General features: G+C 43.8%; 4 protein-coding genes and 2 long non-coding RNA genes across 14 annotated transcripts; 3 read left to right on the plus strand and 3 right to left on the minus strand.

The window, feature by feature from the left end:
* The first annotated feature begins 233 nt into the window (after positions 1-233).
* On the plus strand, positions 234-49,894 carry FAM13B (family with sequence similarity 13 member B). 4 transcript variants are annotated; one of them, XM_061457001.1, is made up of 25 exons: positions 234-376; positions 10,390-10,556; positions 11,510-11,700; positions 12,169-12,381; positions 15,860-16,037; positions 16,808-16,952; positions 19,754-19,911; positions 26,452-26,493; positions 27,544-27,699; positions 29,570-29,705; positions 29,936-29,959; positions 33,669-33,736; positions 34,332-34,386; positions 34,787-34,934; positions 37,497-37,562; positions 38,632-38,842; positions 40,502-40,631; positions 41,104-41,185; positions 41,461-41,690; positions 42,046-42,129; positions 43,295-43,390; positions 45,646-45,729; positions 45,824-45,996; positions 46,424-46,525; positions 47,551-49,894. In XM_061457001.1, the coding sequence occupies exons 3-25, from the start codon at positions 11,544-11,546 to the stop codon at positions 47,672-47,674; spliced, it is 2,862 nt and encodes a 953-aa protein (XP_061312985.1). In that variant the 5' UTR covers positions 234-376; positions 10,390-10,556; positions 11,510-11,543; the 3' UTR covers positions 47,675-49,894. The 4 variants fall into 4 exon arrangements, with proteins under 4 accessions (XP_061312985.1, XP_061312989.1, XP_061312987.1 ...); XM_061457002.1 differs by lacking the exon at positions 234-376 and adding an exon at positions 4,686-4,822; XM_061457005.1 differs by lacking the exon at positions 43,295-43,390.
* Positions 49,895-52,558: 2,664 nt separating this feature from the next.
* Positions 52,559-63,851, minus strand: PKD2L2 (polycystin 2 like 2, transient receptor potential cation channel). Of its 3 annotated transcripts, none has more exons than XM_061456999.1 (13): positions 63,737-63,851; positions 62,832-62,956; positions 60,699-60,952; positions 59,766-59,987; positions 59,047-59,275; positions 58,361-58,531; positions 56,787-56,968; positions 55,569-55,689; positions 55,076-55,177; positions 54,194-54,273; positions 54,053-54,101; positions 53,176-53,297; positions 52,559-52,754 (listed from the first exon to the last, which is right to left on the minus strand). In XM_061456999.1, exons 1-13 carry the CDS (start codon positions 63,786-63,788, stop codon positions 52,640-52,642), a joined length of 1,824 nt encoding a protein of 607 aa, XP_061312983.1. In that variant the 5' UTR covers positions 63,789-63,851; the 3' UTR covers positions 52,559-52,639. The 3 variants fall into 3 exon arrangements, 2 of the variants coding, with proteins under 2 accessions (XP_061312983.1, XP_061312984.1); XR_009744008.1 differs by having other exon boundaries at positions 52,659-52,754; positions 54,053-54,097; XM_061457000.1 differs by having other exon boundaries at positions 52,643-53,297; positions 54,053-54,097.
* Positions 63,852-65,144: 1,293 nt separating this feature from the next.
* On the minus strand, positions 65,145-77,941 carry MYOT (myotilin). 3 transcript variants are annotated; one of them, XM_061457008.1, is made up of 9 exons: positions 77,918-77,941; positions 73,540-73,690; positions 71,332-71,433; positions 69,309-69,352; positions 68,635-68,767; positions 67,502-67,709; positions 66,866-67,031; positions 66,133-66,266; positions 65,145-65,731 (listed from the first exon to the last, which is right to left on the minus strand). In XM_061457008.1, exons 2-9 carry the CDS (start codon positions 73,675-73,677, stop codon positions 65,559-65,561), a joined length of 1,098 nt encoding a protein of 365 aa, XP_061312992.1. In that variant the 5' UTR covers positions 73,678-73,690; positions 77,918-77,941; the 3' UTR covers positions 65,145-65,558. The 3 variants fall into 3 exon arrangements, with proteins under 3 accessions (XP_061312992.1, XP_061312990.1, XP_061312991.1); XM_061457006.1 differs by lacking the exon at positions 77,918-77,941 and adding an exon at positions 75,686-76,457; XM_061457007.1 differs by lacking the exon at positions 77,918-77,941 and adding an exon at positions 74,802-75,012.
* LOC133271142 (uncharacterized) lies at positions 69,294-75,115 on the plus strand. 2 transcript variants are annotated; one of them, XR_009744011.1, is made up of 5 exons: positions 69,294-69,380; positions 69,839-70,009; positions 72,147-72,507; positions 72,629-72,746; positions 74,976-75,115. It is a non-coding gene; the product is annotated as an uncharacterized LOC133271142 (long non-coding RNA). The 2 variants fall into 2 exon arrangements; XR_009744010.1 differs by having other exon boundaries at positions 69,359-70,009.
* A 982-nt stretch (positions 77,942-78,923) lies between the features above and the next one.
* LOC133271144 (uncharacterized) lies at positions 78,924-101,954 on the plus strand. The gene is made up of 4 exons (XR_009744013.1): positions 78,924-79,865; positions 94,016-94,216; positions 95,168-95,259; positions 101,863-101,954. It is a non-coding gene; the product is annotated as an uncharacterized LOC133271144 (long non-coding RNA).
* Positions 81,733-85,658, minus strand: LOC133271140 (myopalladin-like). Its single transcript, XM_061457012.1, has 6 exons — positions 85,581-85,658; positions 84,893-84,955; positions 84,213-84,354; positions 83,621-83,644; positions 82,991-83,110; positions 81,733-82,425 (listed from the first exon to the last, which is right to left on the minus strand). Exons 2-6 carry the CDS (start codon positions 84,953-84,955, stop codon positions 82,166-82,168), a joined length of 609 nt encoding a protein of 202 aa, XP_061312996.1. The 5' UTR covers positions 85,581-85,658; the 3' UTR covers positions 81,733-82,165.
* Positions 101,955-109,399: the final 7,445 nt, after the last annotated feature.

Here is a 109,399-nt window from a genome sequence, read left to right on the forward strand (position 1 = left end):
CCGTTGCTACCGGTTAGACCCGGGTCCCCTCAACTCCCCTCAGCGCGGCCCCGCCCTCCCCTCCACACGTGACCCTGAGGGGAGGGGAAGGGGGGCCGCGCGCGCGCTGCACCTGTCAGTCAGCGCGTCACTTCCGGCAGTTGCCGCCGCTACCGTTGAGGGACCCCCCGCGCGCGGTAGGCGCGAACGAGCGGCTGAGGGGGGCACCGGCACGGGCGGCCCGGGGCGAGGGCACAGCGGCGGCGTGGCGAGGCCTTGCGACGGGAGAGCGGAGCGGAAAGGAGAGCCCCGCGCCGTCCTCCGGGGTAGGAAGAGGCGGAGGAACCTGCTGCTTGGTGTGCTGAGGACGGCGGGGAGGGCGAGTCACCCGGCAACGGTGAGGGGCCGCGGGGCGCATGCGCGGCGCTGTGCGGGCCGGGGGTTCTGGGGGTCGTGGTGGTAGCGGGGCGGGTGGTGTCCGCCGTTCAGCCGCGGGGAGGGCGGCCCGGGCCGGGTCTCCGGTTCGGAAGTGGTTGAGGGGTAGGGACGGTGTGGCGTCAGGCTTCAGGAACCTTCTGGCACCGGTACGGGAGCGGGAACTTCCTCGTGTGGGCAGCGGCGGGCGCGCCGCAGGGCTGCGCGGTGCAGAAGTTGCTAGAGCCTTTCGGAGGGAGCTGTCAAGCGGTGCGCCCGCTTCCCGGGTTGCACTTGTGTGGCTGGGACCTCGGAGGCAGCCCTGGCAGCCTGCAGGGTGTTCTTGGCTCTTCCAGCGGAGTTGTCTGCTGAGCCTGTTCCCTCCTCCCACTGTGGATCAGCTTTATTCCCCCCTGCGATGGGGCTTGGCGCGCTGACAGCGTTAGCCTGGTAGCTCCCTGCCAGCAAAGTTGTTCTCAAGGAGTTAAAGAAGGGTAGTCACTAAATCTTGTGTGAATAAGAAGGCAACGCTAGCACCGAGAACACTAGCTTATGGGCACGGCTCTCCATCCTGTGACTAAATGTATCTTCTGAGGAATCTGTCAGTGTGTCTGCTTCCATTGTTCTTGCAAGCTCCTTAGGGGTTTAAACGTTTTGAGTGTAAGTGCTAACAAAAAGTTGCTTCAGTATGAGATGCTTCAGTGTTAGGGTACTTCTTCCAGGTTTGAAAAAAACAGCCAACCACAAAATAACTGCAATCAACCCCTGCAACTTTAACTTTTAATACTTAATTCTTACTCTGGAGTTCCGTGGTCTGGCAGCACTTATAAATTTGAACAGGGGAGGGGAAAAAGATAACGAATGAAGAAAGTGAATAGCACCAAATCACTCTTGCCTGTTCAAGAAAAACAAAACTATATAAAATGCAACACAGCTGTTTAATTTTTTTCAGGCACATATTCCCAAGTGTCCTCAGGGATGGATTAGTTAGTCTGTGATTTTGGAGTAAATTGTTGAACTGGATTAGCATTTAGGGTTTAAGGTTTTTTTGTCTTCTGTGCAGTTTAATCTGCCAGCATAAAAGAAGAAAAGAAAAAGCTACTTTGTGTGCCTATATTATAACAAATTCACTGTCTTAGTCTGTTTGTTTCCTTTCTCTTTTTTTTGCTGCTTATTACCAGTAAACTGCTTTCTGTGTTCTTTGCTGCATAGCTTTGAAGGTATTTACATTATTTTCTTACCTGCTTTGCCTGGGTTTTGCATGTTGTCTAGCACCATAGGAATCCTTTCCTTGTCTTGACAGTGTTACAAGGAGGAATCAAATATCCCGATGTTTTGAAAGCATCAAACTGGAAATTCACAATATTATTTTAGAAAAATCAGTCGAGTGTTTCATGGTTACATTTAAAGATGTTGACCAGGAGAAGCTCCTGATCATTTCTAATGCTTGCAGATTCTGACATGGACAATGTGTCAGAACATCTGAGCTTAGGATATGACAGTTTGTATCTGCTGAGTCAGTTTGGGCTCTCGCTGTATGCACTGTAACATTGGAGGACCTTCTAATAGCTCATAAAAAGACTTAATTTAACATTTATGGCTCATAACAGGAGACCTATGCAAGCTGTGAAGTTCTCTTTCTCATGTATATAACAGCATGTTTGCAAAAGCAGGTGAGGCTGAAGAAATATTCCATGCATTTGGAACAGACAGTAACTGTCATGAAAGCCCCGACCTTGTGTGTGTGAAGGCTTTTTGTGGTGCTTTTCACCTTTTCATATACTCAACCTTTTGATCTCTGCTGAAATGTTTATAGCTCAGCAGTGGTGCCCTATTCTAGGACTCATCAGAAAGTGAATAAAGTATACCAAGCCTCTTCTAGTTTCGATTTTTGTTATTATTCCTCTTTGGTTCTTGTTTTGGTTTCCCGTCCCCGACCCTGCCCTAAGAAGCTGTAGCTCTAAGGAAGAAGAACTGCTATCAGTAGAAGAATGCCTTCAAGCTGTCCTTAGATCCTGTGCATAACACCAGGTTATGTTTTGCTGCCATGTTAGCGTACAAAACAGAAGTCTAGCAGCCATTAGGATGAGAGTGAATCGGCTTCTTGCAGGGCAAGGCAGTATTTGCATCTGTGAGGGTGGAAGATGGTAAACCATTTTAACTTCTTTTTTCCCCCTTGTATTGCAGGCACAGTTCTATATTTATTAATCATTTCAAATGTGAAAACTGTTACTTAAGAGCTAAAAAAAAATAACACTTTATCTGGGACATTTGAGGAGGAGATACAGAATTGAAGGAGTATTTAATCTTCTGTGAAGGGCCATTAAAAAGGGAGATTTGTTACTTGTCATGCAGTTTCTAAAGTAATGAATGTATCAGTTATTTAGCAGAGAGGCTGTATGTTTTGTGTCAAAATAGTATCCAGGCAGAGAATCCAGGAATTCTGCATTGATCCCTGAAAAGTCAGAAAAATTGGGCAAGTCATTTGGAGTCTCTTGCTGACCATTACTTTCTTCAAATTCTAAATTTTACCTGTAAAGACTTTGGGAATGATGACCTGTCTGAAGGCTTTAGCAAATTCAGATTTGGCTTTATAGTTTTGTACTGGCCTCATAGCCAACTGCTGGGATTTATGAGGGTTCTGTCAGTTCAGATGAATTCTGTGTATTCTTACAGCCTAAAAGAGAATCTGTTTGTTCCTGCATCTATTTTTTTGTAAAGCTGTTTTTTTTTTTTAAGTCTTAAACCCCATAGTTTAGGTGATGATAGTGCTGAAAGCCTGTTCTGCTTGCAACATATGAGTGGAGTCATTCAGTGCAAGAAATGGGCCATATTTTGCACCTGGATCTAGTACCATATTCTGATTATAGTGAAATGAATAGTTCTGATAGTAACAAACAAGGGTGCTCTTGAGGTGTCTCACTTGTGAATGTGTGAAATTTTATACTGTAACGTTTGTCTTAGAAAAAAGAAAACTTGAGCTTAAAATAAAGGTACTGCATTATGTTCATGTTCACACAGCTTGTAACAAAGACTGTGCCTGCAGAGGCTTTTTGGTATTGAGGGTTTTATTTTCCTTGCTATCTGGAGCTTTGTAAGGACGTTAGGGTGGGGCAGCTGCTCGGTCAGAACAGAGGATCTGGTGGGAGACCTGAATGGATTGTCCAGGTTCCAGTCTCCCTACCTGCTCTCTTCATATGTCTCTTCTGTTCAGTGTGTTCCCTGCAGTGTGTTCGGGATTAAAATTTGTGCTCAGCTGTGTAGGATAATAATACTTGGACAAAATTGAAAAGATGAAAGCTGGAATCTTATGAATGCCGTTCTTTCTTCCTTTATTTGCCGCCTGTTTTTTTAAGCATGTATATTTGAAAGGGTGGGTTTTTTTTTCCCCCTTTTTGCTGAACTTCACATTTAATTAAATCTTTTGTTGTCACTCTTTTATTGTCATCGGGTTCATTTTTAGGCTGCAATATAATTTCTAACCTTGTGATTCTGGTGGTATCTTCAGATTTGGTCATGACCATGTTGTGACAAGAATGGGTTGTGGAGGAGACCTCATTAGCAGTCCCCTCTCTTCTACCCCCTCTCCCGCTTTTTTTTCCTCTCCCCCTCTTCCCTTGCAATTCAAAGAGTCATTGAACTCTTCATTAAGATGTCTTACTCCTTCAGTGGGGATGCTAAGACTGTCCTTTATTTTGGTGGCATGTGGTCATCGCAGGGTTTCCATAGCGAATGGGCCATTCTGTAAGGCGTTGAGTTCCAATGTGAATTTCTGCTTACCTGCTCAGGAGGGAGAGAAACAGGCTGATGATAAATGTATGTAATAGGATAACTTATGTATAATAAATCAAATGCATTATCTATTTATACTTTGCTTTTTTTTGGTGTCTCTGTGGTAGCTTGACTTCTGTTCCAAAGTCTGTCTTTAACAGCAGTGACAATTGTTAAGCTACTTTGGATTTATAATGTGAACCTCTCAAGCTGCATAGTTTTACTGATAATTTCTTCCTGTCTGTTACCTCAGTGTACTTTTATAACGCCATTGCACTTAAGTTATTATCTGATGTAGTGGCAATTATACATTTGTGGTTGGTGGAGTACAGCTTTACTTTGGGGGGAGGCAAGTAGTATGAATATAATTAGCTGTTACACAAGATACAAAAGCCTTTTTATTTATTAACTACTGTTGTTAAGAATGTGATGGGATCTGTGTGAGCAGGAAGTTTCTTTATAATTCTGCACATGTGCATTGGCAGCAGCAGCTGAGAGCAAATCTGGCAGTGTTCAGTGGTGGGTGTGAAGCAGTGAGCAAACATCGACTTCTTTTTGGTATCGCTGATGGTTTTATTGAATTCCTCCTGCTACAGTATAGTTGTAGAAGGATTCTGAGTTGCTGTAATGCTGTTTAAAAGCCTTTGGAGTTCATCTAGTAAGTGAATATAAAATACTATTTTTGCATATCAAACCACTTGAAAATCAGCTCACATTTTGGTGATCTCTCAGCTTGCTCTTTTAAAATGTAAAATCGTTTTGGAATGTTACATAAATCAGTCACTGTGTTTAAGGGTTTACTAATGCTATTGCAATGCAGCTGCTAAACGCTTAATTTGGTGCTTAAAATTTGAACCTTTGTAGGTTTTGGTTTTTTTTTTTCTCCTTATTTTGCATTTCATCTAACCAAAGCCTGCCCACTTTCCTGCCTCTCATGAAGATCTGTATTGGATGATGGGCTTTTTCACAGAAAGTCTAATCGGGTGCTGACAGCTGAAATTGTAGACTAAACTTTAATGACTGGAAAACAAATCCTGATCAACACTGTGGTTTCTTGGCTTGTAAGTTTTAAAAATAAAATCCCAAATTTCATCAATTTTAGGAATATCTTTTTTCAGAGGAGCTTTCGTGAGTTGTTTTGTTGTTTTCTTCCATGGTAAGGACATCGAGGCTTGTTTTGAATTGGTCTAATTTGTAAATTAGGTAGCTTCCTACTGCGTTTCCAGGAAACAAAAATTACATTCTACTGAATCTGCTGTTGTATTTTTTTGTGTTTTTATTTGCTTTGTCACTATAACCAGTATTTTGAGTGTTTTCTGAGTGCTAGTGGCAGATGATGGAGAATTTCAGCTAACTGAGGTCATGTGTGTGTGTGTGTATGAAAGCACACATGTGAAGGCATGTACATGCAAGTAGCGAGTTTATTAAATAGCTGGTGTTCCTGCTTCTGCTGACTCCTGTGACTGTGTGCAAAACTGCCACAAGCTTGTTGGCTTTTGATTCCTATTTAAGCAGAAAGCAGATGTGTCAGTGAAGAGTTAATAACCATGTTAAGAAACGAAGGGAGCAGGGAAGTCAAACGTGCTCGAAATGACGTTTATTCTGACATGGTTTCCTTCAACACCGCGAGTTAAATTCTGTAGTTACGCTTCTTTTAAAACATTCTGCCTTCATGGGAATGAGGAATAAATTCTTAAGAAGTCCAGCTTGTGAAATTTGAAATAACAGCTGAGCCTAATTGTCTGATTTGCCAATCCAGACTTTTGACTAAAATGCCTCCCAATAGCTGATTTCCCTTACAGTCAGAGCAAATCTTGCTTTAAGAATCTATTTCAAGCTAATTTTCTGGTTTTAAAATGTCTATCCTTAAACAGTTTTTGTTTTGACTACTCATTTTAATGAGTACTTAAATGTTGCTTTAAAATTGATGATTCTTTTGATGTGAAGGATATTCTGTATATTTAAGCACTTGCCCAGCTCTGCATGTTTTCAGCTATTCTCTTGAGACAAATAGCATTTGTCCTTTTGTGTGTCCTGAGTTTGTGGTAGAGCTCTGTTTGTTTGCTAAAAGCTTGGGATAGGAGTTTTTAAGGGCTTTTAACTTTTATTTTTTCTTTTCCTGTAGCTGTGTCTCCTGCCCCAACCTGCCATCTTTTCAATTTTGACTGCGTTAATTCAAATGAGCAAAATACTCTTTTTACTTATTAGCCAAATAAAAGCTGAAAATCAGATGAATGAAGGCTCCTTTTATCTTGCTAAAACTTAAGAGCAAAGAGCAGACTGCTGGTTGCCTTTTCTTAAAGCCATAACTATGTGTAGCAGTTGCCAAGTGAGGCTGTGTGTTTTACAGGGAGCTGGTACACCAAAGTGTCCCAGGCAAATCCTATGGCTCATGCTTATGCCTGACAGCTGGATCTGGGCGATATCCCTGCATGAGGAAAGTTTCTGTGACTCTGAGTTGGAATCTATGTCATAAGTTTAGGCCATCAGTTTGAAATTCTTAGGGTCTGTTATAACTTTGAACACCTCAAACTTAGCTGAAAACAAAATTCCTTATTTGGATTTAAAAGTATGTGTCCTATATGTATCCAGGGAGATATCATGGATTCTTGCTAGTTATAAGAAAGTCATGTAAGTAACATAATAGAGGATTTTATTTATCAAATATAGAGTAAAAAAAATAAAAACTTGGAGGCACCTTAATTTTTTTGAGGAATTTATTTTTAACTAAACCTCCTTGCCTGCAGAAACGATCCTCCTTGGAGTGGAGGATGTGTATGGGCTCTGTTTGGAGCCAGTGTGAGGGCATGTGAGTGGGTGACAGGATGCAGCGCTGCGGACTGAAAAAGCCAGTCTCAACTTGAGGTGTGTTTCCTGAGAAGCAAGGGCAAGCGATTGCCCTTTAGCACTTTTATTCCTATCTCAAAATTTTACTTTTTTTTTAACATGAAATGTAAAAACTAAAACCAAAAATCAGTGATGTCTCCTAATCCCACAAAATAATACATTAAAAATAGAGCAGAATGGCAGACATTGTTAGCTTTGGTTTTGGCTTCACAGATGATATGAATTTCTTGCTAGATAAAACAAGCAAATAAATGAATTGCTTGAATAGTTGAGACTTGTGGCAGAAATTCTGCAGGCAGATGAATGTTTTCATTACTATGGCATGGTTTCAGTTTGTAGCCTTTTTTTATCTTATTTTTACTTCTTGTTTTTTCATTCCTTTGCTTTAAGGGAAGGTGCTGGAGCCCTGAGGACTTTAATTTAAAAGGACACCCATATATTTGTAATTTAACCAGTAATGTAAAAGCTGAGCTAATTTTAAGTCTAAACTTTCATATGTATTCCTCAGAAACTAACAGTTAGCCATGTATTCTGTGTTTTCTTTAGTGGCATTTCATATGTGGGTGTGAATACTTCTTCGGTTGCCAAGATAAGTGAATGCTATTATGATGGCAAAATGAGACTTGTGGTGCTGTTTTCCCAGCAGACTCTTGCCTGGTACTTGCTTTATTAACAACAGCTACATCAAAGAAACAACAACAACAACAAAGAGCCCCCAAACAAAACAGCAAAAACCCCAAGAAACCTTTTTTAATAAAGGAAAAGAACACTGAAATACATGGAATGAAACTCAGTGTTTTACCTTCATTTAGGGTTCTTGGGGATGTTGCATAGGACATAGTATGTTTGGGTTTTTTTCAGCCTCTTTCAAAATTACGGTATAAGATGGTCACAATAAGGTGTATTTTTTGTTTTCTGTAGTTACATTTTGTAGAACATCAGTGTAGCTTAGGGGATCTTTGTAAGTGTTTGTAGTAACAAAGGGGGAGGTAGAGGAGAACGGCGCAACCTGACTATTTCTAATAAAGCACAAGCTGGTGCGTTGTTTTAATTACTGTGGTTCTCTTGATAGGACTTATGAGTCATGTAGGCTGTGAAATTGGGAAGCACATGTTCAAAAGGGTCAGGATAAAAGGGGCGAAACTGCAGATAGTTGAGTGGATCACTTCCTGTTTTCTGAAATTGTTTGATCATGGCAAAAAAAAAACCAAACGAACCCCAGAATTAATCCCTCCCCAGAGTCTTGCTTAGGATTTGTAAAAGACTAGAAGTAATACTGAAGGTTATGTATCTTGTCCTAGTTTTCATATGTTGTCTGCATTAAAGTGGTGGACATCTTGAGTCAAGGGAGACCAAGTGGAAAAGCTGTTGATCAGTGTAAGAAGAGAAGATATAATATATAATTATTTCTGAGCCTTTCCTTCAGTGATAGGTGATAGTTTTATAGGGCTTATCATCATTCATATGCTATGTTGAAAGTATGAGCTTGGGTTGTAAATCCGGTTTGGCTGTGACAAGGAGACAATCAGGCTGTTTTGACTTTATTGTTACATGGCCAAGCTAGTGAAAAAAAGACAACAGAAAGACTTCTATTTTACTGTCTCTTGAATGAAGTTAATATTGAGGTAGCCTGTTTGTCTGTGGCACCCGGAGAAAATAGCAATGCTTTAATGTCAGCTAACTAAGCACAAAGTTGTCTTTGTTAAGGAAGCTGGGACCACAAGATTGTTCATTTGGTGCTGAATTATAAAGAAGTGGTTGCTTCTAATTTGCTTTTTATTGGGTGATGATTGTTTTGATGTTTATTTGAAGGTTGGTTGGTTGGTTTGAGCAAGGCAGCCTGAAGCGTTGTGGCAGATCCATCAAAGGTTTTTTTCCCAGCTGCCATTAACCCCACGAACATGAGCCTGTCTGATTCCTTGTGGATACACGGTTGACTTTGGTAGAACTTCAGAAAATAGACTGTGTGCATCTTCAGATCTTAAAAGTTGCATGATATGTTGGGATTGATTGAAATCTGCAAGAGACAGAGATAACAAAAAACGGGAGAGGATACTGGTCAGCATTGCTTACATGATTAGGCAAAGATTTAAAGACTTTTATGCATGAAATACTTTTTTTTTCCTCTAGGCCTCAATGCAAGAAAATTTGGAGGAGGTTGAGGCAGTGTTGTATTGAGCTTATGGTCGGCTCAGTGTTAACGCATGGGTGCAGTGTGGGGAGGATTTGGAGCAGGAAAACGTCAGTTTTTTCAGACTACTGGAAGGGCTCTGGATTCCTGATGTCCCAGGCTAGTGAATGGACTGGCAGATTTTGGTACTGAAATGAGTAGTGGGTGTTAGGACTTCGAAAGTGAAGATGAAGTTGATTTTTTTTCTGATGTGGAATAGAAGCAAGAGCCAATGTGCGGGAGCAAAGAGAGGGAAGGTACTTTTCTCAAGTCTGTCAGCTGAATTCTCATCTTGATCTCAAATTATGAAATGGAAGGTTTTAAAGCCAGGGAAAGCTTTTTTTATTGTCTAGCTTTGGTGGTGTGTGTTGTGTTTGTGTGTGTTCATGTATGTCTCAAGCTAGTTTTGCCCAGTTACAGTTGTTTGAGTTTAATTAGAACAGGTAATAGGTGGGATTTAGGAGCTGAGATGACCCTCTGACTATACCTGGGCATTAAATGAGCTTCATTGTGTCATGAAGCTGCAATGTAAATCTTCAATACCACACAAGACCAAAAGGCAATTGCTGTGGTTTGTAGCTATTTTGCGAGCTAAGAACTTGAAAAATGTACAGATAGGTGGGATTTTAAAAGGTAGCAAAAATGTGATTGGTTCAAGGGAACCTAATTGGGGAAGTTGTTTCCTGTATTCATATCTCATGATGACTTAGGCTTTGACCTGGAAATTAGGACACACAATCAATTTCCTAGATCTGTACCACTGAAAACTAATTGACTCTCTGTCCTTGGTTAGGATTTAGTTTTTGGTCATGCCATTTGAACACCCCCACACCATGGGGTGTTAAGCCAGAGATCCTTCTAAAAACTTTATAGACATGAAATGTTTTAGTATGGTAGGTACTATAAAACAGTTCCGTCCAACCTACTACACCCTTTGTGGTTCTTTAGAAAAAGAATGAATGAGTCTGAAAATCATGTCATAATTGCTAAGGCTTAGCTGTCCCATGCTTTTTGCTTTACATTTGGTTAACTCCTAAGTGAAGAAAGGGATTTGCTTTTTTGTATGATGAGGTCTTTATACTTTCTTGATCAGAACAAGAAATGGATGATTTAACAAGGAGAATTCCTCAAATGTGATGTTTAGACTTGTGACCGAGTTTAAAGCTGTTGAAAACTTTATGGTCTGATAATCTTTTCCTTATTTTCAGATTAACTGCTGAAGTACTGATCGAGTTCTGCTATTCTTCAATGAGGAACTACAGGCTGATCTTTTGCCATAATCTTAAACAACCATAAATGACAAAAGAATGCTTGGTCAGTGAGGGCAGCTGGCGCAGAAAACATTTTTCAAACTCGGCTGTTTAAGTACTCTGAGGTGGGTTTCTTCAACTGCTTTACTCAAGCTATTAAAGAAGAAAAGGAAGTGTGGATTTCAGTGTGTCTCATCTGTTAGAATTTATTAATCCATTAGTAATCAGAGGATTAAGTTTGGTTGCGGTGCTTTGTCTAGCAGGCTGTATTTCATGGTCTGTGTCCCATCCTCTATGAAAGTGACTGCTTGCATTTAAGCAAGTATGTTTTCTTTTTGAGTATTTATTTTGAAAAGACAGGCTTTTCTTTGCTAAAGGAAATATTTTGGTTCTGACAGGTTAACAGTTTAACTGAAACGCACTGTCTTTGGTAATACCTCTGTTATCTACTTAGATCCTTTATCAAGCAAAGACTTGCAAATAAAGCTGGAGCTTCTGCATTGTGGGAAGAATGGTATCGCTGAGCATCTAGAAACTAGTTTTGGGGGTTTATATTTTTTAAATGTTTAATTTGATGCAGGTGTTGAAAGCTCTATTGTACAGACCAGAAAACGCTGAATATATTAGAAGTTGATTGCAGTGGAGCTGCGTACCACAAAATACTTTATCATTTCATGTAACTAAAACCAGTGGGTTTGGTTTGGTATGATCCACTAGTTTAATTTCCTCTTGAGAGGTTTTTGCATTGGATTTCCAAGGCCTGACTGATAAATACCGTCAGGAAATGTACTGAAGAATTTCTCTTCTGAAGCACCTTAGGACTTAAGCAATGATGTTGTGACTAGAATTTTCTGAGTTTTCTTTGTTGCTATATATGTTCTTCTCAGTCCTCTATTGAGGATTGGCTATGACATCTGTCTTGGTTGTAGTTGTTTAGCTAGTTAGCTGTACTTGGAGTCATTATAGAACCTGTCATTAAATCAGTCAACAGACTGAGACCAAAGAGTATTTGCATTAGGTGATTAAACCAGCGTGCACTGAAGTATGATTTTTGGTTTTAATTCCTCTTACTTGACAGAAAAGACAGCTTTGATTTTTGGCTGCAAAAAGATATGAGGAAGAGCTCCTCCCCTTCCTTGAGTAACTGCAACTCTGTTCTTGCTAACAAAATATTTGGAATTCCACTTGATGAGCTGCAGCAAGAAGGGCAACCAGACAATGAGGTTCCATTCATAGTCCGCCATGTGGTGGACTATATTGAGGAACATGGTATGTATTCTCTTGCTGTACTTGAATGTGTTGAGCTGTTATTCTTACAGAATAAATTGTGGGGTTTGTAAGCTGTATTTTTTTGAAGAGTACTTTTTTCCTAAAGTTACTTATATTTAATTGGATGTGATTTAGTTGGAATTCTTTTTTGGCAATACACACTTTCTTTAGTCGTTCTGTTACATTTGATTATCACTTTTTTCTAACTGAGACTAATGCAGTCAGCTTATCAGGGTAGTTCATAGGAAATGGTATGGTTTAGGTACTGTGACACTCGGCTTCCTGTGCTGTTAGCTGGGCATAAGAATGTATTTGCTGGGAAAAGGACTGCTGAAGTCTTGCAAAACTGCTGTCCAGGAAGCGTTTCAGTCAGTGTATGAATTGTGCATATCTGGTTATCAGTATTTGCTGCAATATTTGTCCATACAAGATCTAAAAAATTATTTCTGCAATTTCTTTCTAATTCAGGGGGTCTGGAACAAGAAGGACTTTTTCAAGTCAATGGGAATGCCGAGACAGTGGAGTGGCTTCGGCAGCGATATGATAATGGAGAAGATGTGGACCTGGTTAAAGAAGCAGATGTACCCTCAGCTATCAGCCTTCTTAGGTTTTTTCTTCAAGAACTTCCAGAGCCAGTCATCCCTGGCAGTTTGCACATACATTTAATGCAACTTTCTCAAGGTAATAATTATTTTTGATACAATGTTTGTATTATTTTAAGAGCAAAAAACAGTATTAAATGGAGTTTTGTAGTGGCACTGGGGTGTCTTTGGTGCTCTGTGTAATCACGTGTATCAGGAGACATTTAAATAACCTTTTCTTAGCACAAATCCCAAATAAATAGGTCTTTTTAGGAAGCTCAGACCGCATTCAAAGGCACAGTTTATCCATCATAGTGGAAAACAGTGAGCTGCCACGTATCATGCTGATTAATTCTGAGTGTTCCATGTTCTTGTGCATGAATACTGGGACACGAGTCAAAGCTACTGGAATCAAAGTTGTGTGACATCTTCTACTAATGCTTCAAAGTACTAGGAATGCTTCTGTCTGCTTTTCTCTTATTTCCTCTTAATTTCTCTTACTCTACCTATGCTTTCCTAGCAGTTAAAGCTTTTGTATACTAGAGAAGAGATCTCGAGCCCTATGCTCTTGTTGCATTTGCTTTCCCACTGTGGATTTTTTTCAGTTTAAAACTCATTTGTAGGAAGACACACACACACCCCCCCCCCCCGTCAGCAGCATGTTGTTGTTGCTAAATATGTTTTTTCATACCCTGCAAGACCTTGCCCTTTCACATTGATACCCATATGCTGGCACAGTATTTTCCTTACCAGTTCCCAACTTGTCTGTCTGTATCCAGTCTCCTGAGTCTTTTGGCCTCTGCTGTTTTGAGTGGTGTTGGAGTTGATTCATAACTTGACTAGTGAAAAAGCTTGTCTTGCAGTACTACCTTAGTAATGTCCTCAAAGGGTATGTTGCTGTTGGAGCTCTGCAACCCTGTGACATAACTGAGGGGTTTGCTGGTTGTCGCTCTGCAGGAGTGTTGCTCATTTTCCAGTGTCAGTTCATACTTTGCTTCAAGTGCTGGGCTTGTTCTGCTTTGGAAGATGCACGTTTTGCTTGTTGAGTTTATTCCTCATAAGAACTTGGTAGCATTCATGATTGTCCAGTTTGTTCAGAGTAGGAATTGTTTTGTGGAATGAGTGAGTGCAGCATGGTTTTTGTACACTGTTACTCTGTATTTACCAGCTGCTAAACTGGAGGGTCATCTTTTAGAGTTTGAAGCTGCTTCATTTTTCTCCTTTAGGTAGTCCCCATATCCTGAAATGTTGAATGTGGGGTGGTTATGTTCATAGCTGGTGAGCAGAGGCTGAACACTGATGTGTGAGGCACTAAGTAGTCTTGTGCTAGAAACAATTTTTGGAAGCTGCTGATCATAGAAATTTGTTAAGGCTGAAGTTCTGTTTGTTTGTCCTGTGCAGTAATGAGAAATCGAAGTGGACAGGGAATCTCATTGGTGATATGTCTGCTTTTTGGGTTGTATTGCTGATGTCCTGGTTCCTTGGACCTCAGCAGCTAGTAAACCTGAAAAAGATGATAAATGACAGGATGGTTAAGACAGTAATGCAGAATGCTGCTGGTTGCTCAGCTAGTACTGCTATGCACCTTGGTTTGCAATATCATGACAGGAAATAGGATTGAGGTGGGCTCCCTTGGTGTGACAGTGTTGATTCCCTTCTATGACTTGTAAAATACAGTGTGAAAATTGGCTTTTTTCCGTTTTTGAATAGATTACTATGTAAAAAATAGATTTTTTTTTTTTTTTTACATGGGGGTTGTTTTGGGAAAAGAGTTTTTCTTCAGCATGTAAATCCCTTGTAATTCCTTTCTGTCAAACACACAGAAAAGCTTCTCTTTAACTTGCAGTTTATTTTCTTTACTGTCTTTCTTGAAAGTTTAAAATAAAGTGATTTTAGAAAGATCTAAAGTTATCTGCACCATGGAAATTGGAACAAATGAACCTTTAAATGCTGTTTCCTGATACTAAAATTAGAGTTTCAGTTTCCTCTACTCAGGTTTTGTCTTTTTCACTGTCTGATAGACATAGATCAGTTTCCAGGAAGAAGTATTTTTCTGTGCCTGGTTACCTGTATTCAGATATTGTAGGTGTTACCTGTGTCTAGGTAAATGAAGTCCTGCATGTTACTGTTTGGTATTATGGTACGTGTACAGAAGGGCATTTGCTACTTGGAGTTGACATTAAGGACTCAGCAACTGCTCATCATCTTCAAATGTCTTCTTTCCTTTCTAACTGATCTAAGAAGAGTTTTCGAATCCTGAGAAAGGATGGGGGGTCTGTTAGTATCAAGTTTTCTCCCATTTTGGCTTTCCCAACATTTCCTTTATATGGGATTTCTCTGTTAGGTGCAAACAATTGTAAACTCTTTGAACCCTATTGCTTGTAGGGCTTATAATGTAACAGATGAGATTGATAGGGAGATGCTTTGCTGAAGGGTATAGTTAAATGTGGGGTGAGAATGAGGAAGTTTGATGGTGAGCCTTTCTCAGGTCTGAAAAGGAATCACCAAGCTTCAAGCTAAGTACATGTTAGATGATTGCATTGAGATTGCTTGTACTTATCAGGTAAGTGTTGTAAAAGAAAGTAGAGTGCTGAGAATGGGATGCTTATAGAGGAAGAAATAGCAAAGGGGGTTGTCTGAAACAGGGAGAATTTAGGTTTTTAAGCTAGCTTGCTGCCTCTAGAGCTGTTGCTGCCTCTAGAGCTGTTGCTGCCTCTAGAGCTGTTGCTGCCTCTAGAGCTGTTGCTGCCTCTAGAGCTGTTGCTGCCTCTAGAGCTGTTGCTGCCTCTAGAGCTGTTGCTGCCTCTAGAGCTGTTGCTGCCTCTAGAGCTGTTGCTGCCTCTAGAGCTGTTGCTGCCTCTAGAGCTGTTGCTGCCTCTAGAGCTGTTCTGAAAAGCAGTTGTGCAACAGTGGTAAAATGAAGGGTTATGGAGGAACTGGCCTATGTAATCAGCATTAACTGGGGAGAACATGCTAAACTGGACTTGCAGAGGAGAATATGGTGGAAGTCATTGGTTTAGGTTATCCATTTGTTTCACAGAAGAAATTAAACTTACAGTTTATCATTAGGGAAAGTAATCTGATGGTTCTGTGCTGTGGAAACAAGACTGGGAAGGGTTTGGGTTTTTTGTTATGTACCCCTATCTCTTTACCACCCGTGCAGACCTCTGACATCGCTGAAGAAGAGTGACAGAACAGGAAAGGAGTTCTCAGCCTCTCTTGAAGAGATCAGAGAGTAAGGGACTAATCCAGAGACTGAAATGAGAGGATGAGATGCAGGGACAGACAGATTGCAAACACCCTTCAGATATGTGGGTTGGGTTGGTTTTTGGTTGCTTGGTTGCTTGTTTGTTGAGTTTTGGGTTTGTTTTTTCCTTTTTCTGTGGAGAAATTTAGTAATGGAATCTCAGAGCAAACCAACACAAGTCAAATGCTGCCAGTTTAGGCTATATTCTGTCCCAGTCATTTGTACTTCAGAAGCAAGTAATTATTGTCAGAGTCAAAAAGTCAATCAATATTAAATGTGATAAAGCAGATACTTATTTCTGTGATTAAAATACTTTTATTACATTTTCCAGATTATAATAACGAAGATGAATTTGGAAGAAAGTTGAGGTTCCTCTTGCAGCAGCTTCCACCTGTTAATTACAGTTTGTTAAAGTTTCTGTGTAAATTTTTAGCTAATGTAGCATCTCATCATGAAGAAATCTGGTCAGCGAGTTCTTTAGCTGCAGTCTTTGGCCCGGATGTTTTTCAGTAAGTTGGATTTTAAAGTTCATGGGGTGTTTCTGTGTGAGTTTGACAGAGTGTATCTGTAGTGTGAACTCATTTCTAGTCCATGAGTAACAGTAGCAAGTACACAAGATGAAGTTCCCAGCGAAGCTGTGCCTGCCCCATGTGTGGCAGTGTTCAAGGCCAGGTTGGACAGGGCTTGGAGCAGCCTGTGCTAGTGGAAGGTGTCCCTGCCCATGGCAGGGGGTAGGAGCTTTAGGGTCCTTCCAACCCAAACCAGTTTATGTTCCTATGAATATGTTTTGGGCAGCATCTTTCTTTCTGTTCCCCCCACTCCCTCACCCCAGTTTTGTCTTACAGTTTTTGCTCAGATGTGAACAAGAGCTTGTCTATGAGCTGTGGTGTTAGAAACCAGTGATGTGGTTCTTGCATTACTGTAGTAATACTGAGGTTCACATTTTTTAGAGATAGCCTCTAAGATTACTATTTGTAGTGAGAAAGATCTTCTGGTATAAATGTATCCTGAGGATTCCCCTCTACGGGAAATTACTTACATTTTAAATATTCCTCATGAAAGGTTAATTGACAAAATAGTACTTTGTCACTTTGTAAGCTAGTATAAAGCTCTATAATGCACTGGTGTGAAGGCACACTGAAAGTTCTCTTGTGTTCTGTGAATGGATTAGGGATAATGGTGTGAAGTGCAGCCTTTAGTCATTGAAGTCGTGCACAGGAGTCTTTGGGGAAACATTTGAATTCATCTCTCTAAATTAACCCAGTGTTGAAATCTTTAGCATTTACACAGATGTGGAGGATCTGAAAGAACAAGAACTAGTGAGCAGAATAATGGCGGGGCTTCTGGAGAACTACTATGAATTCTTTGAAAATGAAGAGGAAGATTTTTCATCCACCAATGATTTAAGCTCAATAACTGAGCAGGTAAGAGTATTTTAAATGGCAGTATGTTATCACTTAAGTGTCTGTTATACACATGTTTATGAAAGATAGGTTGAAATATAACTTTATTATGCCTTTCTCTTTCTTGCAAACTGCCAAAATGTGGCATTTCCGTATGAGTTTTCCAAACACAGGCATGCCTGTGGAATTGTATAGCTATGCTATGGAGAACCATACACTGGCACTGGACCAACAGTGATATCCTGCCCAACACAAATATGCTACATAAACAGTACAGCTTTTGAGTTACCTTTTTAGGACTTGACAACTGTGTTTCAAGTGAATGCAGAGCCATGCTAGTGTCTGTCTTGGTCAATAATACATCCAGGTGTGTTTTAGAGGAGCATGCAGGGTCTCGCACTCCACTTGATGATGTTACCAGTGGTGTTTTCCTGTGCCAGAATTTCTTGAATGGTGTTTCTGATTCTAAGATTTCAAAACAAATTCTTGATATTAGTGTGGAAGAGTGTTGAAATTGGAGAAAAAAGTCAAGTTGAACAAAAATCCTCTGCGTCCCAGTATTCAGCTGCCAGGCTTGTCAGACTCGCCTCTCCATTTGATTGGTGGTATCCGGTGTCACTCTTCTGCCTTTCCTCACAACAAATTTAACTCTGTGCAGTAAAATACCATGTCATGCTGGGATTCTATATAAGTATCTATATAAATATCTATATAAATACAGAGATGGAGAGGTGTTAAGAGAAATGAAAATGTAGTATTCTTCTTTTAGATTGGATATAAGAAGGAAATTCTTTCCTGTGAGGGTGGTGAGGCACTGGAATGGGTTGCCCAGGGAGGTTGTGAATGCTCCATCCCTGGCAGTGTTCAAGACCAGGTTGGACGAGGCCTTGGGTGAGATGGTTTAGCGTAAGGTATCCATGCCCATGGCAGGGGGGTTGGAACTGGATGATCTTAAGGTCCTTTCCAACCCCAACTATTCTATGATTCTATGTTCGCAGATGTTTTAAATTCTAGCAAGTCATGGTGTATAAGTGATAATGATGGAAAAAACACTTCTTTGTATTATCAGAGCCAGGTTTGTGGATTTATTAGCAAAATCTTGACGCAAACCCTTCCTCAGAAATACAGAAAGCTATAAACCATGAATTTTCTCATATTCAGTTGGCTTAAGAAGTGATATATTTTCTTTGAAGAGGACAAGAGGTAGGTAACAGTAGTTGCTAAGGAAGGTAACAAACACTGAGGTTTTTAACGCCTCACTGTGCCATGAACCCCTCCTCTAGCAAGACAGGTAAGGCAAGTCCTGGGGCAGCTGATTGCTTCCTCTTGACTGCAGGAGACACCTCTCTCACCCACTGGGCTGCTCTGCCAAGCGTGGGCAGCACATTCTGGATTGAGCAGCTTCTGCTCTGCTCGCTCCTTTAGCTAAGTGCTGCAGCTTTGCAGTGTTTGCAGTCTCCAGCTCTTTGCAGAAGTGCGTCTAGCACTGAGAACTGCCACAGCCCTGCTGTTAGAAGGAAGCTGTTGCATAAAGCTGGGCTGTATCTTCTACAGCCAGGTTGAGGGCTGTCACCTGAGGCTGGCATGACTGCTCTTTAAAGAATAGTCTCCTTTCATGCTTTGAAATTACTGACTTGTCTGTGGGTCATTCTGTGTTTTAGCAAAAGGGTTTCCCAAGCATAGCAGCTTGTTTAGTGTGTGGTTTTGGCTTTGGTTTTTTTCTTGGTGGGGTGTCCCTTTAATTTCGTGGTGTCTCCACCAGATGTCAACAGTGCACTGCTGCTGGGTCCTGCTCCCTCCAGGCCAGTGTGTGGGGCGCAGCAGGGCCCCGTCCCCACTGTGTGCAGCCCCACTGTGTGTGGCTGGGCTTGCCTGTGGGTCACTGCCGCATCCTCTTGCAATTGCACTGGAAAGTCGGGGATAAGAGTGTTTCTTGACCTGAATGTATTTCCATGTAACAATTACACCCCTTTGAAAAATAAACAGCTCCTCTCTGCCTTCTGTGTAAAGTTTCAGTTTTTCTTAATTCAGTGGGTTCTTTTTATACTTATGCAGAATGTGATATAAAGCATATATTCTTGAGCCTGCTGCTGCTTTAATGTTTGGGTTTGCAAGTTTGGGAGATCAGTAATCAATCACAGGGGCTTTGCAATCAAACAGAGTAACTTTGTGTTTACCTTTTTATGGTTTTAACATAGTTGCTTTGTAAAAAGGGAAGGTGCTGTACTGAGGTGTCAGTGGCTATATTGTTTTACTTTTTAAAGTGCCTGTATCTCACTGCTTCAGTAAACACATCTGTGTTCGGAAATGAAGAAACAAAGACAAGAGGCGTTGGTGAAGCTTCTCAATACTCTTACATTTGCCTTTGGAAGTATTCATTCAATACCTTAAAGTTTGGATTCTTTGACTTACATATTGCTTTCCATAACGCATTTGAAAATGCTTCTCATGTATGATTAAAGCTTCCTATGGAATAGAGGAGAATTGGCTGTCTCTATTTCATATATAAAGGAAGAAAGGCTCTGTGCCTCATGACTTCAGCATGGCTGGGATATTTTTGTCTTGATTCTGCTTGTGTTCATTTACTGCATTAGGGGTGCTTCAGCTTTTGTCCAGTGTTTCAAAAGAGTTCTGTAGCTTTTTAGCGATGTGGAATATATGGTTTAACATAAAAGCAAGTCTAGTGTGTCTGTCTCTTTCTAAAACTGAAAAATGTTCACCTCTTACATGTACATTGTTTTTAGACCTCTCATGCTCTTTTAGTTCCTTGGACCTCTTTAAAGAACTTTTCCAGCTAGTAACTGTGATTAAATCCTTTTTAGATCAATGATCTCTTGGAAGAGGAGGAAGATGTAAAGCTTGAGCAGTCTGAAGAACTTCCAGAAGATGGCACAGAGAAACCTGTTGAAAGGCCAGCTGTGGTGCATCTAGATATGACAGGGAGTCTCTCGGATTCCAGGAGTGTTACAGCATCAACAAGGTAACCTGTTCCTGCTTTAGAGTTTGGTTTAGAGTCTAAAGTATCATCTGTTCTGTCTGAGGGAAACTGTCAGGCTTTTGAGCGGTGTGTCTACAAACTGAAGCTTTATAAGTAGGTGCAATTATTGTTGTAGTAAAATACAGAAATAAATAGTACAATACAAAAATAAAATCACTGCTCCCAAATTCAGCAGAGGAATGCCTGTAGAACACAGATGGGATTAACAATGTGGTTAATGCAGAGAAAGGGAAAAAGGCCATATTGTAGTGAAACAGTAAAGCTGTATTTGAACAGTGAATTTTATAGGAGAAATATAAAAAGAATGTGAATATTTTTAGATGTGAACCCATTCGGAACAGTCTTTCCACCGCTCCCTTTCAGTGGGAGATCCTGGGGCTATTTCTTGTCATGTGCTGGTCAGCAGAGCTGCCCTTGCGCAACCCTCCTTTATTGTCTAAACCTGCCCAGTTTGGTTGGGTGTTAAATGGGGAGAGTACTTTTTGATTTCACTAGCATACAGTGGAATATATTGCATTCAGCAATTGTAATGAAGAGTCTATAGATGTGATTGCTTCCTGAAAATATGCTAGAGAAAGAAAACACTGGGGATGAAGAGAGAACTACATATAACCAAAAGGAGAATGAGAGAGCGAGTGGGGTAATATTGACCACTAATGATTTTTAGGTTGGTATTTAGAGGTTCTAGAAAGGCCTTTAGTAGGAGCAATGTGGAGGAAATCTTGAGCGCTTCAGAGATGGTGTTTGTAAGGTTATATATGAGACTTTACAGAATGGGTTGTTGAATTGAGGGTCCAGAAGGTCACTTTAATATAAGCTTAAATTGAAGGCTCTGGGTTCCCTGTTTTCTGAAAGTTGCCTTGTTCATGTACTTGTAAAACACTGATCTTCAGCTAATTTAAACTCTGCTAACTAAATTTATCTCAGAGGCTGATGTTTGTTATATCACTATAGGAGTGACATAACTGGTACCTATGCATAAGCTGAGGTTTTATTTGTTAACGGCCTTCTAGAAAAGGTTATTAGAAAAATACATAGGAAGCCAAGGTCTCGTGTTGTCCAAACAAGTATAACAGCTGCTGAAGCTGGAGAGCCCTGCAATACCTGCCCGAGGGCCAGATTCCATAGAGAGATCTGTTCAGATAGGCTCCACTGGGTAGGAGCTGGGAGGAGGTTTGGGAGCTGCAAAGTGGGATAGAGCCTTGGAGTGGATTCAGCTTTTAATTAAGACCAATCTTCATAAAGGAGATGCATATACTTAAAACTGTGTTTTCCTTTGAGAGCTTATTTGTGTGCATTTGTAATACACAGATTTATATTGTACTTGCTTGTAGAAAGTGAGTTTTTATTTTTAAGTCTGCTTTACCTGTGCTTAGAGTTCACATTTTACAGAGAGTGAATTTTACCTTTTCCTCTTTGCAGCATGTGTTTTTTATGGGTATTGCATGTAGGAACTTGTGGGGAGGGATGAGGAAGAATCTGTATTAAAAGCGTGACTGAAAGCAGAAGAGATGCAGGCAAAATCACATATAAGGTTCTGCCGAAGTCTCAGTAGTCTCAAGAATGTGTATTTTAGGTTCTGTGGAGGTGCTTGGCTGCACACTTCCTTCTGCTTCATTGCAGGAACTTGTAAAATAGAAAATAATGAAAGAAACATTTTTGTTCTGTAATTGAAATTCTATTTTAATAATTATCCTTGTCAGTAATGGAGGTGTTTAATCTTGGTTTGAGTTAAATGGAAAACAAGTTGCTGTAATTGGAATTTCTACCATTACAGTTGTAAAGCAGTTTAGCTGTTCACAGGTATTCACAGGTATTTAGTTGCCTGTGGAATGTGGAAGCACAACAGTAGTGACAACCTCAACGTGTTTGCGAGTTTAATTTTGATAGCCTGAAGAGAAAACCATCTTTCCTCAATGTTTAGGGTTAATTAAACGTTAATAGGCTTTAATTATGGTTGGCGTTTTCCATAATTTTTGTGGGGAAGGATAACGAGGAATCCTGCAGAAGAGAGTTGTGACTGTAAAACCAGATCAACTGCAGGAAACATGAAACAAGAAAATACAATTACAGAGCGAGACGGTGTGCTTTATTAAACCTTTAACCACCGTAAATGCTGTATGTTTCCAAAGTTAAAGGCTTTCATAATATGTATTTTATGGCCTTTCTTTGTTTTATTTTATGCAAAATATAAGTAAAAAAGCAAATGTTGATACAGCTTTACGTGGCTGTTTTTCTTGACATAGGACCTGCAGCAGCTTGTAAAGGAAGGAGGAAGAGGAGTAGATCTCAAACATGATTCATGTAGTTTCTTAACCTGTAGTTTTGTGGCTTCTTTTCTCCTGTCAAATTTTGGGGATGGACTATCTGTATATTTTAGGCTCTTCGTGGAGAGAAGGAAAAGAGTACTGAGGTTGTGTGTTCTGCATGTTAAAAATTGGTTATCTTGATCTATACAGTGTGGTATAGACCTTCCTTCTAGTTATTTAGACTATAACTTCCTTCTAACCTTGCTCACTAGCTTTTTTCTCGTGTTGGCTGTTCTTGCTGAAACACCTGACCTTCATGCACTGCATGGTGTTAATTTGAGTTCGAGAGAAACTGGGTGCGAATGTGGGTAATCATTAATGCAGTTTGATTTAGAGACTGCTTGAAAGAGGTATTTAAAATAAACCTGTGGAGTGCCCTTTCAGCCCATTACACCAGAGGGGAGTGTTTGTGAGTTGACATTGTGCATGTAAAGGAAACACCATATTCTGTTACCAGAAACCTTTTCCCTAGGCTCTCCTGGTTTTGCTGTCCTGACTTTTGGAGGAAGGAATCTCTGACTCAGCACTGCAGCTGACTTTCAAGACGGGCTCTTGAAATAATCACTTTAGAATCCTTCTCTATCATTACTCCAAATATTTAATCACTGCGCTTTGCCAAACAGCATTTGCTTTACTCTTTGCAGTTCATCTTAAATATTGCCAGCCAGGAGCCTAATGGAAAAACTCTTGAGACATTCTTTGAGCTTTTCTAAATGATCCGTGTAAAAATATAAGATATGACAAGTTGCAAGTTCTGTAAACAAGTTGACCTATGTTAAATGCAATGATAAGGGTCACATCCTCTCTGCTTGTGTGATATTTGTTAATGCTTTTTATTTCTATTTAGATCAGTGAGAGAGAGGCAATAATAGTCAACAGCAACAAAGCGAGACAAAATGCCTCTATAGTAAAGCTGACCAAACATTACAACTGCCTGAATGGCTAGAAAATAGGTTATTGTTTTAATCTAATGCTCCCTTTACCAACCCAATACTCATCCCTACCTAGAAAATCTGTCAACAACATGTTGGGGAAGCTTTCAAGTGTTGATTGGGCAGCTTATTGTCAGGAGTGACCTCATGTTGCAGTCTATTTCTAGTTAGACTGCAGGGTTTAGTGCAGCACTCCAGAAGTGCTGCCTGACAAGCAGCCATTGAAGCCGAGCGAGCAGCATGCACAGCCAGCAGCCAGCACCACGCTTTGCTGCTTTCCAAATGAAGCAGTTTTACATGAAGTGCTCGTTTGGGATAGCAAAAATCATCAGCATGGCCTGTAAAGTTCTGCTGCACAGGTAAATATATGAAAGGAAAACGTTGCTTTGATTGCAAATTAAGACTTTATTTAACTTGAAAATTACATGAGATTAAATTCGTTTAGGAGATAGCATGAAATGAAATAGTCACAACTGATATTTTTAATGAGAAATAACAAACTGTGTGAATTACTAAGAAAAAGTTTGAACTAGTCTCTCTCGGTTAATGTGTTTTTCTATCTCGGGTGTTTTCACTGTAACTTCCTATGGGTTGTGAGACAGTGCAAAAGGGCTTCTCAGGACTGGCTTAGCATTATGAAACCAAGCTGTTTACCTTTGTGTGTCTTGCTGTGTCATGCTGCGTGTAGCGGCTCTGTGTAGCAGTATAATTTACAGCTTTTATAAAGTATCCTTGAGCTGTAGTAGCACAGTGGGGAAGTTGGGTTGTATTTTCACTTAAGAGCCATTGACACATTTCTTTCAAAAAGCACTTAGTTGCTGAAGGGCTTAGTTGAAGATATCCTGTATGTAGTAAGAGGATTGTAAAGGCTTTGCAATACTGCTGATTTATGCAGATCTTTTGCTGAGTACCTCTAATGTATCTAAAGGTGTTTAACGGGGGCACTGGGGAATGATCCTGTGCTGGGGGCCTGAAGGTTACACAGTAAGATGGAAAATTGTGTTGTGAACCATGTCTGAAATCTTTGTGATTCTTTGGAGAGGAACTTGATTCTCCCTATTCTTGACACAGTTCCTCATTGTCTGAAGTGGTAGAATAAAAGGATTCCAGGTCATCAGTTTCCTATAAATAGTGTTTGTACTTGTGCCCTTGACTGAATTACTACTTCTGCTCTCTTTTGCAACTGGAGTGCAGTGTTCTGTGCTGTGATTACCTTCTTCCCTTCCCCCCCCCCCCCTTGTCCTAGGAGTAACTGTGTGTTAATAGTAAATTGATTCTAGTGTATACAATTGTGTATTAGTACTTTTAGAATGTGAGCATACCTTTTATAATGTAGAACTTCCTGAAAACACTGAAACAAGGGCTGTGGTTTGAAATCTGTTCTATTCACTGATGGTTTTGCTCATGTTCCTCTGTTCTCTTGTTTGTGAAGCTGAACTTATTCACAGCTTCATGTCTTCATTTTTGTGATTTCAGGTGTGGTCAAATCAAAATGTGTTTGTCAAAGATCTTCCTTTGTACCAGTAGTAGGGCTGTACTGAACTTCTGTGCACAGAAATATCAGTGAAATGTAGATATATTAAGTTATAATTCTTGCTATTCCTTAGTTTGAAAGAAAACAAAGTGCCATTGTGTTCACCCTCAGATGCTTGATCCAGCAGCTTTGAAATCAGTGGGTGCAAGATCTGCCTTCTGTATCAGGTGTTTTAATTTCCCAAAGCTATGAAGCACTCTCTGGTTTGAAATGGTACTTTAGAGCTGCCTGTTCTGTCAGAGCATTTAGATCTGGATCTGCTTTGGTTTTCCACCAAGGCAAACACACCCATCAAAATGAGCTTGATTCAAAATCAAGTTTCCATTAAGAAAAGCTTGTGTGGGCACCTGCTTGTGGAGTGTTCCATGGTGGGGTTTGCATTCAGTGCTGTGCTGTGTCCCAGGACAAGTTATCTAAGGCAAAAGAACATCATTATTTTTAAAGAAATGCTTTAACCACTTTCCTGTCAGCAAGTGTTTCAATGGAAATCCTTTATTGTTTGTGTTTCTGCTGCTGAGAGGAAGAGAAAACCAGTCTGCTTGAGGTGGTGTACTTATCTTACCTCTCTGGTGGTAGAACTACTACTAAACTTGATAAAGTCTGACCAAGATAATTCTTGCTGCATTAAAACTATTCTTGGGTAAGGAGGGAGACCATCTCTTTGGTTTAGTGCAAGGCAGGCTGGGATCAGAGTACCTCTTGAGCTCCAGTGCAGTGGGAAGCTCCTTTATATTCAGAGTTTACTTTATGCATTCATGGAAATAAGATTTGAAATCAGCTGTGGGTGCCAGCAGTGTTGTTGCATGGTAACGGGCAGGCTAAAATGTTGGGCTTCAGCTTTTTGAACTCTAGTTATATGTCATGGCAAGCAAAAGCATTTGTTTGCTTCCCTCTCTACCTGCCAGTTGAAATGAAGTTAGTATTTCTTTCTTTTGTCCTAAATGGGGTATGTAAGTTGTACCTCACAGCTGTTCACAGTAAGGTTTTCTTCTTTTATTTTGTTTTTAGCTTATCTATTATCACTTTGTCTAAAAGTTAAGCATTTTGTTTATTATTGGAGAATTCTGATCATATTAATTTGGGACCACATACCCATGAGTTAACTTGAGTTAGTTACACTGATCACCACCACCCCCAGGAGTTTGATAGTCTAGGCTGAAGTGGCTTGCGCTAGGAGATTTCCAGATGTTCTCCAAACAGCTAGCTGCTGCTTCAACACCTCTGGAAGGTGCCTGCCTTGGACTTGAAATGCTGTAGCTGTCCTTGGAGAACGCTGTACATCTGTTGAATGGTGCAGAACAAAATGAGGCAGCAGTCTGACAGGCAGGGAAGCAGCTCTTATGGATTGCAACTGCGAAAGAAATCAGAGTGATGCAGAATGTGCTTTAGGCAGCAAGGTTAAAATCTGCATTCTTAAGCAAGGTGTCAGGAAATCTTTGGAGACTAAGTGATTAGTATTTCCCATGGGAAAGACTGTACTTCTGAGAGCTTATAGCTTCATAATGTACTGAGAGACAAATCTGCTTTGCTACTCCTACAACTTCCTGTCTTATGATGGTGTTCTTTAAGATTCCTTTATCTAAACAGTAAAGGGAGTGCAAGTCAGTATTTTCTTTACGTATTTATTTTATTAGCTGCATTACATGCAGTCTTTAAATATTTTCTAAGTTGTGTCCTGTTGACTTCAAGACTTTTATTTAGCATGGTAAGTTTTTGCATTACATTAACTTCCTTTTCTTTATTGCAGTGCTCACATCTCTCCCATAAGTATCTTGCCAGCCTCTGCAGAGTAAGTACAATGAAAATACGAAATGTTTGAGTTGTGCTGTGACTGGAATGTGCATAGAAGATATGTCTGCTTTCAAGAGAAGGAAATGCAGTAGGTTTGATGGTTACAGTTATGAATTAGTATGTTCTAGCATGAAGTATTTCACTTATGACATTTAACGCTAATGCAGTGAAAGAAGCATGAGAGCACAGTGTGGTAGAATCTAGATTCTAAAACACTTCGGTTTTATGCTTGGATACATCATAGATTGACTTTTAAAGATCTGATAGGATTCACATTGTATTTTAGCACTACTTCTAGTTGTTAATATTGAGTACAGTTCAGTGGAAATTGTGTGTATTCACATTCTATTTTAGCACTACTTCTAGTTGTTAATATTGAGTACAGTTCAGTGGAAATTGTGTGTAGTAATGTTGAGGGGAAAATAAATGCACAATTCCAGAGTTAAAAATGGGATAAAATAGTTTAAGACTTTTACAGGAGGATTTTTGATGGGCCTAATTGCGTATTTTGGATGATCTGGCTAAGAAACACTTAACAGAGTCAACTGCTTTTAAATAATGCAGTACTTTTCTTGACATATCTTTGGGTATATTCTGTGTCCTTCATCAGGTACTTGCTCATTGTCTCTGCTGTTTGTGGCTCTTGCCTTTTAAGATTACAGCTCGATTCGGGAGGGCTTGCAGCCAGCTGTGCTGAAGTGGTACCTGTGCCAGGATTCACTCTGACCTCTTACAGACACAGGATTTTACTGGCACTTGAATGTATTAGGCTTTAAGAAAACTTTATGTTGTTAAAAAAAATAAGTAACTGTAATGTGTTAATTACTTTTAAATAGATTTCATAATACTTTATGTAAATCTTATGAAATAAAAGATAGGTGCAGTAATTTCTACTGCCTTTCTGGAAAAGTGAGTCTCTTCTTGCCTTGAAGTACTTGTCATCAAAGGTTCCTGTTGTGTGTAAAGTTTATCTCCGCCTTTCTGCATATTGATCAATGCAAAAGGAGAGTTCTTAATACGAACTTTCTGTCTTTTTTTTTCCTTGCAGCATTTTAGAGAGAACAATCAGAGCAGCTGTGGAACAGCACCTTTTCGACCTGCAGAGCAGCTTAGATAACGATCTTAAACACATACAGCAACACAGACTGGGCTGTAACAATGAAGCAAACGATCCCAGCAGGGACGAGGAAGGATCTAACAACCAGTAAGATTTTGTTGTATCTTGGATTCTATAGGATTGTATATCTTAATTCTTCCAAAACAAACCGCCTCAACCCAAAGCAGAAGTTATGACTTTTGCTGTTCAACAGTTTTGCTATGAATCAATTTATCTGTGCATTTTTAACCAAATCAACTTCTGTGAGTTGTCAGTAACCAACAGCTCTTAAAGCAAATACTTTAAATTGATCTTGTAGCTAAAAACGTAGTTGACTGTAACTGCTTCACTGCTGAATTCTATGTAGGCATTTAAATTGACCCAAGTGCTTTCATTCTTACATTACTGCTGTTACTTATGACATAATTTACCATATGAAAGCTCTTGTACATGCTGTTTCAGTTTCTTTACCCTGTCTTTCCACATCAGCGTAGCTATTTTACTGTCTGGCTGCCAGTGTCAATGAAATAGCTAAAAATGGATAGAATGAGCACTGTGGATCTGTTTGCATTGAGTTTCAGCTTTGTTTGATCAGCTTTTCTTCATATTCTAAATCTTGCTGTGTTACTAGTGTAGTGATTGCCATGGCAGCGCTGAGAAGCTGGTACATTTTGGTGCTTTATTAAAAATAAATAGTCATGATTAATATTCCAACTCCAAAAACGTGCACTTAAGTAGGACTTCAGTACCTAAAAATTCCTTGATTCAGAGCGTGAAATATGTGAAGTATTCAGAGACTCGAGTGCTGTTTTCTAAATTGTTCAATCTTTATTGGTTTTAGAAGTTTCATCTGTGACAAAACATCACACTAAAGTTAGCAGTTGATCTTAAAGATAATAATCATTGCTGGTGGTAATAAATAAAACTGAGTTTTAGTGTTAGAGATTTAATGTCTTTGAAGTAATCTGTACATAAGTGGTTACTTGCCCAAAAGACCTGCTGTAGCCGAGTTCCTTCAGTTACAGCGTAAGTGCTTTAAAGGCTGGCTGACTTCATAGCAATGGAGGCTGAAAGTGCCATCACTGCAGGTTGAAACCAGTATACTCTCCTGGCACAGCAACTACTTCACATGCCCATCATCATTCCACTGTGGATTAACTGTAATAGAGGATCCATGATAGTGTTCTTGAAAGAGGTCGTCTGGGTCCTCTCAAGCAGTGCTGCCAGCAGACTGTGTACACGTCAAATCTGCAGTTAAACGGAGAACTGAAAAATGTGGTGATCCACTGCAGATTTCTTAGAACTAACTTTAACTGCTTAAATTAAGAAAAAGGAGTTAAAGTCAGAACTGTTTGAGTGAGGAGAAGGAAGTTAAAGGCTTGTGATGAATTAGAGAATCATTTGGTAACACGGATGGTGGCATGCATAGAATATACAGACACAAATGTGATATAAGTTAGTTTTAATCTGGATGTACTGTTACAAGCCTTAAGTTGTACTCTAGGGAGATTAAATGTTAGAAATAATGGGATTTCTCACTAGAGGGCTGTAAACTGACTGGCTTCAATATTGAGAGGAGCATAGGTACAGCAATTTCATTGAGTTGTGATAGTTTCAATATGTTACTGCTTCTGGCTGTTGGTGCTTTTATTCCTTAGGTCAACATATTAAGTGGAGGGTGTATGTCTGGTCCTTGATACTATAATCAGATAAATACATTTTAATGTCTTATTACATGCTGTTGGATAAAACCTCAGAAATATATGTGAACTACATAAATAATTAGATTTGCCTGCAGGTGATAGAGATTGTAGATATTACCAGTCAGAGTAATTTTGATGAGGGGGGGAAAAAACAACCAACAACCCTGATGTGTGATACTCTTTAAGGAAAAAAAACCAAACCCTCCAGTGTTTGTTTTATTTAATTTTAAAGGTGGAACAGCAGATTGCTAAAGTCTTTCTGTTCTTGTCTTTAGGAATGATGTTATTGAAGATAATGACACTGGTAGCAGTGAGAACACAGGAGGCTGCTCTGAAGTACTGGTTTGCACTGATTTAGACAGTGAAGCTATGAAACATGATACTGTAACTGAGGAAGAAGAAAGCGTTCAGGTGAGAGGAAGAGCCTCCTGTATATGGAAATCCTTAAGTGCTGTGGCTTTAGCAAAGTGCTTTGGAGAACCAGGTTTTCCTGATAGCTCTGATGTAGCCTTACTTGGTGCTGTTGCTCTGTGCAGTTGTCTTCTGGTTGTGTGTTTCGTGGACGTGCACTGAGAATTTTTGTGTACTTTGGGGCAGGTTGTGGGACTCCGACTAATGTTGTTTCTATTGGTCTTTCACAGGTACCAGCCCTTCCTTCTGCTCAGGTAAGTCAGTGTATTGGCACTACATCATATCACTACTACTACTACTGGCATAGCACCAGATAGAATAACATCTCGTGTTAGGAAAGGCTTCGTGAGTAGCAGAAAATGTAGAGCTGTGTCTGTAGCATAGCCCACACACAGTCACTCCTTTTACTGTATCAAGAAACAGTAGAAGTAGCAGTCGCCTTCAGACTCTGCAGCCTCTTGACTATCCTTGTGCTGGAAGGTGTGGGTTTGTACTCTAGCTAATCACAGCCCTTTCTCACTGTTCCCACTTTCTTCTGTGGGTAGGCCTCAATGTCCTGTTCTTTTCAACCACATCTCCTTTCTAGTTAAAAGAGGGTCTGTTACTTCTCCTTGGACCTCTTTGTTTAGATATTTGACTTCTGCTGTGCTTTTGTCCCTCCATACTCATGTGTACACTTCCAATTCTAACACTTGAGGTGTTCAGCAAAAAAAAAATGAAAGGAAGTTGGACTTGTGGCCTTTGAGAAGGTTCAACGCTTAATGGTTATCCTGAAAAGTATCAGGATTGACCATTTATATTCTGAAGAAGAAGGATCTGTCTAGATTTGGCACGTATTAGGATGTGATGCAGACATGCTTGTAAATATATAATGCTTAGCTGTATTCTTTAGGAACTATTTGACTTGGAAAATACAGTGTTAATGACACTTGAAATTGCTGTTAAACTTCAAAAATCAACTGAAAAATGTAAACAACAGACCACAGGATAATCAGGTGTCATAGATTCAATTTTGCCTTTGCTTTTCTATATTATGCTTGAATTGAGCAACTTCATATCACTGAAAGAAGCAAGTATTGAATACAGCTTGAATGGAAGCCCAGTATTGTAGCAGCTGGAAATGCTGAAATAACTGTTTTCCTTGTACAACAAACGTTCCTCAGCTTTGCTTTGAGCTGCAGATTATTAGATCCTCACATGCAATCCAGAGTGAAGGTTTGTAGTATGGCTGGCCTGAATTTGCAATGACGGCCTGAACTGTAGCCGCATTTGTTAGTAGCGAGCATCAGTCTGACGTTCAGACTATCCTTATGCGATCCAGCAGTGCTATCAGATAATTGCTGACAAAAATGAACTAACATCAATATGCACGAGAATATGGTTTCTGCCACTGTATGAATAGCACATCCACAGCTGTCAAATAAGCACTTTAATGCAAAATTCAAGTCTATGTTTCCTTATTTATTTGGTAAAACTTTTGCTGTCATAAATCTAATGATGAATTCTGTGGGAGATTTAGTGTCCATGTGTAGAGAGAACTTTCTGCAATGATTTTTAGCTTCTTGCCCATGAGACCATAAATCTTTCTGAGCGTTTCCTGAAAGATAACCAGATAAGCAAACCTATTGTTAGGAGCCTTCAATTAACTAGAAGAATTTAATGGGTCTGTGAACTTGAGAAGCTAGAAATGGATGCCTTAGCATAGTAAAAGTGTGAGTCTTGTCAGGAATGTAGGTTTTATTACAACAAAATGTTGCTGTAGCGCTCTTTGCTATTGTGATGTATTCTTCTCCCATCCTTCTGTTTGCTTTCATGGATTCCAAATGACTCTAGAATCACCTTACAAGCCAAATCTGTCAATTGTTCCTACTAAACTGACATATCGGTTTAGAATCCCATTCTGCAAATGAGAATTTCACAGGGCGTATCAATCATCTGGGCTCTTTCTGATGCATTAGTGACAAACCTTGTGATAAAAACTACTGCATTATTGTCCTAGAGCACAAAATGTACGAAACACGGTGTTGCAATTAGATGATGGTTTATCCAGTTCAGGTCAATACTGTGTTTGCAAGAACTCTGTCAGTACAGGGCAGAGTTCCATATTCCTGCCATAAGTCTTGTTCTGGCTATTTTAAGTCTTGTGTTTGTAGTAGGTTTTCAGTCTGTTGCAAATGAAAGCCTTTAAAAGCAATAGAGAGTGAGTTCCTCCTATTAACTCCTAATACTTTGCTTCTTCCAGTTAAAATATGTGTTGAGCTTTAGGGATCAAAACTCAGAAAATACAAATGTAAATGGAGGAACAAAAATTGGTGCAAATTGGTGGCTTTTCAGTGCATTTTATGTGGTTTCTGTGGTTTCAAAGAACAGCTGAGAAAGGTGAATTGTACTTCTTAGGAAGTATGTGCACTTCAGAGTTCCACATTCATTACCATGCTTAAGAATATAAAGGAGAGCATGACACTTGGGGCCACGTGGTCATGTATAGATGCACTCCTGTTGTACCTGATGCAATTTTGGGTGTTTTAATGTTAGGTTTTACCCTCTTAGTACAGAATTCCAAATGCTATGGGAGTTGGATCTTTCAGGGAGATCTTAAAGGGAAATACACAGATCCTTCTGTATGAAAGGAGATAGAGAGGAGCATGTAGGGTTATAGGAAAGAAAGGAGCATGTGAGCTCTCCCTTGAGTCTGAAATAGAAGCAGTTGTTCCCACAACTACAATAAGTGTGACTATGCAAAACGTGCAGAGCTCGTCTCCAGGGAGAGTCTACCTGCTGGAGTATGATAAATGCTCTGTGATTAGAAATTGTTTCCCCTAATTGGAATTTGACTTGAGGACTTAAACAGTGTAAACAGAATAATGGAGCTTTGTCTGATAAGGGTGGATGTTAACTGTCAGCAGTGTAGAACTGGCAGCTATTTGGACTCTTGAGGTGACTTTATGTTTAGCGACTGTAGTGATAGGACAAGGGGTAACAGGTTAAACAGGGGAAGTTTAGATTGGATATAAGGAAGAAATTCTTTACTGTGAGCGTGGTGAGGCACTGGAATGGGTTGCCCAGGGAAGTTGTGAATGCTCCATCCCTGGCAGTGTTCAAGGCCAGGTTGGACAGAGTCTTGGGTGACACGGTTTAGTGTGAGATGTCCTTGCCCGTGGCAGGGGGGTTGGAACTGGATGATCTTCAGGTCCTTTCCAACCCTAACTATTCTATGATTCAATGTTCAGACATTTTAAAGATCATTTGTGAGAGCTTCTTAAGGTAAATGTAATGTTACTTTAAAATCTCATACTTAAAATGGCATATAAGATACTGAAGCAATCTAGTACAGGGCTTTGATACAAATAAGTAGTCAGTCTTCCTGTGCCAACTTCACTGAACAAAATGGTGACATGTATTCATCTGAGCTTGTTTTGTGAGATGGTGTCACAGAAATGCCAGTGTTTCTTCATCCCCTTCCAGTTCTGTTGCTGCTTTATTTAGTAACAGGGATTAGTAGCTCCTTTCTGACAGACAGAAAGTCTGTCAGACTTGTTTCATTTCATGTACACTGAGCACAGTCTACCTTCAACTGTTATTTTTGAGACTAAGATATACTTACTGCCATGGTTTCAGTCACCACAAACTTCATGCTGTGATTGACAATTTGCAGTAGAGTTGTTTGTATTAATACTTAAAAGAAATGGTAAAAACTGCTTTGTCTGAAGGCAGAAAGTCGTTGTCTGGCTTCTAGTGAGTAAAACACCTGGCTACTGACCTTGGTTTCATATATATATATATATATATATATATATATGTAAAACCAGTATTGCTTGGTTAGAAAGTATGATTTCCACCACCACACAATAAGCCATGCTTTTAGTTTTTGAGGTTTTATTTTGTGGTCGGAGATGATTACAGATATGCTTTCAAACGAGAATGCCATTCCCAAATCTTTCTAAACATGCTTTTTGCCAACAGGCTGCAGATGTATTATTGAAAACATGTGATGAAGATGCAGATGTTGATGGAGAAAATAATAGTGAAGGGTATGTATGTTTTTTAAGTCACATCAGTTTTGGAACCTAAGTGTACCAAGCTGTGATTTGTGACAACATAGTTAAGATGGGGGAGTTGAAATTAAAAGCACAACTTACTTTTCATGTGTGAAAACAGAGGAGGTAAGATGAAGTTACCTTTTTATGGTGATGACATAAAAGGCATGGAACTTTATGCACTTAAAAGAGATAATAAATAGAAGCCTATATGATATGTATCATAGCTTTTTTGAGGACAAGCCTATGTTCTGGGCAAGAGAAACAAAAGAACAAGTGATTTTCTTTAAAATATTTTGTCACATTTTATTGCTCTTAATAAGAAAAGACTTCATGCTGGTAATAGTGATTAGCCAGACAGCTTTAAATTCACTTGCAATTGGAGTTCAGCACTGACTGAAATCTCAGTATGAGTTGAATTGAGTTTGAAAAGATTTCCTCCCAGTTTGAGAATGAAGGTCTAAGCTGGTTTTGTTTTATTAACTGGTCTTGGGTATGTAAGTATAAAATGCAAGGGGAGTGTATAGTATTTACTGTCCATTAAGAACTCTTATTTAAAATTATAACTAGATCTGTTTCTTCTCTTTAGGCAAAATAGTATATTGCTTGGTGGCAATGATAGCATATCTTCAGAGATGTTTCTGGTAAGATTATGATTTCATTTCTATCCAGGTACACAGCATCTTATAAGTTTACATGAAATGCAGTTATGAAGAAAACCAATAAATTCAGCTTTTGACATCTTATGTTTGTTGGGCTCCTACAAGCTTTGCAAAACCTCTGTTAGAGATCTCAGCATCCTGCATCACAGGATGTTTTAGCAGCAGAGCAAGCTTATACTTCTGCATCTTGTGAGGAATGTTCTATAATGCAAGCCATTGGCTACTGTTGGGGTTTGGGAAGATTGTTTATAATTCCTTGAGTCAGGAAAGAAGAAATCTTTCTCCAGTCGATTCCCAGCAATGCTGGATCTGGCACTGTTTGGGTACCTCATTTCCAGTTGCTAAATCATAACAACAACATTCTTCTGTTGTTTCAACACAGGATTCAAGTAACAAGGCTTGTGATCTTAATGCAAATACTGATTCAGAGATGTTGGGGGATGGCAACATTAATGTTTCTGAGGAAGCTCTGAGTGTCCAAGTACCACGTCTAGATCTGAAGAATGTGTCCGATGGTGACAAATGGGAAGGTAATTCTCACCCTTTAGCTCACAACATAACGAGTAATGATAAATAGAATGTTTTATGGAGTAGAAAGCAGCAGACAACACTTGTTTTCCTTCGGTTCAATCTGAACAATATGTTCTGTACACATGGTAAGATGATCCAAGCCATGGCATAGATCCCATCTTGTTTCAGAATTATCTGCAACTTAATTAAGAACCTTAATAAACATGTGAAGAAAAAATAGTCAAAGGAGCAAATAAAGAAAGCAAAACAGCCCAAGTTTCATAGCAGAGGTTTTGCTGTGTCTGTTCTTTTTTCCTTTCTTATTCATTTTTATGTTTTCAAGGTGACTTGTGGTTTCCAGAACCCTGAGTCTTTCATCCCAATGCTTCAAAACACCTTCTCTAGTTACGTCACACCAGTTCATATTCACACTAGCTTGTCTGGTTTTCTGGGTTTTATAAATGTAAGCTATTGAAGCTCTAATACAAGCTGAATTTGACTTAAAATCAGTAAACTGCTAAACACAGCAATTCCCGTTTCATTTATTCTGCAAGATCTGTTGGTTGATTTGTTTTAAACGTCAGGAATGTCAGATGTTGGTTTCCATGTCTTTGGGCATCTTGAAACAGTTTTAATTTTTCTAGTGCTGTAAACTAATTTTTCTAAAGCTATGAAGCTAAAGCTGCAGATGGATATTATTCCTGTGCCCCTTCTCCCTCCATTGTTGGGATTTTAGGAAAGCAAAATGTTTGGGACACAGTTTTCTCTCAGGCAGGATTCCTTCTGTTTGTTACCTTATTCTTCATGCCTTCCATGTTTAACAAGCCCTGAAGCTTGTGACTTTACTGAACTTTGTTGCTCAAATGTCTGTTGTTTTACTTGTGCAAAAACATAACCCCTTCCTAACCAGAGGAAAACACTCTTGTCAGTATCTTCTTTTGAAGGTACTCATGTTTTTATGTGTTCCTTGTATCCTGTTTCCTCTGCCTGGTGTTGCTATTCTGAATCATCACACCATAAAAAAAGCAAGTGATAAGAGTTTGCTGAAACACTGTGAACTGTCATTGATCAATGGCCACAGTCCACTTGTTTCTAGTCTTAAAAACTTGGAAATGCAACTTGGCAGCTACAGCACAGATTTACTATGCAGGGATGAGGTTTTTACTTCCAACAGGCTGTTCCAGTGACAGCTCTTCTTCAAGATGCCTGTAAGCATCATGGCAAACATTAGTAAGACACTAGTAACAAAAGAGTGGCTGCACTTGACTTTTGGTTGCTCTGTTATGAATATTAAAATCAGTGAGGTGCACCTGAAATGGATGTAGTTTAACAGTGCAGCATACAGTTGTAGCATGTCAGCACATAAAGCTTTGTCCTGAAGCTCAGATGGCGATAACTTACTGTTCATTTGTCACCAGTGTTGGCTGTTTTCCAAGTGTGTTGCCTCCTTCAGTCCGTATTTTCTTTTTACAAATGATGCAGCTTGCAAATTGTGATAGATTTACTTCCTGGTTGGCCTTTTTGAGCCCTAGCAAGCTATACATTGTATGTCATGTCACATAGAAGCTGATTTACAGGCATCTGGAGACACTGAGTCCAGGTTTTTATTCTCATTGCCCAAGTTAATAACTTTGTTGAAGTCTAAAAGCAAAAAAAATAACCCTGCTTATGTTCTCAGTGTTTTATTTACATGAATTGCTTACTTGCACATCACATTTTGTTGCATCCTCTGTTTGTGTTAATCTGATCTAATACGGATTCTCAGAAGGTTTGCGGCTTCCGTTTTCATTATTCCCTTAAATCTGCTCATAAAAGTTGCTTTGGTTTTACTTACTTAAATAGCTTCATGAGTCTTACTTTGGAAAGAAAGTAGTATTTCTGTATACAAACTTAGAATATAAGCTTCTTGGTAGTAAAATCATGATATCTTGCAAGAGGTGTTATTTCATTGCAAAGTATTTTAACTTTGGCTGTTGTTCAGTCCTGTTTAAAATGGTTATCAGGATCTCAGCCTTCCAAGGCAGTACAAGTCCTTGTGGCATTCCATTGAAGTAGATTGGCTTTGTAAAGAAACCTATGCTAGTCCAAATCTTGTTTGGGTTATAAAAGCCTATACAATGTAAAACCAGCAGAGTTCTTGGAAATAGTTATCAAATGCTTGCTGGTTAATGCAGAAATGCAGATCAGTTAATCTATATTTTGAGTGTTTTCTCTGCATTTGTTCTGCCTTTTGGAAATTACCATCTCTATTTAAGAGCCATGAGCAAAAGCACATTGAGAACTTGTCATCTGTTAATGTGAGGATGCATGAGCCTCTTACTAAACTACAATAAGTCTTTACTATTCCTGTGTCGGCTCTCTGTAAACCTTTTCAGTAAGAAGTTCAGATTCACTCAGGACTGAGCATCCTCACCTGCCATTGAAAGTGCTTGGAAGCTGAGAGTGCTCAGGGCCTGGCCCAAAGGATGGGATGGTTTTCCCTGGTACTGTATCTTCCTGCTTTACATGTGATGTATAGTTTGTTCTGACTGTGCTGTGTGTTCACTTTAGTATTTTTTGCCATTCTTTTTTCATTTTATTAGCGCCATGCCCTATCACTTTCCCCCTCATTGATTTCAAAACAATGCATCTGCAGAGAGAAGGGGAGGGTAAGTATGGTTCGCCATACATTCAGTTATCTGCCTTTTGATAGTTTATGGTTTGCTTTCTAGCTAACCCTTCACCTGCTGTCCCGTATATCTTGGGAATATTCTGATCTGCAGTTGTTTTGCTTGCTTCTAAACACTCCCTTTCTTCTGCCTTGTTCTGTGTAAACAGGCAAGATCAGAGCTTCAAAACAAAACAAACCCCAATCATACTTAGTCAACGTACAGTGGAAAGCAGGTACAAGGGTTATCTCTTTTTAAAGGTTACTTTGTGGGTTGTATTGTTGTTCTGCACACTTTGAACCCAGTTTTCAAATTTCAGATTTGAACTGGGAAATACAGGCAACTCTTTGAAAGGAAAAGGGGGGTGGGATTGTGAATTCAAGTGCTTGAAAGGCCACATCAGCTTCCTGTTAGACAGCAAGAAAACCATAACTAAGAATTGGAAGGGATGTTAGCAGCTTTATATAGGAATTCAAAAGATCTGATTGTTTTGGAATCCCCTGCCTAAAAGAAATCACCTTCCACAAATTAAGAAATCTCTTTTTCTCAGTGGTGTCAAGATGCATTTAAACTTAAAAACCCAACAACACTACTTTCAGACAACTTAAGCAAATGGGTATTGTACCTTAAGAGCTATTGTCAGGCTTAACTTCTTCAAACCCAAGAGGACAATCTTTCAAAATACATGTGTAAGGTATAAAAATTAATTTCCACAGCAAAATATCACAATGGACAATAAAGACATCCTTCTAACTTTGGATTTCTGATACGTAAATAAGGCTCTCGCACTGCTGGAACTGTTCAGAAGTGCATACTCCCAAGATACACTTGGAAAAAGGGATCCTAGTGTGCATACTCCATTCTGGTACCTTTTTCTTTCAGTTGCTACATGACAGAATTTGTAGCTTTCTGATGTATTTCAGTGCTTATATCCACTTTGTGTATGACACCACATCCTTTATAGCATACAAGACTAAGCAGTGGGTACGCACTTTTGTTTCCTTTTGACTCTTGTTTATAATTCTGTTAACAGCAAAGTACCATTTTGTGTCCCTTTTTTATCTTCTAGATCCTTTTCCTGCTTTCAAGTCTTGGCAGGAGGACAGTGAATCTGGAGAAGCTCAGCTTTCCCCACAGGCTGGAAGGATGACTAATCATCCCTTGGAAGAGGACTGTCATCCAATACTGTCACATCGGAGCCTGGATTTTGGGCAAAGCCAGCGCTTCTTACATGATCCAGAAACCTTAGATTCATCATCCAAAGCACTTTCTTTTGTTAGGTTTGTATTTTAATGCCATTTGGTGGGTGTTGGGGCAGGAGGTGTTACGACAAACATGAAAATACAGCTGGTTAAGATCATCGTGGGTTTTCATGATATGAATTAATTGAAGACCAAGGGCAAATGCAGCATCATACGGCCTTTTGGCTGTTCTGCCTGCCCAGGAACAGCCACAGTGAGTCAGACCACAGGTTCATCTGGGATGGTATCGTGTCTTTCAAAGTGGCCACTGGCAGATGCTGAAGGAAAGAGTATAAAAATAGGCTGAGCTTGCAAAGATTTCCCTGGCATTGGGTCTGGGCTGTAATGTCACTTCCTGCACTGAAGATAGTATTTATATCCTTTGTTTACCAGTCTTTACTGAGCTGCTGGTCTATGGTTTTATGTAAGTTTTGGTGCTTTTTTTCCCCCAGTAGCATGAATAGCTATTTTCATGTTGCATCATTTTGGATTTGTTTTGCCTAGCATGTTGTCCACTCCCAGTAAAGACACAAACCACCACAACTGAAGTGTGCAGTAATGGTCAGTGCAGAGGCAGGGTTCTTAGTGCAGGTCCTCTCTTGCAGATTTAGAGGATCAAGCCTGTTCTACCCAGTGTGCTAGAGTTGTAACTAAACAAGCTGCAAGTTATTTGTGTGACGCTGTTGGGAGTGTGACCCTCCACAACTGTATGTAACCTGTGACCTGCACTGTGTACTGCTGTTACTGTGAAAGGGAATTTAAGAGGCATTTCTGTGCTTGTTAGGGAAGAAATAATCTCATAAAAATGAGAAAATCTGGAACAGGAAAGACCAAGTTTTGAGTTTCCAATTCTGTTTGACATAAATTTATTGATGCAAAAAGGTACTTACCCAGGTTTTCTCCAGTTGGCTGCAGAAGATAGTTGATGAGTGCTGTTAAAACGACGCACAAGACTGACCTGCAGAAAAGTGCTGATTTTATTCCTCATTCTGAAACTAATCCGGATCTGCTCTAGTAGATGATTAGATTAGTATTTCTAATATCTTGAACTACACAGATCTCAGTAGTTGAGTTGAGGGATCTTTCAGGCCCCTTGCGTAATAAGTGCACCAGAAAGTTCGCATGGTCAGTGTTGAAATAAAAAGGCTTTTCACAAGCAGCATCAAGGAGCTGAACAAGTGCAAAAGATGATTTAAGACTGGAATCACATACTCTAGAAATACATTAGTAAAGCCAACAAACTATGTAGATGTGTTTTAGGTTAATATCTAATTACTTGCCTAAGACAATTAGCAGAGCTGTTAATTTACCATGGACAGTGCAGTGGTAGCTTTTAGCCTCGGCTTCAACTGTGCCCAATACTTCAAGAAGGTATCTAGTAGCCTAGATAAGTATCGTAGCCTCCAGAAAGATCTGAACTGGTTTAATGACAATGTAATTAGTGGTACATTAAAAATGCTGTTTTTCTATTAGGGGTATTACAGAAATTAGAGAGGAAAACAATAACATGTCACATTTTGAAGGCAGCAGATCAAAGCATTTTGATTCAGTAGGTAAATAGCTCTTGCTAAAAATGTGCCAAGAATGAATTATGAACTGGAGATGAAAAATTAAATTAGTCCTCTTTTACTAGAATACACAAGTTGTTTGCACTTGTTTAATTATTTAAATGACATTTAAAAACTGGTTTTAATACAGAACACGAAGAGCATCCTTTAGCTCAAAAGATGACAAAAAGGAAGACAAGACACCTTATCAGCTTGTCAAGAAATTGCAGAAAAAAATAAAGCAATTTGAGGAACAGTTTGAAAAAGAGAAAAACAGTAAGGTAAGTTACTTCTGCCTTTACTGAGGATAGAGGGCTGCATGGTGGAGCCAAGTTATTTCTTGTGGTTCATCATTGAATAACTATGGGTTCGCAAACGAGAATGATTCTGTTACTTACTGCTGTCTGTGAAAGTGAGCTTAGCAACAGCAGTACTAGAAAATGTGCCATAATGCCTGAGCCCAAAGAAGGGTAGACAGTGCCATTATGCAGTGAGACTGAGGGGATATCAAATAAGTGGAGAGACAGAAGCATCTTACCACTCTCTGTTTCAGCTTCTGATCTGTTGTCTCAAGTTTATTTTCACAAGCATTGGCTATTATGTTGGCACTGAGATCTGACCTGATGCTAAGAGTCACATCCCTGTTACTAGTCCCATTCCCTGTTGTAAATGTTACCAGATCTTGAAAGAAGTATTTGTAAGCAAGACTTAAGGTGTTTTAATAAAACATTGTTTATCTGTGTTACTTTTCAGCCCTCCTATAGTGATATTGCAGCCAACCCAAAAGTTTTAAAGTGGATGACTGAACTTACCAAATTGAGAAAGCAAATAAAAGGTAAGAGATGCTACAGCTTCTGGTTTTCTACAAACACAAATTATCTATGTGACTCAAATAGCAAAGTCATTCAGTAAAATTCCACAGACAGTAAAAATACTTCATTTCTATGTTCTGAAATACTCAAAACTCATATTGTTCCTTCAGCTTTTAATTTTGTTGGTTTTAGTTCATTAGAGATTTTGCCTATGCAAACTGTTTTATTCTTTTATTTGCAGTTAAACAGAGAGTTATTTCTTTTAAACCTTTGGACTGAGCAATCGTTCTCATTTCAGATGCAAAGCAGAGGAGCTCAGATGGAGAATTCATACCTCAAACACGTCCACGAAGTAACACTCTTCCAAAAAGTTTTGGTTCCTCTCTTGACCAAGAGGATGAAGGAAATGAAGATGAGATGCAGGTTGTGCAGAAAGAGAAGAAGCCCACCAAGGAAGCCACACTTGAACTGATTTTGAAAAGGTTAAAGGAAAAACGAGTTGAGAGATGTTTGCCAGAAGATATAAAAGTAAGCATAACGCTACGGATAGGCTGTTTGTAAGAGAACAGAGGGAAACAGAGCACTGTCAGGCACTTCAGGTTATCACTTTATCAACAAAATGATGCCTGTGTCTAGCAGCCCTTTACAAGACCCTTCTATTTCGGACTCTGTGGGGAAATAATGATGAACCACATTTTCCCTCCTCACCCTTTATTATATTCTTAAGGATGTGCTGACAATATTGAACAGCTTTAAATGGATGAAGGTGGGATGAATGGTATCGACTAAGTGGAGTGTGTCTAAGGCAACCATATAGCTGATAAGGTAGTAAAACTGTTAAAGTGACTTGGGTTGGATTAAATGTGAATTATTCTTCTGACAGAAAATGACAAAGGACCATTTGGTAGAAGAGAAAACATCTCTCCAGAAGAGCCTCCTGTATTACGAAAGTCAACATGGGCGGCCGGTAATTCTTGGTTTACTTCATCAAGCTCTATTAATAGAGCAGTAACTCTTGTGCAGTAGTAGTACCAGAAGCTAGTGTGGGTGGTTTTGGGGCTTTTTAATTCTTCAAAACAGAGCTGTCTGTTGGTTTCCATATTGCTGTCAGAGGAATTTATTGTGTTGACTTCAAACGGAAAAGAAGTATGTTTTAATAGGCCCTTTGTCCACAGATCAGGAGGTTCTTGGAGTCTGACAAGTGACTGGTGTCGTTTGGTGCCTTATATGTCTGAGGCAAAGAGAAATTGTACAAATAAATGGCTCTAGTGAATTTTGTGGGAAAAGGCTTGAAATGTTATTCTGGATTTCACAAAACCAGAAATTAAAAGGCACTTCCCTTCCTCCCAAGTCTGTGGCATGCCACCTCTGTAATTGGAGGTGGGGAGGTTGGAGTGACTAGCAATTAGTGCCTGAAGTTCAGGGCTTTTGTTTTGGACAGTGTTCAGTATTACTAGTCCAATCACAAGATCTTTCCAGGTTCTACTCCATCAGCCTTCCGGGCTTGGCACACTAGCTTTATAATCAGCACTGCTGTATAAATGTGACCAAGCCTTTCAGTCTTAAAACCAAGGAAGAATAATGGTCCTGGGGATATTGGCACTATTTCTACAGTCCCTTTAGGGAGAAAATGCCAATAACTATTGAGGATAGCTTTTAAGATTTGTTATGCTAGAGTACACAGCGGCCAAGAATTGAGAGTAAAGCAGATATCAGAGAAAATCTCTCTATGGTTTCATCTCTTTCTTTTCCGCCCCCTCTCATTCCTCTAGAGTCATCATCATTGCTAGGCACACAGTCCTCCCTCCCAGTTCTTGGTCCCTTTTTTGCCTCTTTACCCCATGTCTTTAAAGATAGTTTGCTTCTACTGAAGCCCCTCTTAACTTTTAGGAAGTCTTTAAAACTGCTTCCTGAAAAATGCAGGGACTTAAAGTGAGAAAAAAGAGGGGGAAGAAGCACCAACTTCTTCCCCTTTATCTGCACAAGCCCCATTTCATACACATAGTTTAAACTAGTTTCATGTTCCTAATTGGCAGGTCCGTGACCTGGCATGAGAAGCAAGACCGCTTTGTGTTTGCTTGTATATTATTGAGTGACTGGTATAATTAATTCTGTGGTTTCTCTGCCTTTAGGTTACTAGAGAAGAAAGACATATTGTGAAGCCACTTTATGACAGATACAGACTTGTAAAACAAATGTTAACTAGAGCAAGCATTACTCCTATTCTTGTGAGTAAAACAAATGCTATTTCTACTTTTTTTCCACTTTTTGAACTGCTAGGCTGCCTTTAGAAGAGCTAGTAACACTGTTCCAGAGATACATCTTTCTTATGGAAGATGTAAGATCATGATGTCATTGTACTTGAGGCATTTGATTTACTGCTGAGAGCAGAGCAGTTCAAAGCTGTCTGTGACCTTGATGGCTCTTAGGAAGTACACGGTTCTTGGTGGAAGTAAATGAGCTGTTCTGGCTTGTGCGGCTGAGATGCTCCCAAGTCCCTGTGCTGGGTATGGATCCACAGTACATACTGTACTTTCAGTCCTCCTAAGAATAGTAACAACAGTTGCAGTGAAGCTTGCCTGTACTGCAGGGTACTGTCACCAGAGGCATGAGTAATAGGATGCCCCTAACAACCATTTCATTCATTCCTGCTTCCTCAGTTATCAACACCTGCAGCATCTGTACAACATCTGTGCTTTTTCACTGTGTTTGCACTTCATTTCCTTCTAGCTTGCTTTCTGTTCTTTTCTTTCCTCTCTCTGTGCTCTTTTAAGAGATGAGGAAGAAAAGTTCTCATACTGTGCAAGGAGATTGATGTAACCTTGTTTATAGTACCTGTAAAGCAGTCGGGGAATGACAACCAGCTGGCTAGCTTTGCTCTTCATGATTTGTAATCCGAATCTTCGTGCTGACCCTGACTTGCAACAGAATAGGTTTGATTTGACCCCTTTAGAAGGAATTGACTGCATAGGAAGGGCTGTGAGATAATCTCTTTATGTACAGACAGCTCTCTACCAGATTTATGTAGCTGGGCAGTGACTTACTCAGCAAGAACTTAAGCAGTTGTTTACATGGACTCTGACTGTTCTCAGCTATCCTCTTTAAGCCCAAGTACATTGAGATGAAGAGACCAGTTCAAGATCATTCCTTTCCTGCGCATAGATTTTTGTGTAGTGGCTTTTACAGAAAAATGTTGTTTACACTGCAGTCATAATTCAGTTTAAAGGGTTTTATGTCAGAATCCCTTTTTGAGCATTGGCACAGGTTGCTTTTAAACACCTAAGCATTTCTTCATGATGAGTCACAAGGTATTGGTGGCATACTTGACCAGTTGAGTTTTATCCCATTTCTCACCTCAAGTCTGACTCTTCAGCTGAGATGTGTTTTGTATTATCAGTAGTCTTGTGACTACACTGTAGCCATTCCTTTTTATTGTTGTTGTTTGTCTGTGAAATAAAGGCATGACTGATAGGCAACCAATAGGATTTTAAATTCAGGAAAGATGTTGGTAGCATGTTGCCTGCAGCACAGATTAGGAATTATCTGTAAAGTGTGTTTCACAGGCCTCTGCTTTTGAAACCTGTAAGAGATGCAGAGCTCTCTAGTTACCAAGGATTGTTCAAAGGCGGCTTCTGTATAGATTATGCTCAGTGCTAGGTATTTCAAGAATTGGTTTTTAGTTTACACGATGCTTGCTCCCATGAGATCTCTTAGGGTATCACGATATGTTAATCCCATATGCCGAAGCTTGCATGGAAATGTCTAAAGAAGCAGGAAGGTATTTACCTTCCACTAACTAAAGTGTTTTGTCAAGTCACTGTCTCTGTGGCTTTCATGTTCCGCTGTCCTCCTGTTCAAAGAGTTCATCTGTTGAAATTGCTGTTTGGGGATGCTGGAAGAGCAGGGCATAACGTGTGTGTGCTACAGGCAGCTAACAGCAGTCCACGTGCAGCACAGTGGCACCTGGTTTAGGCTGAGATTCAAAGGGTTTTGCCTGGAAAGTGGCAATAGGTAACTCTTACGCAGCACTTCCAATTGTTGGGGCTTCAGAGAGGTCTAGAAAAAGAAACTGGCAGTTTGATTCCCGACACATGCCTGGCAGAATATGAAAGCTGGCTCTGGCTTTGTGTAACTTTATAGTCTCCCTTTGGTTTGGTTTGGAAGAACAAGAGGAAATACGAAATTCAGAGATATCATTGCACTTTATGAATTGTCTACAAAACATGGAGTGATTTTTATATTCAAAGAGTATTTTTACATAGTTTATAAACTACAGTGTTTGATTCTATGTCGAGGATACTTTGGGCATCTGAGCTTTTGGGGTTATAGGTTATTTTGTTTGTACTCTGTAAGTATGTTTCCAGTCTTGTATTCTTCTGAAAGAAGAAATACCCATGAGTATTAGATGACTTGACCAGAATTCTGACCCACACAGCATTTAATGTCTAATTGCACATAATGGAACCAGCTCCAATTTTTGCAGGGCTCGCCATCAACCAAGAGGCGGGGGCAGATGTTACAGCCCATTATTGAAGGTGAAACTGCCCATTTCTTTGAAGAAATTAAGGTAAGTACAGTGCATGTTGTAAAATACTTCCCAGCACCTTAAGAGGGAGCTGAAATATTTCATACTGGGTTTGAATTTCTGCTTTGGCTTTCAGGAAGAAGAGGAGGAAAGTGATGGTTTGTCTGCAGACCTGACCGATATCCTAAAAACTGCTGTCCAAACGCAGCCTGTTTTAAGCCCAGTTGAAAACTCCGAGTCTGATGTTGAAGATGGTCAAGAGAAACTGACCCGGGACCTTCGGCTGTCAAGCACCCGCGCTGCTTCCATGTATGTGCAAATAACAAGTTCCTAATTCTAGTATAGAAGTTGCAATTACTGCACTTAGAGTCACGATACCGAGTATATGATGTTGGGTGGAAGCAAGTGACATATTCAGCGCTTGTCAGGAGGTGTTTAGCTGGAATGAGTGTTCACACAGGTCTGACTAAGATCTTTTTGTACTCAGTGTATTGTTTAGTATCTTCTAAACCTTCCTCAGCCTTACTTGAGTTGTGCAGACAACAGAAAACTTATACCCTTTTATTAACTACTAGTTTGTTCTCAGTATTTCACCATCAGACCGGTAGCATATTCCTCACGAGGAAGGCAAGTTCATTACTAACACAGCTAGCTCAGTTGTTTTAGAGCGTGCTTTGAAGAATTTGAATATTATCCTATGGCCAACAGTATTTTTTCTTTCGCTTGGAATTTTCAGGCCTGAATTGTTGGAGCAACTGTGGAAAGCTCGAGCTGAGAAAAAGAAGCTACGCAAGACACTACGAGAGTTTGAAGAGGAGTTTTATCAGCAGAATGGAAGGTGTGTTGAGCACAGAAGTGTTTGTTTAGCACAGAAGCAGACGTTGGGCAGCAGCCTCATATCGTAGCCCAATATATTTTGAAGTCTTCTGTGTGAATGTGCCAATGGAATCTGATCTGGTTTAATCTCTGCTATGAATAATCTCCTGAAGGAGATGACATTGGTGTGCATTTTTAATAGCGGAGGAAGCTAGCTCCTGAGTTTAGTTTCCTCTGTTGCAGTCTGTAAAGCACAAGAACAAAACCAAAGAAGTGGGGGTTTTCCATTTAAAAAAACAACATTTAAAAATATTTATTAGACAGTATTTTTTCATATAACCCCCCCCAGATTATCCCTCTGTTTCTAACCCAGGGCAGGGCAATTTACCTGGTTGTCCTTTATTCTAGTAGGATATTTGCTTTACCAGTAAAGAGGGGTATAATTTTTATTCTTAACTAGCAGACATTCTTACTTAACTGCACTTTCTACTGGATTTCTCCATAACTATAAACTCCTGAACCACTGGTCACACAGATTCCACTGGTGTGGCTCCATCATGCACTTAGTGCATTTGGGACATAACTCCTTTTGACTTTAATGGCAAATAATGAGGTTAATAAAGAAAGGTTGTTTTTAAGCAAGTCAGATTAATATGTTTTATAATTGAGTCTTAAACAAGAATAATCCTCTGCTGTCAATTTGTGAGTCAGTCTCCATACAGTGAAAATGTAGATCAGTTGGAATTTGCCTGTATTTTTCTGCAGTGTATACACAGGATCTGAAATGAAAGTTTTCATATCCTGTTAATCAGATCTCCAGAAGAACTTAACAATTCCTAAACAAGGCTGAATAAATGCTGCTAGGTTTTGTAGTCAGTTCTTTAGGTGACAGCAAGTTTAACTAAAATATATTGTGTCTGTTATTGGTGAACAAGCTGTCAAAAATGTCTTTATCTTCCCCAAGACAACTGCATGTAACTGCTGTTGTGTTTGCTTGCTGCAGTGTGGAGGGTTTTCTTGCCACTCAAACGTGCTTCTTTTTTGCAGGAACGTACAGAAAGAAGATCGGGTTCCAATGCTTGATGAGTACAGGGAGTACAAGAAACTCAAAGCCAAGCTTAGGCTGTTAGAAGTCCTTATCAGCAAGCAAGATTCTTCAAAATCAATTTAACTTATATTCCTCCAACCCATTGAATAACATGATGTTTCCATATACTACCACTGTACTTATTGGGTGCTTGTGTTCATTTGTCATGCACTGTTGAAAGAATCCAGTTTGTGCACTTTATTGTGGTGCCACTCTAAGGTGTTTGAAGGGTAAATAGGTCCTGTCTAGAGAGCAAGTAAGATTTCTAAGTTTGAGACTGCTCTATCCAACTTTAGCAAACACAGTTTCCAGCAGAGTTTTGTCAAACAGATGCATCCATCTTATTCCAAAACCACCGCAGCTTTGGGTTTTTTTTAGCATTCAAGAACTGTGAGACTTTTGTTATTACCAACTTTTTGCATTCTTGAAGAAATTCTTAATACCATAATGCTACACTGAACTATTTTTTATTGGGGGGGGGGGGGGTGGAACATCAGCAAATTAAACGTACTGTTCTTTTTCCTTGGAACTTTAAAAAAACAGACTGAAATTCCTTTTCCAAAGGACTGCTGTGGAACAACTTTAAGCTTTGGTTTTCTAAATTGCACCCATAACACAGTAATAATTAACCTCTAATGGATATTGCTCAGTACTGGTCACGTTTCCTCCTTGATAAAGATGACAGTGGACAAACCAGAAAGTGACCTTCCTTAGTGTCTTTTAAAACTTGGAAAACTGACAAGTTATATCACACGCTGCCTACAGGACTTACATTACTGTTGTTCATGTTCTCATTTTATGGGTTATTGTTTCTCAACTAGTGGTGACATAGTGTTTTGTCTGAATTGGATACTGCATCTCCACTTTGAGAAGATAAGAGGAGCATAAGGAACATTGCAGTGCATGGGAAATCTGATGGCGCTCCAGCAGGAAAGAGCTGGCTTAGGACAGTTAAAATTCCACTGTACCTGAACTAAGTTGTGGTATCAAGGGCTAAAATCAGTGTAGTGAATGCGCACCACAGGGTGAACTGTTGGGTTTGAGTGAAAAAGTGACTGCTATTTCTCACAGTTTTGTTTTACAGTTGGAGAATAAAACTAAGTTATCTAACCCTTACAATGTAAGCAAAACAGTTTATGGGCCTTGCATGATTTAGCTTCAGAGTTGAAACTAAATGTTTTTAAGTATCACATCTGCTGCGCTGAATGATGATTTAGCTACTAGCTTTATGCTCCGCAACAGCCATCAGCAGCTGGTTTTGGATCTGGCAAAATCTAAATGTTAATTTTTAACTGGTGCTTTCTCAGTTCCTTTTCTTTTTCCTTCAGTGTATGGGTTTGATTGTGGCCACGTTTTGCATGCACCTACTCGCACTGCATGTTTTTATGACTGGCTAATGTCAACGCAGCTACTGTTCACACTGCTTTCTGAAAGACCAAAAATGAACTTTCTCACCACAGAGAAGAAATGGCTAGCGTGTAACCTCATAGACTTGCTGTTCTGTCATGAAGCGTATGAAATAGGTTGGAAGTAGGATTTTTAGTGCTCAGATTTCATCTGTGTACTGTAGAATACTTCTCGTTTTGTTTTACTCTGCTTGTAGGCGTGGAATTTTGGAATTCAGCAAAAGAAAAAGCACTAAAACTATTGAGCACTGATGATATGCCTTTGCTTTGGTTATTTTTTAATTGCAAAATGATCTGGGACCTTAGAGAATGATGAGGTTAAACTAGTCTTGAGACCATTTCTCAATTTCATTCAGTTCCATTGTGCAATGTACACTTCAGTTACTTTTCTATCAGTCTGCAGACACGGGTGTATCCAAACATTGAAACTAATGTGTACTGTATAGTGTTGTACATGAATGTTTGTGTTTTATATACCACATGCAAAATGTCAATATGCACTATTTAAATGTTTTAAATAATATATTCCTCCTTTATAATGCTTAAATCTATATGATTCCAATATTTTTATAAGTGAGTGAGTGATCAGACTGGTTCCAATTCAGAATTAACAGCTGCTTTGTGTTTGTTATGCAGTGTTTGGCTGTTTATTCAGTATAGTAGATAAGCATGGCAACAGTTATGCTGAGTGTGTTTTGTGCCATCCTTGTTGAGCAATAAATAAATGGTAGAACTAGGCATTTTGTGATATAACAGGTTTACTTTGGTAAAAACAGAACGCTATATATCTATATGGATATATAGATATGGAATATATATAACTAAACCAGATATAATTGCATTGCTATGTCTGGTGCTCATTGTATAGACTTTTATAATAAAAGTACCTTAACCTTTATTGTCATATATCTTTGTTTCTTATCATGCTTTCTCCTCCACTGCCATGTCTTCAAAACAAGTGAGTCCTTCACCTTTCCTGTACCTGTTTGTAGTTTCAGGGTGCTGCTGAGGCAGGTCCTGCCAGCAGAGCCATGCATGCTGGTGGGGGCTCAGCACTGAGACACCTCTTGGTGAAGCTACAGCAGTTTAAGCTTTACTTCAGCTGTTCAGAGTGTGCCTCTCAGCAGAGACAGCAGGGAAGTGACCAGATCAGCTCCCAGACCGGCACCGTGGCTCGTGGTGCATGTGGGCTTCAGTTCCTGCTAAGTGCCAGCCTGCTGTGCGGTGATGTGGCAGCAAACTGTGAGTCTTTCTCATTCCTGCTCCAGCAGTAGCAATCTGGGAGTAGATGGGGCAGGGAGCCAGTTCAGCCGTTACTGGGCTAATGAACTCACTGCCGATGAGCACACGTCCACTGCTGAGCAGTATTTGGTTGTGTCTCTGGATCCATAACAATCCCTTTGCCTTAAAATCAGCATCCCAGCAGTTGTGTTTGTGGCCAGGAGGCACTGTTACTGCACACACTGCTGTAAACACAAGAAAATACTTTTCCTCTGGACCAAATAGGTGTTTATTTTCATGGTTTGTTGATGTCAGTTCAAATGAAAAACAATTCGGGGCTTTTGAACTGACTCTTCTGTTGTGTTTTGTGTGAATCCACCTTTCTTCAGCCTAAGGCCTGGCAGGAAGCAGAAGAACTCCTGAAGGTGAAGACTCTGTGGTTGTGTGGCAGTGTAGGTAAATGGGAACAAGAGAAACAACTAGGAGACTGAGGGAGAGGAGACAGAAGGCAGCTACTGTATGTTCTTCAGGGCATCAATGGCTTTCCTCCAAAGAGGGGTGGAAAGAAAGCACAAATTCTTTGCACGCTGGCTTAAGTGTGTTTCTCCCTATTTTCTCCTATTTTTTCCTTATTTATTCAATGAGACTTGCTCTGATCAGGGTGCTAATGAGAACACAAAAATCCTTCAAGTAGTGGTTTAGTGAGAACTGCTTCAAATCCACATGCAAGGAACTGAGAATATTCTAATGAAGAAGAGCAACCCTGTGTTGAACACCATTAGAGGCGAAATGGCTATTTTTGAGGGTGCAAAAAGCTCAGTGATACCAGGACAGATCTTTCTTGCTGAAGAACCAGTTCTGGGACAACGCAAGTCAATAGTATTCCAAGCTTTACCTCTTTAAACAGGTTTGCTTGAGCCATTATGTTACTGCAGGGCAGGGAGCTTGCTGGGAAGTGAGGCAAACTGTGAAGAGGCTTTCCTGTGCCTCAGAGTAGAGCAAAGCTGATGAGTGCTGGAAAGCCCTTCCAGGAAGCTCTGGGTATGTAACTGTGTCTAAAGGGCTTGAGACTTCTCTGTACAAGGGGTTGCCAATTGGAGGAAAGGTTGGAGCTATCGAAGGTGCAATGTGTCTGCTTTCCTGCCCGTCAGGCTATGGAGTGACCAAGTAACACAGGTCATGATCTGGTTTTCTGGGACAAGTGTCCTGGGATACTGCATGGCAACAAGAACCTTTTGGAAGTGGAGGGAAAGGGGTGTTTTGCTTTGAAAGAGAGAGGATGGCTTGGCTTTGCCCAGGAGAGTGAAATGCAAAATCAGTGAACCCTGATGGGCAAACCAGTGCATGGCTATGCTGTGCCACTGGGCTGGAGTGATCTCTGGGTGCCTCAAGCACCCATCTGCTCCCTTCAGGACACAGCTCCTCCATGCTGTGATTAGGTGCAGAGAGACCTGAGATCGTGTAGTACCCCAGTAGTACTCTGCAGGGCGTAAAGCTTTACAGTATTATAAATCCATGTAGGATGGGTGATTCAGGATACTTTGGAGGCTGGGGGGGCTGCATGTTGGGATATACAGTGGCAGAAGGTCCCAGGGCAGGGACTCTGTGGTGCAGGTGGGTTGTTGCAGCCTGGTACAGGGTCAGGTTTTCTCTTGGTGTGTTCAGGTGGCATCTGTAAATGTGCTGTATTTCCTCCTGGGGCAGAGTCCCAGCAGTGAACAAGTATTAATGGCTACATAGGAGTCGAGAGCTTCTGGCCACAACATAAAACCTTGTCTCGAAGGCAACGGGTGTATATGGATTTGGGAATAAAAAGGATGTTTGGAACATCGAGGCTGGTGCAAGGGTGAAGCAAAGGGCCCTCTAGTGGTTCACAGTACAAGATTTGTTTCCTGGAAAGAGTTTTGCTTCCACTGAAGGCAACAGGAAACCTGTTCTGGAAGCAGCAATGCCTGGAACAGGAATTGCTGGGAACTAGGTGTTAACCTTGGCAGCAGATGCACTGTGTGGTGGACTGTGCTTGGTGACTGAGGGTTGCACTGGGTTACACAGGGCCAGAGAGCGAGAGGAGGCTGTGGAGTAGGCCCAGTATGTCACCATGGCTGGTGATCTGCCCTTGTGGTTACACATCTGTGTCTCACAGCAGCCCCCAAACAAGGCACAGGAATCAGTGTTGTACAGGCATCCACAGAGATGCCTACCCAGAACTCCAGCAAGGCTGCTCAGTTATAAGAGTTAAAGCAGCACCTGAAGCTCTCAGAGACCCAGAAGCCACAATGGTTATTTTTTAGTAATACCTTTAATAACATTCCTGCTTCTTTTAGCCAGAAATAGAACAAAATAAAGGGGATGGGAACTTTGGATGTATTTAAACCGGGACGAGTTGGGGCCGTCTCTGTCACCAGCTGAGCAGCCAAGTGTTTCAGCATGTTGGCTTGTCTGCAGCATCCTGCTGTTGCATGTTTCTTATGATTCTCCTGAGTCTTGCATTGGTGGTGTTGAGTTCCTTCCCCAGTTCAGCTGTGTAACTCACGAGCCTAGAACACACGAACACAGCCACATATCCCTGAGATGGTGCTGCTCTTCAACTTGCAGTTACAGCCTTTTTGCTCACTTGGGTCAGCTGCCAAGGATCTAAGTCCTGAAATGCCACTTCACAAGTACAAGGTCCTATGGTCCCCGTCCCCCTTCCTGGGCAGCCACAAGGAGATGTTCTTGTCCCACCTCATTCTTGACTTATGTCTTTACAAGCTGCTCTGCTAAATCCTTTTGTTTCCTTTTTCCCTCCCTAAGGGCAGCTGTTATCAGCCAGTATAAAAGGACTTAAAATAGCTTAAAAATCACTGACTTTATGTTGGTCTGCTGTCTCCCAGGTTGTCAGCCGGTGAGGGTTTCAGCTAAGGCTGCAGCTGCTGGGGGATGGCGATAAGAGTGCAAGAAGAGATCCCACATACTTACTGCTGAAAATCTGCAATGGTGACGTAGCCCTGAGCTGGGCCCGAGGCCATGTTCTGAGCAGGCACATAAATCATCTGATGTCTTTCTTTCTTTGCCTGTAGCTCTGATACCTTCGAAGGGCTCTGTACGACAGCAGAAGGATTAAAAAGAAATAGCAATCCTAGCCAAAGCCAGCATGGCTCACTGGGACACTTGTAACATACTCACTTGTGCAAGGAAAAGATCTGTGCAGCTTTGTCTCTATCTGAAAGTAGATTTTCCTCCTGGCCCTCCCAAAAAGACAGGCTATAGGAATGCACATTTCTTTGTGGAGTGCAGAGAGATGGCAAGTGTGTGCGGCAGTGTTCACAGTGAGCCAAGGGGGTTCCCCTCTCTTGTGCAAGTTAGCTGCTTTAAAAGTGTTTTGGAAGTACTTGCACAGGCTTACCCCAGATATGGAACTATTAGAAACCCTTTTGTAAAGCAAAAAGAAGCTACAGTGACCTTTCTTCTTACTGTAGATGCAGCCTCTGACCCAACCAACTGATGTGAAACTTGTTTGTTTTCCATACATCTGTTTCTGTTTAACATTTGGGCAGATGCCCATCTCACAACTTTATACCATTGCTAAGCCACACTGATCCCACCCTATGGCCAGCTCTGCTGTTGCAGTGTATGACCTTGCCTGAGCAGGCTCCCATTTGAAGTGTTGCACATTATCAGGGATTTTTCTTTATTTATAGGTCTAGCTTTTACCATTCCTGTGTTGTTAAAAATAGCATCCTGTGGAGAAATAGCTTTTGTAAGTAACAGTGAGGACAACTGTGACTCCTTTTGTATTATTCAACCCCTTGAAATATAATCAGTTTTTAAGAAGACAGGAAAGAATAAAACCTACCTTTTCGCTCTTAGAAACATGCTTCTTTCTAGTGGATGGTAATTCCTTGCTTGTCATTCACACAGGTGAGAAGAGAGAGAAGTGCTGTGAGAACAGGTCCGTGCTCGGTGCAGGGGGTAAGAGCCAATACTGAGGTCCTACCTTTCCAACTTCTCTGCTGCTGGTTGTGTGTCTTCCTCAGGTTTCTTCAGCTTGAGCTTGATAAGGGCATTATCACAACTCTGGACATTGACAGAATTAATGTTAAATGGCTTGTGTTTAACCAGAGACATTTTGCACAAGGAGCAAACCCTCAGCACTGCCTTGGCAGTTCAACAGAAACCTTACCAGTCTATCGCTTTCTTTGTTCCCTTAGCTCAACTTGGAGAACTTACCCTGCCGTCCCTCAAATTAGTCATGAAAGCCCTGAAGGTAATAGCCAACCAAATCTAGTAAAAGCTTCTGTTTTCAGGCATATTCAGTTTAATCTTACTGTAGTCCTGATAAGTAGGAGAATGAGCTTGGGTGGGAGAATCTGAGCTGGGCTGTTGGTGTTGTTGGGCTGAGGTCATGAATTCAAGTTGCACTGAAAAGATTTGTTCCCATTTTATGCTCATTTCTGGCACATAAAAACGGTCTGAACTTTGTGGATTTTTAAAGGCCAGTATTTCCACTTGTCTTATCTTCCCCTGCACAGAAGATCTTTAGTGTCTCCATTTAGAAAAGCAACAGTAAGCTCTGAAGAATATGATGGCACATAATCACAAACCAGGCTGCTCTTAAATATTCCTTTTAAAAAGGTGAAGTAAAGGTAGGCTCCTTGCACCCTAACTCATACACTGCTCTTGCCATTAGGAGCTCCTGGGGATTCGATAGAAGGATGTCTCTGCATCTGTCAAACTTGTACTTAAAGTGGAAGATCAATACTTGAGTGTTCTTACATGGTTATGGCCCAGCTGTTTCAGGCTCTTTGCTAGTGATGTAGCTTAGAATTCCCCCTTCTGTCTGGAATTAAATGAGGTAGTTACACAAGTGTTTACTTACACGTCTAAAGAGGTCTCTGATGGGGAGCTTGTGACTGGGCATCACATCGTAGTCTGCTTTGACTTCCAAATAGGTGTTATTTATAATGGCCAAAAACATGTTCTGCACAGGAGGAATGCAGTTAGACATTTGTCTCTGGAAGCTGCATCTGTATTATGCTGGGGCTGTTGTTTGGGGGCTGCTCCATGCTAGGGCATGTATGGACTTGAGCTTTTCTGAGCGCAGATGCACCCAATGCAGATACATTATCTGGTGACATTATTCTCATCATTCAATGTGCTTGTTTTGTGGTGCAAAAGCCCCTTTTTGTGGCAGTTTGGAGGAAGGGAGAGCTGGGAAATGTCAAGGACTGCTGTCTCTGCCCAGGTGTACTGAGGGGCAGCCAGGACAAAGCCTGGGGTCATCTTGGTTTGAAAACCGCTGTCTCGGAGCACTACATGATAGTTCTCTACTGCTAATACAAAAGGATAAGCATTTTTGAGCTAGTCCTTACCAGCAATATGAAGAACACAAAGAATACGAATGAGATGAAGTAAATGGGTCCAAGGATTCTGTTTACTGCTTCTGTGTTTTCAAAATCAAAATCTCCCAGCACAATACGGAACTGTGTGAAGCTGGGAGTAAAAAGTACCAGAGTGAGGTTGACTGGCTTCTCCTAAAGAGGAGCATTGTAAGCATCAACAAGCAAACAAAGAAGCCCAAAGCAAGAGATACAACTGAGACTGATTCACCATTCCCTTCATCACTGAAATCAATAGGTGAGTCAGGATAGTACAGCAGTGATAACATGCCATTTAGCATATACTTGGGAATTTGAAAGTACAAAGGAATTTGTCCTGGTGTGCTTGTGTGAGAAAATCCCTTCATTTTGGATAGGTCATGTGGCTTATTTTAATGGTTTCCCTGCTGTTCTGGCTTCATGATCCGTCACCTTCTCTTAGCACAGAAGGTATCAGTATAGGTCCCTATGCTCCCTAGAGGGGATTTTATTCCTAGTGAAGGCAAATACTTATTTCTCTGTATTGCAGCATCTTAAAACCATCTCACACCCAGGTGGGTCTAAAATAAGCTGGTTTGCTGGTTTCAAAGTGCCTTAATTTTACATGAAAAGCTGCTTTCAAACAATTTGCTACACTAAAGATCTCTGAATTGTAAGAAACGTAGCCGTGGGGTAAAACTCAAGCCTTGCTGAGAGTGTCAGGTTAGAGACCCTACAAAGTGTGAGGACCATCAAAGCCAGCTCCATCTGGTACCTGGAGCTGATCTGATGATGACGCTACAGTGAGTAGCAGAGCCAGCAGATGGGATTCAGGGACTCTTGGCCATGCAGGTGGATGTGTTCAGCTTGTGCTCTGAGTGTGTCTGCTGAGTGGCTTTATGCCCTTACTTCTGAAAGGGGGGAAAGAGGCAGCCTGCTGCCAGGCCTGCCCCATCACCCAGGGGCTGGTTACATGCAGGAAAGCTGAGAGCTGGGGGGGGACTAATGGCTCCATTGGGTGACCTGCTCCTGAGCTTCCCTTTCTGTGGCTCCCCTGCATTGTTTAATGCACATATGGCCTTTTCTGAGCACGGGAAGGCTTTGGGAATCAAAAAGGGGTTTACTCTATGAGATAAGCTGAAGTGCTGGAGCCCTGTACTCTTTAAGTTCTGCTTAGCAGAAACTGGTTTGTGCCTGCAGCAGTTTGTATCCTAAAGTTTGCAAAGTACATACATGCATTTCTGGAACGTGGAAAAATCTTCAACTTGTGACCCAAAGACCAGATAGCCAAACTGGGCATAGGCAAAGAAGACAATGAAGAACATGACGGCAAACCCAATGATGTCTTTGGCACAGCGAGATAAAGTGGAGGACAACTGCTCCATTGTTTTGTTAAACCTTACATATTTAAGTACCTGCAAGAGAACAGAACATATTGTTATTGGGGGATCAGAATGTGTGGCAATTTCTCAACAGGATTTCTGGAATGTTATCCATAATCGTCATTTACAGGTTAAGTTGTACCCAGAAATGGGATGTATCTACAAACACACTAGGATTGGGTGTGTTTCTGGAGAAGATGAATATTCTGCAGGGAAAATACGTGTCTATACTAAAGCTAACAGCATGTTAGGTCTTTGCTGGGGACTGATATGTGTGATCAGGTCTAGCAGTATGGACCCCGGGTCAAGGAGACCACAAGCCATTCCACCCCCGTGTCTGCAGAATTGGTAAGGAGCTCTCTTTTACTTTGGGTCTGAAACAAGGCCTGAACAAGCCTTGTTCAATGACAGTCATTAATGATAAACACAGCTGTGCTACTGACTGAAGTCTGAAGGGAGGGTGATGCAGGGGCTGGGGTACAGGAGGGATGTAGTGAGGAAGGCTGTGCACAGAACTGGTTAACAGCCAGTGCTCCCAAACAGCTTCTGTTCGGGCTGGGAGGTGGAGGAAGGCCAAAAGCCTGTTGATTTTAAAAGGATGTGACCTTTCACAATAGCCTGCGTTGAGGTACCTGGGACATGACTGTAAAGTGTGATCTCTGCCAGATGTGAGCACATCCCCTGCCCGTTTCATAGCTGCATTGTGCTGGATGTTCTATAAATGCATTAGGGCAGAGAGGGCCTTGGGAAGCCTCATCCAGCCACTGGGAACACTGAGGCCTCCCAAACTCAAGTCACTGCTGTCTGCTGGGAAAAGGGGAAGGGGAGCAGAGCCCAGTCAGAGCCAACAAGGTTTAGCAGATATGGGGCAGTGGCAGGCAAATAGGCAGGGCTGGTTTAGCCCCAGAGCATCTGGTTAGGAACAAAAGTAGCTCCTAATCTTGGAGCAGTTTGCTACTCTGTCCAGAGATCAGCAAATCTGTTTGCGAGAATGAAACGAAAGGTGGGCACAAAGCCACTGCTGAATCAAGTTTGGACACATTTTGCCTTCCTTTTGGCTACAAAAGCTATGAATAGCTCCACCTATTACAACCATGCCATCTGTATATATCAGGCTGTGACCTGGATCATATTGGGTCTAGGAAAATACTGAGTTTGAGGAGGCTGTTTGGCCATGCTCATTTCTCAGCTGCTCCAATGGAGACAGCTGCCCATGTGCAAAATTCCTTTCTAGATGGGCTTGGAATCTGTGTGACCATGTTTATGAGAAGGAGGTAATTTTAAACTCTTCTGGAATCTCATAAACAAAATTCTCCCTTTTAGCCCCACCTTTGCAATTCACCCATGAAAAGGTACAAGTGAACACTTAGGCTATGCTTAGGAATGCTGATTCTCAAGTACAAAAAAGGGAATAAGAGCCAATACCTTTATCCAAGCAAAGAAAATGTTGACAGCAATCATATTGTTGTAAAGGACTTGCCAGAATGTAAGGAAATAGAAGTCTGGATATACACTGGCATCAGAGAGCAGCTCTCCCATTAGCAGGGACACTTCTACAGTGCTGTAGATATTGAAGACAATGGCAAGGATGGATACCTGAAGGAAAGCAGAAGCCAGTGAAAAGTCCAGTTAAGTGCCTTCTCCTTCAGGCTATCATTTTGCATAGGGAAGACTTTGATTTCAACATGCCCTTGGGTAGATTTGGAAAACCTGAGCTTTTTTGGTCATAATCCATATATACAAGACTTTATTGCCCAAAACAATTGCAATGGTACTGTGATAATTCTGGCCTTGTGGTATTTAACATGCTACATACATTCTAATTTACTATGTTAGCTCTGTTACATGCTACTGCTTCCCTGCCCTGCAAAGATGAAGGCTCAAACAAGGTGGATAGAAAGTATGAAAGATGTGGAGCCGCAGCAAGCTACCAGCAAAGATAGAAGGGTTCAATGTGCTGAACCATGGTGGGCCATGTGGCCTCTTCAGTGCAGAACACTGGGTGACTGACTTAAACCCGACACAGATTTGGGCTGTTTGGCTTGTTGGCTGTGTATTCAGTGCAAGCCTACACTGGCAAGCACAGAGGTGAAAGTCAAGGGGTAGCTCACCATCAGCAGCATCAAATCCAGCCAGCTCCAACCACTTCTGAAATATTCCCGTTTCAGTTTCACTATTTTTATAGCTTCCTGGATTATGAATGTAATGATAAAGAGGCAAAAGATGATTTCACAAGAAGCCACGAAGTAATCATAACGTGTGATGTATCTGAGGAGCTTTACAGAGTAGATATGTATAGAGGTGAAAGCACCACCGGTGGCAGGGAACTCTACCACCAACCTGAAAAAAATTGGGGACTGGTGTTAGTTACCATCCCTTCAAATCGTCTCAGCCCTTTATTTTCTAATACTAATCATTACTACATTCATAATACCTTGCTGGAACTCCTACATCTCTAAGGTCTTCTTGTAAGGTACTGTTTCTCAGTAGAGCAAATGTTCACTGTATCCTTAGTCTTTTCCCTCCCCTAAGCTGACAACAGGACTACTAATCCGGTCTCTTACCTTGTGAAAGGCTATGAAATTCCTTCCAACTGACAGCAGCAAGCAGCTGTAAGGACCAGATACCCTCTACTACAAAAAAACATGGAAAAGAAGGATCTGGGCCTGCTCCCTGCACTCCTGCGTTCTTAATGGATTACTGTCTTGCCAGCTGCTACCTGGGAAACGTGGCTGCATGTGCCTGAGGTGACCAGCCTTCCCCTGCATCCTTATGAAAGCATCATGCCTCAATAAACTGAACTTCACATGTAGCAAAGGTAAGAACTCACCTGACCACACAGAAGAGGTTTAGGTTAGCGTTGTATGTTGAGAAGTCGATAAATACAACTCTGGTTCCTCTAGTGAGCCAGTTGTTCTGCTTCAGAGAGGCCAACTTCTCTATGCTCTCCTGCTTCGATTTAGGTAAGGTGAACAAATACCCTCCACTGCCATACAAGCCCATATTTCCCAAATACCACAGGGTAAATGAATCAGCTGGGGTGTATTTCCATCTGGTCAGAAATGGGAAAAAAAGGACTCAGTTTATGGAACCTGGACTGAAGTAAGCTTCACCTTTTATTTTATACAATGCTTGCTGGTTCTTTAAACAATGCATTTCTTTACATAAAGAATATGGCCTTAAGATACTCACATTATATTTAGCTGCTCAGTGCATTCACAAGACAGCAATTGGTTATGAATCTGGATTTTGCCCAATGTGGGCCAGACAGTTCATTACCTTAAAACCTTTGTAGGCAAATGGAGTATCTCTGGTTTCCATAATTCATTGTTCTTGTGGCATGTTCACAGGTTCTTCCATTGTGTTAAATTCATGCTAAATGAAGTGTGTGAAGCAGGCCTTTTGGCTCTGTTTTCAGAGCATTTTAGCATGATTCCAATTTATAAACATGGGATTTAAATTCAAGCCTCATATAACTGAGCATTTCTCCAGAGATGTTAATGGAGATGGACCCCCTAACATGTGCTTCTGCTGAACTGGGTTTGCTGTTTCCAGTTCTTCCTGTCTCTCTGCTCTACATTTCCCATGCTAAATTCCCATCCATAATGCTGGCACAAAAGCAAATCCATGATTTATCACAGTGTAAAACAAGAAGAAAAACTCAGCTAACTGCATGCACAGTTGTGACTGAGTGAACAGTAGTGGCATTAAGGCTTTGGTTAGGTTTCCTAAAGCATTTCTGTACTGGAGCAGGATGACTTACTCAGATTCGCTCCTTAGAGCATCGTCAGACCTGTCTTCAGCTTGGTAACTGTACTCACTGTAACAGCTGTCTAAAAAGCTACGGAAATAGGGGTAGATGGAGCACGTGTTGTTGCGCACTTTCACCTGTCGAACCTGGACTGCTCCTAACAGTAAGTTCTCATAGTAAATATGGCTGTAGTTCTGGAAGGGTAACGTCTTGTTGTTGTACCATTTGTCCCAGTAGAGTCCATCCAACAGCGGTCCCTGTACAAACTGCACATACAAGTGAGGTTAGGGTTTCAGAAGAAGATTTAAATACCACTATTGCCCCTCTTTTTAGCATACAAACCTGTGATATCTCTACTATTATCTCTAATAATCACAAATACTGGGTTCCCAGGTTACTTATCGCTACAGAGTCTAAGCTAGAATACAAACAACTCCCACCAATGTACCGTCTTGCACATACAATATATTTACATCTTTTTGCTATGAGTCAATTCTGTTCCCTATGCAATTCTATCAGGGATGTGTAATGGCATTATTCAGGGCAAGACTGTAACATCTCCTTAGAATTCTCCTGAATTCTAAACAAATACGTTTAAACACAAACGCTGTATGTTGTTTTAACAGAATCTGTTGGTTATCTTAATCTCTGACAGATCTGGTTTGGGATATGTTTCTCATTAGGGGTTTAGTCATCTGAAGGTATTTATTTGTGAAGGTGGGGAAGAAGCAATCCCTCTTTTTCTGGGTGTTTCTTAGATGCCAATAAAGAGGATTCAGTTTGGGGGGAGTATTATTCTGAGTGCAAAACAACACCCCCTCATGGTTTGGGACCATCTGAGCACGCATTACAACCATGCCTAGTGCATCAGTCAACACACTGTAATAGCAAAGGCTCCCTATTTGATGGACTGGCAATTACAGACACCATGCTAAGAGGAAGCACAATTCTTCCCAATGAATTCTTATAGCCAGGCATTTCCATTTGTAAGGAAGAGTGGGATGAGAAACTTTGCCTCCTGCTGGCAGCTGGGCAATGCTGGTCATTTTGGGAGGTCCTCCATCTAGCAGTGAAAACAGAGACAAGTGTTTTGCAACTCTCACTGAAATACAGGGTAATGTAACAGCAAAGCAGGGGAGCCAAGGTGGTTTTACACTGGAAATCATAGAATCACAGAATAGTTAGGGTTGGAAAGGACCTTAAGATCATCCGGTTCCAACCCCCCTGCCATGGGCAGGGACACCTCACACTAAACCATCTCACCCAAGGCTTCGTCCAACCTGGCCTTGAACACTGCCAGGGATGGAGCATTCACAACCTCCTGGGCAACCCATTCCAGTGCCTCACCACCCTCACAGGAAAGAATTTCCTCCTTAGATCCAATCTAAACTTCCCCTGTTTAAGTTTGAACCCGTTACCCCTTGTCCTGTCACTGCAGTCCCTAATGAAGAGTCCCTCCCCAGCATCCCTATAGCCCCCTTCAGATACTGGAAGGCTGCTCTGAGGTCTCCACGCAGCCTTCTCTTCTCCAGGCTGAACAGCCCCAACTTCCTCAGCCTGTCTTCATACAGGAGGTGCTCCAGTCCCCTGATCCTCCTCGTGGCCTCCTCTGGACTTGTTCCAACAGTTCCATGTCCTTTTTATGTTGAGGACACCAGAACTGCACACAATGCTCCAGGTGAGGTCTCACGAGAGCAGAGTAGAGGGGCAGGATCACCTCCTTCGACCTGCTGCTCACGCTCCTTTTGATGCAGCCCAGGATACGGTTGGCTTTCTGGGCTGTGACATCTGCATTGGTTTTAGCAGCTGAAAGTCAAAAGAGCTGTAAACCCAAAATCTGGTTTTATCGAAGCTCTTTTCAAGCTTCACTGAGAACATAATGCAGCAATTAACTGGGCTGTTGTTTACCTCGACTGATTGATCAGAAGTATCAGTGTTCATGTGTTTTTGCACCCAGTACAAATGCATTTTAATGAGTTATTTGCCTTTCTTGTGCTGAAAACACAACATCTAGCACACAGCTTTTAGGAGAACCACAGAATGGTTAGGGTTGGAGAGGACCTTAAGTTCATTGAGTTCCATGAGCCTGTATCGCTCCGAATTAGCACCAGGAGATTCCTCACTTGTCTGTAACAAAAGCCTTACCTTCCAGAAGTCAGCTTTGCTCCGAATGGTCCCAAAACCATTCTCACCCTCAGCGGGCTCCATGAAGAGATGGGACATGACTGTGTTCAGGTGGTACATGTCTACGCTCACCATGCCGAAGGCCACTGGAAAGAAGGCGCAAAGAAAGGATGCTCACAGGCTAAAATGAGAGCATGACGACAGCTTCTAACCTTGCTTCGCTTGTCCCTAGCTCAATCTGCTAGAGAAAGGCGATTTGATTGAAGTGGTGCTTTGGGGTGGATAAAGGGGATAGGGGAAGAGGCAGAGCGCACACGGTAGGGACTTGTCAGCAGGGCTCGAGCCCTTTGATGACTTACTGTCCTGGGTTCAGCAGTAGCAGTCATTTTTCTCCTCCTTGGTAGCTGGTGTAGTGCAGTGTTTTGACTTTCAGCTCGGGAACAGAGCTGATAGAGATGTTTTGGTTTGGCCAAGGACTTTGTGAGCCTCATGCTCTGCCAGGGAGGAGGGGAAGCCAGGAGGAAGCAGAGACAGGACACCTGACCCAAACTGAGCAAAGAGGTATTCCATACCACAGCACGTCATGCCCAGGATGTAACTGGGAGTTAGCCGGAAGGGCTGGGAAACTGCAGGGTTGGAGGAGGTATCGGTTGGAGCTTGGTCGGGCTTGGGGGGCGAGTTATCGGTCAGTGGGTGCTGAGGTGTTGTATTCTGTTCCCTTGTTATTTCCTTTATCATTATTATCATTGGTGGTAGCAGTAGTGATTTGTGTTATACCTTAGTTACTAAACTGTTCTTATCTCAACCCGTGGGAGTTGCATTCTTTTCGATTCTCCTCTCCGTACCTCCGGGAGTAGGGGGAGGGAAAGAAAGGGGGGGGAGTGAGTGAACGAGTTACCTGACTGGGTTTAAACCACGACACTTACGTATGCAGAGGTCTATGAGGAAGACCACGTAGGTGACCAGCTCCCGCAGCATGTCCTTCAGCTCCTGCTCACTGGTGCCCTTCTCCTGGGCCTTCGGGGTGCCTGCTTGGGGAAAGGGCGGCAGGGGCAGAGCCCGGTCAGGGCACGGGGCCCTCAGGCCGCGGCCCGGCCCTGAGGGGAAGGGAGCGGGGCCGGGCCGGGCCGGAGGGCAGCGGGGCCGCCTGACGCACCGCGGCCGGGCAGCCTGTGGTCCGCCGCTGCCGTGGGCTCCATGGCGGCCGGGCCGGGCTGGGCCGGCTCCCGGCGCTCCCCGGTGTGAGCCTCAAGGGGCGGCGGTGAGAGCATTCCCCCGCCCCGGGCCGCAGCTCGCGGTGCTGTGTTTCGGTTCGGGTCCGTCCCGCAGGCAGCGGTGGCAGGCCAGGCAGAGCCCGCGCCCGTCGGGCAGGATTAACCGGTGGCTGTGACCGGTTAAACCGAGCCGAGCGCAGGGAGCACGGGAGATCGGCGATTAAATGTACGGCAACGCAGCGCAGAGGGCTCCCAGCCGGGATGCTGCCGCTCAGCGCTGGTGCCGGGCTCTGGTCCAAGCAGTGCGGCGTCTTCATGCCCACAAGAAGCACACGGGTAATGGGGTATCGATCTGTGTGATCAGCTCAGACCCACTGCAGGACTTACTTCAGTGTATTTCATTGCCCGGGCAGCCCGGGGGGGGGAGGAAGATGAAGGATGGGGATCGAGCTGTTGTGTTTTGTGAGCAGTTTAATAGCATCGCGCTGTTCAGAGCTGGGGGTTTATTTAACGGCACTGCAGTGCTGGGGGGAAGCGGAGGCTTCATTTTTTCCATGCTGGAAGATGCTGTGGGGCTTGCTGACAAGCAGCAGTGCTGCTGTGCAACCCCCAGGAGCCCGTTCCACCCTCAGCCGTGTCCTTTTAGGAAGTACAGTGGAAAAATCTTCAGAGATCAGGCTTGGTGGAGTGGGCAAAATCGCATTTCATGGTATTTGTGGTTGTCATTCTGAGCAAGGTGGCTGTGAATAGCACCGCACAAACCATTTGGAGGATCCAAAGCAATAGGTTGTTGAGAGTCAACAGTCAGGTAAGTGACAGCCTTGATTAACGGAGCAAGGAGGGAAAACATAGCTTTAAAGCTTCAGATGATGCAGGGCAGCTTTCAGGTCAAGTGTGCGAGGAGAAAGAGGATTAATGGTGCCTCATTGACATGGTTTAGTGGTAAGGGAGTGCCAGCATCTAGTTTATAGGTATTAGAAGAGAAACAACGGGGGGAGCAGAGAGGGGAGGGAAGCAGTGGCAGACTTTAGAGGGTAAAAATCTACCTTTGCCAGGCTGCAGCTGATGCTAGACACATGCAAGCTGGTTTTAACAGATCAAGGAAGACTCACGGCTGATGTTGGCTACTCAAAGGTTTATTTGCCTCTAATTTATTCTCATAAAAACACTCTAATCTATTTGGGTTTAGTATTCAGACAGCACAGACTTCTGATACGATCAAGAGTGATATTAGAGCAGCAGTACAAACCAACCTACTTCAGCATGTAACCAAGTACAGGTAGACCTAAACCCACCCACGCTCGTACAAGCTAGTTAGCCTGCTTTCTTAGGCTTTATAGTTCAAATACAATCCTCAGTAAATGGTTACAGTCACCAAACCATATAAATAAACTCTAATATGGTAAAAGGGGAAGAGCTGAATGTGCGAGAAAGTAGAAATCTGTAGATAGGTATTTTGCTAATGAGGGCAATCACCAGTTAACTGCATCTATGTTGTAATTGTCTCTTACAGGTGTGAGATCTCCTCTTCCAGTTAAAGTTCATCACTTTCATACAGTCCCGACTGCTCAGCCAACCGCTGAAACTCTCCTTCTGGTGAGAAAGCTTGTTTCACATCCAGTCCTCTTCCATTAAGTGCCAAATACTTGCTGAAAGTTGGTCGGACCCGTAACTGCTTTGGGGCTGGAAGTGGCTTGTTTGTGTGTGCTGGAAGAGAGAAAAAAGCCTCCTTCAGTGTCTGTGGAAAGACTCGGGGCAGAGCAACCCAGTTCCTTTTTATCTGCAGCATAAACTGGCAAACCCTTAGGAAGAATTTAACAGACCAAGCCCATATCTCAGACACCAGAGATTTATATTCACCTTCCTTCTTGGCATCAAACTGTAGTCTTTAAACAGTGCAGATAACAAACAGCGTTCAAAGGACACATCACAGTGTCCTGACACTCAGCAAAAGAGATTTCCTGAGAGAGTTACATTTTGTCTGGGTCACTATCTTTGGAAAGCAATCCTCCCAGCACTCTAAGCTTCATTAGGTTCACCTTGAGGGTCTGCTCTGAATGCCAGGGGCAGTTTCAGTTGTGGTTGTGGCACTGTGATGTGGTACTTACTTGCAACCTCTAGCCTGGCATGGCATGTGGCTACTCCTGCTCCATTGACAGCAGACACAGTGTACCAACCAGCATCTTTCTTGTTTGCATTATGAATCAGGAGGCAAATCCTTCCAGTGTTGTCATGTAACAAGCTGAAAAGTGAAGGTGTTTGTGTAAGTGCCGCATAAGGAGAGAAGACATTGAAATCAGAGAGACAGCTTACATGCTGAGGAACTGAGCAAGTCCTAGAACGATTCTTGCAGGGCTATTTAGACTTCAGCACTGCATTTGTATTGTCAGCCACTAGTGATGCCAGGTCAGGTTGGACGGGGCTTGGAGCAACCTGCTCTACTGGAAGGTGTCCCTGCTTGTGCAGGGGTTGGAACTGGATGAGCTTGAAGGTCTGTTCCAACCCAAACCAATGTGTGATTGACATCATGTGAATCATATCATGTAGCATCAAGGCCCTTTTGTAGCTCCATTGCATCAGCACATGATGGATGCATTGCATGTTTCAATCCTAAGGCCAGGCTTCTGCGTGGGCCTTGTAACTGCTGCTAGAATTCAGTGTGGCATCTAGTCACAGTTTTCTCTCTGTGCCCTCAAAACCAAGACTTATGGTCCTGGTCACTGTGTGTCATAAACAAGGGGCAGATCTAGCTTTCCAGCTTGCTGCTTTTAAAACCAGCCAATTTTGGCTTAACAAATACTGGTTATTGTTTTCTAACACACCAACTCATTAGTGGGATACCTTATTCGGTCTGTATTATATTGTACCATTTCGTTGTTTCTTTTCCAGTAAATCCTGGGTGTTGGGATAGCAGAGATCTGGCATTCGAGTCTGGCTGTATCTCCTTCAAAAACCTTTTTGCTTTGTGGCTTGAAGATGAAAGTTGGCGGCGTGTGGTGTTCTTTGGCTAAATTAAAGAAGATAAAGAGGAGTTACTGTAAGTACTGAATGCTAATGTCAGGCTTGGTTTTTAAGATATCAGAATGTTAATTCAGTGGGGCACATGCTCCTTACTGCATCTCCTTAGCATATAGGCAATTCCCATGAGCATAAGGGTATAGTAGACACAATCCAGTTTAGGAGGAGAGTCAGTCAACATAGGTTATTCGTCTTGGGAGATTAACAGCTCCCAAATTCTGGACATCCCACTACATCTAAATGTCCCATCAAAAGGGATTTGAAGAAATATGGCATCCTGGATGTATGTTTTAAAACAGTCTTGGAAAAGGTAAGGGGTTTGCTGTCATTTGAGACTGAATATATAGAGATCTAGCTCTGCTTCTTAATTGGTTTATGTTCCAAATGCATGGAGGAAAGCATTAGACTACTGAGATTTGCCATGTGTGGTCAGGTAGTTATCAGTGCTCTCAGTCTTACCAATGACTTCCACTTTTACTGCGAAAGATGCTTCTCCTGCACGGTTGACAGCCACACATTCGTATGTCCCTGCATCAGAGGACTTGACAGCCTCAAAAATAAATGAGTGGAATCCCTTTTCTGACACTATCATTTTATGGAACTGATCTTGATGAACCATCCTTCCATTCTGATACCACATCACATCTGGAGTTGGCAGCCCACTGACCTGTGAAGGAGAGAAAAGCAGTGAAGAGTTAAAACAGGTTTTGGACTATAAGGCTCTTCAATGTTATGGGGATTTTGATGCCCATAAATGATCAAATCATGATCCTACCACAAAATTTTACAGTCTTGCCTACTTTTGAATATTAACGTGGAGCTGCACAGAGAGGAAGGCTTCTGAAGTGCTGTGGAAAGATGAGCTTTAGCTTCAAGACGATAGAGGCTGGTCCTACAACCCCCTGACCCATCTTGTAAGGTAGCTTTGATTAGCCAGGTACTCATTGTGGGTTCGTGGAAGGGGAAACTCTCCCTTTTGATGCCACAGCTCTCACTGTCAGCAGTGCTGATATCACACTCTTTTGATAATAGATGTAAATAAGCTGTCCTGCAGACATGCTGCAGGTTGTCCACAACATTCAGAAGTTAAGCAATTTGCAGCAAAATGCCAAGTCTGGCAAGAGTTTACTTAAGGAAAGAGATTGGAAGTGATTAAGGGAAACCAAGCCAAACCACAACCAGCAAACAGCCTTTGCAATGAAGTTGCATGTGCAGATCTAGGTTCTTTCTTACCCTAGGGTTGGTACAACGGCCGTGCAGTTTCAGGCCATTTTGTCTGTTTGTAATTAGGGCATTTTCTTGCCAGATTATCTGCTCCAACAAGGGCACAGTTACCTCAGAGAAGGTGGTGGGCTGTATTTACCACTCTTAACTTTAACCATATTCTCATGCAACTCATTACATTTACATCTTCCAAGGGGAAAACATTTCACCATCTCCTGTTTCTAGGTTTACACTGCCTGGAGAGACATTGTACCATTTGCCATCAGTGCTCTGGCTTGCAAACATGCATAGGCACTGCCGTCCAGAGACCCTTCCGTGCCACACACCCCACAGAGCTAATGGGACTGCAAGGGAAAGGCTGGCATTACTTTGAAGTCGAGCCTGCAGAATCGCCCCTCCTCAATAATCACGTCTTCAGGCACTTGCGTAAAACGTGGCTGGAAAAACTTCTCCTGGATTGAGTCGTGTCCACGTTCATCTCCTCTTGAGGATGGTCTGCTCCTGAAAAGTGGGCAGGAAAAGCTGATTGTGTACAAGTTACCACAGCACGAATGACATAAAACACTGACTGCAGTTGAAGGCCCTCAACACGTTCAGGAGTCCAACACTACGGTTCTGGTTTGGTTTTCAGCTGGAAGGCATGGGCTTTGATAACCACTTATCTTGCTCAAGTTGTTCAACACAGAAACAAGACCGATGAAGCCTTCATCTTTGGCCTAATATCCAAAAGAACTTACAAGGCTGTGTTTCAGCATTTACATTGTCAGACCTTGCTGTGACTAGAGAGTAACCTTCCAGAATACGAAGCATATTTGCCCTAGGTACACTGAGCCTTTAAACCTCCAGTGTTATACTTAGAATTGACTGGATTAAGATCAAAGGCATCATAAATGGTAGAGTTTTTGTTGAAAAGAAGAAAGGGACTTTGTAATTACTACTTTATAAAAGGTGATAAGTAGTGAAATAAAACCAACATTGTCTACAAACAGTTGAAATAAGGTCTTGAGGTAGCACAGCAACTCTTACATAGTTTATGCATTACCTTACGTGTGTTGTAGGAATCTGCAGTCTGATGTTTTCTGCGTTCTGGTGTTTGGAAAGAGGAGAGCAAGAGGTGAGTTAACACAGAAAGTTTTATCTATAGACTGAACAAGAAGCCGTTTTAATGTCATGTACTGATTGCTGCTTAAAAGCAAACTGAATTCTTCAGGAGTCATCGGGATAAGAGGTAGAGGAACTCGCATCAGGAGCTAATACACTGCTTTCACCCTTAGCTTTGCTATGACAGTAACAAGTACTATTAATAGGATGGCACAACTCCTCATCACTCTGCACAGGTGATAGGTGCAGCAGCTTTTGTTTGGCCGGCCAAAGGCCTTGTGTGCCAATAACCTTTGTTAGAGGGGAATAGTACTACCAGCAGTATCTAAAATGAGAGCAAAGTACAGAGTGTCCTTCCCTATAGCAGGAATAGAAGTGGAATCGCTGGCAAGAGCACTGTATTGTGCCCACTTAAATATGGTACCAAGAGCAATGGACGCATGCTGAGCTGGAAAATTTTTCTCTTTCTAGATCACAGCACCAAGTAAGCTCACTGACAACTCCACCATCACATGAGTGAATCTGCTCCATACCCAGGACTGATCCCTGCTAGGAACTTACACGTCTGGAAATGCAGTTTATTACCAGTGACTCCTTTTAGCAATGGAGTCAGACAGAGGAGATGCTGCATGGAAGTTTCTGGTGTGTTTGCAATTAGCCATTATGATGCTTGGTTCTGTGCTTGTAGTCTAGTTCTGTAGAACATTTAAGCCAGGGTTTAAGCTTCAAGCACAGAAGCAGCCTGAAGTTCAGGGAAAGCATTTATGTGAATGAGGGGTTTGCTGGACTGAACTCAAGCAAAGGCAATGGCTTGTATCTGCTCATTTACACAACTTCTGTACAATTACTTGTCTTATGAGATGATGCTGTAGTGATGGAGCTGCTGCTAATTTTAATGCTCTATTATATGGACTGACTGTGTAGTTAAGTTCCTGAGGAATCAGGAAGCTGAGTGATGCATCAGTGACTACAGTATTTAAAAATAAGACTGAACAATGGGAATAAGGTCTCCCCATCTCCCAGTGCTCCTTTTTATGCAGCATTTCACACATCCTAAAAGCTGTCAGTTACCCTGTTTTGACTGACTCTTTCCTTGTTATCTGCAAAAGATAGGGCTTTCCTTGCACTGACATCCGTAATGTTCCCTTCTTACCTACTCTTGTCAGGTGATTACTGGGGATAAATAGCTCAAATGCCGTATTCCTCCCTTGCTGTGATCTTAAGTGTTTCTTCTAGGGAAGAGTTTTGCTAACCACACTTTGGAAGGTGCGTGCCAGGCTGCTGGCTCTATGGGCACGCAGCAGGAAGGATGTTTTCTTTGGCTGCACAGGTACCCGGTGCACACATCACAGACATTTCCACTAACTTTGATCACAGGAGTGCCAAAGAGAGCTTTTAACTGGCCTGAATAACCAATGAGTGATGCAAGTCTCCAACTAAGATGCTTTTGAAGATGCCAGGAGCGACAGATTCTCTTCTGTCAGCGTGTGGGCTGCTAAAATAACTGCTTTGCTTCCTCTTAATGAATGCAGGCCCCTGGAGGGGCTAAAACTCAACTGATCCCACCCCAAGGCCCTGACCTCATGTAGTGAATGTCACTTGCTCCGAGCAGTGACAGGTGTAAATCTTGCTGCCCTGGCCCTGCCTGAACTCAGGCTGTTAGAGTTGGTACCTGTATCACTCACTGTGCTGCTCCCTGCCTGTCACCCCACAGTGCTGTGCAGCAGCTGTTGTAATTCTTCCTTGGTGAGGTTATTCCTACAGATCAGGCCCAGCAAGGGGATGGTGTTTAAATTCCCTCCTCCTGCCACCACCACCCAAAAAACCCCCTAAAGTGAGAGCAGTCCCCTTCCATCTGCTGCACTGTTACCGGATAAACCCCATCTCTCTGCCCTGCTCAGGTCCAAGCAAGCCACAGCACAATCACCAGGAAATCACTGTTCTAGAGACAGGTCCCCTTTTACCTGTGCGTTCTGCATGTTGTCTTCACTTTGTGTTTCCAACACGGATGCAGCATTTACTGGTCCGAGCAGCCTGCGAGCCATTCGTTCTTCATAAGTTAATCGCTTCAAGCAGAGTGGAGAGGAGTTCTAGTCAGAAGTCCATTCCCTATTTCAGGTCAGCTTGTAAGAACGTATTAATATGCCACAAATTCAGGGTGTTGTCAATGGGAGCAGTGGCTGAATAGAACCCCCCCGTCTGTTCCAGAGGGTTTGCAGTCTGTGATGCCTGCTGAAGTCAGCCTCAATATATACAGCACTGAAATGCATCAAAGATTAAACTGCCTGTTCATCAAAGCCTCTCTAATGCCATCTGTGGCCTTCCACCCCTCCTCTTTCTCCACTGCGATTATTTATGGGTAACTGATGGCATTATCTCAGAAGCCAGAGTAAGTCCCAGGGTACCATTCTGTTAGAGCTGGGAAAACTTTCCAAGTCATTCAGCTGTGGATTTACTTCAGGAGCTAGAGCCATGATGGATGCTATCTCACATAGCCCCAGTAAAGCAAGAGCCACACTAGCAGCAGACATAGCCAGAGGGGAGCACCACTACCCCTGAGAGCACAAGGGAAGCTTATGCCAGTGCAACAGCCCCTGATGGAATGCTGAGAGAAGGCAAGAACATGTTTCAGTAGGAACAATAAGTTCCTATAATACAGATGCAGCACATAGGGATAAATATGAGAGGGGTTAAATTCAAGTTCTGTCATCTGGGTTATTTTAGAAGAGCCCATCAGTCCCCTGAGCACCAGAGCACCTGATTCTTCACTTCCCACAAGGTTTACCTTGGGTTTGATTTTGTGATGCAAGGACAAGCTCTCACTGGGTTTCTGCTCTGTGTATGGGACGTGTGTGTAGCTACTACTGGGTAGGTAAAGGTTTAAGGAGGCTTCTGGGACTTTTCTTTAGAAGAGAATGAGAGAGCTCTTGGAAAACCTATGAGAGCTTAATATCCCCGAGGTCATTGTGGCTGTATCAAGTGTGGCTGAGATTGGCCAGTTGGTTCAGACGTTGTTGGAGGACAAGGGGATGAGGACACAGCACAGCGATTGCATAAGCCTTATTTTTAGCCTGGCTTCCTATGGGAAGAAAAGCTGGCTTGCAATGGCAGGCTTTCCTACAGCAGATAGGACGTTCCTGGTAAGGACACATTAAGTCAGATTTGACCTCATATATTCTTTTTCCTTCAATGTTTAAAGTAATATATGTGACACAAACCTGTTCCTGCTGATGGTAATGGAAAAACTCTTTTATATTCCAGCGAAAAGAAGATGGAAACTATAAACACTGGGCTTTTACCTGTCTGCCTCCAGCCAGCAGGAAGGTTCCCGCATTAGAGACCTGCTCACTTTAGCTTATTGTTATGGGCTTCCCTACTGGTAAGCAATTTTTTCTCCTAGAGTTGGATTTCTTGGTAAAGGGGATTGCATTTTTCCCCTTTGCAGAACAAATAAGTAGGTAGTGAGACTAAGAGTCCTTCTTATAGGAGATAAGATTTGATGATGAAAGCTCATGTAATTTCTTTGATTTTCTGTTCATATAAAACCCAAGCAAAGAGGTTTACCACGTGTGGTGATGGTCTCTAGAATGAGCTTTCAAATATTGGTACTTCTCTAAGTGTCTAATGATTCTGGGTGGTTTATTAACCCCAGCATAGAAAGCCAGGGTGAGATGGTGTCTGGAGAACTGAGGGATTCTCCTTGGGTTTCTAGTCTGTAGATGTGATGCCCAGCAGAATCACCAGCAGAGTTCAAGTTCATACCATGGCTCTAAACAGGTACCTTTCTCCCAGTCCTGGCCTTATTGATTTGATTGCACAAATTCAAAGACAGCTTGAATGGTGTGTGCTAGCCAAGAAGGTAGGATAAGAGGAAAGGCAATAGCAGATTAAACCCATCTTGCTGCATCAGATGGCTTTCAGAAGTTAACACATCCCTTTCTGATGTCATGGGAGATGCAGACATTCAGTTGCCACAGTACATACCTACAGACAGATTTACAGCAACCATCTCTTGCCATTCATTCAGTGTTTGGGCAGTGTTCCTCCAGCGTTTCCTTCCACTTTCTGCTCAGTTTGGAGTGCCTCTGGGCACTAGAACTATTCTCCACATCCCCGCTTGCGCTACCAAGAGTCAGAGGAAGCTGGTTCTTCCCTCAGCAGGTTTCCCTTACCTGGTTGCCATTCTGGAGAAGGTTGTCTTTGCATCGGAGTTTCTTTTCCAAGTCCTGAATGAGGGCCTCTTTTGTTCCTCGAATTTCATGGTCTGAAGTCTTCTGCATAGAGTTGATGCTAGCTTGTTTGTTATACATTGGTTGTGAGTAACTGCTCATGCAGGAAGAGAAAACAAAGTTATTTCTGTAGGCCTGCTTGACAGCTTCACAGAACGCACGCAAGATGAACCTGCTATCTAGAAACTGTAGTTCAAATGAACACCTAAAGCATTTGGGAGATAGGTAGGCTGGGTGGCATAACTGGGTATCAAAAGGGGAAACATCACGGTCAAACCAAATCACTGAGTTCCTCCCACAGCACTCGCAGCAGTTTGCTGTGGGTGGCTGTTCAGCATCTCTACACCCTGCAGTGGCCCCTGCCAGGCCTCAGATGTGCGCTAGCAATGTGGCCCATTTGGGAGCAAGTTCTTCCTCAGAAACTGCATTCCTTTGCAATTACCATTGTTAGTAAAGCCCTGGTGCTGCAAATCCTCAACAAGGTCACAAACTACTTGACTGGGTATGAGCAAATAGCTTATTAGTTGTCCTCTTCCTCTTGGCCCCAGAAAGCTACTTTCCATAGCACTTCTGTCCAGATGGTCAATAGCTGGGCTTACTGTAAACCAGGCTGGGTCTTTAGGACCCCATCACATGGCCCTGTCCTGTAATCCATAGTCAAGAGACATGGTCAAGTTTTGGAGTTAGACTTGATCCTGAAAGGTGCTAGAAAAGGAGGAACATCCTTCAAAATACATCTGCTCGAGGTCAGAGCACTCTGTGCTGACAGGGTCCAACCTGGTTTGCTACACACAGCATGGCCCCGATGCTGCAGTTGTGTTCAGCAATTATTTCTATTCAATTATCATTGCAATGCAATACCATCATCATACTATTCAAGTTATAATTCTGGTATGTATTCCCAGCACTGTTTGGACTTAATAACTCGCCCATGTTACAACTTTAAAACATTAATAATTTGCCCAACAGATTAATGCATCTCCTGTCCCCATCTGACAATGTGGAGCATGATAAGGAAAATAATTCCTCAACTCACAGGATGCTGTGTTGAAGAACAGCTGATATGAAAAGCACAATGAGGCACTAAAGCTCTTTGCTATGAAAACAGCCCCACACTACACACAGAACCCAGCAGTTACTCCAGATGCATAACTAACCCCACACACTCCTGCAGTACTATTAAGCAACAGCGCACTCAGCCTTACCTTTCCGCTGCGCACAATACTGTGATTCAAAGAAATCCCACAACCGTTCAGATTCCCTGGCCACAAACTGGAACTTAAACCTGGATTTATACCCAAGCCAGCAGGACCCCAGCCCCTATCACCTTTCTAACATCCTCGGTTGAGCGTGGTGTGTTCCGCACTGACTTTCTGCAGGACTTCCAGCTAATATTGGCAGGAATACAAGTGGTGAGAAGGCAAGACCCAGCTCCCTCTGACATCTCATTGACCTTGGAAGATATTTGGATTGCAGCCCAAAGGAAAAATGATATAATACATCTTCAGGAAAGAATTTAGGCTTTGGTCTGAAGGGGTAAAGTTTTCATGTGGCCGCCTTCCTGTTATGATTAATGAAAACTGTACTGTAGGAGAGCATAGAGTCCCATCGTGATGTGGAACATGAAGGTACTGCTGAGACTTACTAGGAACCTTGGTTAGATGTGGGATTACTACTGCCTTCCCCCCTCCCTCCCCATCCATGAGCCATGTTTGCTGGGAGAAACTCATTTGAGATGGGTGTCCATCCTCTGGTGAAGACACTTAAATAAGAGTTTTACATCAAATCAAACTGAACTGTTCAAACTGACTCCAGAAAAGCTGCCCAGCAGCCCCTGACATGACTGCTGTGCAGTTTAATTCCTGGTCGGATACCCATCTGTCCCACACAGACACCAAGGGCAAGCACTCAGCCTCCTAACCCGAATCATGCAGAGTCCTCCCTCAAACATCAAAAGTCAATGGGGGTTGTACCATTGGCTTCGGCCAAGCCGGCGCTTCACCAGATGGTTGGATTTGGGGTGGTCAGTGCACGGGAGAGGCCAGGCCAGAGGAAAGCAAGGGGAGGTTAGAAGCCTGTATATACTTACTGAGGTTCCATAGGAGAAGGAGTTTGGCTGTTATAGTCGGGCTGCGAGGGTAGCACTGAGCACAGGAATGCTGCGGGGGGTTGGTTAGGCATGGATATAAGCCGTTGCCCGGATGAGGAGCTAGCAGGAGACTGCGCGGATGCAGGAGTGACGGGATATGTGGATTCCTTAGGGGCACTACAGGAGGGCGAGGAGAGCGTGATTGAAGAGCTCAGCGATGACGAGGAGGAGAATTTCTGCCCGCTGGGGTTACGAGGCTGTATTAGGATGGAGGATTGTTTGAGTTGTCTGCTTGACTCGGTAGAGGCTGCGGGTCCCGGAGGCTGCTGTTGCCCTTGGCACACATTCTTAGACTGGATAAAGTGTTTTGGACGCTCGTAGTTAAACATGGTTGGTTGACACATAGAGGAAACGGATGGGAAATTAGGGACACTCATAGGAGAGGTTTCGCGGCTGTCCTGGGTTTTTGTTGGTGATAACTGGCTTTGGATGGGTGCCTGGTAAAAACTAGGTGGTAGGCCACGAAAGCTGTCTTGGCTGGGCTCCTGGATAGAATGGAACCCTTGCCTTGCAGAATAGAGGCTTTCTTGGTGTGGATTTTCCCTTAAGGAAGACAATACAGATAAAATAAATCGCACATCACCATCTGAACCACAAAAATACTGTGTTGTGAGCAGTCATGAGCAATCCAAAGTGGAGGAAGTTCAGACAATTAAAGCTTGAGCTTAAAATGAAGAGATTTAGGATTGATGAGAACTATTCCAGGACTGTATGAACATTTTGGATTCCAATACCAGGTCATGCACTCTGACTCGGGTGCAGGGCTCTTATCTGCAAGAGCCCAGTAAAGGAAACAGCAATGGGTTTATTGAGAGGACCATCACCTTCATAACACTATAGATGACTGTAAGTACTACTGCTAAGCAGGGTATTTTGCCATGTATCGTCTTAACTAAAGATCTCTGGCTCATACAGCTTTGTGCCCTGTCAAAATACTACATGTGCTCAGAGAATTGGCCATTTGTGCTGAGAAACTCCTTATTCCATAGGAAAGCATAAAACCAGTCCCACTCTTAAGCCTAAACCTTTGAAACTTAAGTATTCTCATTTCTTCTCTAATGGGTTTTGAATTCACAGCTTTTTATACCCAATTCATATTTGGCACTGGAATGCCAAGGATTGTGCTTGTCCAGATTTGCTGTTAGGGCTAATAATTACCAGCATGACATAGTTGCAGGATAAAATAGGGCAAGCCAAGATGCTTGGAGCTCCTGTAGTTATTCTGCATGTCCTTAATATCTAACCCCAGGTTTTCCATCAACTCTAAAACCCAGGAAAGCTTCACTAGAGAGAACTGAGCAAGTCTGATCAGAACTGAACTTGAGCACCAGGATAACTAAATAACCCCCAGAATAAACGTAAAGCTGCTAATAAAAAGCGAGACTATAAACCCACACAGTTACATGTGCTGGAAAAAATGGCAATCTTGCCCCAGTGAGCTCAGCTGTTTCACTGCTATATATACCCTGTATATTGTATCCCTATCCTTGCCGAGCTCAGGAAGGGCTCCGCGGGGTCATAAATTCCCGTGGGGGGGGGAGATGACTGAAGACATCAGTCTCCTTTTAAAGCTTCAGAGCTTTCACTTCCTAAAGGTAATTGTGAACATACATTGTGAATTGACTGCACAGAAATAGAGCTTTTCTACTAAAAATTCCCTGACTTTCCCCTTGGTTTGCTCGTGGAATCTGAAGCTGGCTTAAATTTTAGGAGCATATCCACAATATGCTCATGTTTGCTGATGCAGAAAAACTTGTTGGATCTTGGTTTGGTACCATTTTATATTGTTAACTGTGCACAGATCCATTCATTTAACCTCCGGGCTGTGCACAGAAACCAACGCTTTGCTCTCTAGAATCGCTTTGTTTGCTCGAATACTGCACTTAGAGGAGTGCACAGATTCACTAGCTCACAGCAAGGGGGAAGTCCTTCAGATCATCCCACCTTGATTTGGGCTGGAGAAACGCCATAAATCCAAGGAGACTTTTGACCTTGCGAGTCGAAAACAACCGGTAACAACAGCAAAACGCTTTTTCCCCATGGTTGCCTCCCACGTTCCCTTTGCCACCGCCGCCCCGACGGTGCCCCCCGCTCATCACCATCTCACTCCGGCTCCCTAACCGGCTCTGGAGCGCAAGGTGACGCTGACCCCCCCCAGCCGCAGCCCCTTACCTACCGCCTGGGTGCTGTCACCGGGCTGCGACCGGAGGGAGGGAGGGAGGGAGGAACGGGACGGGGCCCCGCAGCGCGGCCGCGGCTTTAATGCGCTGCCCGCGGGTGGCACCGCGCTGCCCGTCACCGCTGTCAGAATAAGAGTCTCCCGTCCCCGAGGGGCGGGAGCGGGGCTTGGCAGGTGCCCGCGGTCAGTGATCACCCGTCCGGCCCCCGCCGGAGCAGCAGGACCCGATCCCGCACCCTCGGGTCTCTCCTCGCACCAAGGGGAAGCGAAGGGGGCTCGATGCCCGGACGGCCCCGAGGGGAACTGGAGCAGGCGAGAGCTATAGGACAGAGAAGTCCCGGCTGCTCCGAACGGGGCAGCAACGGGGACGCGTCCGTAAATCCCGCTTCGTTATCTCACTGGAATTCCTGTTTTAATCCGTTTGCTAGTTAGCTACCTCTGCAGTGACGCTGCTCTGTTGCTGCTTGTAAGGCTGCGTGGTTAAAGGCAACACTTGAAAGGCAGAGGTAAATCTCTAAACAACCACCCAGCAGCAGATCCGGCCAAGCCTGGTGCTGCCCGCACCTCTGCTTCATCAGAGCAGCGGCAGTGCCGGTGGATCTGTCTGAAGGGTCATAAACGGGGTAATGCAAATAAAATACATTTGGTGGTAAATATTATGGGATTATGTTGCTGTTTGTGTATATTATTGCAGATATTTACTTGGATTACTCAGACCTGTTGGAGTGAGTCCAGAGGAGGCCATGAGGATGCTCAGAGAGCACCTCTGCTCTGGAGACAGCCTGAGACATCTGGGCTTGTTCAACCTGAAGAAGGCTCTGAGGAGACCTTGTAACAGTCTTCCGATACCTAAAGGGACTACAAGAAATCTGGAGAGGGGCTTTTTACAAGGACATGTAGGGACAGGACAAGGAAAACGGATTTAACCCGAAAGAGGGGATATTTAGGTGAGATGTTAGGAAACAATGCTTCCCTTTGAGGGTGCTGAGGCGCTGGCACAGGGTGCCCAGAGAAGCTGTGGCTGCCCCATCCCTGGCAGTGTTCAAGGGCAGGTTGGACGCAGGGGCTTGGAGCAACCTGCTCTAGTGGAAGGTGTCCCTGCCCGTGGCAGGGGTTGGAACTGGATGAGCTTTAAGGTCCCTTCCAACACAAACCATTCTAGGATTAAAAGATGCAGCTGTGGTGTTTTCACCCGAACAGCAACAGATCCTGCTGGCTGGCAAGTCAGGTGATTTGTATCCCTTTAATCAAGGGCCTCAATGCTTAATTACATCTTACTTAAACAACTATAATGTTAATTTATCTTAATTATACTTTAGCAGCTCTTGCCCAACATACACACTATTATTTAAACCCCCCATCCCATAGCGGGGCTGCACGGGGTCCCTCAGTTGCCTCCCTTTGCTGCACTGATGGGTCTTAAAGCAGAGCTGAGCTTCAGGAGTTAATCCACACTTCGTGTTTGTATTCAAACATCAGCTCCTGTTGTTTGTGAACTAAATCTACATGGCAGGTGTTAATTGAGTGCTAATTTACTCGAATTCCGCGTCGTGAGAGTGATTAAGGGAGGAAGTGAGGCGCTGGCGGTTGGAGAGGTAATTTGCTTTTTAAGCAATAACGATTAAAAACCCCTTTAGTTTGCACAGCGTATTAAAAGAAGGTGACTGTAGGGAGCTGTGAGCATGTTGAAGGTCAGGCTCTGTGCTCACACAGGCTCCCTGCACCTCATACTCTTCAATGAGAGTGCGGTCTGCTTGTTTGAGAAGTAAAGCTGCCTACAAGGCATCGCTTTATGCGCTTAAAGACTGGACACGACTAGGATGGCTTGCGTGGAAGAGAAGGAACAGGAAAACACGAGATCCAGAAGGCAGGAATAGCATTGAAAGAACTAGAAGCTGAACCGATAGAGGCAGAGGAATAAACCTCCCAGCCTATGCTAAGGTAACTTAATAGCACTGCCCAGCACTGCGTGGTGTTAGAAAGCAGCTTTTCTGCACTGCTTCAGTTTACTTTCTATGAACAGTGTTGGGTCTGATTGGGTTCTCCTGCTTGACTCATACAGCAGAAACTGCCTACATAAAACGTTAAGAGTCTCTTGCTTATTTATTAGGGCCTCTTAAAAGCTACCTGGGGGTATACATATAAATATAATATATAAATATATAATTAGTTCATGATTAATACTAATCAGTATAGATTTTGTTCTTCCTCTTTAAGGCTATTGGGAAGGCCACTGTAAGCTGCAGATACAAAGGGCTCAGAAAGGACTAGCTGGTAGTGACAAGTCCTGTAGAGCTGCGCTTTGTAGCTCTTGTGGAGTAGCTGTTGCTAAGCAATGTTTTGTAGACCATGAGTATGAGGACTCCATTCACTTTATAGTTATCCTCAGTAGTAGCTTTGTTCTGTCCTACACTGTTGGTATTGCTTCTTGTCTCTGGTAATACAGTTGCAACCATGTACGCTGCATGGGAGCTGCACAGCTGAATCTGGCTAACAAGACAGTTATTATACAGCTCATCATTAGAGATGATTGCTTAGTTTGAGGTAGCAGCAACATTTACAATGCTGAGTCCTATTCAGAATGATGTTTCAAAGCACATGGCAATAAGACTGTGGGCTTTAGAGACATTTAAACTCTCATAGATGGGTATATCTAGAAACTTTAATAGTTTTCTTGGTGTATCTTGAGACATGTAAACGCCTTCCAAAATGTGGTTCAGCATCACTGTCAATCGAAAGCACTCTGCAGTTCTAGACTAGTTAATGTTTTAGATAACCCAAATTTTTAAGAGCTGATTTTGGTGGTATTTTATATCCCTTCATGCAGGGTATCAGGTGCTACAGCTCCCTGCTGCTGCTGCAAGTGATAAACTTTCCAAGCAGGCATCCTGAGCAGCAAGTATCATCTAAACGAGCTTCCCCACAGCTTGCCTGTTATTAATGCCAAAACACAGGCTTCTTGCTGCCTTTAGGAGAGGCTGGAGAGCTACTCCTGTTCTAAAAGGACAGGCATCAAATATATCCTGCTGCCCCATCCCTTCCAGGAGGTAATTATGCTAATGATTATTTTAGAAAGGTTATAATTCTGCTCTGCAGACTATTAGCAGTGTGCTTGTGTTTCAAACAGTCATCGTGTAATGATTCCAAGCAATGCAGTGTTGTTCTGCATTAGGTACTCCCAAGCAAACAGCCTTATCTCGAGGTGGTTGGACCTGGGGTAGTTGAGGGTGAGTTGACTTGAACAGGGTGCTGCCTTCACATGCTCTGCTTGTGATCCTTGAAGGTGACAACAGCACGTGCAGGCTGCATGTAGTGAGTTTGGAGAGGGGTGTTCAGAACTGTTAAATAACTGAGTTTAATTAAAGTGGCTGAGTACATCCCAAAGTAATCCATACCACAGAACACTTTCTGTCCCACACATCCATTTACACACAGTGTAACAGGATCACCGCAGTGCAGCGCTGGCATTCAGCTGGGAGGAGGCACACGTCTGCCTTGTGGCTCTCGCCTTCACAAAGACAACTGAGGACGCTTACTCTGCAGGCCTTGGACCTCTTAACTGTCACCATTTGAGGTCTCTGTTCTGCCTATAAACACCTGAGAAACGCTACAGAAATTGGGATGGAATTGCTAAGAAAGGTGTGCATTCTGACTTGCTTCTGTGGAGCAATGAAACAGGATAAGTAACAATGCAGTAAGTGCATTAGCTACTTGAGAGCTGCATTTGGGACAGAAATTGGATCGAGCCTTGTTATGAGATAGAACACTTTGTCCTTGGGGAAAGCCTCCATGTCCTGAGTGGGGAGTGTCACTGCTGTGGCACAGGACAGTTTGCATTCTATCCAGTGGGTCACCGGTTCAGTGCTTTTCCTCCATAAAGTGCTTTGCAGGTACCATCTGCACCACACTGCCAGGATCTCGAGTTTTATTGCTCTCATTCAGAATGGGAAATGGAAACATGAGGTGATGCCATTTGGCTGAGGCTACAGAACTGCACCCCAGGTACTGTCACCTCTGCCTCATGCTCTGCTATGGCGCCAAAAGTCTTCTAGAGACGAATTATCTGGGGCCATGCTTTAACGTTACTTACAGATAGGCACTGGTGAAAATGCTGTTTACTGCATCTGCCTCTTTCCCTGTTCATGTATGGGGTCTCAGGATCTTTATGGCTGAATTGTGGGGTCACCAGACAGTCCATCCCCTAAGGATTGTATAAAGCTAACCCGGGATGTGATGCTGTCTTACCGCAGAGGTGAAGCCTGAGGTGAATCCTCATAAGCTCCATGAAAATCATCAGCTTCACTCTTGGAATTCATCTGCCCGAAGGTTGTGGCTTCTCCTCGACCACCCATGCCCGGGGGCTCTGTGCTGTAGGACAGCCCAGCCAGGTCTCGCTCCTTGGCTCCTGCCTGGCTGTTCCTAGGGAAGGTGGGTTTCTTCATGGTGACTTGCACAGCAGGCCTGTGGGCAGCACCTGCAAAGCTTTCCAGCTCTTTTGCTCCTGGAAGAAGAGGTGTCCACAAGTGAGTGCTGGTTCACCAGTACAGTGGGATGGGGTAACAGGGGAAGGGAAACTGGCCTGTCCGTGTAGGTGGATGGGAGTTCAGCCTGCCTGTGCTCTGCATGGACCGAAACCTGCACAGCTGCATCAGCCAAACCTGCCTTCTCAGCTGATGGGCTTTGATTTATGTGAGGTGCTGCTCTGTTTGGAGATGCTTTCAGCACAAGCCAGACCAGTCATGTGTTATGATAAACAAGGTTAGGTACAGATAATGCATTGGCTAAGCTGGAATCCCTGAAGGGATGAAGCTCGGGGATGAGACATCATTTGCACCTTGTCATCCTTGACTTAGGAAGAAGAGAGGGTAAAAGCAGAGACACAGAGCAAATTGCTTCCAGTTTTGAGAGGTACCCAAGCAGTCTGCATTTCTGGGACGTTTCTCTTGAGCCTACCAAAGTGTTTGGGTCTGGCTTCTGCTTGGCAAATATCTGTGATTCTGCCTGATGTTGAGCAGCAGCAAATTCTCTTGTGCTTAGTTGCTTAGCTAAGAAACCCATGTACTTACCTGGGGACACAGAGAGATGAGCACTGGATGCTGCAGATCCAAATTCATTTTCAGCCACACATTTAAATATCCCAGAGTCTTCTGGAAAAGCTTCTGTAATAACCAGGGTGCAGACTTCCTCTGGAATAACAAATTGAGGCATGCTGTTGTACCATCAAAGCCAAGTGTTAATTTGTGGGAAGTGGTTCTTGCAGAAGGGCTGTTACTTAGTGACGGGGGTTGGCAGCACTGAAGTGCATAAAAAGGGATGCAAAGCGCATAGGAAGTCGAGGAATTCCGAAGGAGCAAAGTTGAGGGAGGAGTCTTTCCTCCTGTGACTTTAATGGAACAAAGAACGTTTTCTTGTGCTCAATTTTGTGTTCTCTTGCTCAAGTTTAAACCTCAGAGAAGATTACAGGTCAGAATGGGTGATAGTTTTCCCTTAACATGCAGGATACTCTGTTGAGAAAAGCATCGGGGTCTTTCAGATGCTTGTGTCAAAACTAAGAACTTGAGAGCTCTACATCTGACACTGGATGTTATCTCTGGCTACCCTCTGAGCACTGTTGTTTTATCTTGGATAAGGTGACAAGAACTAAGTGTGGGGTAAGTAACTGATGAGATGTCTGACACAAACTGCACTGTACTTACCAGGAAGTGCTGATGAACAAGCCTCTGCTCAAAATAAGAGAGAAAGAAATCCAATGGTTATAATGCCAGAATAAAGACCTTCAGCCCTTGCTTTCTTTCCCATCTCAGCTCCCACCCCTCTGTGTCCATCAGGAGAAATACTACGCAGATAGGGAAAGCCCAGGTGTGGATGGGGAACCTGATGGTACAACCACATCTCCCCTGAGGTGATAGAGAAAGAGCTCCACTGACTGTGGAGTTAGTTACTGTGAATTTGCTCCACTGGAGCTATGAGTTCATGCTTGGGAGTATCATAAATGGTTTAAAATGTACTTATATTTCCTATGTTCATCAGTAGTTATACTATACAATGCCTCCATGGCTCAGTAGTGCTTCCATTAATAACTAACAGCATGGCAGTCTCCTCCCATCACGCCTGATCTGCTCACACATTGCTCTGGCACCCCAGTCTGTGATTTCAGCTCATCTGATACTTGTAAACTGAGCTCTGCCTCTATGGACATCTACAATCTCCTAACTTTTACAGCAGTTCTTGTTCCTGCCCTATCACTGCCCCAGTGAAATGACATCAGACAGGCACAGGAATACCTACTTTTCCTTAGGATTCGGAAGTCAGCAGAGTCTATGATCTGGTCATATTCTCTGTACCAGTGAACCTGTAAGGTGGGTGTAGCACGGATGCGGCATTCAAACACCACTAACTGACCCTTCGTAGCTCTTATGTTTTGTAGACCCTGGAGGAGGAAGAAATGGTGTTAAATGGCTGATGGAAGTATTTCCCCATTGAAGGAATTATCATGGAATGATGCTCCCTTCAATAAAGATGATCAGCCAATGCCCATATTTTTATGTCACTTAGAGTAGCTGATTTGATTCTAAATGCATTTGTACTGGGTTGTGTATGGAGGGTTTTCTCCCCCGTAGATCTATGCTCATTAAAAAGCTTTAGCTTATTTATGCATTTAAATAATGATACAAAAGCAGGAAAAAACATCTATTCCAGTGGATACAGCATAGTCAGGGAGGTTACTATGAGAGGTTTCCACTCCAGCCTCCTTTGTAGGAGTAAATGAGATGAATTCATGTAAGTGGTTCTGTCTGTCTGGATCATTTACTAATTAAGATGTTAGTTTGATAGCATCGCTAATGAAGCGTCCTGACTCTTTTGAACTGTAAATGAACCAATGTTCCAACCTCACAATACCTTTGGATGGAGCAAACTCAAAGTGTAATGTTAGTAGTTGCAGAACAAACTATATTTGTGCTCTTTACCTTTGTGAACACAGGAGCGCTTCCATAGGCAGATCCGGTCAGGCTCGCTGAGGGACTCTGCATCTATATAGCAAAGAAAAGTAGCTTGAATTTCTCATATGCACAAACCCAGCTGTGTTGCTGGCACTTTACTTTGAAGCAGAAGAAGATGTCAGTGTGTTTTATCTATTGTTCATGTGCCAGCCTAATAAATACCATGTGGAGAGGCTCCATTCAAGTGCTCCAAGAGGAAATGCCTCCCTGGATGGTGAGCACCAAGTTAGCAGAAAGAAGAGCTGATAACCAGTAAATGCTGCTGATCTTGGAGCTATAAGCCAGTTAGTGGCCCATATCTTGTAGTCTCTATTTAAAAAGGAGTGCTGCTTGCCAGTAGTTGTCCTGTTGTACCGACAGCCCTAAGTGGTTTAGCTGATCTTAGCGACCTGACTACAGTGAGGCTGAATGTAGAGAAATGAGCAGAAACTTTGGTTCTCTGCCTGACATCCTCCTTTAAAGCTCAGCTAGCATACAGGTTACAACAAGGTCTCTATTTAAGCAAGAAAGGCAGTTTTAAGATGATCAAATACTTGCAGTCCAAGATATGTGCTTGTTCCATGGTGGAGCATTGATGTGCACTTGTTTAAGGGCAGGATGGAGGCAGACACTTTAGCAGGCTGATTATACTTGACCCAACAATGTTTGTACTTACTGTGGCATTCCTCCAGCCCTGCCAGGATGCTGGGACTTGCAAGGAGGCTTAGCCTTTGGATTTACGCTATGAACCTGGAGAGACAAACATAAATCAGTGTGTGTTTAGAGCTGCCTCCTTCCCTTACAATGCACCGATGGCTCTGGTTGTGAACTGAAAATGGGAGCATCCTTAGTATTTGAGATTAGGCTCAGGTCACTTCCAGAGGATGGAGGCATTTAATCAAGGTTGTTGATACGGATCCAAGTCACCTGTAAAACCTGGCTTCATGGCTGAGTTAGGGTTTTCTAGATTTGATTTAGATGGAAGAGTCTAAAGAGTCTAAAGAAAACCCTTGTTACTCCAGCTGAAGTGAAAACAAACCGCCTACCAGATCCTTCTCTATAGGGACTGTAGCATACTGGATTGACATAAAAAGAAGTGGTTACTGGTAGCTTGTTAGCTCACAGTGGCAATAACAGCTTTACAGATTTCATCTTTGCTTTCCTTTTACTATAACAAGAGAGGCTGCTCCTGCTTCTCCTGGGCTCAGCTGCGTCAGTAAAGCTGCTGCCTTGATGAATAGCTTGGAGCAGAGCAGCGGTGCTGCTGTCATATGCTCCGCTTTGGGAGTGAGCATTAAAAAGGTGGCTCTGGACTGAGAGACAGCAGCGTGTGTGAGGCATGGGAATGGTGCTTCTGTGCCTGCCTTGTGCTCTAGCTGCGGGGAAGGAGTTGAATGCTGTTTGTCAGCAAGGAGAAGGTGTGGAAGCAACTGAATTGACTTTCTGCTGCCTGTAGGATGTCAATATATGATGTCCCCTGGTGATCTGTTTGGTGTGATGCAATACTCCTGACTTGCTGGCTCGCTAAAGAGGGCCCTGGGATATGTGTTCCCCATCCGTTAATCCAGCCTTTCACCATCTCTCCCATCTTAGCACCTGTGGTGTCAGATTCAGAGCCTTATTCTACATTGACTGGTAGTTGATGCTGTCATGTTACTACCAAATCCTATGTTTATGTCTGTGGTCATGCAAACAGTACCTTAAGGTATTGGCAGATGGTTGCAAAGCTGTTGTTTGTTTAAGGATCAGTTGCTAAGGCCACTGTAACTGTCGCCTTGTGAGCTCCTGCCTGTTCAACCACGGCGGCAGCTCTGCTTTGTGCTTGCAGCCTGCTAAGTATTCGATGTGACTGGTGATGGCTTGGCAGGTCAGAAACCTCTCCTTAAGGCTGCACTTGTTTCTCTGCTCTAGGTCAGACCAACCTGAGTGTTTCTTCAGGGTGTGAATCTTACACTTGATGCTCCCAGTTCTGTATGGCATTGTTGGGTACTTATATTGGTAACACAATAGGTAGAGTAACTGCAAATTTGGGGTCATCCAGCTGACTGCCGCCCTATCTTGGAGTCCTATTTGTAGCTATACAGATAGATGCTTGGTGTAGCAATATGGAGGCACATCAACAGACTAGGATTTAGTTACCTCAAACAGGTCTGTAAGCTACAAAGATACCCATCTCATCAGATAACATCAGTGCCTGCATCTGAACCCTTCAGAGGCTTTGCATAGCTGTTTGGTCCTGTCCTGGGTTCAGCAGTAGCAGTCATGTTTTTCCTTTGTGTTAACTGGTGCAGTGCTGTGTTTTGACTTCTAGCTTGAGAACAGTGTTGGTGAAGCCGATGTTTTCGGTTGTTGCTAAGTGATGTTTACCCTGACCAAGGACTTTGTGAGGCTCATGCTCTGCCAGGGAGGAGGGGAAGCTGTGAGGAAGCAGAGACGGGGCGCCTGACCCGGGCTAGCCGGGGAGGTATTCCATACCACAGCACTTCATGGCCGGGGTGAGGGGTAACTGGGAGTTACCCGGAAGAACAGGGGCTTCCGGGTGGAACTCGCTTTCTTGGCCGGTGGTATCGTATTCTCTTCCCTTGTTATTTTCCCTTATCATTGTTTTAGCTGATAGTAGCGGTGGTGATTTGTTGCTGGACTGTTCTTGTCTCAACCCGTGGGAGTTGCACTCTCTCGATCCTCCTCCCCGTTCCTCCGGGAGCGGGGAAGGGGAGAGCCCCGGGGCGGGGGGAGACGGACACGGACCTCGATTGTTGTCAGCTCAGCACCACTCACTGGGAGTGAGTGAACAAGTTACCTGACTGGGTTTAAACCACGACAGGTCCAAATAATGCATTTGAGATCTGCTCTTTCCTGCTTTCTGTCGTTCTCACTGGTTGGATATGACTGCTGTAGCCACTTGACAACTGCAGGCAGGCACGTGAGACAATCACTGCTGTAAGGCAGTCAGACATTCCTGATGAGAGCACTGGGTGGCTCATCCAGACCTGCAGCAAGCTCCCCTGTTACACATGGACTTGGACCACCCGTGGCTTTCATACTGCTGCCTGCTGCTCTGGAGTTATAAGTGTCTCTCAGGCCGTCGAAGGATGGCTCGTGGCCAGGGTTATGTCATGGAGCCATCAACAGGGCTGTGCCGTAATGCAAGGACAGCTTGGATGTGGGAGGAGGGCCTGGGAAGCCAATGTTATTGAGTTGCCCTGGGTTCCTGCTGCAAACCAATCCTGGCTGTAGGCCACCACAGATCCCTGTGGCACTGATTCCATTGCCTCCTTGCAGCCATCAGGTACCGCTCAGCACAGGCAGTTTCCAGGACCTGTAAAATTACTTGATTTGATCTTTCTGGCTTTTACCCTAGTGAAAAAGCAGGTTGGGGAAGGGGTTCCTGCGCTGACATACCTGCTTTAAAGATCCTTCCACACAGCAGCAGCATTAACAAAACTGCATTGGAGCATCTATGGCCCCTTTTTGTCTGTACTACAGACTTAATTCTCCTATAGACATGCCCTCACTCTTGGCTGTTCCACTCTGTTTCCAAGTCCATGATTGGTCTGGAATCAGGCAAGGCACTCATAGAAACAGAAGGCACAGACTTAGCAAGAGCAAGTGGGGTGGTCGGAGTGGACAGGTTGTGGTTTAAGATCAAAGCACAGTGAAGCTTGCTCAGAAAGGCTGGGAGTGAGAAGAGAGAACCTGGAGAGATCTTGCTCCAGTGAACTGGATAAGAACAGCCTCTGACAAGTTTCCAGCCACAATAAAACAAGAAATGAATTTTAGCACTAAGCAGGAATAGGGTTAGCTTATGAATTTGTGCTCAGTACAGTTACTCAGTTGTGTGGCATTAGTTCCTCACTGCAGTGATTATTGCTAAGACCTGACATGGCAGAGTCCGTGGCCAAAGATGATGCCTGTCCAAGTTGCATGGGAAACTGGACTGATGCCATGTAGCATGCCAAGCAGTTGGTGTTCATGCAGTAAACACAGGCAGTTATATAGGTGATGCTGCAGCTGCCGGTGCTAGAGGAAAGCTTGGCTGGTCTCTTGCCAGTGCAGCTCCTACAAGTTCAATTGAGTGAAGACCCCATCATTGGGAAGTCTGTGCTTGGCTGCTGAAGCCATCCTTGAAACCCACATTGCTTGCAGCACCCTGGATTGTAGAAAACATCCTTCACATGCATGGTTTATGTTTGATGCTCTGTTCTCATCTGGTCCTTCCACTTCACAGTTTGCTTCTTGTGAATGTGTTGGATGCTTTCACTGCTGATATTGGATTTGGGTAAAGGAGAGTTCATGGGAATAGATAAAAGGGTTATAAGCTTCATCACCAGAACAGTCACTGGTTTAGTCTGAGTTTTCTGGTTTTTATTGAGACTTAACAACATTGGAGCTGAGGAAACGTAATAAACCAGGAGACTTTCAGGTGTGCTGAATGTGGTGCCTGGTGCCGCTTTAAAGGGCAGAGTGAATTTGAGAGAGTAAATGCACTGAGGGCATTTGGACACGGGCTGCAATGCTGACCAGCCCTGCTACTACTGACTGGTTACATCTGATTGAAGTCATGGGCTTCTGTGCCAGTGCAAAGCTGTCTTGTGTGTGAGGCTGTGTCTGTGGCTGTCCAACTCAGCAGTAAAAATGAGACAAGGTCACTCAGGTTCCAGGAAGACTCTGAAAGGTCGCTGGTTTCTCTCTGACACGTCTCCTTTTCTTTAGTGATGAGTGATGCTCCAGGCTTCTTCAACCATCTGTTTTCAGACTCCCGAGTCCTGCCGAGCTCCACGCATGACGTGCTCCTCTCTCTGGGTTTGCCTTGCTAAGCACAGAGCTTTCTACTACAGGTCAGCAGATCCTCTTCATATGAGAGTAGTGACTCACTCCAGCATGCCCAGAGAAGCTGTGGCTGCCCCATCCCTGGCAGTGTTCAAGGCCAGGTTGGACACAGGGCTTGGAGCAAGTTGCTCTAGTGGAAGGTGTCCCTGCCCATGGCAGGGGTTGGAACTGGATGGGCTTTCAGGTCCCTTCAACCCAGATCAGCCTGGGGTTCTATGAAATGTTGGCACTGCACAGTTTATGCCCTTGAAAGAACATGTAGCCAAGGTTTTACCTTGGTGAGTCATTTTAGCAGTCCTAGTGTCTCATGTAAATGTCAACCTTTACTTAGTGTAACTCTAGATCTTTGTGAAGGGGACAGAATTAGACTCAGCCAAATGAAGAGCCCAAGGACCTTTGCAACCCAACACCAGAATGATTACAAGGTACATACAGATCACGCTGTTGACACAGACCATAATGATGACATTCTAGCATTACCTGAATAGTTGACATGGCTGCAGAATTATGCTATAGGCAGCACTAGGCCAAATTTAACACAGGGTTAGGAAAGTATTAAAGCTGTGTGGAGTCCCTTTGCCAGGTGTTTAGATCATGGAAAAGCCATTAAATCTGTTTTAGGAACCAAATGAGCATCTGCTGGATCTCAAATACACTGCATTGTAAAGAGTGTGCTTAGGGTGGAGGAGAACATGCTAAAATTTACACTTGGAAGTGGGGCAGACTTAGACTGCATCATCATGTTCATGTACCAGCATTAGAAAGAGGCTCAAATAGATGTATGAACATAACTTTCAGTCAGTTGGAAAGCAATGCATTTTGCAAGCCATCTGCGTGTACCTGATGGTGTTACTCATTTTCATAGGGGTGTTCAAGCTTTGGGAGTGGATGCTAGACACTTGCATATCTTGTGCCACTACTCTGTGCAGCTTAACAGTGATCTGAGCGTAAGACTGCAAAGAATGAGGCTCTCCCAAAGGCAGTGGGCTCTGTCTCGAGCTCTATTTCTTCTATGCCATATGGCTAAAGGGGGAAATTATCACCACTTCAGCAGCAAGCTTTCTAGTTGTGAGTTCCTTGGTGATGGGAACGTGTGAGTTGAAAGTGGCTTCTGTTTGCTCCTGGGGTGTGAATAACAGGGTTTCTGTAGGAGGTGAGAAGAGTGTGATTTCATTTCTCTTCCCACACACCAAGGGTCCCGAGGTGACCGCTTGGATTGCAGGGAAAAGTGTGATGCTTTCCAACCGTGCAGTGATTTCCTCAAATGAGTGTTCTTTGAGAGGGGAAAAGGGCAGGTTTGCAGCAGCTGAGGCATAATAAAATACAGCAAACAAGCAAATAGCTGGAAGAGGTTATTGTAGCCATTGATAAGGCATTAATAGAAATGCGGAGTCCTGATTGGGTTTGAGGCTTGCCGACAGTCTTTTGTCTTGTATTTTCAGAACATGTAGCACTGAAATAAACTATTTCAAAGGCTCTTTTTCTATGGATTAGGTTTTTAATGCCTCCCATGGAGCAGGGAGGATATTGGGTTTGCATCTCAAGAATTGTGTATGACGCTCTTGGGGGTGTTTCCATACGTACTGTTCAGGAAGGCCAGAAAGGAGCGTTGGCTTTCCAAGGACAGGTTCCCTCTGGGATTAACAAAGACTCTGAAGCACAGAGAACAGCACGCTGCTGAAATGTGCATCCTGTGCTTCGTGCTTGAAAGTCTTTGTAAGCTTAAGATGAGTTCATGCATTGCACAGAGCAGAATGTGGCAAGGAAAAGAGCATCAGTGATCAGAGGGCTGGAGCAGCTCTGCTCTGGAGCCAGGCTGAGAGAGCTGGGCTGGGTCAGCCTGGAGAAGAGAAGGCTCCTGAAGGGGAGACCTTAGAGCAGCTCCAGTGCCTAAATGGGCTGCAGGAAAGCTGGAGAGGGGCTTTGGACAAGGGCCTGTAGGGACAGGCCAAGGGGAATGGCTTTAACCTGCCAGAGGGGAGACTGAGATGAGCTCTTAGGCAGAAGCTCTTCCCTGTGAGGGTGCTGAGGCGCTGGCACAGGGTGCCCAGAGAAGCTGTGGCTGCCCCATCCCTGGCAGTGCTCAAGGGCAGGTTGGACACAGGGGCTTGGAGCAACCTGCTCTAGTGGAAGGTGTCCCTGCCTGTGGCAGGGGTTGGAACTGGATGGGCTTTAAGCTTCCTTCCAACCCAAACCAGTCTGGGATTCTGTGATGAGAGTATGATGACGTTTGGGCAACAGTAGCTTTAATATAGGAAAAAGCACAATGGAAACTTAATCTTGGGATTATTTAAGGCATGTCCCTGATGAGATGTTGAGCATCTGCAAACACACCCTGTGTGTGCCTCTCATGGCCAGAAGGTCTGCAGGACTTTGGTGTCCATGGGCAGCATGAAGGGGTGCATGTACTCAGGGTGGTTTTGCTCATGGTACACATCCCTCTCCAAGTGCAGTGTGAGGAGATGGGGCTGCAGAGCCTCTCCCTTCAAATCACCTTTTGATTGCCTTGAAGGTCCCTGATCCAGCCCAGAGTCCCTCCTGGTGTGGCTCTGGGGCCGCCTAGTGGGGTCCTCTCCATGTGGGAGAGCAGGGCTGTCCATCCGATGGCTGGGGATGGCTCACAAGCAAGGGCTGAGAGGGAATGAATTTTATCCCTCCTCTTACATGCCTCTTTGGAGCACAGCTGTTTCTCAGGGCTGGAAAATCCTGGCTTTCCCTCCCCTTATTTGGATAACAGCTGAAGCGCCGACTGATACTTGAGTCAAACTGGAGTTCCTAGAACCAAGTGACCTAAATCCCTTTTTGAGCACCGACATTAAAAGACGCCTAGAGCTTATTTTAAGAGATGCTAAGCTTCCACTTAAAACCATGAGGCTCCATACTTGTTAAAGTGGGTAGATTCATGTCAAACAGGGATCGTTTGCTTCCTTCCCTATAAAAAACCCCAACCCTACCCCACTTCTTTGCATGCCAGAGCATTACAGGAACGTGGAAGGATTTTGAGCCCAGACTGCCTGACCCGTGAAGACTGTGCAGGGAGTGCAATGTGTGATGGCCCTGGTGCCATGGAAGTAGAGTACGTGCAGATGTGAGTAAAGGCAGTAGTATATGTGGGCATCCTAAGGCACCTGCCTGCTTTCTGCTGCTCATGCTCTGCGTGCCTTTGGTGTTCCCATTGCACATCCCAGGGGCTGTGTTTGGTGGAGGCTGAGTGTCCTTTGGGTGGATCCTGAGGACAAGTGCTTAGTGCTATGGAAAGAACCTGGGAATGGCTATTTCTGCACTTAGGACGCTGTGTAGTGTCAAAGCTAGACAAAGTTATTTCCTGTAAGCTCTGGGGAAACAGCTACAGGCTCTGGATTACTACTTGCTGAGGACTCTGTGTTGTCAGTGCTTGCATGGAGAGCTGGTGCACTGGGGCAGTGTGGAGCTGCTCAGGTTTAGTACAAAGCTGTGTGTCGTGTGCCTGATTAGTTCCCCTCCTGTCTGCATGAGCCCAGCTGAGGATGAGGAGGGGAGGAATCAACTTCCTGCTCTCCCTTTCACTGCAGACTGCTGGAGGATGCTATCCCCATTCCTCCATGGATACCTGCAGTGAATAATGAAACAGCATCACCCTTAATACATAAGTACAACCCATGTTTTTCCCTTTAAAGTAGAGAGTATCCCAGCTCTCCAGCCAGCAGGTATGTTAACCTCTCCACCATTGAATACAGCAATGACTCTCCAGTGAGTCACAAAGAGGATTAGGTTAATGGAGCCAGTCTAGCCAGCTCCATCCTTCATACTGGCACACCTTCCCAGGAGGTGGATATGTCACTCCCCCCTTGGGAGAAGGCTGGAATTGTGTGGTCAGTGTGTGTGTGTGACTCACGGCTTTGCTATCCATGCTCCAGTGATGACTTGCTGCTTCTGCAGTCCGTGGCTGTACTGTTCCATTGGCGCTTCCTGCAGAACACAGCGTGTTCTGAGCTCTGCTGTCCCCAGCCCAGACCTGTCACTTGTGTCCCCCCTTCTTTGTGAAGCGTCGCACGGGATGACTTTACTATACCAGGTGTCCCCAGAATGGACAAAGAGCCTTTTGTGTCTCAGAGCCTCCTGCTTTGACTTAGCTGATTTAAATTGTTTTGAATAGGAATAAAGTATATCCTCAGGTGGGAGCACGTTCCAATGGGATATCTGCAGGCTGATAGCAGTACGAAGGAATCTGCATAGTCTTTTTCTCTGAACTGCTACACAAAGCAGCATGTGCTATAACTTCTGTCATCTCCTGTCTCACAGGTGTGTTTTGGGTGGTTATCCCACAGCGTGTCCTGACTGGTGGTCTGATGCTTCTGCCTTATAAACCTGTTGTCACCAAAGCTGGAGGATCCAGAGATGAATCAAAGCTCCTGAGCCTGCTTATCCTCTCTTCCCACTGCTCGTGAGGCCGCCGTGCTGCCCGTGCTCTTGTGCAATGAGAGGGCTGCAGTGACAATGGAGGTGAGTGACCGAGTTTCATGCACCGTGTCTGATCTCTAGTGCCATAAGTGCTGCTTCCAGCCTGTGCCCCAGGCAGGGAGCCCGTGCATGGAACACCAGCACTCAATCCTCCAGGCTACCCACAGCTGCACTTCATCACCTCACATCTGTGTTTGCAGTGATTTCTGCCCTAAAAACCTTCTCTGTGTTCAGCTCCACCAGCACTGTTCACGCTGAGCACATGTCTATAGGGAATCACGGCTGGGGGCTCTGCCCCGGCTCCAGTGTGCCAGGCCACCAGCAAAGGCAATGCCAGTGCTTCCAGAGTGGGGCTGAGTCAGTGGGTGAGCAGTGCTGGTGGAGCTGAACACAGAGAGTTCAAATCCAATGTGAGGATCTGACCAGAGGCACCTTCCTGGAGGTGCCACAGCAGCACTAAGGGGTTTGTGGCGGGCACATGAACCTATGCGGGCAGCCACTGCTCGCCATCTGCACCACAGCCTGCAGTGCCGTGGGGTGGGCTGGCCTGGGGGTCTCATCCCATTGCTTGTGCTGCAGTATCGCCAAGAAACCCAAAACAGGGACCTACCTGTTGCACTGTAAACCATGGCATAAAAGCTGTTCCAGCCTCAGAACTTTTACACAGAGCATAAATCGTGCACGGAAAGTGCAAATAACCAGAATATCGCTGAACACTCTAGTTTAGAGGCATGTTTGTAGAACTAAGGTGTGGATTATGAAGCAGTTAAAAGTGCCAATTCCCAAACCCATCGTTATTCAAGTTGCCTGAATTAAGCCATTGCTGTACAGTCCAAAGAAGCTTTTTTTCTGGAGAAATAATTTTACAACCCCCAAGCCATTTCATAGAAACCTGAGCTGGCACAAAGCGTTGCATACTGTTAAATATCTTGCATGGATGTTCCTTGAATGAAAACCAAAAGTGCTCCTGGTCTAATGGTTTTCTGTCTGTAGGAAGCATCGACACTGGAGTGTTTAAGCTCTCACAAACACCTCGTATGACAGTGGATGTGCCATACCCCATGCCCAAGGAGGACAAAAGGTGAGTTTCAATCAATGGCTGTGGCATTCGGGTTCCACAGGGTACCGTGGGCCTGGGTTGTGCCGAGCAGTGAACTCCTCATCCCTGGGGAGCCCACATAGGAGGATGGGGGCTGCACAGCCAGACCCCCCCAGGAGATGAGACCAGGCTAATTTTAACTACATGGACAGCATTTGATATGGAAGCAGCTGGTGTCATACAAATCCACAGACCTGTCAGGCAGCACAGGGCATCGCTAAAGCAAGGATGTTCATTTCCACCCAAAAGCAACCTAGAAAGCCAGCCTTGATTTAGTCTGCACCTGACCCAATATTGATCAGAGCTCTAGCTCTGTAACCATAGATGTGCAGCACCCAAACCCTTAGATTTTAATGCCATTTCATCAGAAAAGTGAGGCAGGACTCATTTTTCTAGCCCCATGTTGCATTTCATGCTAGTACATACCTGCTCCTGTTTCCAGCTGGTGGAGAGGTTTTCTGATCATACTCTCTTTGTTCCCCTCTTGTGACAAGGTTTTCTACAGTTAAAAGTTTATCTAATGAAAGCCAGCACCATACCCTCCACTCTGCACAGTTCCCAGTGCTATGGAAAGACTCTCACTGAGAAGATGCATTATATTCTCTGGTTCTGTAGCATCTCTATTCCTTCTCTTTTGTTTTTAACCTGCCTGTGAGCCATGTTTAGGAGGTGGCTGTGGAGCCCAGCTGATGGACACCTGAGCCCCCATTCAGCTGAGTGTCTTGTGGACCACTTGCCTCTTCTCTCAGCCCAAGGTACTAAATGAAGTATTGGTGGGTTGGCTGCTTGCAAAGTGCCTTGTTAATAAAGCTGGATGTTAAAGGGGGCAAAGCTCATGGCTTCACCCCATGTACACGTGCTGTAGAGCCGGATGCACTCTGGTTGGCAGTGGAGTCTCTTGCTTTGGAAACCACAGGTCCTGGGTTTCCTTGGTGTGAGGGCAGGAGATGCTCATACAGGCAGGAGGACTGAGCTTTGGGGTAAGAGCTCCTGGTTTGCTGGGATGCTCAACTGGCCACCCTTGTGAGCCCACGGGTAAGAGCAGGGCACAGTGTGCCAGAAAGGGGAACGCTGCTCTCTGAAATCAAAAATCACATCCCTGCCTCTCCTCCCCACCCCTGCAAAGCTCTCAAGTAACGAGAGAACACGATTATTGTTAGAAATTAAAGTGTTACTCACCTCTCTAGGCCATCAGTTTGGGTCTGGGGCTCTTGCTGCCAGCGTTGAGTCTTGAAGTGGGAAGTCTCTGCACCAACTCCCCTCTGAGGACTGAGGCTGTCTGGGGTGGTGGGTTACACGTCTAATGTTCACATCCCTGCTTGTGAGTGATGGCATGGCGGGAATGTCAGCTGGATGGGAATAAACTGCAGCAATTTATGCTCCCCAGCCTGGTTGGAAGTCAGCAGAGCAGCACCATTAGCTGGAACAAACCAGCTCTACTGTGGTGAGATGCAACAGCGGCCAGATCCAGACTTCCTCATAATTTATCAGTCCTGAGTGATGGAAAGATGCCAGCTCAGGTTGATTGTGATTCTCTGCTTTGAAAGAGAAGTGCAGTGAAACTTCATTAGAAGCAGGACTCTCATACAGATCTGGAATGTAAAGAATTTCCTATTCACTTGGAATATAAAGAAAACCTGAGCCTCTCCCCTCTCCCCAGATGCTGAGGAATGCAGGGGGATAGCTTGGGTTTGGTGTAGCCAGACCTGAACAGTTTCACATTAGCATTCTCCAGGCTTGGTAGGAGAGCTGTGTAAAGCTTATGGGAGCTGAAGTAATGTCCTGATGATGCCAGAAGCACAGTGCCATTGCGTGCTGAGGTTTCAAGCAAGGTGCTTTATGCAGTGAGGTGCCATATAGGAGAAGGAGCTGAGGGCATTGCTGAAGGGCAGGTTGTGTCTGTGCCCAGTGCCAGTGCAGTGTGCTGTCCTGGGAATTCCAGGGCTCCAAATCACAGTTAACAGCTCATTTGGAGGAATTGCTTTGTGTAGATGCATGAAGGACAGGAGAGATCCCCAAGCAAAGCTGCCCATTGCTCTCAAAGCATCTATAAATCAGTTGGATCTTGCCTTCTACCACAGCAGCGCAGTCCCAAGGCTGAAGGGGTGTTAGCCCATTCAGTCTGGGCATTGTCAGCCTTCACCAGCTTTGTGACCATGAAAATAACCTTGGTGCTTTGCAAAGCCTTGCCCAGCAGTCTAAGGTACACTGAATTGATCACCTTCTGTGGGGTTCTGGAGCTCTTCCCCAGATTCCCAGTTGGGAAATACAGCTTACAGCTGGGTTCCAGTTACCTGCCTGCTTTGTTTGTGCTGAGTGCCAAAAGCTGTGTGGAAAGGTATCAACCACTTCTGGCTAAAGCATCTCTCCTGGCACTGTTAGTAATGGTTGTGTCATCTTTTTGTGTGCCTGCACATTGCATCGAGGCCATCTGGGCCTGAGGATGGGTGGATCCTGCCCTCCAGCAGGGGCTGTGGTGTAGGGATGCTCTGGGAGCTGCCCCTGCTTCCTTTGGCTATCTTTTCCCTCCCTGGTTCTCATCTGTGCTTGAAGACCTGTGAGGGGTCTTGAACTCCAGGAGTGCTGCTCTCCCCCTCCTGTGGATAAGGAACTCTGCCACAAGCCCGTGGGATTCACTCGGATCCTCTGGCTGCTCAATCCAGCCCCATCAATTGCAGCTATTGCTCTTCTCTTGATGGCGTAATGCACAGATGAACTTTTGATGCTGGCTCGAATGCAGGCTGGTGGGAAGAGACCGGCTTATTCCAGCCATCCTAAACCCTTCCCAAAATGGGAAAGCAGCTGGCGCAAAGGCCACAAGTGCTGGGGCCCTTCTTCCTGAAGTGCCTTGTCAGGGGCCTCTGAAGTGACATTTCAATTTATACCGCATCAAACTCGGGGACAGATGAGCAGTGGTTTGGTCTTTCTTTTTTCCAAAGGGATTTCTGAATGGAGGAGCGTAGGTAACAAATGGTCTGGGTGTGAAAATGAATGGACCTGCCTTCAAACTACGTGTCTTCTCTGGCAAGTTGCTGTCTAGGGTAGTTTTGACAGTGAGAGTTAATTCTTATGGTGGATTCATTGTTCAGGAAGAAACTTCTCACTTCTGGAAGGAAATCCAGCACACATTCCCACTCCTGTGTGAAGAAGCTGAGTTCATGTCACAGGGAGCTTGGAATAAGGAGGGAGCTTGGCAGTGCTATGGATTTGGGGAGAGAGAGCAGGTCCAGGTACCTGGCAGGCCTTTCCCAAAGGTCTTTCCCAAAGAGTGGTTTAGCTCTGGTTGTCAGAGGCTGGCTGAGGATAAGATGCTGAAAGAGAGGACACTGAGCAGACAGGCGGGCAAGGATGGTTCTCTGCATCTGCATGTACCCATTGCTGGTAATAGTGCTCTTCCTCTGGGAGATCCTCAGTGCAGTGCAATGGGCACGATTGCAAGCAAATAGCAATCACCTGCCAACAGAAGCAAGGCCTGGGGAGGTTTAAATCACGCGGAGGTGCCATTGCCAGAAGGTGTCGGAGCTTGCCTGTGGTCCAGAGGCAGGGGAGCGTGCGCAGGGAGGCTCCCCGAGCCCTTCCTATCTTCTCCCCACTGAGGTCTCCAGGTGGGTGGTAAACACGGAGGGGCTCAGCCAAGTGTGGCTGATTGCACTCCCTCAAACCTGTCTGAAACCGGCCTCACTGGTAGGCTCAGCCAGGTCTGAGTGACTGAACTGAACCAAGGCTCTCTGAGAGCAGCGACTGTTGGGCTGCCTCCACCTTTGACAGTGCACTGCTCCAGCCCCACACTTGGCTTGGGATGGTTCCTCTGGCTTCAGAGGAGCAATGCAGAGTTACGGGAGGGCTGCGTTTGGACCAAAGGACACATTTAACCTCTCTCCTGCTGTTACTGGTTTTTCTGCTAAAGAGATGATGTTCTCACTGAGCCAGATGCTTATCGTGAGTATCTTGGTGTAAATCCATATTATCTCAATGATGTTAGGCAAGTACTCGTCTAAATTACGCTGGCACATCTCTGTAGACTTCAAGGAGATTGAGCAAGTGTGGTGGAAAAGGTTTACGGATGGGCTTGAGTAACGTGGAACCGTGTTATTGAGTAACCAAAGTGGCATTGCTGGCACAGGTCCTCAATCATCTGCCAGTGTTAAGCTCTGAAAGTGGCTTAGCAGAGGTGCCTGCTTGCTCTCCGCACACTGAATCCCCAGAGCAGTGTGTGCGTGGGGAGACTGACTACCCTCAAATTAAATATCACTGACAGCCTTGCAATAGAGACGTTCCTATGCGATGCCTCGAGGCACCCGCTTATTGGATGATCTTACAGCTATGTGTTTGGGCAGCATTCCCTTGGGTTTAACTACAGACATTTTGACATATCTAATATATTTTCCACTGTAACTCAAACCTCTGCTGGTCTGGGCTATACAGGCTTTTATCTATAGGCAATCTGAGGAGTGGTGAGCATGGCTGGATGTGTGCCAGTCCTGGGTAGGACACTTACCCGATATGTATAGAGATAGTGCACTGATGTGCCCCCAGTTGGGTCCTAATAAGCCTCTGTAGGATGCATTATGATGCAGCTCCACAAAGCATGTCAGAATTGTATGTGAGTGTTCCCCATTGCTGGGGGTCTGGGTTTTATCCAGCTAGAGCTGTTTTCAGAAAGGGATGTTTTATCCTGGCCTTTCTCTAAGCACCCTAGAGCAGAAAAGGTTGCATTCATTGTGATTTTCCTTCCCTTTCCCATCACGACAGTGGTTTTAGAATTGGCTTTTCCCTTTGATGCTCAGGAGACAGAGCCAATTTACTGGGGTAGAAAAGATGTCTTAAAGCAGAGGCTCTGACCCTGCCAGAGCCGGTCAGAACAAATGCAGTGTGTGGATCGCCTGCACTCCTCTCACACCGCCCAGGCGTGCTGTTTATAGCTCCCTCTGCATGCTCCAAATGCCACCCCAACAGCTGCAGCTCCCCATGGCCACACAAGCACCTCTGGCCCTCAATGCGCAGGTTTCAATGCCCGTAAGCAAGGACACTTCAAAAGTGCACTGTCTGTGCTCTGCCATTAATACTCTACCTGCCTTCTCTGCGTGGCACAGCACCTTTTGTCAGTGGTTAGTGGGTAGGGAGAGGCACAGTATCTGGTGTGAAACCTGTGGAGAGCAGGCTTAAGTGCTAAAGGCAGGGCACAGTTGTCAGTATAAATAGAACCATAGAATCATGGAATAGTTAGGGCTGGAAAGGACCTTGAGATCATCAATTTCCAACCCCCCTGCCGTGGGCAGGGACACCTCACACTAAACCATCTCACCCAAGCCTTCGTCCAACCTGGCTTTGAACACTGCCAGGGATGGGGCATTCACAACCTCCCTGGGCAACCCATTCCAGTGCCTCACCACCCTCACAGGAAAGAATTTCCTCCTTAGATCCAATCTAAACTTCCCCTGTTTAAGTTTGAACCCATTACCCCTTGTCCTGTCACTACAGTCCCTAATGAAGAGTCCCTCCCCAGCATCCCTATAGGCCCCCTTCAGATACTGGAAGCTGCTCTGAGGTCTCCACGCAGCCTTTTCTTCTCCAGGCTGAAGAGCCCCAACTTTCTCAGCCTGTCTTCATACAGGAGGTGCTCCAGTCCCTGATCCTCCTCGTGGCCTCCTCTGGACTTGTTCTAACAGTTCCATGTCCTTTTTATGTTGAGGACACCAGAACTGCACACAATGCTCCAGGTGAGGTCTCACGAGAGCAGAGTAGAGGGGCAGGATCACCTCCTTAAATAACCCTCTGGAAGGACAGTGGAACGATTCTCATACAAAGCAGCTGAACTGAGTCCCAGCAAATTAACACCCTCCTTTGTCAAACTCAAACCAGTACCCTGGGAGCTGCCATCTCTGTATCAGGTCTGGATGCGAACTGAGCAGTGGTTGTGTTGCAGTCCCGCAGGTCATGGGGCTGCAGTGGTGTCACCCTTAGCAGGCAGGGGGCAGCTCCTCTGTCCCCATGCTGGGTAGAGATATCCCAGCACTTCCCTAGGGATTTGTCACCTCCTGCCCCACTGAAGGGGTCCTGCAAGCAGAGAAAATGGCTCTGCTTTAGGAGGAGGAGGAGGAGTGTGGTGGAGGAAGGCTTCAGGGAGGTGACTCCCAGCAGTGTCAGGGATGAGGATTTGTGAGCCTCTGTCAGTGCCGTCAATGAGGAATGAGAGCAGACTGGGTTTCTGTCTGGGTTTTCTGTATGGATCCTTGTTCTGTGTCCCCAATAGCAGGAAAAGTGCTTGGAGTGTTCTGTGGCCTGCTGGCTTTATGAGCTCCAGGAGCCGTGCTCGAGGAGCTAAAACTAAGCTAAACTAAGAGTAATTTCACCCTAAAGTAAGCACTTCTCTGTTCTTGCCCCGCTCGTTGTTTCTGGAGGGGTGTTGTGCCTCATTTCATGCAGCATTAACGTCTGTGTCAGCAAGGATTTCCTTGTGATACTTCCCATGCAAATAAATCTTGCCTAAAGCCCCATTTATCCCTGAACGGCCACAGGAGACCCTCGGGCATCCCAAGGGTTTTCTTTTACTCCGGATATTCATTTCTCAAGCCATTCTCTCTTGCAGGCTGTTGGCTTGCCTGGGCTCGCCAGTACCCAGCAGACGGCAGATGGCACCAGCGCCCTGTGTCTGCTCGGGCGAGCCACCGCTCGCTTCAGAGCATCCTTCAGCTGAGCAGGTGAGGCATCACTGAGCGTTGAGGCTGCACAGTTACAGCTGCTAGCTCCGAGTCCTGCGGTAATTCTCCTTCTTGGGCGCCTTCCCGCAGTGGTTTGTAGCCAAGCAACCTAAAAGGGATGATGCCTGCTCTGTGGCTGAGGGATGGGACAGAGCTCCTTGTCACCCAGGTGAGCACCAACCACCCATCCTCAAGGCTGAGACAGGAGGAAGCTTGGTGGAGTCATGGGAAGGGATGAGCTGCTTGCTCACACCATGTGTCTGTGTGTGACAGCAGTCGTTGGGAATTGTAGCTTCTATTTTGACCTGGCCTCCCGTGTGACTTGGTTTTGTGGCTGTGTTCTCAGCCTTTACATCATCACAAACCCCTTATTCTCTAACACCGTATTATAACATTGCTTCTTAATTCCTTGTATGGCTTGGAGGTGGTAGGAGCATAGAAGCAGCTTGTCAGGCTTTGGATGTCACAGGGTAAGCTGTGATTACATAAACAAGCAGAAGAAACTGTAGTTAAAGGCCTCACAAAGTTATAATTGCCATGGCTTGCCTTTAGTTTTATGGCAACTCAAACCGTATCGATGGTTCCTTGTGTCCATCCTATGTTTTAAGAGGATTCCTATCCCTGCTTATTGCCTCTGTGTAAATGAGCATCAAACTGCTGCCCGGAGTCCGTTAGTTTGATTTGCATTATGTTGTCCATGTGCTATAGAAAATAATAACCATGCACAAAAAAAAATCACTTTGGTTCAAAATGTGCTGCCATCCATTTATTAAGTTTCATGGGTAAAATTGAAATGGGCAAAGTCAAACCAAGCAGAACCATTGGGCTCTTGTAGAGGTTTCTCATTTTGCAAAGACGTGAGCTGTGGTTGAAAGATTCCCTTTGTGTGAGTGCCACGAGCAAGCACTGTGGCTGTTTTTAGAGAGGATATTTCCTTCCAGTCATTCCTTTGATAAGGCTTTATTCCAACAGGATTTGATATGATGTTAGGTTTAGCTGCAGGTACCAACATGCATCCTACTGTCACAATGCAACAGGATCTTGTACTGGGTCTGTTGAAGGCGAGGGCCAAATCTCTCATTGATTTAACCATGCATCACGTGCATCCTGAGCTATGTAAGTACCTGAGATGTGGCTTCTGCCTGGTGATAGGCATGGCTTGTCCTCCATGTGCTCTGGGCACTGTCCTGGCTCTGAGGGGCAGCTCTGCCCTGGGCACACCAGGGAATGAGAGTGTTTGCAGCAAGGAAGATTGATCTTGAGAGGGGTTGGAATACCCAAGTCCATTCGAGCTTCCTGGGAAATACCAGCTTGGATTCATGCTGGCATACTTGGGAAGTGTTTTAAAACCAAGCACCAAAAATCAATGCATTGCAAGGCTCCCAGCTTGTCATTCTGAACCCATTAGGAGATTTGTGCTAATTCTGAAATTAATCTTTCTATTTTAAATGTTACTTTGAATGTAGTTTGAACTTGTCTATCTGGCAGGAGGGGAACAATTAAAGGAAAGGGAAGATTACATTGTGTTGCTTTAATTGTGATGGATGGAATCATTTGCTGAAGGAAAATATCTGCAAAGCAGATTTGAGTGCAGAAGCAAAGATGAAAATGGGTTTTAGCTATTCCACTCCCTGTGGTAGATGTATATTTATGTAATGCACTCCTCGTATCTCAATAACACACTGGGCCCACACTGCAGGAATTAACGCCACTGAGAACCGCAGCGAGGTTATCTCTGAGCCTGTGTAAGTGTGAGAAATCAACCTTTAGTTTCAGGTCCTGTATTTATTCATTTATACTTGTAAAGATGCTTGAGGGAGAGGAGGAACGTCCCTGACTGGATGCACTGCACCAATGTCTAGCGTAATTCAGGATACAGGAAGCTGTCACTTGGCTATTGCCAGTGCGTGTTCCACTGTCGGTGCCATGGGGCAGAAAGTGCAGGGTTTTGTGGCAGCCCTGTATTAGGCAGTGGATTTCTCTTCAGGAGAGCAGCTCTTAGGAAGCAGCTTTAGGTGGTTTTCCAGCTGCTCTGCACTGGGGCAAAACGCCTCTTGGGAGGGAAATTTTGGCCTAAAAGCTGCCTGTGCAGGCAGTTTGGAGAGAAAACCCAAACCAGGCAGTGAGGCTGGACATAATTCACTGATCACTGAGACCAGCTCATCCTGGAGGCCTGGGAAGATGATCCAGGAGCCCCAGATCTTGAACAGGGACAAACCCACGTAGTCCTATTCTGCTCTGGTCCCCTGCTCTGATCACTGCACAGGACTGGATGTAAAGCAGTGCAATGAATAGGCTGGGTTTGCAGGTACAGCATGGAATGTCTTGCTGAAGAATAGTTCATATGGATCTGTGGGATGCATACAGTGCTTTAATCCGTGCTTCTCCCGTCCCCAGCTGTTAACTATAATTGTTAACTGCAGGTTTGGTAACAGAGTCCTGCACAACTGCACTAATTGTGAATGGTGGCATTTCTTTAGAGGAAACATCCCTGTGTTTGAGGAGCACTGTGAGGCTCCAGTCCTCAGTGTAAGTGAATGTCCTGTGGTGCTCTGTAATGAGAGCACAGTGGGTGTAAGTGGGAGGGTTATAACAACTTGCGTCCTCTGCCTTCCCAGGGCATTAATGCTGCATCTTGGAAGCTGTAAGAGATTGAAGGAATAGAATCTAAACTTGCCATAGACTCTGAGTTAAGCAGGGTTGCTTTGGTGAGGATGAAATAGAAGCATCAGCTCCCTTTCTCCTCTCCCTTCAGCTGCTGGGAACTGAGGTATTCACAGTCTAAACGTATTCCCATCTCCCTCCAGTGTGAGTTAGGGACATTGGAATTCCCTTTGGACCCTGTGAACACCTTTGCTGCACCGTGGGCAGGGTCCTGCTGGCCCAGTGTCCATCCGGGGCTTCCCCATCCAAGCCACATCTAACGGCGTGTCAGGACCAGTGTTTGAGTGCAGAGGTGCCAGCAGGGCAGGGAGGGTGAGAGGGGCTGTGCTGTGTGAAGGAGGAGCTGTGGAGCATGCAGGATGCCTCCTCCCGCAGTGAGAGCCCAGCCAGTCCTGCTTTGCACCTTCCGCTCAGTGACACGACGTGTGGTGCGAGGCTCTCACACCCTCGCTGCCCAGTGTAGCTGCTTCGTGACTGCTGTGTTCAGCTGCACACGTGCATTTCCCACCTGCTCTGATGTGGTGACTTGCTGCCATCCAAGGGGTTTTGGTGTTTGGGAATGGCGTGGAAACTCGTGTTTGGGGGAAGGAAAATCCCTGTTGTTGTAGGCAGCAAAGCTCACCCAGCCTGTTCTTTTGGATATGGCTGGTAAAGAGGAGCACATGGGGAGAGAAGATATCTTCCGCCAACAGCGTATGTTGGGTCAGGGTGGTGAGAGTGTGCTGCTTGCAGGAACAAAGAAGTTTTCCCCATCTATTCCATAGCTCAGAAAGGTGTTGAGTCACTGGTGAACCTTGTGTGACTTCTGCCTTCAGAGAATCAGACAAGCCGTGGCAGACAAGTGATGACTTTATTAAAGCTGCCCTTTTTGGAGCGTTAAACTAATATCTAGTCAGTGATCTATACACCAGGGTCTCTGGCTGTAATTTCTGTGGCTTGGCTTTAACTGGAGGTGTGCTGAGTGAGTGCAGCAGTGCAAATCCCAGCAGTGCCATCACCTGCAAGTTCTTGGTACCTCGAGGGACCAGCAGGTACAGACAGAAGCACAGCAAACATGTATGTTGTCTGATGTTTTATTGCTAGCTCCCTTCAGGACATATCATCTGTCTCTAAGCTATTTCAATTCCTATTTCAGCCCATAGGTTGCTGGCAGCTGCTTTGCTCTGTCACTAGAGCTTCTATCTCAATCATGGGGGTGACAGTGGTAAATGCTGCTGGAGATGGTGCATGGTTTGTGCGAAGCTGAACGACATTTTGTCCAGAAAGTGATGTTTTGTTGTGAAAGCATCATATGTGCAAAGGTACTGCAGCAGCTTGTGCCTTTAATCAAAGCTGCGTATGGAACCTATGGAGCAATTGGGTCTATGGAAACAAAGCTGCAATACAAGGGTTTAAATCTGAGTGCTGTGGTGACAAAGCCGTTAGTATTTGAGTGTGTTACCAATGTGTATCGGCTGTGAACTGTCCTTCTCTGCTCCTTTCTTGGTTGATGAAAGTAGATGTTGGATCAAAGTGGCAAGGTTTGCGGTGTGCAGATGTGTGCTTGCACCTCTCGTCAGTTGAAACCCAACCTGCAGAGGGTCACTTGTTAGGAGCAGCTGATCAGCGGCTCTCTCTGCTTTCCCCTTTCAATAAAACCCCTGGGTCGAACAGCAGAAGCACTATCGTTAAGGGGCACGTTTTTCCCTTTCCCTTGTGTTACCAGTGGGTAGCCTGGCATCAAGAGGACCCAAATGCCTCTGCACCATTTGTGTGAGCCCAGGCTTCACCTGTGCACAAGGGAGATGGGGATGTTCTTCCTTTGCCAGTTAGCAAGTGGTACCTCAAAGGTAAAACAAGAGCCACAGTAGACCTTGATTCTAGGTTTCTCTGTGCATCTTTCTCGATGGCCCCCAAGTTAGATGATGATGATGATGATGATGACGATGATGCAAAGATCTTCTGACCTAGCAAAAGATAACTCAAAGGTTAATACTCTCTGCTCCTGGAGAGTAATGGCTTCAATGTAAAGGAGTGGTTCTGAAGAGATGCATTAAAATCACAAAGACTCCTGCTCCTCTTACATGACTTCCTTGTTCAAAGGTGTATAATGCAATTTGACCAGCAAGACAAAGGGTAAAAAAGGGGCCTCAGGGAACAAAGCTGAGGGCTTTGGGTGTTTTCTGACTGATGCTTTAGATGAGGAAGAGTGGTACCTGGTGTTCCACTGTGCCCAGAGGGGTGGCACAGGACTGGGCAGTCCTCAGGAGGTCTGTTTGGGCTGCAGAACTGGCTCCTTGTACTGATGGTGGATGTCTGGTCAATGGTGGAATGAGGCTTTCAAGCAGTGAAAGACTCATTTCATTGCCTAGAGTATAAGTTTGCTTTCTTTCCAGCTGGATAAAGAACGTCAGAGTCAAAGCACGTTCAGATCCAGGTACACAGGTTTGCAAGAGGAAAGCAATGTGGGGAAAACTAGGTGTAAGGAATTGGGTAAGGAAGAGCAAAGTGTGTGAACCTGAGTTAGGAAGGGACTAACAGGGGTCATCTGAAGGGAGCACAGCACAATGCTGGTTTAACTACTAGCAGGAGAAGTCCATGGTGTGGGTCAAAGCCTTATTTCTAAATCTGTCCCTTCCAGTTCCAGCATTGAAGCCAGGCATAGCAGGAGCCCCAGATGGCGAGCACAAGGCAGGGCTGGGAATGGGGGCCAGGCTGTGTGCTCTGTACAGGAGAGAGATCTCATTTCAATGCTGAGCATCAGTTCAACACCTTCAGCTTGTAGAGCAAACGTGGTCTTAATCTGATTGTGTTAGCGGTGGCATGTGAGCACTGCCTGCCTCAGGGACCAGTGTGATTGCTCTAAAGGTATGACACAAAAGTCACTATAAAAGGTTGACGCGTATTTCTGGGGATAAGGTTTGACAAGCATCCTCCAGACAGATTTAATACAAATGTAGATGGCAATGATTCGCAGGATCTCTGGATTCCAATCATCAGAGGCAGTTCTGCTGGTCTCTATTTCTATATCTGTACCATGTACTGAAACATTAACTCCCAAATCCATCAGGACCCAACAGATGGAGTGGGTAGGAAGCTCATTTCCATGGATTTCAGCCCTGGCTGGGTCTGTGGGGTGAAAAAAGAAAGATATTGAATTACTTGTTGCCTTGCACATCTGCCCAGGTGTGTGAGGCTCCTGCTTTGTCACAGCTCCGCACCCCGTCTCCACATCAGCCACCTTCCTGCTGGTGGCCAAAGTGGCTTCCAATGGGGGATTTTGATTTTGGCTCCTGGTTTGCCAGAAACATGAACAGGGAAAAGGCAGAGATAAAAAACCAACCTCCAGTGTGAGGAGATGCTGAGCTGGAGCCAACACCAAGCTTCCCATCGGGATCAGCAGTGCTAAGTGCTACGTGATGGCAGGAACACAGGCACTGCTGCCTGTGCACTCCCTCACAGCTCCTCCAGGGCCACATCTCCCAGGAGCAGTGTCTGGTGCAGATTTAATTGGGTAAATTTGTGGTTATACTTTGGGAAAAGCACTTTATCTCACTGAGCACAGGATGATCTCAAGGGCCCCTTCCCATCCTTGGTGATTCAGTCGTTCTCTATGGTTTAAAGCCTTCTTAATTATTAAACTACCAGCTGATTTTTGAGCTGTTCCAAGGAAACAAGCAGCTGCTATTGTTCCTTAGCAGCAGATGCACTGTAACTCTTGATTATATTAATTTAACTGTTCATAATTTGGTTCTGTTCATTATTTGGTGTTGCTATTCTCAAATGCTTTTCGTACAGCTGCTGCAGATCCCTCCATGCAAACACATACTGGAAGTGTTTAATTCCACAAAGCCTTTTAACTCAATGGGAGTAGGACTCTTTGTACACTGGGTATTTGCCTTTTGGAAAGAGGTGAGGACTCAAAGCTGCCTAAGCAAAAGCTGATGAACTCTGTAGATTGATGAGTCGGCAAAGGAAATGGTGCTAACAAGAACAAGACTTACTTTTCCCTTGAGATATTTGGTTTCTCCTGTATTTCAGTGGTTAAAGAAGTGAGGTTTAACAGGATGCTCGGGCTCATGTGATCGTTGGGGTTTTCTTCCCTAACGCCCTCAGTACCTCCCTGCTTAGTCTGTTTGCATGATGGGGATGGGTTGAAAAGACCTTATTGTTCATCAAAGGCTTCCAGAATGCCTTTTTGTTATTGTTTCATTTAAACGTAGTGCCAGAGCCTGGGTTTCCTGGACCATCAAACAGTCTCCCTGCAGCTGACCTTTCAGTCAACTCGGACTGTGCTTTTGGATTCAATACTAATTCTGTGGCCAACTTTCAAAGGAGCCTCAACTTCTTTAATTAGAAGCCAGCAGCTTGTGTTCCCAGTCAGTCACAGGACTCCGACTGGCGATTCAGTGTAGTATGTCGATGGTTTTATGTGCATGCCATCAACTTGATGTAAAGGTAACTTTCCAGACAAAGCTTTAGCTGGTTTAGTTAATAAAGAGCACATCACAATACGGATTTACCCTCATATGCCTCAGGTTTGTGGTTTTCTGCCCATCAAGCGTGGGGTCTGACACTGTTGGCAGGAGGCTCTGCAGTGCTCAAAGGTTGTGGATGCCCTTGGAGAATGCGCTCTCTCCACATCGCGTTTACGGTCACTAACCCGGATGGCAGCATTCAGAACTGCTGGAGTGTGGCATTTCCCACAGTTCCTGCTCAACAAAGAGCTGGACACAGGGGGTGCCTGCAGGAATAACCCTATGGAGAGCTCAGGAGAAAGCC

This window comes from Pezoporus flaviventris, unplaced genomic scaffold (genome assembly GCF_033815535.1).
Source record: "Pezoporus flaviventris isolate CSIRO_AGI_PZ_B2104156 unplaced genomic scaffold, CSIRO_AGI_Pfla_v1 ptg000023l, whole genome shotgun sequence".
Lineage (NCBI taxonomy): Eukaryota > Metazoa > Chordata > Aves > Psittaciformes > Psittacidae > Pezoporus > Pezoporus flaviventris.

What these genes read in the sequence shown, in the direction of transcription:
- FAM13B (XM_061457001.1), top strand. Translation starts at nt 11,544, where the DNA reads ATGAGGAAGAGCTCCTCCCCTTCCTTGAGTAACTGCAACTCTGTTCTT. An exon ending in GGACTATATTGAGGAACATG is followed by an intron (nt 11,701 to 12,168) that starts GTATGTATTCTC and finishes TTTCTAATTCAG; the next exon opens with GGGGTCTGGAACAAGAAGGA. An exon ending in TTTTATCAGCAGAATGGAAG is followed by an intron (nt 46,526 to 47,550) that starts GTGTGTTGAGCA and finishes TCTTTTTTGCAG; the next exon opens with GAACGTACAGAAAGAAGATC.
- PKD2L2 (XM_061456999.1), bottom strand. Translation starts at nt 63,788, where the DNA reads ATGCTGCGGGAGCTGGTCACCTACGTGGTCTTCCTCATAGACCTCTGC. An exon ending in TGGATTTGATGCTGCTGATG is followed by an intron (nt 58,532 to 59,046) that starts GTGAGCTACCCC and finishes GCTTTCCTTCAG; the next exon opens with GTATCCATCCTTGCCATTGT. An exon ending in TCCACGTTCCAGAAATGCAT is followed by an intron (nt 55,690 to 56,786) that starts GTATGTACTTTG and finishes TTTTACTCCCAG; the next exon opens with CTTCACACAGTTCCGTATTG.
- MYOT (XM_061457006.1), bottom strand. Translation starts at nt 76,122, where the DNA reads ATGAGTGTCCCTAATTTCCCATCCGTTTCCTCTATGTGTCAACCAACC. An exon ending in CCTTCTCCTATGGAACCTCA is followed by an intron (nt 73,691 to 75,685) that starts GTAAGTATATAC and finishes CTGCATGAGCAG; the next exon opens with TTACTCACAACCAATGTATA. An exon ending in ATTCCTACAACACACGTAAG is followed by an intron (nt 68,768 to 69,308) that starts GTAATGCATAAA and finishes CCCACTTTTCAG; the next exon opens with GAGCAGACCATCCTCAAGAG.
- LOC133271140 (XM_061457012.1), bottom strand. Translation starts at nt 84,955, where the DNA reads ATGCAGAGTCCCTCAGCGAGCCTGACCGGATCTGCCTATGGAAGCGCT. An exon ending in CTTCCGAATCCTAAGGAAAA is followed by an intron (nt 83,645 to 84,212) that starts GTAGGTATTCCT and finishes TATTTTGAGCAG; the next exon opens with AGGCTTGTTCATCAGCACTT. An exon ending in TTGTTCATCAGCACTTCCTG is followed by an intron (nt 83,111 to 83,620) that starts GTAAGTACAGTG and finishes TTGTTATTCCAG; the next exon opens with AGGAAGTCTGCACCCTGGTT.